Source organism: Nuphar pumila, chromosome 13 (genome assembly GCF_984573655.1).
Source record: "Nuphar pumila chromosome 13, dmNupPumi1.hap1.1, whole genome shotgun sequence".
NCBI lineage: Eukaryota > Viridiplantae > Streptophyta > Magnoliopsida > Nymphaeales > Nymphaeaceae > Nuphar > Nuphar pumila.
Genome location: NC_143261.1, coordinates 20,583,452 through 20,690,893, shown reverse-complemented (window position 1 = coordinate 20,690,893; position 107,442 = coordinate 20,583,452). Strand labels below are relative to the sequence as shown.

Genomic DNA, 107,442 nt, shown 5'->3' with positions numbered 1-107,442 from the left:
ATAAAAAAAAATTTAAAAAATTGTTTAAAACATAAATATCAAGAAAAAATTCTCGTGATTCAATTTATATTTTTTGTGTATAAAAAACAAAGTACATATAAAAAGCAACTAAAATAATTTATCGATCCACTATAATCCTCGCCAAGTTCTAATTATTTACAAGTGAACATTTACAAAGATTTTCTTTTGAAATAACAAGAAGGTACAACAAATTCAATACATGAATCAAATCATTGCCAAGATTTTGTGCATCATCTTCTTCATTGTCTCGATCTGCCCCTTCAGCTCCTCTACGCTGATTATCTCTAGCATCCTACAAGAGAAAAGAAAGGTTAGTATTGATAAACAAAATATAATGAAATAAATTATATGCAATGCACCTAAGTTAAGGCAATCAAAGTAACATGAGTGAATTACACATAATCTTGCTAGCAATAAAGTGAAAGATATTATCAGAATTCAGATGTGTTCTAAGGCTGACATAAAAAAAATCATAATGATTCAACCATGCAAATATGTGTTCTAATTATACATATAAAGCTTGAAATCTAACGACATGAAACAAATCACATGAACCTTTCATACCTGAGAGGCACCTGCAGACGAAGTTCCTCTGTCCCGAAAAAAGCTGCACAACTCATTACAGACAACGTCAGAAATAGTCACGCATTGTGTCATGAACAAGCTGGCAGACACCATCCCAAGAATTAAGCGGGTCAGTCCGATGCTTGGAGCTGATGCTGGCGGAAGAACTCTGTGAGCCGTGACTGAAGGAGGCAATGATTGGTGAGGTGTTCATATTACTCCCAAACCCGAACACATGACCCTTTTTGAGTTCACCTGTTACAGTCACCCATGCTGCAGGATCAAAAGGTGGATGCTTAGTGGAGTCATCGTCATATCGCTCTACCATCTGTTGCTCATATGACTCCTACAAAGTAATGATTATAATATGAATTAATAATTAAGAATTACAATATTTATGATAACTTGTATATTATAATGTTTATTAATACAATAAATACATACCGTTGTCGTTCTCACCTTCTCTGATACGAACTCTGCCATAGTCTTACGTTTATGTGTTTTAACAAGCACATCTTTATATGGCATAATGCCTCATTTTTTTGCTTCCCGCGAAGTTAAATGATAAAAAAATTATTTAACAGGTATGCAACAATACTTATAAAATTGACAATATATATTGATGTGTTACCATTTTTTTCAGGTGGCTCCTCAAAGTCTTAGATTCACCTGTGTGTAGATGGGCATCGAGCATCTTCGCTCGGTTTTGTACAACCTTCACTGAACGGTTTCGAAATTCATGCCTCGCCCACTTGTCACACATTGTATCCCAAACATCTGACAGAAGGTCAATAGCCCTTCCACTGCAGTGGATCATCTATCCCGCGAGATACTTTTCGTGCTGCAGTCTTCATATTGTGCAGCATGTCTGCAAATCGACTGACAACCACCTTCTGCCACACCTTCCTTGTATCCTGCTCCTCCATCGTAGTCGCGAAGCGATTTGACGCCTACAAATACTTTCAGAAAGTTAGTAAACATGAATATAATAAAAAATTAAATATGAAACACATTAACTATGAGAAACGATTATATACCATGAATGAGAACCACAATTTGTCCAACACCTTTTTCGGGTACTCTTTCCATTGAGCGATCGATCTTAGTAGATGTTAAAATAGTGCATGACTAATCTCTCGTATTACTTCTTATGGCTCGAATCTCGCGCTGCACATGAATTGATACACATTAACTTTCAATATACAATATTTATAAGATAAGTTACGATAAGTGAAAATGAAATAATTACGGTTGATTATCGATATACACTATTTGAATGAGTCTTCTTGTGTCAGACTAAGAAGACCCTGTATTCAGCGTTGTCTCATGACTTGTATGAACAACCAGTGTAGGAGGGTCATGTGCAGGAAAAACATCATATGTAGAAAAATGAGTTAGAAATTCACACAATGCGCGTTTAAACTAATCAAGTATACAATTAGTTAAATGATATACCTATTGAAACAACCCGTGAAGATGAAGGTTGAGACTGGTTACCACTGGGTGATCGACCATTGTAACATCCATGAATCATATTCTAACAAATAAAAAATGTCATGCAATACATTCAAACATTGCAATACATTCAAATCATTGCAATACATTCAAATAATTCAAATCATTAACATCAAATATTGCAATATATTCAAATCATTCAAACACGTTACAATACATTCAAATCATAACTCTATACGTATCAAAGATACACAATCAAAGAATAAAAAACTGTCAAAATAGTCAAAACATGATTGACAATAGAGCACAAATGATCAAAACATGATTGACTCAAATTAAACTCGGACTTCAAATTCAGTAGTTGAAGAACTGCAAACAAGATAGTATGACTATCACAATCATTTTAAAGTGGCTCGTCAACATCTCTAAGTAAATCATAAAATCTACTAGCTGCATCGTTTGATGCTTCTTCCTCTACCTCAGTTGTTACATCACTAGGACCCATAGCAGAATCTAGTTCTGGTCCTACGACATCAAATATCAAATTCATATATAGATTATCATGCACCACATTCACCTGTGTATCAAAATTATTCATAAATTCTTCACCATGAAACATCCAATTCTGATAATCACTGACAAAACTCTTCCTGTATAGGTTATGTCTAACGTCATGAGGTTCTACAAATCAATTGTTCTTACAAATCTTGCAGGGACACCTAATCCAACCCGTGAGATCCACTGTACTGACACTTGCCATTGCAAATTCAATAAAACTGTCAACACCATCCATATATTCAAGCGGTACCTCATTGTCAACTATCCTACAGTATATCCATTCACGGTTTGCAGTCATTTTGTTGTATGATGTTATGGATATTATCCTAAAGAGTTAAAAGAGAATATCAGAATGCTATGATGAAGAAAATATTAAATTTATCATGCATTCATGGTAGAAGTAATGATTTGATATATATCACACACACACACACACACACACACACATATATATATATATATAATGTCATACAATCACAAGAACTATGATGCATACATTGATAACTTAATATTTTCATGTGCAAAACCATTCATTTGAAACATGTTTGAAGCATTGATAACTTATCATTCATTTTCATGTGCAAACTCATTCATAACACGATACATTCATTTGAAACATGTTTTCATGATACAATTTCATATGAAAGTCATAATCAAATTAAAAGTAACTTCATGCAAGCATGGATATAAACACATCAAATATTGCAATACATTTAAATCATTCATATCAAAACAATGTCAAATATGTACCTGCAACAAACACACTCAAATATCCTCATAACTACTACCATGACTAGCATTGAATGCAAACTCCAAAAATAAGAACACTTCTATTTTCATACATTAAAATCATGCTTAGCATGATCTCCGAACTCCATCAAAGTAGTCCTAGATATCCACAACTAAGTGAGTGTGTGAACAAAAAAATGTTGCATCCAAGAAATTAAATAACCTGTGATGCACATGCATCACTTACTCACCATGGGTATTTACCCGATTTGCATGGCTTTTGTCACTTACTTACCACGAGTGGCGGGGTACAAGCGGGATCTTTTGAGAAATCTGCAAGAGACACTGTGTTAAAATGAAGTTTATTACCCGATGACAACGAGGGTGACGCTCTTGTCGGAAACGAGCCTCAAAACTACAGGCGGCAAGGGCCTTACTCCAGCCAACCTGCCAAAAAAAATGGTCAAAGTTGGCAGAGTTTGACCCCTACCGACCTACCCAGGCAAACAAGAAGGCGACATGGCTTGGCTGCATCCTGCCGACTCACCGGGAAAACCTCACGATGTGTCAGAGCTCAACCTCTGCCCACCAAAAGAGAAAAAAGAGAGGGAAACAACCACAAAGCTCGGCCTCTGCCATTGCTCACAGACACAAGGAGGTGGCAGGGGCTCGACCCCTGCCAACCTATCGAGAAAAAGGGAGGTGGCAGAGGCTCAACCCCTGCCAACCTGCCTTAACAAGAGATAAGCAGAGAGCCCAGCCACCCTACCGACCGAGGCACGAGTAGCCCCTCCTCTGGGAGCCCTCTACTTGACAGAAGAGGCAATGCAGGCGGTAGCCCTGCCGCCTATTGGAAAGGAGAGGAGGCGGTAGCGGCTTGGCCCCTGTCGGCCCGCTCGAGCCAGTCGACGGTAGGGTCTTGCCCCTGCCAACCCTCTATATGAGGAACACGGGCGACAGGGGCTGTCGAAAAAGAAAAAGGAAGGGGATGAAGGGGCTTCCGAACACGGTGGAAGGGGGGTTGTTGGGGAGTCTGCCAATCTTAGGGAGGAAGAAGACCCGGAAGATAGAGGGTGTACCTGGAAGGGGGTTCGCCGGATGTGGCTCGCTGGAAAACACAGAGGGGGAGCAACGAGAGAGAGAACGGGAGGGGAAAGAGAGAGGAGGTCGCCGAGAGGTCGATGGGCGGCGAACGGGCGACGAGCGGGTGACTGATGAAATAGAAAGAGAAAATGAGCTCGCATTAGGGATTTACGAAAAATTTAGCAACGACAATATTCTATTGCAAACGCCGTCGCAAATGTGCGACAGAGTAGCAACAAAAATTTTCTGCTGTTGAGCCATCGCGATTTTGTGACGGAGTTTGAGACAGAATTGTTCCATCGCGAATCCATCGCTAATTCGTGATGGATTCCCGACGAAATTTTTTTCGTCGCTAATTCCGTAAATAATTTGAATGTTAGCGACATGTAGTTTTCTCTAGCTAATCCGTCGCAAATTTACGACGGAAAAATACTGTCACAAATTTCCATCGCTAATTAGAGTTTTTCTTGTAGTGAAGTTCACTGATTTGGTTATATGATCATACTATATAAGCGAACTTAGCAGAAATTTTGTGAGGTTTATAAGGTTTAAGTTAAAGAAAGTTCACAAATATGGTTATGCGAATTTTATGAGGTTCATAAAAAAAAGCGTGTGAATCTACCTTTTAGTAAGAGTTTGCAATACTCATAGATTGATATATCACGTAAACTTTAGGAGGTTCACTCATGCGAAGAGTAAAATGATATTAAAGAAGTTAAACATTTGTGAATTTGGACATAGAGTGGATTTCGAAGATTGTAGGGCGTTTCAAAAAACATGTCATTTTTTGTTGTACAGTACAATAATTTTTAGTTGTTTTTTTATTATAATACTAGCCATTGAAAATATCCATTAAAATCACAATATATTGAAAGTTTCAGGATATTTGCAGATATTCTACGGTTCCTGATGTATTAGTATGTGCATGCCACCCTTCTCGCACTCATGAATATTACAACCAGATGTCATGTAAATCAGCGTGGGATCTTCTTGGAGCAGGACACAGACCAAGAATCCTTATATCAACCAACCGAAGTAATTCGTTGTGATACCAATCAACAAGCAACTTTAGAACAATAAAATATAAAGTGTATCTGAGTGTAAACCAAGTGTTCACCCTCATTTATTTTTATGATGAGGAAGGAATCTACCTAAGCCCTAATTTGCATCATCATGTAGTGGTGAATCCGAGGAGAGTGGACTAACCCTACAATGCTGCTCCATACCTGTTGTCGGTTTGATCCCAAGGAAATCGAACTTGCGACATTTGGGTCTCCAGAAATCCGGATGCCTGACCTAACCAACTATGAGAGTAAATCAAAGGATCCAACACCAAACCATGAACTGAATTTTAAAGCCATACAACCAACGGGGTCGCCGCAGTCAAGATTCTATTCTCACCTTTGCACAAGCCAACAATTAGCTTAGCCCTCGGGAGCAGAGGTCTTAATTAGCCTAAGGGTTTTAGGCTGTACCTTAGGTATTGCAGGCTGAGCCAGCTGCACCATGCCTGGTGCGATTTCTTCTAATTATAAATTCCAAAAAAGAGATGTGGAGAAAGGCTGAATGCATTGGCAAACATTAATTTGACGGTATGGAAAACATAGCAATTTATTAGGAAAAGTGGAGATCTCTTTATGTGTACAAAGCATGCAGGAGGATCATCTATTGGTGGTGCTGGTGCCCTCATCCTCCCTCCAAAGCGTAGGCCAATTCTCCCTTGCCTCTTCCCACCCCAGGAGTGACCCTTCCTTGTCTGGGTCCCAACTTGTGGAAAGAGTCCCATAAGCTATCCCAAGGGCTGATGAGCCGAACCCAATCAAGATGGTCATGAAGGGAACCCAAAGAGGCACATCCCATATATGGTGAGTCTTGAGATAGTCAAGGAGGTAAAGCAAGCCCACCCCCGTCGCCATTGGTGCCCCTACATAGAACACTATGCGACCAATCATCCTCTCAAACACCACCTGAGGAATCTCATCATCGTCGTCCTCACCGCCATTGCTGTTGCTGCTGCTACTAGAAGGAGACTTGTTCTTCTCTGCAAGTTGGCCGAAGCCTTTGCCTGCCGCAGTGGCTTGTAAGAGTACTCTGGTGGTACTGCAAGGACGTTGCCCATGTGAAGGGCCTGCTGCCACAAAGGTTGATGTAAGGAGAAGTTGGCTTCTTGGGTAGTGACCTTCCTTTCTTGAATCAACTGATGTCCATTGAATGGAAGGCAGTGAGTGCAGTGGAGGAAGAAGTAGGGATGCTGAGCCCTTCATGGCTCCATTCACGTGTGGGGATGTTGTAGGTATCACACTAAAAAAAGTCTCTTGAAATCTTATCCAGAGATAGAAGACTAGAAAAAATGAATGGTGGTGGTTTTTCTTCTTCTTTGCATTGGATTTTTAGTTGCAGGAGATATTTTTTTTTTTTTTGAGAACTATCACCAAAATATCCTTCTCCATTGGGTGCGTTCCGATCGACGGACTTGGCTACTTTACTAGTTACAAGTGTCTGACGTATGGACACGCCACTGTTGACAACCCATGGATAATATTCTATTATTTTCAATAGTTCTAAAAATGTGTTTAAAAATATCTATTTTTTTATTTGAAAATATCAAGTATTTTTTTGCAAATCAACTAGTTCAAACAATGTTGTTAGTATCAGAATCAGATCTGTATTGTTTGGCCAATAGGTGAATTAATTGGCCGATACCGATTTCAAGTGAATCGTTTTGAATCGGCCAAAAATTAATTAAAAAATATTATGTGTCAATCAAAAGATGGCACATGTTAAAGTCATTACAAAAATTAAATTTAAGCTATTTTTTATTTATTAAAAAATAGCCGATTCATGTCAGGATCATTTCAATTTTCTGAAAATACTATATATGGACCGATTTAGGCTGATACACACCAATACTAACAACCCTGGGTTCAACCATATGTTATATATATATATATATATATATATATATATATATATATATATATATATATATATATATATATATATATATATATATATATGAGTGCTGCGCATGCGTTAGGTGCAAAATAAACGTGCTAAATGGGTTTTTTAGCCTTTTTTTAATTTTATTTTTAAATTCTAACAGTACAGGTGTGATTTATGTAATTGATTTTATAGGGATCAACTCACGAAGAGTTCTATTCCTACACATGGTTGGGTTTTTATAAGGTTTAAAAAATCAATGATCCAGAATCTTTGTGAATTTTGGAAGCTTCAAATTCATTTTTTTCATCAAAAACACATGATCCAGATGTGAAATCCTCATAAAATGACCATGCCCTGTAAAAAAATACAAAAAAGGCAGAAAAACCCATTTAGCATGTATGATTTTGCATCTAACCTGCCTGTATCTACAAATTTCTCTAGTATATATACTATATGATTTAAAATATATTTAAAATATAATTTTTTAAAATTTAATGCAAGTACAAACATAAGAAGGTAGGCATTGCACCTATTGAAAATAAGATGAGAGAGAATCGTTTACGGTGGTTTGGACATATTCGGCGAAGGCCTAATAATGCTCGAGTTAAAAGGATGGAGAAATGAAAAAATATATTAGTTAAAAGAGGTTGGGATAGGCTTAGGAAGACATGGATGGAGATGATAGGAAAGGATATGAATGCTTTGAATAAGACATGACATTTGATAGAAATGATTGGAGGAGAAGGATTCATGTGGAAGACCCCCGAATGATTTTCTTTTTTGGTTCATATCGCCGACCCTAATTTTTTTGAGATGAAGACGTAGTTATTGTTGTTGCGATTGTACAAACCGAGTGGTGTACTTATTGTTTATGTTCAGCTTCCTGAGCCTATTTTATGAGTTTGGACCATCTCCTTGTCAACCACACCACACATGAGTTGAGCCATGAGCTGCTTGGCTTGTTTTTTCGGTCCTACGTAGACGAGCACAATTCACTTATCTTCGTAGACATGAGTTCAGCTCGCAAATTGGAAGAGTAGGACACGAGGACACAAAATATATATTTTTTTAATCAAATAAAAACTGTTTTTGATATTTTAATAATGAAAATGCATTTTTATTGAAAAAAAATAAAAAATATTAAAACGTCATTAAAAATGGCGTGTCCCCCGGTGTCACCGGGGACACACCCAAATTTCGTGTCCCTGTGACATCGGGAACCGTGCAACGGGATATGCGTGAGTGGAGCCCCCGCACACTTCAACTACTTTGGTTATATGCAATATGACCACAACTGCTAATCTGCCCTGCATGTTCCATAACTCCATAGTCAGACAGTTGCAGCAGAGAAACTGGTTTTGTTGCCTGTCCACTTAAACCCTAAACCCTAAGACCCTACCCTGTTGACAGAAAGAGGGGTTTGGGAAAAGAATGGAGGTGGAGGAGCAGGCGGATGGTCCCTCAACATCAACCCCAGAGCCCCAAACCAAGAAGCTAAAGATGTCCACCACCACCGAAGATGAGGCCGAGGAGAGCGCCACCACCACCACCAGGCGGACTCGGTTCAAGCGTCGGAAGATCGCGTTGTTTTTGGCCTATTGCGGCGTTGGCTACCAAGGGATGCAGCGCAATCCTGGGGCCAAGACCATCGAGGGCGAACTCGAGCTCGCCCTCCTCAGGGCCGGGGCCATCGCCGAGCCCGACTACGGCGACCCCCGCAAGGTCGACTGGATGCGCTCCGCCCGCACCGATAAGGGCGTCAGCGCCGTCGGTCAGGTCGTCTCCGGCCGCTTCTTCGTCGACCCGCCTGGCCTGATCGATCGCCTCAACTCCCACCTCCCCCCGCTGATCGTCGCCCTTGGGTACAAGCGCGTTACCGCCTCCTTCAATGCCAAGAAGTACTGCGACCGCCGGCGGTACGTCTACCTTCTTCCCGTATTTGCCCTCGACCCCACTGCGCACCCCGATCGGGAGAGCGTGCTGGAGAGCGAGGGCTTCGATAACGCTCTCGCCAAGTGTTTGGAATGCTCCGAGAGAGGGAGGAAGGTGGTTGGGGTTATGGGAGGGCGAAGGAGCGAGAGGAATTCGAAGGAGGGTGAGGGGGTTTTGGTAGGTTCTGGTGCAGTTGAGGAAAACGGAGAGATTTGCCATTCTGAAATGGTTTTGGAATCCGGGGAAGCCGTAGAAGATGGAGTCTCTGCAATTCCAGAAGAAGAGCAAGAGAAAACTAGGGTTCCTGAGGTCTTAGTGGGTGAGGGGGGAAATGGGGTTTCTTCAAATTCGGGGCGATTGATGCAAAACGAGGTACCTTTCGATTCGGATCTTGCGAAAACATCCGGTGAGGCGGATTCTGTAGAAAAGGAGGAGACAGAAGTTGGAGATTTTTCTTGCTCGGAAGGGATAGTAAAAATTAGTGGTTCTTTGGACTCTGGAGAAGAAGATAAAGCTGGGGTTTTGCCTGTGCTCGAACAGAGAGAGAATAGGAATTCTGTTGATGTCGAAGAACAAGGAACCGAGGTTAATGGAGATCAGCAGCAGGTTGAATGCATCGAGAAGGAAGATGGACGGAGCGGTACCTTCTGTTATGGTCATAAGGAAAAAGAGATGTTCAATGGTATCCTAAAGATGTATGTTGGTACTCATAATTTTCATAATTTAACAACACGAATAAAGGCAGAGGATCCATCGGCTAATCGCTACATTGTGTCATTTGAAGCCAATGACGTTGTCGCCGTTGATGGTATTGATTTTGTGAAATGTGTAGTCGTGGGGCAGAGCTTCATGCTACATCAGATCCGCAAGATGATCGGGCTTGCTGTTGCAGTCATGCGTGGCTGCGCTCCAGAGTCGTTGATAACAACAGCTTTGAGGAGGTAGACTTCTGTTTGAATTTCAAATTTTATCCAGTTTTTTGCGTGATCAGTTCAAACTGTCGATTTTGGTCTCTTCCTGTTTTTTTCATTTTAATTTTGCTTTCTAGTCTGTTGTTTTCTTTGAGAATTTAGTGAAATTGGTACTTACAGGAAATGCTAAAGTTTCATGTCCTTATTCCAGTGCTGTTGAAGCTTTCTGTTAGCAAATTTATTGAAGAGAGTAGTTAGAGAAATTGATACTTTCTCTTAGCTATTCATGGATGCTATGATGCTCTTAGAGCTGATGACACCTTTTCATAATGTTTTCTTATATTCAACTGTGAATAATGTTGTTCTTTCATTTGCCTTTGGTATCTTCAGGGATGTGAATATCAATGTTCCTACAGCCCCTGAGCTGGGTCTTTTTCTGTATGAATGCCTGTATACTTCATATAATCAGAAGTGGAGAGATTCTCATGAGGAGTTGTCTTTGGAGGGATATGCTGAACAGGTGGAAGAATTCAAAATGAAGCATATATATGCTCACATTGCGTCAACTGAACGTAAGGAAGGAGTTGTAGCACTTTGGCTTCACTCTCTAAACCATCGTAATTATCCTGATTTCCGAATGGAACATCCCAATGGAGATAATGATACTGAAGTAGGCATGCGATGTAAAAATGGTGCCACCGAGTGAATTGGTCTGATATGATTGGCTGACATGGCACATAAGTTTTGTTATTTCCAACTTTTCCTTCCAAAATGTGGATGGTATAAAAAACTGCCATTTTTTTAGCAGGGAGCGTGTTCATCCTGTATTATTTATAAATGCTCACTATTCTATTAACATGATTCTTTTTTTTTAATGCTATACATTGCCAGGAATTGTTGAGAAGATGTTGAGAATCAAAATAGCAACCTAAAGTTCAGTTTATATCATACTGTGCAATTGTTTATGTTATATCTTATTAGGGACAAAATTACACAATCCACCAATCCTGTATCAAAAGAGAGTTTATGATACTATGCTGTATTCTTATGTAGCATTGGATGTTAACTGTGTAATGCATACTGTAGGTATAACATAGAAGTAGGCCAGTTATTGAAATTCACCCTGATCACACATTTCATAGTGATTTTCCTTGCCAACATATGCACAAGAACATTTTGATAGTACTCATGACTGTTGCTACATCTAGAAACCTGGACCTCCTTTCGCACTCAAACAGGACGCAGAAAGGCCTTCATAGACCTTTGGGTGATATATTATTTGCATTAAAATGGAGGGGGTGGATTTAGTGGTGCATAATTTGTAGTCATGATGAATTGATCCTTTTGCTCATGTTTTCATGCCCAAAAGGCTTATGGAACAAAAGCATTTATCACTTATCCTAGGCAAACCTTAGCCTTTTTGAGAGCACACCCTTCCAATGCATTTCTGAATCACCAGCCTATAATTCATAGGTGGCATCTAATGCAGTGATAAGTACATGGATGCTAGATGAGCTTTATTGATCCTTGAAACATAGTTAAGGGAATCAAAACCATAGACTTGACTAGGTACCACTATTTGGCTGGGTGGAAAGTTGGGTGAGTTTGTTAAGCCAGTATGAACTTTTGTCAATCTAGTGTTCTTTCTTTTTTTACTTGGAGAAACTGCCCCAGGCACAGGGACCTAGCCGCCCTGGCTCAGCCTACCGTACTGATGGCCAGTGTCCATGTTGGTGTAAAACTCTGAGGGCTTACCCCTCGACCCAAGAGAGTCTCCAAGTTTTGGCTTACACAGGGGGGTGACGCCCATGGGATTTGAACCTAGACTGCCCCGTCAAACGGTCTAGGCCCCATCCCACTATGCCAAACCCCTTGGGTCTAAACTCACTCTGGTGTTCTAGATGCCCACAAATCCTGATGTTCTGGCACCCTTACTGTCCCAAACACCTAAAATTTCAGGTGCCCTAGGTGTTTTGAGTTTAAGAATCCCTACTTAGGGTGAAATTTACGAAGCTTTTTCTCTTATCCTTTGACCTTTAAACCCTTGACCCTACTTGAGAGTTTTTGTTAAACTCCTTGGCCCTCAAACTTGAGAGGTTTGAGATCCGAGGATCTTTGAGATACATGTATTTTGGAGGTCTTAAGGATCTTAGGTCTTCTGAGCCTTGCCAAATCTGGCTTGAGTCAAGATTAAGGGCACGTTTATGTGTCATGGAAAGTGAGTTGTTTTCTAAAGAAATGCATCAACGGACGTGCATTTTTGCGGAGCCCATAGTGAACACAAACAACAGAAACCTGCATTTTTTTGCAAAAACCCTTGGTGGGCGTGCCATTTTACATGTTGGAGGTGGGTTTTCCGTGGCAGTAGAATCCAGTGTTGTGAGAGGCGTACGCCTCAGTACCTGAAGCGTACGCCTCAGTACCTGAAGCGTACGCCTCAGTACCTGAAGCGTACGCCTCAGTACCTGAAGCGTACGCCTCAGTACCTGAAGCGTACGCCTCAGTACCTGAAGCGTACGCCTCAGTACCTGAAGCGTACGCCTCAGAGGCAAGGCGCACGCTCAAGGTACTGAGGCGCACACTCAAGCATACTGGAATGTACGACGCCTCTTCCTTTCTGGTGCCACATTTGAACACATTTTCTGTTGTGTGACTCCATTATGGAAGATGATCCCAACTGCACAAACCATCCCCCGACTTCTTTTCTATGTTGCACCTTTTGATTCTCATCCATTACACACACACTGGTCGTATCCTTAATAGTTCTCGTTGCTTCCACAAGGCTTCCAAACATGTTTTTAGGCCAGCCCCCTCTTCAACCTTTGGATCTTCTGTCATCGACAGAACGATCCTCTGTGCTTCTGGGAATCGACTGTTGTTAACCCTTGACTTACAAACAATGAGGTTCAGGTTGTTAGCCCCACATGGTCGGTCACACATTGTATTATTCTTCCAAAATTAATATATCATCATTTCTCGCACGTTAAATCCCTTTGCCTTGGCTTTGATTTCTCAATCTTCATTATTTTAAATTTTCATTATTTTATTAATATTATATATTTTATTATTTTGATCATGAAGCTTATGCTTCAACACCTCAAGGCTTATGCCTCGCTTCATAACATGCTCAATGCCTCGCTTTGCCTCATCACATTTAACAACCTTGGTAGAATCCATGGAAAGGGGGTGCTGGCGCACCCCATTCTCTGAATGGAGTGAGAAGTGTGGCGTGTCCTTGTGACATGAGCAAACACTCTCAGACAGGTTGACACGGACACTTATGGTGATTATTTTAATATTATTTAATGTTTTGAGTTTTATTTTAATAAAAATGTATTTTTGATATTAAAATACCAAAAAATAGTTTTTTATTGATTAATTTTTTTTTAAAATTTGTGTCCTCTGTCTTATGGTCTTATGTTTAAAAAGAAAATGTTGACCGTTCAAGTCCAATCCGTGTCCCTTCTCTTTGTGACACAGGGTTGAATGTGGAGTGGAATATAATAAGAAACAGATGCTGGAGGTAATTTTTTTGTCAAGTGCTGTATGTCACTGTTCTGACAGTATAAAACTCCGTGGGCTTACCCTTTGCCCCAAGGGAGTCGCTCGCATGCTTCGGCTTGCACAAGAGGTGATGCTCGTGAGAATTGAACCTAGACTGCCTGCCTAGCGGCCTAGGTCCCATCCCACTGAGCCAAACCCCTTCTAGGCTAAGTCACACACGAGAATATTCACCTGGTCCTCAAAATGTGGAGTTCAAGGACAACCTTTCTACGTTAGGGTTCATTCTAAATCCCTCATGATATTTTGAAAAAAACTAGTGTTTCAGTGGTACTGCCATATATATTTTGGATCTCAATTCAATCTTATATCATCAGATCTTATCTGAATTCAGATTTGGATTTGGATTGACTGTACACAATTCAGATTTAGATATGGCAGAAACTGATCTGCTCCATTTCTGATCCGTTAGCAACCCCATTCGCATCCTGTCCTTATTGAGTCCAGACCATTGTCACCCAATTAACTAAAGGATACCTCAGAGCAGTTCCTTTTTAACCTTTTTCCTGTTCATCGGAGAAACCATGTGCAGTGGAAGTTGCTCCAAAAAAAATCAACAGTGAATATTAACCCATTGTAGATTGTGATCTCCCTCACATCTGTGCTTGTAAAAAAAAGATGGAATTGTGGCCACATGAGTGGGGACTGGTCAGATTCGGATTCGTGCCAGATCTTGCTCGATTCAAATTCGAATCTAAAATACAAACAATATATCTGAATCCGCATCTGGATCTGAATAAGATCTGATGAGGTGAGGTTGAATCTGAAATACATACGACCACAATAGGTTCAGAAGAAAAAAAACAAAAGCAAACTATTTACATGTACAAAAAGTGCAACCCAATTGAATTTTGATTCGGATCAATTTCAAAATTGACTTAAATTACTGATCCAAATCTGAGCCGAATCCGAAAGTAATTTGATTGAACAGATGCACATTCAAATTTTACTTAAAAGACTCAAATCTCAAAATAACATGGCGGACTAGGATCGAATATCAGACTATATCGCATCCATTTGCATCCCTAGGTGGGGTCGTATAGTAGTAGCCCCACTATTTGCTTGCATTATGGGATAACCCAGTGGGATTCGAACCCGAGACCTCTCAGATGAGATAGTACGATCTCATTGGACCCCTACAATGGAGACATTCTTAGCTCATGAGCACGCAAAGATAGCGAAAGCGAGTTGGTCTTCTTCAAGCACCATAAGATCGAATCTCTGAGTAACATTGTTGCTCCCACATTGACGTTAGGGAAAGAAAAATATTACGGACAGAGCGGTATGCTTTATTTATTTATAGCAAAATGAAAAAAATGGTAGGCACTCAGCGACCAATAAGGGGCCTTTTGCTTGTCACTGAAAATTTGGGTTTTTTCAAGAAAATGCATCGCCGAGTGTGCATTTTCGTAGAACCCACAATGCCAAAACAAACACGGCATCGTGGAAATGCTTTGACGGGTGTGTCATTTTATACGCAGGATCTTCCTTTTTAAGGAAAATGGTTTTCGTGAGGGGTCCGATTCAGGGCAGAAGGGGTGCTGCAATACCCTATTCTATGACAAGCAAATACATCCTAAGTAGGGATGGCAATGGACCGGGACGGAGGACAAGGTCTCCACCCCCGCCCTGTTTCAAAATCTGAACCTTCATCCCCGCACGAGGATGGATTTTAACCTCCACCCCGCCTCCATCCCCGGTCCAAACGGGGGTGAGGCGGGGCAGGGCCCTGTTTCCCCTCGATCTATAGTCATTACTTAAAGGATTGGGGATGGGGCGAGGCGGGTGGGGGAAAGCGTAAGTCCATCCCGGCCTCCATCCCCACACGGGGATAGATTTTAACCTTCATCCCCGCTTTCATTCCCGTTTCATGCTCTTCATCCCGGGTCCAAACGGGGCGAGGTGGGGCAGAGCCCTGGTATCTCCGGGTCCACTGCCATCCCTAATCCTGAGAGCACGTTTGAAATCAAGAAAGATGTGGGAAAAGTGATGCAAAATGGAAGATCAGTATAATTTGATCCTTCTAAATGAGGGACACTTTTTAGCCGTGAGAGTTTTTCTAAAACAGTATAATTTTTTACATTCTTTTTTAAAAAAATTTATTTTTACACTCCCACCACTCACTTTCTTTTCTATGAAAGTTTTTCGCTCTTCCAAACGTGGTTTTTAGTAAAGAAACAACTACCGCCCCCGTAAAAAGGACTAGGCAGGCAAAGGTCAGTACCCTTCGTCGGAAGAGAGGACCCATTTTCTTACAGAGACAACGATGCGTCTCCGGCGTATTTATAGCGATGGGTGCGAGAGAGCAGGCGACTATTTTAATAGTCAATTTGGATAGGCGGGATGTTTTCCTCTTTGCGACTATATAATAGTCGCTCGCTCTGTCTGGCAGCCCTTGCTGTAAATACGCCGGGAAACTTCCGCGGGCGCATCGTTGTCTCGTGTAAGAAAATGGGTTCTCTCTCGTTCGTGGAGTCTCCGCTTCAATACCCACCTGCCAGAAGAGACGATTCCGTCGTCGATGATTACCACGGCGTTTTGATTCCCGATCCATATCGTTGGTACGTGTTGATTTCTCCTCCTTTGTCTTCTTTTTATCTGTTGTTGGTGGTGAATATTTGCTTTTGGGGATGTGATTTTTTGGGGGTTGGTTGGAAGGTTGGAGGATCCCGATTCGGAGGAGGTCAAGGAATTCGTTGATAAGCAGGTGGGCTTAACCGAGTCCGTGCTGCAAGTCTGCGAGACGAGGGAGAAGCTCAGCGAACAGATTACGACTCTCTTCGACCATCCCCGATTCGATACACCGTTCAGGAAGGGGAACAAGTACTTCTACTCCCACAATTCTGGTCTCCAGGCACAAAGTGTGCTCTACGTTCAGGTCTCTCTCTCTCTCTCACACACACACACACATACATTCATATACGCGTAGCTCGTTTTGAGAATTTCATCTCTTTTTTCCTTTCTTGTGTTTGGATTCATGGAATGGGGTAGAATTGGAATCCAATACTATCAAAGTTCTCTCTTTCCCTTTTTTATTGGAAGAATTTTGATGGAATGGGAGTCCAATTCGACCAAAGTCTTGGATTTTTTTTGGCCGGGTGGGGTGGGGGAGTTATTGGAAATTGGAAATATGGGTATTAGGCCTTAGGACCTGCAGCATTGTCGGATACCGGCCTTGGTTCTATAGTTGAATAGAAAGGACTGTTTGCTGTTATATATTTCTACGAGAATCATTGCTATAGTGTTGATAACATTCATGATTTGTTTTTTCATCTCTGTATTTTAGGATGATTTAGAGGGCGAGGCTGAGGTTTTACTTGATCCTAATGTTCTTAGTGAGGATGGGACAGTTGCCCTGAGCATGTTCTCATTCAGTGAGGATGCAAAGTTTCTTGCTTATGGGCTTAGTTCAAGTGGCAGCGATTGGGTGACCATCAAAGTAATCCGTATTGAGGATAAGTGTGTACTGCCTGATACTCTATCATGGGTATGTATATGGTTGACTCATCACTTTGCTTTGTTATTCAATGCAAGAATGGAATTGGTAGGATGTGAGGACTGGATTATCTGATTCACCTGCAACTCTTTTAGTTTCTTATTCTAGTGAAAATGTTCAAGATTTGATGCATTGTGAAATCCGCACCGAGAAAGATTTTAGGAAAGAAATCAATAGTGTGGTGTTAATAATCTGGAGCTAAAACAACAAAAAATATTTATTCTGGTGATTTATTTGCTCTTTATAGGTCAAGTTTTCATCAATTAGCTGGACCCATGATGGCAACGGCTTTTTCTATGGTCGCTATCCGGCACCCAAGTATGTGAACCTTTTGTATATGAATTTCTTCTCCTTTGTTTCTGTCATGCTCATTGCATTTAGTTTCTTGATGCTTCAAATAGGGAAGGGGAAGACATAGATGCTGGGATTGAGACAAACATAAATCTTAATCATGAGCTCTATTACCACTTTTTGGGCACTGATCAGTCTGAAGATATTTTATTCTGGAAGGATCCTGAGAACCCTAAATTTATTTTCCAATCACAAGTTACTAAGGATGGAAAGGTAGGAAACTCATTTCTGCTCTCTTTGTACATTTTTGTGAGAAACATGCGCTATTGATTTTATATCATGTTTCATTGCTGTTGACTATTAGATGTTTATATGTTGAAATGTTGTGAGTCAATAGTGAATGTTCATTAAGCATAAGTGGCATGATGTTTTTATCTGTTTCTTTTAGTGTTCATAAGCATAGAGACTATGGTGGGCAGTGGGTTTAAAACATACAATTTGCTGTGGTTTATCTTTCCTTCTGGTTCATGCAAATATTGATTTACTTATCAGGGAATCTTTTTGTCTAGGTAGGGGCCTAAAGGCAAGGTGATTAGAAGTACTTGGTCTCTTCTTGAAAAAGTTTGGAATAATCCTTCTACAACAACTTTTATCTTTTCATTTTGTTATTTCAATTCCTCATCATTGAAATAGCACAACTTTGATCCTGACACTCTTTTGTGCTTTGTGTGCTCAGACATCTTTTTTTCCTAGTGTGATCCCTGAACTTTGATATGCTAATTGTTGGTTCTATTATTTTTTTCTCCAGATATTTAATAGCTTATGTCTGTGTCACCTATTAGGAATGTCCTGGTTATATAATCCTTAGACCCATTTGTGCTGTTATCTGGTCAGCCCTAATTAACTAGATTTTTTTGTAATTTACTTCCCACCAAAGATATAGTATTTATTTTTCCTTCTACTGGCTGAACCAGGGCCTTCTCTATCTTCAGTATTTCCAATTAGTGGTTTCCATGTTCCTGGTTTGGCTAATAAGTTCTGTCAGATTTGTAAGCAATGTATGTGTTGAAACCTCTTTTATATATGATATCACTTCATCTATGACCAGCATATATATCTAGAGGATTAAGGTGGCCAGTCAATTTGGCTCTACCTAATTTAGGCAGTCTCTCTTCACAGTCCTAGCACTAAAATTTAAGCATACATGTCTTGAATATTTTGGTATAGTTATTTGATACTTTATTGCCTTTATTTAGCATTATGGATCAGTTGCCTCTATCCATCATAAACTTTTGCTGGGTCATAAGAACCATTACTAATTTTCATCTTTTGACATTTCCTGTTAGTTTCATTCAAAAAATAGCTTCTTTTACCTTCCTTCCTAGATACATCCTATTTGATTTTTGAATAAAGTGCTACTCTGCCATTCTTTTCCTTTTTTTTCAGTCTGGATCATAATTTACTACCCTAGAGTTGGTAGTTGGTAGTTGATGTTTTTGTTGTTCATATTAGATTCAAACCAATATTTTCTCTGTCTAATCATTGGGCTTTTCTTTTTTCTGTTACTGTAGTCAAAACATTATTGAACAGCTAACACTATCAACTACTAGTTAACGTTACAGAAAGAAAGGAACTAGATAATATTATGGAAAGATAACTAGGGATCTTAATCATGAAAGGTATACTAAGGGTGAATAACAAAGTGACATGTTGAAAGACAATGATACTAAAAATAGATGGAAGGAGTAACCTATATGTGAAAATGGGGACTGAACTAAAAAAGAAGTTTCTAATAGAGCATATTGACAGGCCAGGAAATGAGATATGGACATAGGAAAGGATAAAAAGAAAAAAAAATTGCTTCAGTTTGGATTTAACACACACACACACACACACCAGGTGCACTTAAAAATGAGACTTTTTTTTAGAACAAAAAATGAGAGAGTGTTTGAGTACATAGAATATGATAATATTATTTGTGCCTTAATTTAACGGTTTATTCTTTCCTAGAGGCAAATTGTTCCAGCATTTTACTTATGGTCGTTGCTATTAAGTTCAACATGCTTGAGATAGAGAATTTGCATGTTTGCAATCTTTCCTGGTCAGAGCTTGTTGGAGATGATTTGTTTGCTGTACTTGTTATCAATTCTGAAGATGGATAAGTTACTTGTTATCAATTCTGAAGATTGATAAGTTGATTGGGTCTTACAAACTAATTAATCTTATATGACATTTGCAGTACGTTCTTCTATATATTGCGGAGAGCTGTGACCCAGTCAACAAACTTTACTACTATGACTTGTCTTTGCTTCCCCAAGGGTTAGAAGGGTTGCGAGGAGGGAAGAATATGCTTCCATTTGTTAAGCTTGTTGACAACTTTGAAGCATGTTATGAAGCTGTGGCAAATGATGATACCCTCTTTATCTTTCGGACCAACAAGGAAGCTCCAAAGTACAAGTTGGTCCAGGTTGACCTCAAGGAGCCAAGTTCATGGACTGATGTAGTGGAAGAATCTGAAAAAGATGTGCTGAAATCAGCTATAGCTGTTAACAGGACCCAACTTTTGGTGAGTTATCTGAGTGATGTGAAGTATGTTCTGCAGTTAAGGGAATTGAGAACAGGAAAGCTGCTTCATAATTTGCCAATAGACATAGGCTCAGTTTATGGCATCTCTGGCAGGCGTGAAGACAGTGAAGTATTTATTGGATTTACAAGCTTCCTTGCACCAGGGATTATTTACCGATGTCACTTAAAAGATCATGGTGTCCCTGAGATGAAGATATTCAAGGAGATAATTGTTCCTGGCTTTGATCGCACAGCCTTCCAAGTTAACCAGGTAAGCATCTGTCGGTGAGTCTGGTCTCGTTATTTGCATCTGTCTTTTATTGATGAAGATGCATAGCATGTTACATTCTAATGATCACTTCCAGTATAGGGCACTGATTATTTTAATATCTTTTAATAAAGTGTCGAAGACTTGAAGTTTAACTTGTGAATTCATCTTCTTCTCGTATCTAGATGGTTCAGCATCAACCTTTCATTGTTTTCTCATTACCGGGAGTTGAACTCTTGCATGTCAATGTATTATCTGTTTTGTGATCCTTTACATCAACTGCATTTGTTTGATTAGGTGTTCTTCTCAAGCAAGGATGGTACAAAGATACCTATGTTCATTGTGGCAAGAAAAAATATTACCATGGATGGTTCCCATCCATTGTTGCTGTATGGTTATGGTGGCTTCAACATTAGCATCACTCCATCATTTAATGTCAGCCGGATCGTTCTTACAAGGAATCTCGGTGTAGTCCTTTGCATAGCTAACATACGTGGTGGTGGAGAGTATGGAGAAGATTGGCACAAGGCTGGTTCCCTTGGAAACAAGCAAAATTGCTTTGATGATTTCATTTCTGCTGCTGAGTTCCTTGTATCTGCTGGTTACACACAGCCAAAACATCTATGCATTGAAGGTGGAAGTAACGGCGGGCTTCTAGTTGCTGCATGCATAAATCAGGTACACACTTTTACTTTTTCAGATGCATATATATATATATATATATGTCAAAGTGAAGAGAGTTTTAGGAAAATTCCTTAAATATTAGAAACTTTTAAATCCTTCCCTATCTGTTTGATTGGGTTATATCCTGGTCTTTATCTCTCTCCTTGATATGGTAATGATGGTGATGCAACATAAGCAAAAAATTAGACTTAAATCCCTAGTAAGTACCAGGCCCTTTTTTGAGCCATTCTTTCTGATTGTGGCCTAAATTGTCCATTCTCTCTCATGTCATATATAAGTATGATGTTTGAAGAAGCCAGTCTTGAAACCCTATTTTTTTTTTGGCTTGGTTTTCTGCCCATAATTTTCTGGCACCATTGAACTAGGAGAACCAAGGGGGTGGGAAGAGGATAGAAGGAATTCAATCTAAAGCATCCTGTTAGCATATTTTCAAAGGAGGATCCAGGTTATGCATGATCCATAGAATACCATTGTGAATACAAACAATCTTGATTGCTGAAAGTTGGTTGCTTGTTGTAAGTGAATGTGTGCTTCCACTTAATACATGCCTTGGTGCCCATGTTTATGAATTGTTCAATATTCATGATCATTCTTCACAAGACTGTCTTGGTGTGCGAGGCATTTCACGTACTGAATGGATCACTACAACATATTACGGCCTTACAGGCCCAATTCAGGTGAATGATTTTTACTCTGCAGAGCATGCATGATTTAGAGAATATTGAGCTACTACCTGACACATAATTATTAGACTTAATATATCTGTCTCGTTTCATCAATAGGCACTTGCGTATGATGAGTATTTTCCTGTTGTATAATATGTTAAGTGATATGATGATTTAATTTTTCATGGGAGCAGAAACCTGACCTTTTTGGATGTGCTTTGGCTCATGTTGGCGTGATGGACATGTTACGTTTTCACAAGTTTACTATTGGTTAGTATTCTCCCTTGTCATGATAAGTGATTCATTAATATGTATCCTTATATTTAACTTGGTTTATTTTTTCTAATACAGGGCATGCTTGGACATCTGACTATGGTTGCTCAGAGAAGAAGGAAGAATTTGAATGGCTAATTAAGTGAGAGAACCCTTTATAGTTTTATCTGTGGTTGTGTATATACCTGCTGTGCACTTAGTCCATTGTCCCTCTTTTTTTGAGAAAAAGCCATGGAAGTAATTTTTATTTTTGGGGTCTAATTGATTCTTTTCCATTTTATATGCATCATATTGTTAAGTCAATATCTTTTTTGAATATCGGTTCCTTGATAGTTAGTTGACTTTCAATTTAGGATTAAGGTGTTCTATTTTACCAGGTACTCACCCCTTCATAATGTGAAGCGGCCATGGGAGAGATTTGGTGATCAGCAATCCCAGTATCCACCTACCATGTTGTTCACTGCTGACCATGATGATAGGGTCGTGCCACTGCATTCTTTGAAACTGCTGGCTGTAAGTATCCCAATGTCAATTGTCATGGCAAAAAAGTGTCAATATCAATTATATCCAGGCTTCATGCATCATCCCGACCATGGGCATTTTAGTGATAATAAATATATCATTTGCTCTTAGAAAATTAGTAGCTTGCTCATGATGTTGATGATTAATGCATGAAACCACCATATCATATGAAACCTTTAGAGCTATAAATTTGTGATGAATTTGTAACATCCACATGGCTGTGAGTCAACATGATAAATACACAGATTGCAAATGTATGCCTCCTTTTTTTTCTGTTTTTTTTTGAATAATTGATTCAAAATTGTTTAAAAAAGTTACATAGGTTTTAGTTGTTAATAATCTTTTACCTTGAATCAATCAAGTATACCACAGCTAATTGTGTATGATTTGGGGTGATGCAAGTTATGTATATTTCAACCATTTGGTCTTTTAGTAATTGAACAGAATTACATGTCTTGCTGCGATGTCAAATGTCCCAATGAAGTCAATTAATCTGCTCTTACATAAAGTATGTCTACTTCAGTTAGATCAATATTGTAGCTGTAATATATTGCTGTGAGAGAAAAAGTTACAACTTAATAGCCAGAATTACCTTTTAGCACTTCTGCTGGTAGCTATTGTGTCGGTGATGCTCTCCTTTGTAAGGTGGGAGAGCTCATAAGAACTCAAGGGTATTTTGCAACCTGGTTTCTGTAAACCCTGGTTTTGTTGTATGGGGGACAATCTGTTAACCTAATTTTGTGATTTATTTTTAATTTCACAAAAATAAGTGTTTGTTTGGGTGACAATATTTTTGCTGCTTTGGTCACTGTCCCATGCAGTTGCACGTGTTTGCTACTCATTTTTGTGGATATTCACCCCGTACTCTATATTATAGCTTTGTTCATGGTAATTTCGCTCTCTTCAACTTCAGACTATGCAATATGAGCTTTGCACAAGCTTGGAGAAGAGCCCACAGACCAACCCCATTATTGGCCGGATTGATCGAAAAGCTGGACATGGAGCTGGTCGTCCTACGAAAAAAATGGTAACAAGCAAATTGCTTATATGCATGGCTCATGCATTTTTTTTATCATAGGTGGTTGTTTGGCTGACCCTGTTTCTGTTGCTTGTTTCTTTGCAGATAGATGAAGCTGCTGATAAGTACAGTTTCATGGCTAAAATGTTGGGAGCATCTTGGACCAACTAAATTGGAAAATCCCATCTATGCTGGAGACAAGAGGGATTGCTAGCAAACATGGGGTTGGAAGTTGAAACTGATCGCCAGAATCTAAAGATTTTGTGATTCATTTTTCAATCTTTTGTGTGATAGAAAGGTCTATATTATCGTTATTTATTTGAGATGGAATAGCATTCAAGCTCTTGTATGATATTCCAAAAAGCTGAACAAGTGGACAATAAAAAAAGTTGCAAATATCTGCTATGAGATGTTTGTGCTTAATTCTGTTGGTATTTCCTTCCTTTCTTACTACAGGCCATGGTCACAATATATCAACGATATCATAGAAATGTAGTTCTTTAATACTTTAAAAGACAAATTTTCAAAAGTTTTATAGCAGTTTCTTGAAAAAAACGTCCTTCATTTGTTTTTGGTCTCACAGCTAATTGCAAATGATGCATTTTGAACAGAGGTTTGCCAACTATGTTTGGCTTCTGGTTCCCTGGGAGTTATCCCTCAGCCTGGCCATAAAAAACCTTTAAATAAAAAGACTATAAAAAAAGAGAAAAAAAAATGTAGTCCGGCTGTGTCTTAAGTTCATTTTGGAGGAAACCCCAAAGAATATCACAGAGAAGAAAACAACAAACGGTCAAAAGTGTAAAGACAGGAATTAACAAAAGTTTTGAAGTGCTTTCTGAAGAAATATTTACTACTACGGGTTGCAATAGAGAAGCGCAGACCTTGCTTTCAAAGTCAGGCAACTACTTTCCTGTTTGTCCATAGAATATGATGATTGTGGTGTTGATTTGAAAAGCATAGCTTCCACATAAAATCTCTATACAGCTGGAAGCACGAATAAAGATATTTGAGGTGTGAGATATAAATAAATAAATAAATAAATAAATAAAGATATATATATATATATATATACACACAAAAATCCATAACAGTGGATGGGTTTTCATAGAAAACACCCCGCGTGTTGATGTTGGGCAAAAAAGATGATTTAGCGGTGGTCCATGCCAATGTCTTTTTTGCGCAAACACTTTTAGTACATGCCCTACCCTACTCTCTCTCTCTCTCTCTCTCTCTCTCTCTCTCTCTCTATATATATATATATATATATATATATATATTTATATATATCATTTGGTGCATTTGATTATATAGAACTATTGAGCTAAAAATCATAGCTTTAGTTTAATAAACTCAATCTGACCACATAGATGTGCTCAAGAAGGTTTGTTTGCTAAAGATCAATTTGGATAGTTTATTTTGATCCAAAAATATGATTTTTTAACTCATAAAATTTTAGTGCATTGTAGACCGTTCATTTTTAAGCTCTTAAAAAACCTGCTTATGTGTCACAGTCATATGATTCAAAAACTCATTTCTCACTAAACACAAATGGTAGATTACATCTATAAGATTTAATTTAGAAAAAAAAACTAAAGCTTTCAGTTCAATAATTTCATATAATTTGGTGTCTTGCAAGGCACCAAAATATATATATATATATATATATATATATATATATATATATATATATATATATATATATATATATATATATATATATATATGTGTGTGTGTGTGTGTGTGTGTGTGTGTGTGTGTGTGTGTGAAAGGGAGACCATCCAAACAAAGGAAGGTCCAAAATCTACAACGAACGACGATCAGACAACTCCCCTTCTCCAATGCTTGAGCATCTCATAGATCAGACCTCATATATTTGTTCTTCATAATTTTACTTAGTAATATATATGCTTTACTCGAAGACTTTACAACATATAGGCATGTTTTTAGAAATGTGAAAGATTGACAGCTCAAAATGCATTTAAAACTTTATAATACAAAGTATTGTGAGCTGTTGTTTTTTAGTGCTTTAAAAAAATACATCTAAACATTTAAAATTCATAATCCAAAATATGTTGCTCGTTAAATGAATGATAAAAATCCAATATGTAAAGTTCAATCAATGAAAAACTTGATTGTTAAAGCAAAAATGCCATCGATTTTCATCGGTTGTAGATTTTGGACCTTCCTTTGGTGGATGGTCCCACTTATATATATATAAAGAGAGAGTAGGTGCTTATCAAAGTTAGGAGCCTGCGGATGTGTTTGACATTGTCTATTTGTTAGGAGCACTTTAATATTGGTTTTTAATGAAAAATGTGGCTTTTTTATATTTGCCCGTGTAGAAATTGTCCGATCCGAACGTCCAATTATTACAAAATCAAGTATATAAAATACAACTATATAAGATCTAATATTCTAATGTATCTATCTCGTTTAATTTATTAACAATGACCAAAGCTCTGTTTTCTTTTAAGTTAAATGACCAAAACTTCGTTTAAAGCAGTTTTTTCAATCAGACTTAAAAAATAAATAAAGTCGAAACTCTGCTGTTAAAAAATGATAAATAAAACTTGTTATTTTTTTTAGTCAAAGCAGGCCTCTACTTTACATTTCATCAAGAGAAGGGTTCTAATTAGAGGTTTGTCTTTCCACTAAAGATGAGAATCAATCACTAGCTGGCGTATCTGCAGAATCAAACACAAAAGCGTACCTGAAGATGCTATGGCGTGCGAGTGCAGGTGTTCGGCGTTCTCTTCAACCGATCGATGCCCACGATGAGCTCAGGCGTAAGGTCGACGGTGAGCATGACCCTGTACCAAGTAAACCTTATGTGGTATATGGGGTATGCTAATAGCTATGAATCTCTCATCATTTTCATGGCAGCCTACCCCGCTTATATAATGGGGGAAGAAGCAATTACGTGAATGTGGTTTCTCCACATTCACATAACTCCCACACACTAACACCTCATTATGTAGCCCACTAATGGTGTCAAACCGGGTCACCCAATGGGTTGGACCCAAATCCGTTATGTCCAACATTCTCCCACTTAACCCATTGACACCAAAAGTACACTAAATCGAGGTTTAGACCGTTGTCTCAATTTTATTCTTCACGTGAGTTCACATGCTACCCTTTATCACAAGAATGAATTATATGAGTCATGGAGATGAACACTCCTTTATAAAATGTCATATTTCCATGTACTATACTATAACTCACCTTCAGTGCTTTAGCATGTTGAAATTACCTTTATAAATAGGTTGGTCTCTTACCTATTCTATTGATCCTTTAAATATTGTTATTCTGTTATTCTCTCTAATATATATGAGAGATCTTTTATGCAAAATCAACAAAATACAAAGCCATAAAGAATCAAATTTATATACACAAATGTGATCACATAATTTATTATCATACATCAGAATGAATAACAAAGACCCATCCCCTTTATATGTTGGGAATACAATCCTGATGCTAGCCCTTCAGTAAGGGGATCTATAGTCATTTCCTTCATCCCAATTGTATCAATGCATACTAGATGATTCTCAGTCATTTCTTTAACAACAAAGTATTTTAACTCCATGTGTCGACGCGAGGTTAAGCTCTTGTTGTTATTTAAAAATGACACGACTGCTTCATTATCACAAAAGATCTTTAATGGTCTCTCAATAGAGTTCACAATACCAAGACCTATAATGAAGCTTCTTATCCAAATGGTCTGTGATGAAGTCTCGTATAGAGCAATAAATGTTGCCTTCTTGGTATGAGCAGTAGTGGTAGACTGCTTTCCACTTCTCTATGAGACAACACTACCCACTAGTAGGAAAATGTACCCAGTAGTGAATTTTCTACTGTCAATACACCATCTTAAGTCCGCATCAGAGTATCCAACGACCTCTAGGTGGTCAACTTTTCTGTATGTCAACATATAGTCTTTCGTTCCTTGTAAATAGCGCATAACCTTCTTCGTTGCCTTCCAGTGTGTAATGCCTGAATTTGACTGATATCTACCAAGCATTCCCACAGTAAATGCTATATCAGGTTGAGTATAGGTCTGCGCGTACTGCAAACTCTCAACTGCCGAAGCATATGGGACAGTTGTCATCTGAGCCTTCATAATATCATCCTAAGGACAGTTCTTTAAGTTTAATTTATCCTCTTTCACCATGGGTGTTGAACTAGGAGAACAATTCTTCATCCTATATCTTTTAAGAACCTTAAGGATATAGGATTTCTAAGAGAGGCCAAGGAAAGTCGTAGTTTTGTTACGACAGATCTCAATTCTAAGGACATATGTGGCCTCACCCATGTCCTCCATATCATAATGAGAGGAAAGAAAATATTTTGTTTCATGTAATAGACTCAAATCATTAGTTGCAAGAAGAATATTGTCAACGTATAAAACCAAAATTATGAACTTACTCCCACTAATCTTTATGTAAATGCACTGATCAACAATGTTTTCAGTGAATCCAAAGTTCATAATTACCTTATTGAACTTTTTATACCACTGGCGGGAGACATGTTTAAGTTCATAAATTGACTTCTTCAATTTGCAAACTAAATTATTTGAGTTATCTATACTGAAACCAGAAGGTAGTTGCATATATATCTCCTCATCCAGATCCCCATTCAGGAAGGCAGTTTTCACTTCCATCTGATGAAGCTCTAAATCAAAATGAGCTACGAGGGCTATGATTATCCTCAATGATTCCTTAGTTGAGACAAAAAAAAGTTTCATTATAATCAATGCCCTCTATCTGTGTGAAACCTTTTGCAACAAGCCTAGCCTTGTACCTCTCCACATGACTCTTAAAGTCTGTTTTGGTTTTATAAACCTATTTACAACCAACAGGTCTGACTCCATCAGGTCGTGGTACAAGATTCCACAGGTCTGACTCCATCAGGTCAAGGTACAAGATCCCACACTTGGTTCTTTACCATAGAGTCAAGCTCTTCTTTCATGGCATTGATCCAATGTGTTGATCTTTCACTTTCAATGACTTCTACAAAAGTGAAGGGATCTTCATCAATGTCTATGAAACCATTCAACTCTTGCAAATACACCACATAGTTCGGATGGATAGCAGACCTCCTGGTTCTGGTAAACCGTCATACAAGTACTACAGGTGGTTCAAAGGGAACTTCTGTATCCTGTTGTTGTTGTATATCCTCATCAATAATTTTCTCTATTTAAGATTGATGTTCATTGACCGAACTTTCCCTGACATTATCCAAAGAGACAATAATGGAAAAAACCGGACCTTTACGCTTTGCAGGTATGGAACCTGAATCCTGCGATTCTTTAAAATCAATATTTGAGGTGCATCTATCCCAATAGAACCATTTTCAAGAAATCATGCTTTATCTGTTTTCATTATCTTTGGTGTATGAGATGGACAATAAAACCTAAAACCATTTGACCTTTCTGGATAACCAATGAAGAAACCACTAGTCATCATAGGATCAAAGACTTTTATATATTGGTTACACAATTTAGCTTCTGCCAGACATCTCCATATGCGTATATATGACAAAGAAGGTTTTTTACCTATCCATAACTCATAAGGAGTCTTTTGAACAACCTTCGTAGAAACCTTATTCAAAATATGCACTATTATTTTAAGAGCTTCACCCCACAAGGTCAAAGGAAGCTTTGAGTGATTCAACATCGCTCGAACCATTTCTTTAAGCATATGATTTCTTCTTTCAGTTACACCATTCTGGTAAGCACTATCAGGCATGGTATACTGAGTTTCAATGCCTTTCGCTTTTAGAAGCCATGCTAATGGACCTTCCTTTTGTCCCATCTCAGTGAAACGACTATAATATTCACCACCTTTATCCGACCGGATAACCTTAATAACTTCATTGGTTTGTTTCTCTACTTCTTTCTTGAAGTCCTTAAAAACCTGAAAGACTTCTGATTTTTCAAATAATAAGTAGAGATACATATATCGTGAGTAATCGTCTATAAATGTGACAATACTTTTCACCCATATAACACCATGAGAAAGGACCACAAACATCCGTATACACTATCTCCAACTTTTCATTGTTGTATTTGGCATCTTTCTTATATGTGTTAGACTGCTTAGCCTTTATGCAGTCAACACATGACTCTATATTCATGGAATCAAGGGATCCAAGGATTTTCTCTTTCATGAGTCTTTAGACTCTCTCTTTCGAGATATGTCCTAACCTTCGATGCCAAAGCAGATAGGATTGATCATCCTTTAGGTCACGTTTATTGTTAATCATTGTATTCTCAATGAAGTGAGATTCCTGAATTTGAAATTTGGTTCTTAATCGATACAAACCATCACACATATATGCAGAACCTATATTCATTTAATTTTTCATAATAATAATCTTAGAATTTTTAAATTTAAATACAAAGCCAAACTTATCAAGTTTAGAAATTGAAATCAGGTTCCGACTATTGGATAGAACATAGAATGTATCAACCAAATTCAATACTAATCCCGACTCCAACATAATTCTGCAGGTTTCAACGTTCTTGACATGTGAACGCATCCTATTTGCAGAAAAGATACTTTTTTCATGCTCTGTTGGTTCCCTCTTGTTCAGAAATGCCTGCAAAGAGTTAGCAATGTGTATCGTGACACCAGAATCAATACACAAACTATGCAATGGAACATGAATTACAATACACTCATGAGAAATAAATGACTCATTACCTTTATTTTTGAGCCACTTTTTATACTTCAAACAATCCATCTTCTTATGCCCATTCTTCTTGCAGAAGAAACACTTTATAGAAGAGCCTCCTGACTGAGATTTAACTTTTGTCTGAGAGTTTGAGCTCTCCCCAATGGCTTTCTTTTGATTCTTCTTCTTGAAGGAGTTTTTCTTTGGTCGCGACCTTTGTTTATTCTTATGAGAGGCCATATGTACACTTGGCACTCTCTCACCCTTCAATCTCTCATCTTCTTCAACACACTTGGCCAAGAGGTCATTAAAAGACCACTCATCATTATATGTGTTGTAAGAGATTTTGAATGGTCCATACTCAGTAGGTAATGAGGTTAAGATCAGATGGAATAAGAAGGAGTCAGAGATGACAAACTTCATGTCATTCAGTTGAGTCACAATATTTCTCATTTCCAAAATGTGCTATCGGATATGACTGTCCCCAGAATATTTCATAGACACCAATTTGGACATGAGCATACTGGCCCTTGCCTTATTAGAAGTGGCTCTTAAAAATTCCTTCACTATCATGCAGTGAGGAATGATGCCTCGAATATTCTTAGCCACTCGAGATTGCAAAAGCAACAAGCTAAGTTTGTTCGAGTGCTTCAACTTCTCAGAGACAACCTTCTGATTGATTGTACTCTGCTCTGTAAGAGGGTGAGGTTCGTCAATTCTAAGAGCCAGATCTAGATCCATATAGCGCAAAGTGAATAACATAATTTCTTTCTAATAAAAAAATTTTGATCTATCTAGAAGGGGGATATGACTATAACCATCGATAAGGAAGGAACCTGATATAACAAAGAACGAAAACAAAAGGACATTACTATTATTGCGCAGATGAGACTTGTTTTGAAAAGGTAAAAGTGAGACTCTTTTATTTTCACCTTTTCTAAGACAAGCATAATTAGCCATTATCGTTCTACTTTGGTGAAAACAACAATACTCAGAGTTGCTCCATTTCTTCAATTCACAAAGAATTGACTTCAGTTGGTGAAACTAGCAGATCATGTAACCAGAGGCAATTCAACATTGTACCTTTGGGTACCAACATGCTTCATGGGCCGGAATACACATCTATTATTACACCTTATGAGAATTTGGAACACAACGACCTACCTTTGGATATAATCGATGTTTAATAAACTCACACACAATCATAATAACAAATCTTAATACGGTCTAAAGAATCCTAAATCAACACGACTCCGATCACTTTGGTGATTACATAAATCGATCAATCAAGATCTTTTACCAAAAATATATTTGTATTATGAAGCATGCCCATGCACACATGTAAATGCATGTATATTTATGACAAAATACAAGTTCATGCTTCAACTAATATGCATAAACTAATTGTCATGAATTTAGTCATAATTCATGCTTAAAATATTATGCATAACTTAATCAACATGAAACACATGAATCAACATGCGTAAGTCATGCATTCTTTAGAATAAACACTTTATAAAGCATGAAAAAAAACAAAAGCAAGCTCATATGGGTAAAACTCGGGGTCCACAAGTTGGAACCGGTTTGAAAACACCCTAAATTGGTCCTGAATCAGTCATCAAAGGGTTCGAACCAGTTCTAAACCTTAAAAACTAATGCCAAGTATGAACAAAAGTTCATAAAACCCTTTATCTGTATGCCAAAATCCCTGTATCTTCATATATTTATGAAAACAGGGTCTTAGCATCTCAGAACCAGTGAAAAATCGAAAGAAACCAGTCAAAAATGACTATAAACCGGTTCCAAAAAGGGCCATATTAGTCCTTAATCCAGTTTAGGTTTAAATAGTGTTTGGACCCTGTTATGGATCTAATCTGGTCCAATCATGATATGAACCCTGGTAAAGCATGGGTACGACCCGGTTCAACTATACTCGGGTCTGACCTGGTCTGAACTGAATCTTGGTCAGACCCGGTCTGAACTGCACTCGGGTCTCACCCGGTTCGATTTGAACCTAGATTGGACCTAGTCCGAACTGGACCCGGGTCTGACCCAGTTCGATTTGAACCCAGGTTGGGCCCTGCCCGAACTGGACCCGGATTTGACCTGGTCTGAACTGGACCCGGTCCGAATTGGACCCGAGTCTGAACCAGATCCAGGCTTTTCGGACCAGACCCAGACCCGAAACCATTATGGGTCCAGGTCTGATCCAAAAGAAACAACAGACCCAATCCACCCAAAATGGGTTTGGATCGGGCCTGTCATCAGGTTGGAATGCCCGGTCCAACCTGGGTTACCCAGAATCGAAAAACCCTAAATAAAAAAGGGTGCACATTCAGCTTCTGAGAAACTAAATGCATTCAGTTTCTCAGAAACTGATTGACCACTACTCACTTCGCCAAAACGGCGACCAACGGTTGCTGGCACCGGCGGCCGGCCGAAAGCAAACGGCGACGACGATGATGACCTACGGTCTCCGACGATGCATCCCGATGAGAACTCGATGGCCATCATCCCCTTTTCCTAACCTCGCTGGTGAAAGGTAAAGGGTTTCAAAATCCCTTATTGGCGCATATGGTGACAGGGGACGTCATCGGTGATACAGTCAATGAGGTGGCGACCCCCTACAAAACCAATGATTTCGGCGAGGATGGCGTCTAATAGCTGCCTACACCCCTCTTTCTGGCAAAACCCCTTGTAGCTCGACGGCTATAGGTACAAAGAAAAGGGGGATTTCGGATGTTGCATGTCGTCGGACGATGAAAGCTCTCTCCCCCCTCCCCCCCCCCCCCCAGCGACATCCCGTGGCAACCCCGGCGCCGACAGACCATCCTGCAACCCAACGACGCAGGTAAAATCATCTGATCCTCTATTTTTTTAACAACAAAGTATTTTAACTCCACGACGACAATCACTGGCGACCGACAACTGCAGTATGTTGTCGCTACCTACATTCAGTGGCACCAGCGAAATCGTCGGCGACCACTGGCTTCCATATGCCATTTGGGCGACAAACAATCAACATTTTTTTTTGTAGGGAAAAACAGCAGGCACCACCTACCGGTGACCGTTTGCTGAATACCGACGAGCCATGTCGCTCCACGGTGACGGGCTTTCAAAAAAAAATAGTCACCTCACAGTGACTATCGTCGTCAACCTACAACTTACGTCGCCCCACGGTGACAGTCGTAGCAAACGCCAGCAGGCTTGCACAACAGAAATGCATCCCATAACCCAATGCTGGAGTATTTGCAGAATCAAACACAGAAGCGTACCTGAAGACGCCATGACGTGCGAGTATGAGTGTTTGACGTTCTTCTCAGCCGATCGACGCCCACGATGAGCCCAGGCCTATGGTCGACAGTGAGCAGGACCCTGTACCACATAAACCTTATGTGATATATGGGGTAGATTAATAGCTATGAATCTCTCATCATTTTCATGGCAGCCTACCCCCCTTATATAATGAGAGGAAGAAGTAGTTATATGAATGTGGTCTCTTCACATTCACGTAACTCCCACCCACTAACACCCCATTATGTGGCCCACTAATGGTGTCAAATTGGGTCACCCAATGGGTTGGACCCAAATATGTTATTTCCAACATCACTTCCATACGAGCTAGCATTCTTGTTTTGACATTTAACTTTTTAGATGAACAAGTTCACGTTTGGAGCTTTCCATAACAATTTGTTGCTGATTGTTTACCTGACATAGGATATTAGGCCAGAAACCTTGTTATTTGAGTTGCAATGGAGAATTGTTCTATCTCCATTTTGCCCTAAGTAATGCTGATATAGGATCAAAGTGACACATATCCGGTTTTACATTGTTCATTGGATTATTTGATATTCATATTTTTTAGTTTGAATATTAAAATGATCCTTGATGACTAATTTGATGCATTTTCTTAAAAAACTATAATTTTTTATATTCTCTCCATGTTCAAAATCACAAATATCTTGATTTAAAATGACCTTTTTATCCTTCATATATGCAAACTTCCTTATATATATATGGTGACTATTTTTTGCAGAATAATCTTTGTTCTAAAATCTGTATCTCTTTAATCTGAGTCAAAAACTTTTGTTTTTATAGTCATTGCCAAGATACAATCTTATAACTTTTATGTTTTGAGTTATAGCTGAAAACTCATATAGGGTTCTCATTTCTGAGTTCCAAAATCAAAATAAAAACATGCTTTGCGAATTGGAACAATTGAATAATGAGTAGTTTTAGATGACATTTTGATACACAAAATGAAAGATTCAAAAAAAAAAAAAAAACTAGATAAAAATATATTTTCAACGACACTTGATTTGGTAAAAAACAACAAAAGAGCGCTTGGATACAACCCCTATAACATTTCTATAACTTGAAGAAGTCCGCATAAAATATTCGCAAACGTCCTCAAATCAACATAAAATATATGCAAACTTAAGGAAGTCTACATAAAAATACACGCGGACTTGAGAAAGTTCGCATAAAATATGTGCGAACTTCCTCAAGTCAGCGTAAAATATATGCAGACTTGAGGAAGTCTGCATAAAATATATGCAGACTTCCTTAAGTTTGCATATACTTTATGCTTTAGACTTTTTCAAGTTTTAAGAATGTTGTCGGGGTTATATTTTAGTGCCTCTTCATTTTTTTTTCAACAAGTTAAGTATTGTTGAAAAAATATTTTTGTTTAACTTTTTTATTTTTTTAAAATCCTTCATTTATGGGTCGAAACTATCTATTATTTGATTGTTCCAGTTCATAGATTATGTTTCTATTCTATTTTTGAAACTCAAAAATGAAAACTCTAGATGTGTTTTAAGTTCCGACTAAAAACATGAAAGTTACAGGATTATGTCTCAGCTTTCCAACGAATATAAAAATATAAGTTTTTAATGTTGGATCAAAGATACAAATCTGAGAACAAAGATTGTTCTATAAAAAACAATTGCATATTTGAAAGAAAGTTCACATATATAAAAGGAAGTTCGCATGTGAAAAGAGTAAAAAGGTTTTTTCCAATCTAGATATTTGTGATTTTGAATATTTAAATAATATTAAAATGTATAAGGTTTTTAAAAAACACATCAAATTAACCTCACACTACCATCATTTTTTGCCCAAAAATTACCTGCTTTGAAAAGAAACTTCATCATACAAAAAAAGAATTTATTTCCCAACTTGGTGCTTATTCGAATAAGAAATATGAGTCATATAAATGAGATGAGCAGACAATGAAGATCAAAGAGTAGAGATGAGATAATTTATTGTTATTTAAGTTTTCTGTTATTTTCATGCTTTCTTAAATAAAACTCCATAATTTTATAATTTTAGATAATTGTAGTTTTGGGTAGCCATAACGGGTAGTTTGGTAGATCGTCCTTAAATCTGAATCTGGCAATGGGTTTACATTAGTAACCCACTTGCCAAACTATTGGAGTAAGCCATAAATGTTAATTTTCAATGAGGGAAAACCAACATCCTCCAATCAACCACCCATTAGCCATAAGATGATCAATATTACTGATAACTTGAGGGATTTGATCATGTACGATATAAAACAACTTAATAGGAGTGAGTTGGTTGGGGTACATAATTAGGTCGCGTTTGAGTTGGTTCGGATACGAAGCGGATTTGGGTTTGGTTTGACTTAATTACAGAACGAGTTCGAGTTTGAGTGGGTTCGGTTTTACATTATGTGAAGCCATCGGGGTCGAGGTCAAGTCTAAATGGGTTTGAGTTTTCATTTATAATATCCATGATTCGACCTGTTTTTTTATGCGGGTCTATATTTTTAATTCGACTCGAACTCATGGGAAGTGGACCCCATGTAGGTAGAGCTTGCTATAAAGGGAGAGGGTGGTGTATGTTCCCCCCCAATGATTCACTGAATCCCACGTCTGTGTTCGGGGCTTTGAATGAGCACCACGTATACAAGCACATGGGGCTCGTATTTCCGTGTATCTTGACATAACTTTGCATCGGACTCTGGTGTTGTTGCAAAGACTTAAGTACCTTTTCTTGTTATTCTTCTCATAAAGTGATGGTTTGAGAAAATGACAAAAATGCCTTTCATTCAAAAAAGAAAAAACAAACAGTTCAAAAAAAGGACAAACATGTCCTCCATCCAGAAAGTCGAAGATGATGTTGACTCTTCAAAGACTTTTTCTTCTTTCTCCGTAAAACACTGTAAAACCCTCTCTCTCTCTCTAGAGAAGAAATCAAGGGAGGATTCTTGAAAAGACTTAAGTGCCCCAAAGATGATTATTTAAGACCCAGTCTTTGCACTGCAGGATTATCCGAGAAAGAAATCTCCCATGGAGGAGGCCATGAACATCAACCCTCTGACTCCCTTCTCTTTCTGCTTCTGTGCACATCCAGCAGAAGATCCTACATTGCTCCATCAAGCACCGACTGACCTGCACATTGACTCTTGTGGAGCCTGATTCAGAGTTTTTACCCTTACAAGAGAGGGGTAAAACCTCATCTCACTCTCTCTCTCTTCTCTCTCTACTTCTGTACACATCCAATAAACGATCCAACATTTCTCCATCAAACACCGACTGACCTGCACACTAACTGTAGCATCGTTCAACTTAATGAGTTGTGGAGCCTGATTTAGAGTTTTTGCCCTTATAGGAGGGGAGTTTGGGGGCTCCTCCCAGCGTGGGTAGCATCATTCAACTTGAAGAGTTGTGGAGTCTGATTCAAAGTTTTTACCCATTCATATTTTAAGGCATTAGATCTCATGTTTGAACATCCACGCATGTGCAGTTTGCTTTCATCATGTTAAGTTGCTTTCTAGATTATACTTTGAATTCTGGTGCATTTTAGATCTATCGCTATGTATGTAACCAGAGCTCATTTTAATCTGAATTTTTTACTGCAACTTCATGCATATGTCTTCATGCTCTCCACCAAAAATTAGATCATTCTGAGTTTGTTTGACTCACTTTAAAAATCGAGATTCAAAACCTATTATTTTGCACCGTTAGGATTTTAGCAGAATCAGGACCAACTTGCGGGAGTGATTTCTCCCTAACCAGAGATGATCTTTCCGATCCGTAAAAAGGGTTGTTTTCTAAATTGAATCTAGTTTGTTCATATCAAATTTCAGCGATTTCTATGGTATTTTCATACCAGTTTTTGGTCGAAAACCATAACCCTGTCACCTTGTGTCATTTTAACGGCTCATATTTTGATCCATTTTGTTTGAATTTTATTTCCCTAATGGGAGATCATTTTTCAATTCTGTAAAACGGGTTCTCTTCGTTTATGTGTCTAGTTCATCCCTGTAAATTTTCAGAATTTTTCATGGTCAATTATTATTTTATTTTGATTAAATACCAGAACCTTGTATCCAGATTTTATAAATGTTCTGATTTTGGCCCCCATATCATAACTGTTGTAGCACTTCTTCAACAAATCGTTATTTGATTGGCAATATTCTTCAGCAAATTGTTGTTATGATTTTTTTGGGTCTCTAATGAGTCCCTACTATGATTTGTAGTATTTTTGGGTCTCCAACGAGCCTTACAATGATTTATAGTGTTGTTCGGTCTTTTAACTATGATTTATAGTGCTTTGGGGTCTCCAACGAGCCCCACAGCGATTTGTAGTGCTTTTCGATCTTTTAACTATGATTTATAGTGTTTTCGGGTCTCTAACGAGACCCACTGCAATTTATAGTGTTGCTAGACCTCGCTATAGCGATTTGTAGTGTTTCTCGCTAAACACTACAGCGATTTGTGATACAAATCGCTATCCGGATCAGGACCAACTTGTCAGGGCCATATCTCTCTAACCAGAGATCGGATTTCAAATCCGTAAAAAGTGGTGTCTTCGTTATAAAGTCTAGTTTATTTCTGTAAATTTTAAGCGATTTCTATGGTCATTTGATACCTCATTTGGATCTAAAACCAGACCCCTATCAGTCTGCCTTATTTGAGTGACATAGGTTTTTATTTCATTTTGTAAGAGTCATATCTCCCCAACGGAAGATCATTTTCCAAATTCGTAAAAATGGTTTTCTTACTTTATGTGTCTAGTCTATATCTGGAAATTTTTATAACTTTTTATGCTCATTTGATATTTCAAACCTGTTAAAAACCGAGACATGTTATTATTTCGTTTTAAGTGAGTGGATGAAAGTTAATTATAACTCTTCTCGGTTTTTAACAGGTTTGAAATATCAAATGAGCATAAAAAGTTATAAAACTTTTCATATATAAACTAGACACATAGAGTAAGAAAACTCTTTTTACGGATTTGGAAAATGATCTTCTGTTGGGGAGATATGACTCTTACAAAATGAAATAAAAACCTATCTCACTCAAATAAGACAGACTGATAGGGGTCTGGTTTTAGATCCAAATGGGGTATCAAATGACCATAGAAATCTTTGAAAATTTACAGAAATAAACTAGACTTCATAACGAAGACACCACTTTTTACGGATTTGAAATCCAATCTTTGGTTAGGGAGATATGACCCTGACAAGTTGGTCCTGATTCGGATAGCGATTTGTATCACAAATCACTGTAGTGTTTAGCGAGAAACACTACAAATCGCTATAGCGAGGTTCAGCAACACTATAAATCGCTGTGGGTCTCGTTAGAGACCCAAAAATACTATAAATCATAGTTAAAAGACCAAAAAACACTACAAATCGTTGTGGGGCTCGTTGGAGACCCCAAAGCACTATAAATCATAGTTAAAAGATCGGACAACACTATAAATCATTGTGAGGCTCGTTGGAGACCCAAAAATACTATAAATCATAGTAGAGACTCATTAGAGACTCAAAAAAATCATAACAACAATTTGCTGAAGAATATTGCCAATCAAATAACGATTTGTTGAAGAAGTGCTACAACAGTCATGATATGGGGGCCAAAATCAGAACATTTATAAAATCTGGATACAAAGTTCTGGTATTTAATCAAAATAAAATAGTAATTGACCATGAAAAATTCTAAAAAATTACAGGGATGAACTAGATACATAAACAAAGAGAACCCATTTTACAGAATTGAAAAATGATCTCCCATTAGGGAAATAAAATTCAAACAAAATGGATCAAAATCTGAGCCGTTAAAATGACACATGGTGACAGGGTTATGGTTTTTGACCCGAAACTGGTACGAAAACACCATAGAAATCGCTGAAATTTGGTATGAACAAACTAGATTCAATTTAAAAAACAACCTTTTTTACGGATCGGAAAGATCATCTCTGGTTAGGGAGAAATCACTCCCGCAAGTTGGTCCTGATTCTGCTAAAATCCTGACGATGCAAAATAACAGGTTTTGAATCTCGATTTTTAAAGTGGGTCAAACAAACTCAGAATGATCTGATTTTTGGTGGAGAGCATGAAGACATATGCATGAAGTTGCAGTAAAAAATTAAGATTAAAATGAGCTATGATTACATACAAATCGATAGATCTAAAATGCACCAGAATTCAAAATATAATCTAGAAAGCAACTGAACATGATGAAAGCAACTCATCAAGTTGAATGATGCTACCCACGCTAGGAGGAGCCCTCAGACCCTCCTTTTTTGTAAGGGTAAAAACTTTGAATCAGACTCCACAACTCTTCAAGTTGAATGATGCTACCCACGTTGGGAGGAGCCCTCAAACCTCTCTCCTATAAGGGTAAAACTCTGAATCAAGATCTACAACTCATTTAGTTGAATGATGCTACCCACGCTGGGATGAACCCCCAAACCCTCCTCCTGTAAGGGTAAAAACTCTGAATCAGGCTCCACAACAGTCAATGTTCAGGTCAGCCGATGCTTGATGGAACAATGTAAGATCTTCTGTTGGATGTGCATAGAAGCAGAAATAGAAGGAAGAGAGAGTGTGAGAGGGTTGATGTTCATGGCCTCCTCCAGGGGAGATTTCTTTCTCAGATAATCCTGCAGTGCAGAGACTAGGTCTTAAATAATCATCTTCGGGGCACTTAAGTCTTTACAATCACTTTTTTTTAAGAATCGTTATTTTTTTTTGCACCAATGGAGGAGAGGGTACTTAAGTCTTTGCAATCATTAATGCTGACAAACATAGAGATATGAGACACATATGCTTACATACGTTGTGCTCTTTGTGACCCGGAGCATGAGATGTAGCTAACTGCCCTGTTCGGGGGAGCATATAACCTGCTTTGCTATAAAGGTCGTATACATACACCTGTGTTTCTTGATAGACCAAAACAATCTCTCTTCCATCACTCTCTCTCTCTCTCTCTCTCTGAGTTGAGACAAAGAAGAGGCAGGAGGGGAGGAAAGGGAGCAGCGGAGATGCCGAAGAAGATGGGCGTTAACAGCAAGGCCGAGGCCGCCAGGGCCCGGAAGAGCGCGGCCGAGGACGAGAGGAAGGCGAAGGAGGCGCGCGACAAGGAGGACGGGTACTGGCGGGAGGCCGGCGTGGGCCAGAAGTCCCGCGCCGCCAAGAAGAAGGAGGAGGAGGCGGAGAAGCGCGCGGAGGCGGCCGCCCGCAGGGCAGAGGTCCGCCGTCTCGCTGAGCTCGAGGAGAAGGAGCTGGAGAAGGCGGGCAAGAAGCCCGACAAGAAGTCGATGAGAGTTTCGATCCCCGTCCCCAAGGTCACCGGGGCGGAGCTCGAGCGTCAGCGCGAGGAGGAGCGGCGCTCCATCCTCCTCCGCGCCGAGGAGGCCAAGAAGCGACAGAGCCGGATGGCCGACGAGGAGGAGTATGAGAGGATGGTGCTCGTTCAGAACACCAATCGGGACGATGCCCTCATCGAGGCCCACTCGGTTGAAGAAGCCCTTGCCAAGATAACCGTCGAGCAGCCGCTGCCCGTCGATCGGCACCCAGAACGGAGGCTCAAAGCTTCCTTCAAGGTATTCGATCGTTTTTTTACATATTTTCCTTTTTATTCTTCGATTTGATCTGGAATCGTTGTCGTTACCGTCTGATCGTGATCTATGAGAAGGAAGCCCTCAAAACCCTAGAAATTGTACTAAGTTCAATTGCATGGGATCATTTCCTTATGCATGAATTCTTTTGTTTCTCTTCCCTTTTCCTTTTTTTTTTGACAAATCATGTTCCTATTGTGATTATATGGTAGACTTTCGAGGAAGCCGAGCTTGCAAAATTGAAGGAGGAGAAGCCAGGCCTGACGCACACTCAGTACAAGGACATGATCTGGAAGTTGTGGAAGAAATCACCTGATAATCCTCTTAACCAGGTATGTGGATGGCGCCGAATGTGGAGATTGGTAGTATAGTTGTTTGTTCTTTTCTTTTATTGCCTCTGTTGTTCGTTTAAGTTACAACCTTGAGGGCCGTCATTGTTTACACATTTATAGTTATTAATTCCAATATTCATGTAACTGCACGCCAACATGTTCGAAAGATAAGAGGTTCCCTATATAAGATAACAAGATGAAAAAGGCATAGAAGGATGCCACGATTCATGTATAGGATGGTGAGAAGACATGGCGAATATACTGAACAGCAGCATGTAGATAACAGAGGACCAGGCTTCTAATAAAAAAGAATGAATGCTGAATCTATCATGAGAACCGGAAATATAAACATTCACTCCTGATGTAGCTCTACTTGTAAACAATTGACAATCTAGGTCCTTGCTGACATATTCATTTCTGGAGTACTAGTCAATATTCTTTTTACCATGTTGTTGGAAACTGGAATTTTGCTAGCAAATTCGGTGGAGAAAATGGATAGAAACAAGGGTTTTGTGGATAAGAAATCATGAAGTCATCAAATCTAGAAGAAGTTTGGCATGGAGAAGGTTGGAAGGGAGTTCGTGCATTGTGTCCTTACAGAATAGAACGATGTGAGTGGTGATCAGTTTTTGCAAGAATGAACAGGTGGATTTTAATGTGTATGTTGAGAGAACAAATAGTATCAAGAATACATTTGCATCTGGTATATGTTGCAATTGTGGCATGACAACAATCACAATTGTAGATGCAACTCTACATTATAAGGACAATGCAAATGTATCTCAAACACATTTTTCTAGATGTTTTACAAAACTTGTCTAACTCATGTGGATCCCTAAGCATTTTATGAATGCTAGCTACTTTATTTTTGTGTGCCATGAATCTGGTTTTGGTTTCTCTCTTTGCCAAGGAGATGCTTGAAGGACAATGAAATTACAGATTGCTTATTGGTGTAGTAGAGAAAGGGGCATGGAAAACATTTTAGTATATAGTACCAACTATCTAATCAAAAGCACTAGTCGGTAAACCCCTAAAAGGCCTAGTTGGGACCCCAAAAAGGAAAAACTAAAAACTAAAAATAAAACTAAAAATAAAAATAAAAATAAAAATAAAAATAAAAATAAAAATAAAAATAAAAATAAAAATAAAAATAAAAATAAAAATAAAAATAAAATAAAAAAAATTAAATAAATGCTGAAAAAATTGAAATCAGTTTATCAATGAACATTATCTCCAAAAAATTAACAATAAAACATGAACACTATCACATAATCATATTATCAGTGTTTCACAAAAATATGTATCACAGAAATCAGTTTTGCATTGAAATACATATGTATATCTTGGTTCTCGGTTTCTCTCTCTCTCTCAGCCAAAGAAGGAGGCATGGGGTGGTGGTGGTGTGTGTGTGTGTGGTGGGGGGAGAGCGAGGAGGGGAGACCAAACGAAAGGGAAGGGAGAGAAAGAGCGGAGTAGGAAGAAGAGGCAGATGCTGCAGCAACAGCAGAAGAAATGGACATGGGGGCAAGAGGAGAGAAAGTGGTTTAAGGAATTTGTGCAGAGAGAGAGAGAGAGAGAGAGAGAGAGAGAGAGAGAGAGAGAGAGAGAGAGAGAGAGAGAGAGAGAGAGAGAGAGTTTATGCCCTAACCTTTAATAAATAAATCAAAAGTTTAAAAAATGTTCGTGTTTTTTTGTTTAATTTAGTCCAGGGCGCCTAGGTCCCCTGGATTAGGCGATAACTCAATGCCTAGGGTGCTTAGGTGGGCTTTTGATTACATAGGGTACCAAGGGAATCACATGCGCCCACATGCAGTGTGTGTGTGCATTTGATTCCATTGGTACCATATGCTAATACTTTTCCTCTGTGTGTGCATGAAAGTGTGCTCACACACATGAGAGAGAGAGAGAGAGAGAGAGAGAGAGAGAGAGAGAGAGAGAGAGAGAGAGAGAGAGAGAGAGAGAGAGAGACCTTATAATCACAAAAAAATACAAGCAGAAAAACAGGAAGAAAAAATGAAAGAATGTGAGAGAAAAGGGAAGAAACATTACAAGAAGTCCTCAGAACATACACAAAAGTACTCTTATGCAGAAAAGAGAGGAGAGGGTGGGGATCATATCCTCAGGAGAACTCAAACTGTTCCATCACAATTCTGATCAGGTTATCATGCATCTGGATACCTTTCTAGACCGTTCTATGAGCTTTTGGCATGCAATCCACTTCAACCAGATATGCCACCAGGCAGACTTGATCTGCCAAACCCATATACTGCTTTTTTAGGTCTATGTTGACTCCATCTGGCCAGTGCAAGGGTCACTACATTATTTAAATCAGGTCATGTGGAAGAGACTTTGGTGGAAGAGTCAGTTGAATAATATGCGTCTAAATGTCTATCACATTGGAGCGGCCAGCATAACCTTGCCATAGCATGGCCAGAGCTTGTGGTTGTAAGGGTCCGAAAGCCAAGCAAATGCATAAGTGCAGGATTCAAGGTCAACTTCTGGTGGATACCTGCGGGCAGAAAACACACCCAGCTCCAGCATAGACTTTAACTAGGTTTAAAAGTGAAAAGTCTGGTGGAAGTTAACGTCCTGTTGAGACTGTGCAAATTCCCTGACGATAGAGAGACTGGAAACTTTAACTGATCTGCAGCCAGCTGTGAAGTTTCAAGTCATGAGATTTCTTTCTGAATGGTTCACTGCTTATGATCTCTAAAAAGAAAGGTTGTAGTACTATAAAATTTTTTTAATGGATTCATTACTAAATGATGTCATTTGGTGTATCTGGTCCATCTCGAAAATCCGAAAATTCCACATGGTTTGTGATGTATGAGAAGTACTTACATTAGATGATTAACCTTTACGCTATGGTTTAGCATCTATTTTTTTATAAACAGAAGGTACTCATCTGCATTTCTATAATCTCACCATATACCATATTGTTGACACTTATTTCACGGTGCAAATTGGTCCCATCATTTCTCAAACACAATGGTTGTTTCAGCTTAATAATTCGGGTTGATGCTGCCCAAAATTGCAATTGTCATCCAATTTTTTTCTCAAAGTGCTTGCCTCCTGATTTTCCTATAAAATAGCTTGACATGACCTGGAACCTTTGTCTCTGACCTAATTCCTCTTAGAATCTAATGGTGTAAGTCAAATTGTATCAGATCATTCTGAGGAAAGTTGAAACATGACTTGGAGTTGCTTTAGAGATACTTTAGGATGTATTAAGATAAGTTGAGAATGTATTTTAAAGTCTTGCCGATAGACACATAGATGTAATGCAATGTGACTCTAAAGTTGGCCCCTTGACAGAAGGGAATGGCAACCAACCTGGCAACAGAGGCTTGCTGCAATGTGCAGATAACTTGGTTGGGACAGAAACATCCGTATTTCCTTAGTTATGGCTCATTCTCTTTAGGGCCTGTTTGGTTACAAATCTAGAAATTTATTTTTCTGGTTTCATATTTATATGGTTTTTTATAACCTCAATCTGTTTAGTTCTCAATAACTAATAGTGTTTGGATGTACTTCAAGATTAGATAAATTATCCAAGTTCTAATTTCTGCATGTTTGGTTGGTTATACAAAATTCTTGAATTTTGCTTGTGATGGCAATAAATTATACGACATAACCATGCCATTCAGGAACAATTACGAAAAGTACCTCCTCAATCCACCCCTCCCTTCCCCCAACTAGGGTTTAAGATATAAAGCACCTAAAAGCCCAACTGATAATATTATAGGGCTCAAGAAAAGTTCAATGCCGTAAGCAACCTGTTCAATCTTTTTCCTTCAATCAACATTAAAATTTAAACAAGAAAAGAAAATGAAAAGGTAAATAATAAAATAAATAGTCAAAACGAATTCAAAATAAAATCATATAGTAATTGTGAGATGACAATTGGCATCACTTTCAGACATTTCATCAAACAAGTGGCACACAACTTTCCATTCTTCATGAAAAGAAGAATTATAACATTCAAAGAGAATCAAAGACATTACTCGTTATTCTCAAGTTAGCGCATGCATCCAAGATAGAGGAGGATCTTCTGATTTATTGGCGATAGAAGCCACCTAACGGAGGTGGCCTGCTGGAAAATGAGCAGAAGAGTTCTCCAGTGGGCAATCTCACTTACACGGATGAGACACTGGTCATTTCTTTGGTGTGTCACCATGTCTGAGAGAGAGAGAGAGAGAGAGAGAGAGAGAGAGAGAGAGAGAGAGAGAGAGAGGTGAAGGTAGTTGCAGGGATGGGGAGGTAGAGGGGCGAAGAACAGTAGGTCATAAGCCTGTGTTTTGGGACATAAATTTCTGAAAAGAATCCAGTTTTTGTAAATCCAGGGAGCCACTGGATTTAAAAAATTTAGTTTTTTTTTTAAATCTGATTTGGATAGCCAAGCTGCCAAACACCCATTTTTTTTATCTAAATCATTTTATTTCCAATATCCCATTTATCTGGATATTTTGGTGTAACCAAATGGGCCCTTAGAGGGTTCACAATCCATTCTTGATAACAGGCCAGCTTTCCATTCAAAGGCCTGATTGGGCCAGTTAAACTTTTATATCCAACTGAGTGTAGAAGGCAAAAGCAATTTAACGTTGAGCCCTAGCACCTTTAGGATTCCAAGCTGCCAAACACCCATTTTTTTTTATCTAAATCATTTTATTTTCAATATCCTATTTATCTGGATATTTTGGTGTAACCAAACGGGCCCTTAGAGGGTTCACAATCCATTCTTGATAACAGGCCAGCTTTCCATTCAAAGGCCTGATTGGGCCAGTTAAACTTTTATATCCAACTGAGTGTAGAAGGCAAAAGCAATTTAACGTTGAGCCCTAGCACCTTTAGGATTCCAAGCTGCCAAACACCCAATTTTTTTTTTATCTAAATCATTTTATTTCGAATATCCCATTTATCTGGATATTTTGGTGTAACCAAACGGGCCCTTAGAGGGTTCACAATCCATTCTTGATAACACTCCAGCTTGTAATGAAATGGTGGTCTTCAACAAATGCACAAATAACTCACAAACAAGTGTCTATTGGAGACACTACAAGCATGACCCTTGAAAGGGTATAAAAGGAAGAACACTTGAAAAATAAATAATACTTTATTCATGAACAAAATGCTTAAGAAGCATGGTTATTTACATTGAAGGGGTTCACCCCTATATATACAAAAAAGTGGAAGAGAGAGGAGAGCTCATTTTGAGCTCTCCAAAAGAGACGTTGGATTCCAACGTCTCTTAATATAGCAGTTGGACTACAGTCCAACAACATTTATTATTATAGTTGTTGGACTATAGTCCAACAACATTTATTATAGCTGTTGGACTACAGTTCAACATCTATTTGCACATTCAAGTTCCAACAGGAACTTGACTGGATCAAATATCTAGTTTTTATTGAACTAGATGCTAAAAAAGAAAATAAAGAAAAATAAAAAAAGAAAATAATAAAAGAAAATATAATAATATTAAATAATATATATATATATATATATATATATATATATATATATATATTACAATTTACATTTTAACACTCGCCCTCAAACTTACGGTACAATGAGCGAAATTTTGTCTAAGAGGAAGTGAAATCTGGGAGCAGCGAGAGGCTTGGTGAAGAAGTCTGCTAATTGATATTCTGATGTAACATATGGCAGATCAATGGTTCCATGTAAGTATTCCTCTCTGACATAGTGACAGTTCATCTCAATGTGTTTAGTGCGCTCATGAAATGTCTGGTTGCTTGCAATGTAGATCGCACTTTTGTTGTCACAACACATCTTTGAAGCTTGCGTTGCTTTAGCTCCCATATCCGCTAGCAATCGTCTGAGCCAAACAACCTCCATGGTGGTGGTTGTCATGACTCTGTATTCAACTTCGGTGGAGGAAAAAGAGACTTTCTGTTGCTTCTTGCACCTCCACAAAATTAAGGTTTTACCTTGGAACACATAAAAACCAGTAGTTGAGTGTCTATTATTGGGATCACCTCCCCAGTCAACATCAGTATATGCAATTAAATTTAATGAAGATAAAGCAGACAAGAAGAGTCCTCGTGAAAGAGAGGATTTTAAGTATCTAATAATATGCAAAATCGCTCCCATGTGCACGGAAGTGGGAGCATGCTGAAACTGACTGACTGTATGAACCACATGAGTTATATATGGCCTAGTAATGGAAAGATAAGAAAGAGCTCCAACAAGCTGTCTATAAGGAGTAGGATCATCAAGAAGTTCTCCATCATCAATTTTCATTTTAACATTGACAACTTCTGGAGTGTCTACTTTCTTATCATCTGTAATTCCAGACCTGGAAACGATATCAAGAGCAAATTTAGATTGAGATATCAAATACCCCCGAGAGGAATAAGCAACTTCAATGCCTAAAAAATATCTTAATAAACCTAAGTCAGTCATTTCAAGTGAGATTTAAGAAGAGATTTGATATTTGCAACTCCCTGTTTGTCGCCTCCGGTGATGATCATATCGTCCACATAGAGAAGAAGAATAATGATGCCTACATTAGATTTCTTAACAAACAAAGCAGTGTCAGTTAAACAAGGTTGAAAACCAATATCAAGCATAACATGACTAAATCGGTCATACCAGGCTTTTGGAGCCTGTTTAAGACCATAAAGAGCTTTTTCTAGACGAAGAGCTTTACCCTTAGGGATACTAATACCAGGTGGGTCTTCCATGTATACTTCTTCAACGAGATTCCCATTCAGGAAAGCATTTTTGACATCTAATTGAAAGATAGGCCATGTTCTAATGGAGGCCAAGGCTATTAAAGTTCTAACAGTGGTCATACGGGCCACAGGAGCAAATGTTTCTTCATGATCGATGCCATACTCTTGGGCATATCCTTTTGCTTCTAAACGGGCCTTATATCTTTCCAGGGTCCCATCACTTTTGGTTTTGACTTTGTATACCCACCTACAACCTATAGGTTTCTTACCCGGAGGGATATCTTGTATCGTCCAAGTATTGGCCTTTTCTAGTGCATCCAATTCTATTTTCATGGCTTCTATCCATTCTATATGATTTTTTGCTTGAGAATAGGATGATGGTTCAACATATGATTGTATTAATGTAATGGCGGCCCTATACGTGGGTGAAAAAGATTCATAAGACACAAATTTTTCTGGAGGTTTAGAGATTCTAGACGTTCTTCTAGGTGAGACTTCAGAGTATTTTTGTAATGCACATGGAAGATTTTGCTCTCTACGTCTTGAATATTATAGACTAACATCCCTATGGATTTGCTCTTCATTATCATCATTTTCAACAACAATGGGACTTTGATCATTGTCAAGGTCACATCCAACATCACATTCATTGGATTTTGAAGTTGGATCAATTAAAAACGAGTATTCAGTGACATCCTTAGATTTTTCAAATTCAAAGAAGCTTTCTTTTTCCAAAAAGATACATTTCTTGACACATATAATTTGTCATTTTGAAAATCGAAACACCTGTAGCCTTTTTTATTATCAGCATATCCTAAAAAGGCACATGAGATTGCACGAGGAGAGAGTTTGTCATTTCTGTTGGTGAAAACAAAACATTTGCATCCAAAGACTCTTAATCTAGAATAATCTGGAGTTAAATTAACAAGCTTTTCTATTGGAGTTGTATTCTTTAATAAGGAAGATGGCATCCTATTAATGAGGTAGGTGGCAGTTAGGACCGCTTCAGCCCAAAAACTTTTTGGAACTTGATTTGCAATTAGCAATGTCCTAGTAGTTTCCATAATGTGCCGATGTTTGCGTTCGGCTAGGCCATTCTGTTGTGGAGTGTGTGGACATGATCTTTGATGTGTAATACCATGTAAATTGAGATAGTCTTTTAATTCGTTGGACATAAATTCTCCCCCTGAATCAGTGCGAAAAACAGAAATATCATTTTGAAACTTATTTTTAACCATTTTATGAAATATTTGGAAGTTAGCAAAGACATCAGATTTATGTTTAAGAAAATAAATCCAAGTATGTCTAGAAAAGTCATCAACAAAAATGACATAATATGTATAACCACATTTGGAAATAACTGGTGCGGGGCCCTAAACATCCGAATGTATTAACTCAAGTGGTCGTGAGGAAACAAAAGTTCTACTAAGAAATGGTAACCTTTTCATTTTGCCAAGAATGCAGTCTTTACAAGAAAAATTTTCAGAATTACAAAATTTTTCCAAACTTGGAAAATATTGAATTTTAGACATATGAGGATGGCCAAGCCTTTTGTGCCATAAATCCAATTCTAATTTCTGAATATTATAACAAAATGCATTCTTGGGTAATTCCAAAAAGTTCATGTAATAAAGTCCTCATTCTCTATGGTCTTCCCCAATCAGCTTCCTTGACTGGCGATCCTGTACCCAACAACCATGAGAAGAGAAGGAGATATTACATCCATAATCAGATATTTGCGAGCTAGATAAGAGTTTCAAATTAAGTTTTGGGATATATCTAACTTCTGGGATAAAAAATCTTTTGGATTTTTGAAGATTTTCAAAACATCCTATTCCTTTTACTTCAAGAGATGTGCCATCGGCTGTAAAAACCTTTGACACACTTGAGTTATTTTTAAGACATTCAGATAGACTATTAACATTTGGGGTCATATGAAAAGAAGCACCAGAATCTAAAAGCCAAGGAAAGTTACCTGGACCGGAGAAAGATGCAACTGCCGCTCCAGTTGAGGAGGATACCCCTTTGAGAAGAGGTTGAAGGATTTCCATCAGTTGAGCCATAGACACAGGTGCATCTTGATCTTTTGACTCAGATTCAACAGCTGCAACTATTTTTTCTTCTCTTCTTTTTAACTTTGGACATTGAGGCCTATAGTGCCCCGGTTCATGACAATGATGACAAATAACTTTTCTTTTATCAAAGTCGCCGTTTTGGCTTCCAAAATGAGGCGGCTTGTAAGTACGAGTATGATTCCCCGGTCTAGATACAGCTAAAACGGAGTCATCATCAACTTTTGGAGTACTTTTTCTAAGTCTATTTTCCTCCACAGTGAGCTCTTCTATAGTATCAACAATAGAAGGAATTTTTCCATGATGTAAAAAAGCCGATTTGGTGGATTCAAACTCCGGCCTTAGACCATTCACAAATTGATAGAAATGTTCTATATTGAGTTGCTTTTGGCGAAGCTCGATGTCTTCGGCACAATGTCATTTGGGCTCAAGAAGAGCCAACTCTTCCCAAAGTTCGGACAACTCATTATAATATTCTCGAATAGTTTTATCTTTTTGAGTCATTGTCCAAACTTTATCTTGTAAATTGGATACATGTACAATATCTTTAAGGGAATACATGTTTTTGAGGTATTCCCAAGCCTTATCGGCATGCTCAAACTTAGCTAGACTAGAGCATTTTTTAATGTCTATGGTATTGATGAGCCATGACATAATTTTTGCATGCCCTATCCTCCATTCTTTCCATTTCTTTTCATAAGTGGCTAACGCCTTACTCTTCTCTTCTTCCGTTAGAGGAACCTCTTTATCATCCTCTTTCTTGGTAAGAAATAGTTTAGGTTCTAAATCGGAACCATCCACTATACCCCATAAACCTTTTCTCCAAATGTGGTGCTTTATAATCGAAGCCCACATTACATAGTTAGTATCATTTAGCTTCATAGGAATGATGGTGATCTTATCATTGTCATCCATCTTTTACAAGGGTAAGAGAGGAATAAATAGGAGGAGAAAGAGAGAAAAATAAAAAGAAAAGAAAAAGAGTAGACAAAGGAATAAGAGAGGATACAAAACCAAATTTTTTTGTAGCACAAGTTCGCCTTTCTTCAAACAAATCTTCTTGAGCCAAGAACAAGGTGATGAAACACCTTTTGTAAATGTGGCACGGAAATCGAGGCGAAAGCACTTCAAGATCTAAGGATTTCGTAGCTCTGATACCATGTAATGAAATGGTGGTCTTCAACAAATGCACAAATAACTCACAAACAAGTGTCTATTGGAGACACTACAAGCATGACCCTTGAAAGGGTATAAAAGGAAGAACACTTGAAAAATAAATAATACTTTATTCATGAACAAAATGCTTAAGAAGCATGGTTATTTACATTGAAGGGGTTCACCCCTATATATACAAAAAAGTGGAAGAGAGAGGAGAGCTCATTTTGAGCTCTCCAAAAGAGACGTTGGATTCCAACGTCTCTTAATATAGCTGTTGGACTACAGTCCAACAACATTTATTATTATAGTTGTTGGACTATAGTCCAACAGCATTTATTATAGCTGTTGGACTACAGTCCAACAACTATTTGCACAGTCAAGTTCCAACAGGAACTTGACTGGATCAAATATCTAGTTTCTATTGAACTAGATGCTAAAAAGAAAATAAAGAAAAATAATAAAAGAAAATAATAAAAGAAAATATAATAATATTAAATTTTATATATATATATATATATATATATATATATATATATATATTACAGTTTACATTTTAACACAACTTTCCATTCAAAGGCCTGATTGGGCCAGCTGAACTTTTATATCCAACTGAGTGTAGAAGGCAAAAGTAATTTAACGTTGAGCCCTAGCACCTTTAGGATTCCAAAACAAAATTCTTCACTATTCTTATATTGGTACTTTGGAGTAATGATTCTCGCATTGGAGCTAAAAATTGGAGTATGACTTTAGCGGGTAAATCTGTTTGTCTTTCATGATAAGCCACTGATGGAGGCAGGTTCTCACACATAATAGCCCTTTTTTGACAAAATAACCAAACAAATAAAAGTTGAATAAAAAAATATGGACAAATCAAGAGCAATGCATGAAATAAAAAGAAAAAGAAAAAGATAAGAATCAAATGAATTGATGAAAAGAAAAGTCCAATCTGATGAAAACATTGAAACCAAATGTATAATGATGAAAATGCAAATAGAGACCATTAAAGGGGAAAAACAAAAATAGATTAATTGGCTAAAACATGAAAATTGATCATTTTCAAAAAAAGAAAATTGATGAAACTCAAAGAAGTGGACTAAATGGTAAATCTCAAGAAAAGAATCAAATGGCTAAAAATGGATTAAAAATAAATGATCGTAGCTATGTGTATCAATGGTGCCCAAGACCAAATGATTTGATGGTTGTTACTAACCTCAGCATCCTAGAACGTTTGGCTTGAGTGTCGTTGGGATGCTCCCAATGACTCTATTGAGTCCCTCTTGCCTATATAAAGGGGAGCTCTCCCCTCTCTTGTTTAATGCTTTCTTAAGTATTTTTGTTCCTAATAAAATCCTATATTTTTTACTTGTGTTCTTGGCCCCTAAGTGGCTTATGTGCTTGTGTTTTTGTATTGACCATCGTTGCCAGTTGAGGAAGCGGGAGCGGGAAGCGATACGGGAAGCGGGAGCGGGAAGCGAGGCACTTTCAAAATTTTAGGAAGCGGGAAAGCGTGGGACCACTTAGGACCGATTCGGGAAGCGTCTCGGAAGCGACCTAGGAAGCGTCTCGGAAGCGACCTAGGAAGCGTCTCGGAAGCGAGGGGGAAGCAAAAAAAAAAAAAAATACAAAAAATTGAAAAAACAGGGGAAGCGTGATGGGAAGCACGCTTCCCATTAAAGGGAAGCGCGTCTCCCATTAAAGGGAAGCACGCTTCCCAAAAAAGGGGATGCTTCCCCCCACGCTTCAGAAGAGAGACGTTTCGCGCTTCCGAAGCGCGCTTCCCCTTTTAGCTAGGCGCTTCCGGTAACCCTGGTATTGACCCATAAGAGGTCCTTGTTGTGTATGTTCTTCTGCTCTTGTAAGCCCGTCAGGGTCTCCCACTTGTATTATTTTTCCATTTTCATTACATTTCCTAGACAGCTACTCTAGTGATCTACAGTTATCCAATCCCAAGCTATTGCAGCCTATGTAACAGGGATTCAGCTAGCAGGGTGCCACACCCACGTTGATGCGACTTGACGCGGGTGCGGCCCCGGGTGCGGTCAACCCGACCCTGGGTGCGTTGACCGCACCCAGGGTCATTTCGGTCCAGTTTTCTGCAACCTCCGATATCTGGAGGGATTCGAGCTCGACCGAAGGTCTTCTCGAGTGTATCGTTGTTCCCTTTCCGGAATCTGGAGGAGAATGCCAGCGATGGGTTGGGGGTGTGGCGTGGACCACTGTGTTTTCTGCTGTCGACGCCCTGGAGGCCGATCTAAGAGATGAGACGGTGAGGAAGAAGGCGACAACGAAGAGGAATGTAGACGACCGTTTTCCGGCCATGTTCTCGCCGAATTTTCGCCGTTAGTCAGGATTTTCTGGGAAGGACGCCATGGATTTTCAGAGAGAGAGAGACTGAGAGAGAGAGGGGGGTCAGGGTTTTGCGTGAACGCCAATGTGAGTGTCTGTCCGTGTCAGTCTGCATCTTTTTGTGCCCTACTGAATCCGATCTTACTTGGTGTTGGGTCATATTCATACGTGACCCGTTCACAAGTCGTGGGTCACTATGGTTTCAATTCGCACCTGATCCGGGAAATAACCAACTCCAATATGGTGTAACTGATCTTGACTGGGATGCCAGATCCGAACAAAAAATGAACCCACACCAGTATGATATCCAACTTAAACCTGTATGCTGACATGCAATCCATGACCTAGGCCACCAATTGAAAAACACCTTGCAGTAGGGGGGAAAGTAGGTTGGAAACAGACTGGATTACAGTTGATCCGATTTTGAATCCAGAAGGATTTGATGATGTAGATCTGGATTTGGAACTAGTATATATATATATATATATATATAAGAACAGCTTAACTGCTTAAATGTTAGCTTCTTAACCATACTTACACATCTGACCATTAAAACCGGAAAGCTCAACTTTTCGGGGTTTGCTTTTGCCTCTTTTTGTTTTTTATACAGATTTTTTTCCCTTTCCCCGGACCCTCCTTATATATATATTACATTTTTTCCCCTGCCGCACCCCTGCACCCAAGTTTTTTGGAAGTGCCAAATCCCCGCACCCGCACCCATGTGACATAGATTGCAGCTGCTGCTTTTGCTTCCTTGTGTTGAAACAAATTAATATATCAAGCACTTTGCTGGCATGTCATCTTAATAGATTAATGACATGAGGAGACAAGTGACAAGGTCATATGGAATTCTAGGATGATCTTCATGAGAAAAAAGGATCTTCTGATCAATCCAGAGAGAATTTTGATTCCATTAGTATTGAGGATTGCTACTCTAGTGATCTACAGTTATCCAATCCCAAGCTATTGCAGCTGCTTCTTTTGCTTCCTTGTGTTGAAACAAATTAATATATCAAGCGCTTTGCTGGCATGTCATGTTAATAGATTAATGACATGAGGAGACAAGTGACAAAGTCATATGGAATTCTAGGATGATCTTCATGAGAAAAGTTCCCTTCATTATCCAAATACCTGTTTTTCTTCAAAAAAGCAACGGTCAGGAGATACCTTAATGAGGTTGATTTTGCTATTGTAATGTCTATTCATTTTCAATCCCATACTTCCCTTTGTATCTATTTTATTTTAACACTTAAACCTGCTGTGAAGTTATTGTAATCTTACTTCATCTTGTTGCTGCACGTTGCTACATATTTAGACTTTAGGTACAACGATTTCTAGGAAGACACCAACATTCTTTAGCAACAAGGTTCTTGATAGTCTATAAGTTTCATCACCTATGAATGTGTTCATGCAGGAAGAAATATGTATTTATCCACAAAGGTGATTATTTGCTTTCAACTTCGGTTATGATAATCATTTGAAATCTAGTGGTCTCTCTCTCTCTCTCTCTCTCTCTCTCGCAGTGTGTGTGTACTTGTGCAATTTTGCACGTGCATACACATTATGTGCTCATATGCTCATGCAAGGGAACGTAAACACATCTTCAAGGAACCTATACGCATGGATGGTATCTGTACTTGTGGTGTGCACATCTATCTGAAGCTGACAAGCATGTTGTTGGGTGCTTGGACAAAAATCAGAACTAGACCGTAAGAAATTTTCATGGCATACCCATGTCACAATACATACCCAGTACCTGTTAATTTTCTTATTATGAGAAATTAGCATTCGAGGCCTAGAAACAAGACCAGATCCAGTTCTGTCTTCATCAAAGTTTCCTACACATGTAGGCACAAATCCTATGACCCATATTCAGTGGGCACCCATTCTTCTCTTAAAAAGATTCTAAGGTTAGGGCCATAGTAGTGATGTGGAATGGATATGGGCCAGGGCATGTCTAACCCCAAGCCCATATCTAAGTCTAAGAGAGCACTAGCATAGTCATGGAGAAGGACATTTCTAGATACTAGATCTGCTAGATCTTTTTTAATTTGTTGCTGCGGAAAAATATGTTCTTAGTTTTCCACAAAAAGTGTTGCATATGCTGAGGGCCTAGTCTTGTTAATTCTTGCCATTGCATGCAGAATGCTGTAAGTTGAAGTTCATTGACAGGTCAGTCTGCAGCTAGGAGACATTTCTTTTTGTTCATCCTTTTATGTAGTTGTTCCAACTGATCCTTTCACTGAACCAACTACCGAACTGGGGGGAAGATCTCTGCCTGGCCTAAGCTGCATTTCCATCTCTATCTTAAGATTCTTAACATGGTTGGTTTCTTGTTATGTTGGGGCTGTAGTTCGAGGAACCTTCTGATTTTACAGATTATATTAGGCCTGCATAAAGGGTCTTCAAGGAGATTATGTTTCACTGAATCTGTGGAAGCTCTAGTCTGGCCATGGACGCTTCTTTTGAGTTTTGTCACATTTCTTTGAAGTCCAGAGTGGGTGAGAGATTTGTGCAAGTCTTATGGATGTTCTTATTTGGCATTGGGGACTTAGTAGACATAACTCTAATTATTTTCTTGCATATTTTTTATTGGATATAATTTTACAGTTTAATAAGTTAACTCATTCATAGTTGCCAGACCAAGGGTTGAGAAAAGAAATTTAAGAGTTGGTGATATGACTTCTGCACAAAGGAGGGTATCAATCAACCAACTCAACTCTTTAATAATCACACTGCTCATATTTCACTGAAGCTAAGATTGCTAAAGGCCAGAGTTTGGGCTTGATGTCAAAAGAGCGTGGCCTATTCTGGTTAACTAAATTTAGGTGCTAATTAATATTTTTTTGTAATGGAATGAGAGAGATCAATAATTTCTACAAGCTGGCTGCTTCAGGAAAGTAGAATATAATGCTGAAATCTGTAGATGCTCGGGCAGTGCACCTTTTAGTTGTCATTCACAACAGCAATGACTAGAGGAGGCATTCTGTTGCAGAAGAAAGCGAGCTGGGTATATGTGTTCTTCACTAGGCTATTTGCAGATGGAGCAGAATCTAAGTTATTAAGCTATTCCATTATCTCGTGCATGGAAAGTGTTGGAGATATTAGTAGGTCTTAACATTTTTTTCTAAAGGAACCCCTGAAAAGTATTTACTGATATAAGCTGCACAGCATGCTGCTAACCTTGGAATCTGAACGCATTTGCTAAAAAGAGGAGTCTATACTTGATTTTTTCTACTTAAGTACTTGAAGGTATCAAATTGGGATTTGCATTTGATCATTGTGATCTAAGGTAAGCTGAAACTTCAGCGCTGTAGACTACTTGTTTTAATAATCCCCAATTGAAATAGGCCTTTAGCAACAAAAAAAATACCAGCTAGTATGTGTTTCTTTTCATTTGGTTCTCATTTTTCATTTCCAACATTTTGCACAAGAAAACCATGTGGAATTTGTTTCTCAGATATATTAGAGAAAACATGATGATTTGGAATTTTGGATACTGATCCAAGGCTCGGACCTGTTCTACGGTTACTTCGATCATGGATATGTGTGGCATGTGTACTATTTCCCTTGACCAATTTTTTCTTGTTGAAAATTTGCACTTGGAATGGTAATTAAAAATTTAGGGTTTGGTTGAATAACGTTTCTTGGTCATTTGGGTTGTAATTTCAGTTTGAATGTACTATCAGTCCACCACTTATTTTGGCACAGACAACTACGAAATTGATGCTGAACTCCATGCAATCATAATGCTTCTTCAGGATGTTTCTCCTGCCCTAATGCTGACAGCTAATACTTGCTACGTTTGCTATTTGCAGATTTCAGGTGATTGATGATGTTACAGCCAGAGTGAATGCTCCACTTGCTTGATAATGAGATTAGAGTTCTACCAACTCACTGCCTGTAAAATATATCTATTACTTGGTTGAGAACCATGGAGTATTCCTCAGGAAAGCCAGTTGATTCTCTTCTTTTGGTGTTTTTTTTGGGTGGCTTGTCTGCATGCTTTGAGGTATCTGTGGTAATAATAAGTCTTGTAGCGGATTAGTGTAACATGTTGGGCATTGAGAGCCATGATCACTGCAGATGCTTATTAATATAGCTTTTGCTTTTGATTACAGAAAGTTAGCTAAGTGCTCGTAAATCTTGTGATTTGTTGTTTATTCAAGACATGGATCTTGTACAAAGCATATGTTAGTAAGATGTGATGTTGAACATGTTTCCATGAAGGATGGGGAAACCACCCTCGGGATCTGAGACCTAGTCGCGCTGGCTAAGCCTGCCCTATTTACGGTCGCTGTCCCGACGATGTAAACCGGTGGTGCACTCCTTGCCTCCAGGAGTTGCCAAGCTTTGACCGAGCAAGGGCTTATCCCTTTTCCTCATTAATGCAAGGGGCTGATGCTCATGGGAATGTGACCCTGACCACCCTTCTGGTGGCCAAGGCCCCCCTCCACCACACCAAACCCCTTGGGGCTTGAACATGTTCTGTTTTTTCTAGAATAGTGTGATATTGTGAGTACGGTGGTCTCATACTGACAGCTTTACAAACTAGGGGATACTTTTGATAGATACCAAAAAACTGGAAATTGTGAATATAAACGCTTTGACAACTTTACGCTTGGTCCTCATGAGGATGTGAGGACTTGTTTTTCATGTTCATCGGTAGGTGGGGGAGTTGTTTTCCTTGTCATTATGATATCATCATCATTGTATTTTCTGGATGATTGAGAACATGAAAGATTTAGTAGTAATAAAGTTAATGAGCTTTGGTACTTTGGAGCACATGCTCATAAATGTTATTGTTATTAGAAGTTGCAAGTTCTAGGACGCAGTTTAATTCCAAGAGCAATCTGATTGTACTGGAATTATCCTGAGTTTTCTATTGTTTTAATCTCTAAGGACGCCTTTAAACAAAAAATCCCTGAATGATACTTGATAAATAATTCAAAGGAATAAAACTTGTGTGAAAATCACAAGTTTTAGGGAGTTTTATCAAAGAGAAAGATTACAACTTCCGGCCTGCAGTACAAAATGATCTTCCTGGCAAAATTTCCTGACTTCAAATTGAGGACTTCAACTTTAAAACTTTTTTGGCATAATTTTTCTTTCATGTAAATCCTACGAGCCTGACAATGCATTAGGATGAAAGGAGAGGGCTGTTCTAAGAACGTCAACAGATAGAGTTTAGGTTGGAATGGTATGTAGCTTTTCATCCAAATCTGAGCCTGAACGGAATCTGAATTCGATTGGTGATCCGACCCAATTACGTATAATAACGTCTGATACTTAGATCTGGATTCGGTTTATGAATAAGATTAGGCAAGATTCAATCATGTCAGATTCAGTAATGCCTATATGTGAACGGAGTCCAACCCATTTACATCATTGAGTAATATTATAACGACAATCATGTCCCAATTATCTAAAGTCTGTGATTGTATGAGCCTTCCACAAGGAGTACTACCACCAGAATTGACACAAAATTTAGCTGGGGACGAGCAGTTCTTGTGAAAGTAGAATATATAACAATGCATCTGCTCAAAAGGGCTCCACACACCTGGCTAGGTGGGTCGGCTTAAGGCATTCAAATTGAAAGATGACACGAGTTCCATACCTTAGGTGTACATCTCTTGCCTAGACAAAGCAGCAGGCGCCCTGGTGGTCGAGGGGTTTTAACCACTTGGGGGTGGGTCATACAGCAGAACAACAATCCTCCAGAGCACCACCACCTGAACCAGGCCTTCCCCTCGATAAATATATAAAAAAAGGTTGACGGTGTGACGAGGTCACTGAGTCATGCCCAATTTCTCATGGTTTTAAAGTGTGACTAAGTCAACTACCCAGGTGTAAAAAAAAAAAGACTTGAGTTTAAGCGCAGAAAGGTATTTTTGTGTCTTAACTATTTCATTTACTACTTTCTCACAATCTGGCTCTAATTCCATTAGTGATTAAGTCTGTTGTGGCATCATCAATGGGACGTCTCTAAGCCTAGATTGAAGTGTATCATCTTGTCTGATCTCTGAGACATGAGCTAAAACTTTCTGGTGGGGTTGTATGTGCCGAAAATGAAAATGGTAGGTTTCACTGCCATGCTCTACCCTTAGAAAAGAGGTTGTGGACAGTTTTTATTTGTATTCATATTATCATACTGAATTTCCAACGGAGAAAAAACTCTCATCATTCTTGATTGTTTGCAATCCAACATTTCTTGGCTCAAAGTGACGACACAGGAAATGAAAGTGGTATTCAAGTCTGAGAAGATAGGCCAAAGCAAACATAAAATACATTCTCAGATATATTCAAAATGCATAATTAGATGCATTCCATGACAAGAACAAAAGTAGGCTCCACACTACAATTACATTAGGCAGGTTCTTGGGATTTGACATGCCGTAGAAGTGCCTGCATTGACTGTTGGGCAAAGTACTTTTGTCGAAAACGGACATAGGGATACCCAACAAAAGATAGAAAGTGCACAGGCTTCGATATCGAAAGTATTTCATACCACACTTTGTTATCCTCATCTAGCTCAACTGAAAACCGCTCTTCCCCAGCCTGCTTAGTAACAAATGCATTAAAACATGAATCAAGTCATAATGGGATGCATTTGTTTCCCACATCCGAGAGAAAAAAAAGAGAGAAAAACAAGGCTAAAGAGATCAATTCCAGAAATCAAATAAAACTAAACAGTACTATTTTAATACAAGAATTATCACAGAAACATAGAAGCCCACATACACAATCATGTTTGCTAATGCATGTGCATGCAGAGAGAGAGAGAGAGAGAGAGAGAGAGAGAGAGAGAGAGAGAGAGAGAGAGAGCAAATTCCATGTATCTGTAATTCTGTATCATAATACGTCATCTTTTTATCAGGATCAATAATTACTTAAAATAAATTTCAATATGCAAATTGTCTCACAATCTTTGAGATTTCACTCACAGTATTCAAGAGCCTAAAGAGAAATTTCAGCTACAGAAAACCTTGGCTATGTAGAAATTGGATGATGGACCATCTGTCATTGAAAACACTTCACTGAATTTCACCAAGGAATAATATTATCAATGGCTGGTATCTTTGTCAATTGCAAAATTAAAAGACCAGAGGACAGACAATGAAATAGGTGCAAGCTTGTAGACAAATCCCGGAGAAGCATCGGAACAAATTAAGCAAATATGGATAAACCGAGACAACAGAATGACAGTCTGATGTGGTCGTTGTGTGGATGTACCTTTAAGGTTCAGGAATCAGGAAGATAAGAACAACCACGAAACAAGGACAAGTCACAGGCACCATGGAAGTTGCAAATGTTTGGGCATAATTTTTTTGTTTCAGTTCTTGGCACCACAAGTTTAATTTCAATGTGCCGCCTTGAGCAGAGGCCTAGTGTTCAGATACAAACAAGCCCTTACAAGTACCAGTTTCTAAGGACAAGTCACATCCTGCTTCTTAGTCTATCATTTTGTTCATCTAAAATTTATCCATGATTTTGTATCCTAGCATACTAGGCCTCCTTAAGAGAATCCACTATACAATTACTTTGGGATACCAAGATCCTGCAATCTTGTCTCACCAACTCAATAGCAAGGAAATGAAGAGTTAGTATCCTCTTGGGTGTCAGTGACCCCACCTGGAGATTACCCACTTAGGCAGGAAACTTCGTCATCAGAATATCAACTACTTATCCTAAGTATTTCCGTTAACTTTTTCTTCTACTATGATTCCTGATTACAACAGTATCACCCATACGTATAACTAAGGTACATAAATTCTCACCTTATTTCACAGCCAGGTTTGATCAAATGCACCATTTTTAATACACCAATTTGATAGTACTTCATTAAAGTTCTTGAACCATGTCCTTGGAAATCATCTAAACAGCTGAATGGGTTGACAAGTTGGAAAATCTGTCTTCCTCCGTGATGAAGCTGGTTGTGCTGTCATGTGAATCTCACATGGAGGTCTTCATAAAGATATGCATATTTGAGTTTGTTAATGAAGTGAAAATGTTATTATTTTATTCAACAAGTTTGAACCCATTAACAGTTATGATTGCTTTTGTTTTCACCTTTTTGATTATGATGTATATACCTCTTTGGCACTCTCCAGTGCCTGAATATGACCTTTTAGCTTAAGAACCCCCGTGTATCGGGCCTCCCGCTCTCTCTTTATGTACTTTGCTTACAAGTTGCTATAAATAAGTTTTATGCATCCTTGCCTCCTTGCTCTCTTTATGCTTGTGCATGTGTGTACTCTTGCTTTCACTCCTGCGCGTGTGTTGTGAGTTTGCTTATGCGCTTAAAAGTCCTGCTTTCGGTGTTTGTGACTACCCGAAGCTATGTCGCAAGGGTCTTCGCTTCTGAGCTCCTGACAATTTGGTACCAGGGCCTTGTCGACGTTGGAATTGACAATGGCGCTGAAGAAAAATATCATACTCCTTCAGGCAGTATGGTTCCTCCTGAAGAAGAGTTTATTGCCAATGATCGTGTGTCAGCTATTGCATGTGATGTCGCCAAGCTGACACGGACAGTGACCAACATGGAAAAGTTGGTTAATGAGTCTTGTGTTGCTTTTACTGATCTCAACCTGGAGATCAAAGCTGCAATAGAGGGGGTGGAAGATCCTGTGAAAAGTCTTTCCACTAGATTTGGGAATTCAGTGGATGATCTTGCCACCAAGTTCGATGATCTGCTAGGACAGTTTAATATCATGGCTACAGAAATAGATGTTTTTCGACGAAAGAATGACCAGTTAGAGTGACAGTTGAGGACTGTCTCAGCTGGTGGAGTTGTGGAGCATGTAGATAGACCGCATATCAAGCTACCTAAGCCCGCAAAATATAAGGGTAATCGAAACTCGAGAGACCTACGCGTGTGTTGTGAGTTTGCTTGTGTGCTTAAAAGGCCTGCTTTCAGTGTTTGTGACTACCCGAAGCTATGTCGCAGGGGTCTTTGCTTCTAAGCCCGTGACAATTTGGTACCAGGGCCTTGTCGACATTGGAATTGACAATGGCACTGAAGAAAAATATCATACTCCTTCAGGCAATATGGTTCCTCCTGAAGAAGAGTTTATTGTTGATGATCGTGTGTCAGCTATTGCACGTGATGTCGCTGAACTGACACGAACAATGACCAACATGAAAAAGTTGGTTAATGAGTCTTGTGTTGCTTTTACTAATCTCAACCTAGAGATCAAAGTTGCAATAGAGGGGGTGGAAGATCCTGTGAAAAGTCTTTCCACTAGATTTGGGAATTCAGTGGATGATCTTGCCACCAAGTTCGATGATCTGCTAGGACGGTTTAATATCATGGCTACAGAAATAGATGTTTTCCGACGAAAGAATGACCAGTTAGAGTGACAGTTGAGGACTGTCTCAGCTGGTGGAGTTGTGGAGCATGTAGATAGACCACATATCAAGCTACCTAAGCCCGCAAAATATAAGGGTAATCGAAACTCAAGAGACCTCAAGAACTTTATTTATCAGAAGAAGCAATATCTTCATGTTGCTAGGGTGGAGGAAGACGCAGAAGGTTGCACACCACAACGATTTACTTTGCGAATAAAGCGACTCTTTGGTGGAGACGTCGTTTAGGCGATATTCGGCGTGAGCTTGTTGAAAAGAAGCGTGTATTCACGACTGGGTTTGGATTTTATCCAAACCCAATTCGAGTTTATCTAATTAGCACATGTTTATTAAAGGCATTAATGGCATATTGTAATTTACATTTGTTGTATGATGGGTATTTTCGTACCCTAGTAATTGTAACAGCATGTATTTAATAGGAAGCCCAATACCACAGTCGGCTATTGGGAATTTTTGCAGCTTTCTTGTCTCTCTCCCATTCGGTGATTGCTCTTGTGTATGAAATAGGGAACCACGATTTCTATCATGGTATCAGAGCCACATATCCAAGCTTAATGATCTTCTTCCTTCATCCAGTAAAGCCTCTTTCCACTCTCTTGTCTTCAAATCATTTCTCCTGTCTTCAAAATGAATCAATTGAATCCTTCAAAATAAAGTATTCTTCCTTCTCTTTTCATATTTTTGTTTCCTGTTTCTCTACATATTTCTGTTTCACGGTTTGCTGAACAGCCTTCCTTTCATAGCCTACCTGTTCACGTTTCATGTTTCTCTATTTTCTTTTCTTCACGTTATCATATCTTTGTTTCCCTTTTGACTTGTCGCTGCACGTGATCTTATATATTAAGAGCACAAATAATCACGCAAGATCGGATTCACATCATTTGATCTTTGCGTGATTCTAAGGCTTGAATAGGATCACGTCAAATACTTTTACAAGTTGACTGCATATCAGATTCAGATCTGGAAGTGATCCAAGGTCAGTCCTGATTAACTAATATCACATTAGTTAATCTTTCTCTATTTTCTTCTTTGTTTCGCACTGCCTGTTTATATTTCCTCATATTCTAAAAACATACATGTTAATTTCAAAGTAACGTGTCTCTTTGATCAAATTCTAATTCAGAACAGGTTCTTACTGCATAGTTCTGGTTTTCTGCCTCAGTTTTATCATTCAAATAGTAAAAAAAAAAACAAAAAAAAAAGGTTGGCAGCAAAATTTTCTGATATTAAGTTTCTATTCTGATTTTCATTAGATTTCAATCGCAATTGGGTCCTTGTCGTAAAGTCATTTTCTTATTTCTTATCTCTTCTTATATTTTTGGTTTCGATAGAATATAGACTCATTTCCTCACTCTCAGTCTGGTCTTTTCTCAAACTTTCTTAGTCAACTCGTGTCTGAGAAACTTAACAATTCCAATTTTCTAACTTGGAAGCGACAAATCATTCCATTCATAAGAAGTCAGGACCTTTCTGGACATCTAGATGGTTCTGTTCTTGTTCCTCCAGAATTCATATCACAAGAAGCAAAGAATGGTGAGAGAGATCTTTCTATTACCTATGTCAGAAATCCAGAATACGTATCCTGGATGAAGCGAGATCAGACGCTGGTTGCCTATCACTTCTACATTGTCACAAGAAGTGCTTGTGGCAATTCCAGATGACTGCTCTACAATGCAATTATGGCATCGATTGGTTCAGACATATTCTCAAGTTTCTCAGGCCAGAATATTATTTTTGAAGAAAGAGTTTCAAATGTTAAAAAAGGACTCCATGATCATCATGGAGTACTTGAAAAAAATGAAGACCATTACAGATCAGTTGGCCATCGTGGGATGTGCAGTTAGTGACAAAGATATGGTGCAACAGACTTTGAGTGGGCTGGGATCGGATTATCATATGATGGTTACTTCCTTATTGTGTTTGTCAGATTTACCTACTTTTGAAGATCTTCGTGCCAAGCTTTTACAGTATGAGATGACCTTAAAGGGATTTTCTGAAGATACTCATTCTCAAGGTGGAGCACACATTGTTCTTGCCACAGGAGTTGCCTATGGGCGAGGACGTGGTAGACATGATTTTCGAGATAGAGGGAGTCAAGAAAGAAATGGACAAGGAAGTCGTGGAATATTACCTACACCTAATATTCCTCCCAGTGGGCAAAGGCAAAGATCAATACCGACCTGTTTTCTATGCAATAAAAGGGGGCATATCAAAGCAAATTGTTGATTCAAACCTCAAAATAAATGTAAACAGCCAGTGATGAAGTCAAGGAGTTGTTACTCTCTGCTCTAGTTAAATTGAACTTTAAAGCAAAATGATGAGGGCACTTGGTATGTCGATTATGGTGCAACCACTCATATCACTGGTGATGTTGGTAAGCTCCTAACTTGTGTTCCCTATGTTGGTAAAAATAGTATAGTCACTAGAGATGGGTCTCACCATTGTATTTCTCACATTGAAAACTTTGGCATTCCTATGTCTACTTCTTCCCTTGCTCTTTCAAATGTCATTTATGCTCCGAATATCAAGAAAAATATTGTTTCTGTCTCTAAGCTTATTGATGACATCAATGCCTTAGTTGAGTTTACTCTTTTTTCTGTTCGTGTCAAGGATATCCACACGAGGGAAATGTTCACTGAAGGAAAGCGACAAGGGAATATGTACGTGTTTCAAGAGAATCCTTCCACTTTGAAGCTCGCATCATCATCTTCTTCGGATTCTTCTAAAAATGTTTTGTCTTTCTGAGTGTAATAAGCCAAATCTTTGGCATGGTCGTTTGGGTCATTGTAGTAGTCGTTTTATTGAAAAGCTTGTTTCTAGAAGTCTTATTCCCAAGTCAAGTCTAAGTTTAAATGTCGATGATAAGAAATGTTCTAGTTGTCTTCAATGTAAGAGTCATGTCCTTTCATTTCATTCTATTAATAAAAGAGCTTAAAAGCATTTTGAAATTATTTGTTCTGATGTTTGGGGTCCGGCTTCAGTTCCCTCAATGTCTGGCATCTGGTATTATCTCATTTTTGTTGATAGCTATTCTCGGTATACATGGATTTTCTTTATGAAATGTAAGTCTGAAACATTCAAGTTATTTCAGAATTTTCATTCCTTTGTTCAAAATCAATTCTCTGATAATATCCTTTGTTTCCAATGTGATGGAGGGGGTGAATTCTCCTCAAATGGCTTTATTAAATTTTTTTAGACAAATGGAATACGTAGGCAGGTGTCTTGCCCTCATACACCTCAATAGAATGGGATTGCCGAACGCAAGCATCGCCATATTGTCGAGAGTGCCATGAGCATGATGCATGATAGTAACCTTCCAGTTACCTTCTGGGCAGAGGCCTTTCATTCAACCGTTCATATCATAAATCGATTCCCCATGAATATCTTGGAAAACAAATCACCCTACATTTCCTTACATGGTGTTTATCCAAATTATCATGATTTGCGAGTATTCGGGTGTGTATGTTATGCTCATGTTACAGTTCAATGCGACACAAGTTTCAGGATAAGGCCTTAGTGCAGATTTGTGGGGTATGCTGATGATTATAAAGGGTACAGATGCTATGATCCCATGAGCAAGCGTATCAAAATATCTAGGAATATTGTATTTGATGAATTGAATTTTGATCACAAGGTTGACACCCTTCCTGAAATTGAAGTTTATCACCCCTGGTTGAACTCTGACCTCTTCTCTAGTGTTGATGATGTTTGTCCTTCAGAATGTAATAAAAGAGATGAGTGAAACATGTCTGATGTTGTACAGACGACTCAGGAAAGTGTCATTTCAGATCCACTCGAAAGGTATAAAGGCATTGTTTACTCTCGACGTGAGAAGGGGATTCTTCCTAATTCTAATCAAGAGATGAATTCTTCTTTTGCTTTTGTTCCATCCTCTGCTCCCAGAAGATCCACTCGACCCCGACATCCTATTGATAGATAGGTAAGTTATGTGAATTTCACTATGGATTTAACTCTTCTTAACCTCTCTAGGTAAGGAAGATCAGCCCACGACTTTCTATTAAGCAACAAATTCTAAGGGATGGATTGAAGCTATGAATGAAGAAATGGAGGCTCTTCATGAATGTGGCACTTGGGAGATTGTTCCAAGTGCCACATGATCGAAATGTAGTTGGGTCAAAGTGGGTGTACAAAATAAAGTATAAGCCGGATGGTACTATTGAGCGATATAAGGTTAGGCTAGTTGCCAAGGGATTCACCCAGGAGCAAGGACAAGATTATGATGAGACCTTCAGTCCGGTTGTGAAAATGGGTACTATTCGAATCATACTAACATTGGCTATTGAACATTAGTGGATTATCAGTCAACTGGATGTAAAAAATGCATTTTTACATGAAACTCTAAAGGAAAAAGTGTACATAGAACAACCCATTGGGTATGCAGAAGAGAACTCCAGAGAATATGTGTGTCGATCTAAGTCACAGGGACTCGGCAAAACAGGTGCCGCACCCGCCTCGACGCAACGCGAGTGCGGCACCGGGTGCGGTCAACACGACCCTGGGTGCGGTCAACGCACCCAGGGTCATTTTTGTCCACTTTTTGGCATTAAAAAAAATTCCCCCGATGAAAAGGAGGATTAGGGAAAAAAATTCCCTAATCTCTCCTCTTCCCCTGAGCTCGAGCTCTCTCCTATCGACGCCCCAGCTCCACCTCCCAGGCTCCTCCTCTCCTTTCGTAGGTATGTACCATCTCTCGCTCTCTTCTTGTGTTGGCAGGGGAGGGGCTGAGCCCCTCCCTGCACCCTCTTGCTCTCTTGTTGGGTCAGCAGGGGAGGGGCTGAGCCCCCCCTCTCGCTCCCTCTGTTTTCAACAGGTGAGGGGCCGAGCCCCCCCCCCCCTCTCACTCTCTTGTTGGGTCAGCAGGGGAGGGGCCGAGCACCCCCTTCCCTTCTCGCTCTCTTGTTGGGTCGACAGGGAAGGGGCCAAGCCCCCCCCCCCCCCCTCTCTCGCTCTTGTTGGGTCGGCAGGGGAGGGGATGAGCCCCCCCTGCTCCCTCTGTTTTCGGCACAGGAGGGGTCGAGCCCCCCTCCCCCCCTCTGGCTCTCTTTTTGGGTCGGCAAGGGAGGGGTCGAGCCCCTCCCCCCTCTCGCTCTCTTGTTGGGTCGACAGGGGAGGGGCTGAGCACCCCCTGCTCCCTGTGTTTTGGGTAGGAAAGGGGCTGGGCCCCTCCCTGTTTTTGGTAGGGGAGGGGCCGAGCCCCCCACCCTACTTCCTTTGATTTCAGGGGAGGGGCCGAGCCCCCCTCTCACTCTCTTGTTGGGTCGGCAGGGGAGGGGCTGAGCACCCCCTGCTCCCTCTGTTTTCGGTAGGGAAGGGGCTGAGCCCCTCCCTGTTTTTGTCAGGGGAGGGGCCGAGCCCCCCACCCTACTCCCTTTGATTTCAGGGGAGGGGTCGAGCCCCCCTCGCTCTCGCTCTCTTGTTGGGTCGGCAGGGGAGGGGTTGAGCCCCCCCTGCTCCCTATGTTTTCGATAGGGGGAGGGGGTATAGTATAATTGATTTGAAAATTTTAATGTATTTTTTTTTTGTTTTTAGGATAAAAATGACAGATAAAGGGAAAGGACTTGCGTCATCTTCATCCCAATATGTGAGTTCTGCTGCTAGTTTTGCTGATAGTTGCAGTGGGATTGATGATGTGGGGCCACTATGGGTACATGTAAATAAACTTGCAAAAACTGGAGAAGGAGGTGGTGGAAACAAGAGATTTCGATGTAAGCTCTGCGAAAGATATTTTGTTGGGTCTTACACAAGAGTGAAGACTCATTTGTTGAAGATACCAGAACATGGTGCAAAAAAGTTGATGAGGCAATGCGAAGACAATACAAGAAAATACAAGAAGAATATGAGAAGAGAAAAGCAAAGACCGATTCTTCTACAGTCAGTGTGTCATTTGCAAGCCACCAAGAAGATGCTGAAAAAAAAAGAAAAGTCAATGTAGGAGGTAGAGGAACGATACAAGCAGCATTCAATACATATGGAAGAGAAGAATTTGATAAAAAAGTTGGGAGGTATTTTTATTCTGGTTCACTCTCATTTAATGCGGCTAGAAATCCTTATTGAAAGGATTTAGTAACATCCTTGGCAAATTGTAATTTGAGTGGTTATGTGCCTCCAAGTTCAGAAAAAATACGAACCACACTTCTTGCAGAAGAAAGGGCAAATGTGGAGAGGTTGTTGGAGATTAAAAAATATTCATGGGAGCAAAATAGAGTTTCTATTATGTCTGATGGATGGACAGATATTCAAAGGCGTCCATTAATCAATTTTATTGCTTGTTCGCTTAGTGGCCCAATATTCTTGAAAGCAGTTGATGCATCTGGGGAATATAAAAATGCAGAGTATTTAAAGGGATTGTTTATAGAAGTGATAAAAGAAGTGGGTGATCAGAAAGTGGTACAAATCATTACAGACAACGCCCCAGTTTGTAAAAGTGCAGCGTTGAGTTTGGAGAGTTAGTACCCTCATATTTTTTGGACTCCCTGTGTAACACACAGCTTAAATCTAGCCCTAAAGAGCATCTGCAACCCCAAAGAAGAAGAAAATTCACAAGCATATGCTTTTTGTTCATGGATTGAAGATTTAGAAAGAAATGTCAAAAGCATCAGGAATTTTGTTGTTAACCACCATCGTGCTAATGTTATATTTAATAGGCATTCTGATTTGAAATTGTTGAAGGTCGCTGAAACATGTTTTGCATCCATCATTGTGATGACGAAGAGGATTAAAAGAGTGAAGAATGTTTTGATTAACATGGTGACTGATGAAAATTGAACATTCTATCGTGCTGATGATGATATCAAGGCTCAAGAAATTAAAAAATTCATTCTTGATGATGAGTTTTGGGACAGAGTGGTATACTTCCTTCAATTTACGCAACCTATTTGGAAAATGTTAAGAGAAGTTGATAAGGATGAGCCCATGCTTCACAGAGTTTATGAAATGTGGGATAATATGATTGAAAAAATACAAGTTATAGTTTTCAAGCATGAAGAAAAAAATTCTGCATTGGATGATTCTGATTTTTTTAATCATATTCATTCAATTTTAGTCAGAAGATGGGATAAGAGCAACACTCTTTTGCATTGCATGACACATTCTCTTAATCCAAAATATTATGCAAATAAGTGACGGGCTGGTGGTATTGGTCGTGTCCCTCCAAATTTAGACCCAGAGCTATCAAGACATAAAAATATGTGTATAACAAGACTTTTTCCAGAAGCATATCTTCTACATCAAGTCACACAAGAGTTTGAAAAATTTTCATCTTCGAGATTATATGGACCGACATTATTCGCGAGAGAAGAAGATAATATAGATCATATCACATGGTGGTCAACATTTGAATCAGAAACACCTCTTCTCCAACGTCTTGCATTAAGATTGCTATCGCAACCTGCTAGTTCATCTTGTTGTGAAAGAAATTGAAGCACATATTCTCAAATCCACACAATGAAGATAAACAAACTCACCAGCAAGCGTGCAGAGGATTTAGAGGATTTAGTATATGTTCATTCAAATCTTCGATTACTTTCGCGAAGCAATGATGAATACATGTATTAATTTGCTCTCTTAGTTATTTGATTATTTCTTAGTTTTCATTTAAATATACTTGTATTGTATTTATCATTTTCAAATTGGGTTTGTAACGCAGACAAGGAACATCCAAATTTTGGGATGAAAACCCAGAAGAGTGTGACTTCGAGGGAGAACATGATTTCAACATAACAAACATGGATTTAGCTTAGCCCAGTATTCCTTCTAATGATGCATTTGATGATGAAGAAGAAAATTATTAACATCCATTACTTCATCAGGATATACTTTGGTATATAATTTAGTTCTTTTATGCTTTACTTATTTGATTGATATTTAGGTCGATTTATGTAATTGTTTTACTTATTTGATTGATAATTTGATATTTAGGTTGATATACTGCATGCATGATGAATCATATTATGACAATGTTAACTGTTAAAACTTCAAAATATATATATATATATATATATATATATATATATATATATATATATATTTTTTTTTACATTTTTGCCCCTACCGCACCCCGCACCCGAGTTTTTTGGAAGTGCCGCATCCCCTCACCCGCAACCGCACCCATGTGACATATATGTCGATTAAAGAGAGCTATATATGGTTTGAAGCAAGCCTCTCGATCTTGGTTTGACAGTTTTTTCCTTGAAATAGAGAAATATGGTTTTAGTCGTTCGCTTCTTGATCATTCTCTTTTCATATTCAAATGTAACGACACAATTACCTTATTATTGATATATATAGATGACATAATCATTACAGGTAACTCTAATGAACACATTGAGTAGGTCAAAGAGCTCCTGAACCACAGGTTCAAGATGAAAGACCTTGGTAAACTGCGATATTTTCTTGGAGTAAAAGTTGACAAAACTATTGAAGGCATGACACTTACCCATCATAAGTATACTATTGATGTTCTCAGCAAAGCAGGTATGAAAGATTGCAAGCCTCTAAGCACACCCAGTGTACTTCATCAGAAACTCAGTTCCAGAGATGGCGATTTGTATGAGGATCCTACAAAATATCGCAGGATAGAGGGGATGCTTCAATATCTCACTTTTACTCGCCCTGATATTGTCTATTCAGTCAATCAGGTATCTCAGTTCATGCATGAACCGCGTATTGGACATATGGAAGTTGTTAAACGTATTCTTTGATATTTGAAGGAAACTATTGAGGATGGTCTTTTGTACAGAAAGAGTATGAATGAACATAACATGCATGAACTTCTTATTTACACAGATGCAGACTGGGCAGGAGATCCAGATGAGCGTAGGTCAGTGTCAGGATATTATATTTTTGTTGGCCTAAATCTTGTCTCTTGGAGCTGTAGAAAATAAAGGGCCATTGTCAGATCAAGCACAAAAGTTGAATATAGATCAATCGCAGCTGCTACAGCTGAAGTAACATGGATTAGACATCTGTTGACAGAAGTAGGAGAATCAATATCTAAATGTATTCTCCTATGTGACAATCAAAGTGCCATCAACATGTCATTCAATCCTATCCACCACAACCATGCCAAGCATATTGAAATTGATCAACATTTTGTAAGACAGAAAGTCAAAGAAGGAAATTGAACCAGAATTTGTTCGGACTACTGATCAAGTTGTTGACTTGTTTACCAAAGGGCTTATCAAGGACCGATTCTGGATGTTAAAAGGCAAATTGTTCATGGTTCAAAACCATGTACAACCTGAGGGAGGATGAAAATAAGTGTGTATTCACGACTGGGTTTGGATCTTATCCAAACCCAATTCGAGTTCATCTAATTAGCACATGTTCATTAAAGGCATTAATGGCATATTGTAATTTACATTTGTTGTATGATGGGTATTTTTGTACCCTAGTAATTGTAAGAGCATGTATTTAATGGGAAGCCCAATACCACAGTCGGCTATTGGGAAATTCTGCAGCTTTTTTGTCTCTCTCCCATTCGGTGCCTGCTCTTGTGTATGAAACAGGGAACCACGATTTCTATCACTTGTCACGGTAGAGTCATGGGAGGACCTTAAGAGAAAGCTACACAACTTCTTTTTGCCCAAAAATGAAGAAAGATTGGCCCGCAATAGGTTGTTGGCATTGAAACAGACAGGGTTAAGGCGTTCCCTCGGTGATATTGGACATTGAGGACATGAGTGGTGCAGATTGGTTGTTCTACTTTAGCTATAGATTGTAGGGGTAGGCAGCCACGACATGATCCTTCAACTCTCATTGTAGCCCTTACTGTTGCGGAGAAGCATGCCAATCTCGATAGGCACAACACAACATTTCAAGGTAGTCAGCATGAAAATGATCGTGACAATAATTGAAAGGATAATTGAAAAAATGACAATTGGCAGAATGATGGTCGTGAAAACCAACAGAACGAGGGCCGACAAGATGACCAAAATAACAATAACAACAATCAGAACATGAACAACGTTTAGGGGCCCAACTATCGTTGTCGTGATTGTCGTATCTGCCATGGTGATCACTGGGTCGATACATGTTCAAACAGGAATCATGGTTAAGGGAATGAAGATAACTGCATATCCCGAGCTGCGAATGCCATTTAAGATAAGAAAATTCATCAACCTGTAGAAGCACTAACTGTTGGGACAATGTAGATGATGAATGCAGTGAAGGTGTCAGCTATTGCAGAGTCGCAGACCCACCTATATGCAAATAACTGATATACTTGAAACTTCTGCTCAACGGAAAACTCACCAAGGCATTGGTAAACACAGGTGTTACACACAACTTCATCTCTCGTGAAGCAGCAGAACGCTTGGGATTACAGTAAGAAAATGAGAGTCGCATAAAAGCAGTTAACTCCAAAGCAAGGGTCATCTACGGTGTTGTCCGTAATGCACCAGTGTGAATCCATAGCTGGTTAGGAAGGACCACACTTTCAGTCGCACCGATAGATGATTTCAAAGTCATCTTTAGGATGAAATTTTTGAGAACAAGGTAGTGTTGATGCCTCACCTTAACGCTATCAGCTTTAAGGGTGAGAAACAACCTTGCATGGTTACCACGCCACCTGCATAGAAGCCTCGCGAGACCTTGGTGTCCGCGTTTCGATTGAAGAGATGCATGAAAAGTGGTGATGGGACTTTTCTCATCACAATCCGAGTAATGGATGAAGCAGGAGAATCCGCTGATGTCCAAGAGATCCTAGTGCATGTATTGAAGGAATTTGGCAATGTTATGCCCGCCGAACTGCCCAAGGAGCTACCTCTGAGGCATGAGGTAGACCATCATATTAAGTTAGTGTTGGGTGCACGGCCACTCGTCATGGCTCCATCTCGTATGGCAATTCCTGAGTTGCAGAAATTACGTAAGTAATTAGATGACATGCTCAAAGCTGGGATCATCTAATCGTCCAAAGCTCCCTTTGGAGCACCCGTGCTATTTTAGACAACGCATGATAGGCCAGAGCGTACGTGCATCGACTATAGGGCATTAAATAAATTAACAGTAAAGAACAAGTATCTGATTCCTTTGATCGTGGACTTATTTGATCAACTTGGAAAGGCCAAAGTCTTCTCTAAATTGGACCTGAGATCAGGTTATTGGCAAGAGTTGCCGAAGGGGACGAAGCAAAGACCACTTATGTAACGCGTTATGAGGCATTTGAATTTCTTATTATGCCATTCGGCCTGACGAACGCGCTCGCAACCTTCTCAACCTTGATGAATAAGATTTTTTACCTGCACCTTGATAAGTTTGTTGTCGTTTACTTGGAAGACATTTTAGTGTACAACAACTCCATGGAGGAACATATTTAACACCTTTATATTGTGTTTCATACTCTGAAGGAACACGAGTTGTACTTTAAGCGGGAAAAGTGCCTCTTTGGTCAGGGGAAAGTTCACTTCCATGGCTATATTGTGGGAGGAGGCAGATTGAAAATGGATCACAAGAAGGTTAAAGCTATTCAAGTGTGAAAGTCGTGTGCTAAGGTTCCTGAGTTACGTTCTTTCTTGGGACTTGCCAATTACTATCGACGATTCATTAAAGGGTATTCTTAGATCGTCGTCTCGCTTACTGATCAGCTAAAGAAAGACATGTCATAACTATGGTCTGATGCATGTCAAGAAGCTTTCGAGAAGTTAAAGCACGCCTTGACAAAAGAGCCTGAGTTAAGGTTGCCAAATTGTCAACAACCATTTGAAGTGCAGACCAACGCATATGATTTCGCAATTGGAGGGGTGTTGCTCAAGGAAGGACATTTCATTGCATTTAAGAGTTGCAAGCTGAATGACGACGAGCATCGATATACTGTGCACGAGCATGAAATGTTAGCAGTTGTACATTGTCTCCGCATATGGAAACACTATATTTTGGGGTCACAATTCGTTATGCGCACTGACAACGTTGCAACAAACTACTTTCAAACTCAGAAGAAGTTGAGCTCAAAACAAGCTCACTGACAAGATTTTCTGGCAGAATTTGATAATGATCCTTGAGTACAAGCCTGGCAAGACTAATGTCATTGTTGATGCCTTTAGTCGGAAGGCAGAACTTGCGGCACTGCTCACTTGGGATGGTAACATTAGCCAACCAATGAGTGATCTTCTTGAGCAGGTTCGAGAAGCTTTGAGGAATGATCTAGCGGCCCAAGAGCTGATCACATTGGTAAAAGAAGAAAAGATACGAAGATTCTAGTTGGAGGATGATTTGCTCCGCACTACGAGGATACTCTATGAAGGCGCTTAATGCATGAGTGCCATGATACCATCTGGGCGGGTCACCCAGGGCAACAAAGGACTTTGGTGGTGTTGGAACGTGCATTCTATTGGCTGAAGATGCGCGACGATGTGGATGCTTATGTTCAGACTTGCTTGATCTGTCAGCAAGACAAGCACATAAATCAAAGACCTGGAGGATTGTTGGAGCCTCTACAAGTGCCAAGCCGTCCATGGGAGTGCATCACCATGGCCAAAAGCTCAAGGTTGCATATCAATCTACGTGGTTGTGAACAAGTTTTCAAAGTATGCTATCTTCATGTCTGTCCCTGTCACCTGCTTAGCTGTCGATACCGCAAAGTTGTTCGTGCGGAATGTGATTAAGCATTGGAGAATCCCCGAGAGTATCGTCAACGATCGTGATGACTTCTTCACTGGCAAATTTTGGCGAAAAGTATTTCGCTTGATAGGGATAAACTTGCAAATCAGCACAAGTTTTCACCTCCAAATCGATGGGCAAACAGAAAGGATCAATGACATGCCGGAGGAATATCCGTGACTAGTGTTGTGAAAAGCGTTGAGGTGTAGCGAGGCGCTCCACAAAAAACCGAGGCGAGGCGTAAAGCGTAAGCCTCAAATAATTTTTTGAAAACTTTAAAAAAATTATAAAAAAATATAAAGAAATAAAGAAATGCTTTATTGATGAAATAACAACCAATAAGAAATAGAAATATATGAGATTAACCCAAAAAAGTTAAAATATACTAAGAAACTGATTACATAACTGAAATAACTGGAAAATATATGAAATTAACCTATAAAAGTTAAAATATATGAGATTATTCTAAAAAATATGAGATTAACATATAAAAGTAACTAAAAAAATGATTACATAACTGGAAAATATATGAGATTAACCAAAAAAAGATAAAATATACTAAGAAATCGATTACATAACTGGAAAATATATGAGATTAACCAACAAAAGTTAAAATATATGAGATTATTCTAAAAATATGAGATTAACATATAAAAGTAACTAAAAAACTGATTACATAACTGGAAAATATATGAGATTAACCAACAAAAGTTAAAATATACTAAGAAATTGATTACATAACTGAAATAACTAGAAAATATATGAGATTAACCTACAAAAGTTAAAATATATGAGATTATTCTAAAAAATATGAGATTAACATATAAAAGTAACTAAAAAAATGATTACATAACTGAAAAATATACAAGATTAACCAACAAAAGATAAAATATACTAAGAAACTGATTACATAACTAGAAAATATATGAGATTAACCAATAAGAGTTAAAATATATGAGATTGTTCTAAAAAATATGAGATTAACATATAAAAGTAACTAAAAACTGATTACATAACTGGAAAATATGAGATTAACCAACAAAAGTTAAAATATACTAAGAAACTGATTACATAACTGAAATAACTGAAAAATATGAGATTAACCTATAAAAGTTAAAATATATGAGATTATTCTAAAAGATATGAGATTAACATATAAAAGTAACTAAAAAACTGATTACATAACTGAAAAATATATGAGATTAACTAACAAAAGTTAAAATATACTAAGAAACTGATTACATAACTGAAATAACTGGAAAATATATGAGATTAACCTACAAAAGTTAAAATATATGAGATTATTCTAAAAAATATGAGTTTAACATATAAAAGTAACTAAAAAACTAATTACATAACTGAAAAATATATGAGATTAACCAACAAAAGTTAAAATATATTAAGAAACCAATTACATAACTGAAATAACTGAAAAATATACGAGATTAACCAACAAAAGTTAAAATATAGTAATATACTAAGAAACTGATTACATAACTGAAATAACTGAAAAATATATGAGATTAACCTACAAAACCAGGCTAGCGCCTTAAGGCAAAGAGGGTCGCACATTAAGGCGAGGCGCGCCTTTTGCGCCTCAAGGCGCGTTTTTGATAACACTGTCTATGACATTTCATTAGTGCTAACCAAAGAAATTGGGTTGATTTACTTAATGTTGTCCAATTCTACTACAATCTTCAAAAGAGCGAGCCATCCGACCATAATCCATTTGAAGTTGCAATAGGACAATAGTCACAGACTCCACTCTCTTGCTGCGCGAGGACGTAGAAAAACGCCTTAAGCATAGCAGTTCGTCAGGAACTGACAGGATCAAACAAAGTTGGCAAAGGCGTATCTGAACAAGGAGACCAAGCGCATGAAGAAATGGGTAGACGAGAAGCGTCTCGTGTTAGAGATAAGATGTTGGAGAAGCTCTTTTCCGACCACACAACTATCTTTCGAGGCCACCACCAAAGCCTCATTCGCAAGTATGATGACCCTTTCACTATCACGAATCACGTTGGAAACTTGGCATACAGACTGGACTTACCATCGAATTTTCAAGTGCATCCGGTTTTCCATGTGCGCCACCTGAAGTTGTTCCAAGAAGATGAAGAAGACCCTCAACGGAGCATGCCTCAACGTGCTATCATTCTGCAGCGTACGCTATCAACAGTCATCATCCCAGGCAGAGAATCAGAAGTCATTCTCAACCGCTCCAATAACTACCTTGGCAAAGTAAAAAAGTATCTGGTGTAGTGGCCACCTGGGAGAAAGCTACCCACATGTTTCAGCATCATCAACTTGTGGAGGACTATCATGAACAATTAGCGTTGAAGACGACACCAACTTAGGTGGGGGAGCGTGTTCCAAACTGCCATATTTTCACCTTTTATTTTTTATGTATATACATCTTTGGCACTCTCCAGTGCTTGAATATAGTCGTTTGGCTTAAGAACCCCATGTATTGGGCCTCTCTCTCCCCCTCTTTATGTACTTTGCTTACAAGTTGCTATAAAAAAGTTTTATGCATCCTTGCCTCCTTGCTCAATCTGTGCATGCGCGTTGTTTTGCTTTCGCTACTGCGTGTGTTGTAAGTTTGCCTGTGCACTTAAAAAGCCGACTTTCGGTGTTTGTAACTACCCGAAGCTACGTCGCGAGGGCTTTCACTTCTAAGCTCGTGACAACTTTTAACAGTCTACGGATTCACTTGGCTTGAACTTTACATGTTTTATAGTTTATGAAAAATTGAAAGAAGCCTGGTATTATCCTCATAGTCTGATATGTATCTATAACGACCCAAACTTACCCTCGTGAAAAGTGAAATCTTTTTTTTAAACAATTACGGAAACAAAACCCAAGGATCCAAGGTCTCACAAATTTAATAACACTACCAAACCACAAGAGATAGTGTATTTAATCAATTGAAGGAATAACCAACTTTATTAACCAATAAAAAGAATGTCATAAAAATCAGAAATAAATAAATAGTCTTTAACATAGAGTCACTCTGTCAAGAACATCAGAACATGTCACGCAAACTCGGAGGCTCCATCTAGTAAGTCACCCCATCGCTGAGCTCCTAGTCCTAAAAAACATTTTGAAATGCAGGGTAAGAACTAGAGTTCTTTATACGAATTCTTCTAAAAACCGAAATAGAAATAAAAGAGCATAAACCAAATTTATGCATAAATTCAGAATAATATAACAATAACAATTTCATAATCAATTTACCATTCAAGCATTTAAAACAAGTATTATGCAATAACAATTTTCATACGAGACAGAATAAGTATTAATGCAGAACAGTAAAGATGTATGATTCAATACCCATGCATGAATAACTTATTAAGTTATTATTAGAGTTTCTTTTGTATGCATGTCCTTATTAGATGCACATAATTTTAGTTTCACTTTTTATTAAACCTGCGAATACTCAAAATGAGCATAACATTTTTCAAAGTCCAAGTTAGGTTCTCAGTTGTAGTTTAACACACAAATTTTAATCTATTACTGAATTCTACACTTGTTCATCGACTGATATCAAGAATTAGCATCATCCATCGGAACATTAAAAAACATCTAATGTTGGGACGTCAGAGAAATCAGTATCCATTGATGTCAATTTCTTGGTATATTAATAACAACAGTTGTGTCAACAACACCACACCTAAGCAAAGTGGTTGAAATCTCCCTAAAACCGTGGTTGGGAGGTGAACCACCATATCGGGTTCATTGGCACAAGCGCACACAGAGTTTTAGTATCCTCACGGTTTCTCCAAAATCGCCATTCAAGATTCTCATACCGTGAAAGGGACATCTAAGAAGAATTAATTACACTGTTTAACCTCTTTTATCTTTTTAAACAATTCCAAGTTCTTAACACGAACCATTTTGCAAATCAACATGCAAAACCCAACTCGGGCCTTAGCCCGTCACATTTTAACAGTGCAATAATTTGAGAAATTTAATAATTCATGAACAAATTTTGCAATGTATAAAAATAAATTTTTTGAGCAACACATGCTCCGGCCCACATGGCCTACAGTGGTCCTTAACGGACGGCATATATGCACCTTATGCAAAATTCTTAGTGAACATGCACACACTTGTTCAAAACATGTTCACAATGCACATTCAATCACACACAACAAGAATGCACATGTAAAACAATTTGTATACGCATACGAACAAAAGCTTGCAACATACATTAACATTATCCAATTTATGCATAAGTTCTCAAACACGCATACAACAAAATAAATTTTATAATTTTTCATGTGCATGACATAAGCATTTGCAAAATGATAATTGAATGGATAACATATTCAGCACAAGTACCCTAGAGTCCATACAAATCAAATCTGAACATAACTACATTGTTCAGAAAATCCTAACATACCAACTATTACCAATATGATCAAAATCCATGTGCCACACACCATGAAAATCAAATCAAATTGCACAAGAGTCGAGAAGGGGCAAATCTGGTCCAGATTTTACTGGACCAAGCTCCAACCGATAGGCCATACTTAAGCCGCCTTACATGCGCAGCAGCAGCAAGTTGCCACTGGGCATTGGCATGCTGTTGGCAGCATCTTACTGCTGTAGGAACATACAACAACATACTGCGAACAACGAAATAGTGATGTACGAAAATTTGCAGCACCATAATGCCCAACAACAATCCACAAAACACATGTACATATTTTTCAGCATTTACGACAGTCCACATGGCAGCATAAAAAAAAAACAGATTCAACAACAAATCAAAACATTTTTGACATGCATAACATCATAAAAAACAATTTCGATATTCATGACAACATCTAAAACAGTTTGCATCAATATAGTTTGATGTCAATCATCAAACAACATCAAAACAAATTAGTGATCAATGTCATAACAACAGAAAAAATCAGAGTTTACTAACAGTTCATAGGTGTAGGTATGAATCTGATTATCAGCCAATGTATCACTCAGTCCAGGTTTGTGTATTCAAGAGCACAGCAGATACGGTCAGATCTGACCACAAGAGGGAAATCGGCAGACAAACCCGATCAGAATGCTTGGAACACTTAGCAGATCTGGGTCGGATCTGTATACATGTAATTATGTTTGCAGATCTGGCATGTATATATGTTGCAGATCTGAACCAGATCTGCAAACATAATTATATGCTGCAGATCTGTTCCAGATCTGCATGCTTGAAACACTTAGCAGATCTGGGTCGGATCTGCATACATGTATATATGTTGCAGATCTGAACCAGATCTGCAAACATAAATACATATTGCAGATATGTTCCAGATCTGCATGCATAGGCAAGCCACAACATAATAGAAAAAGTATCGATTAGCAGCATGCGTGAATCATAAGATCCATTGACAAAAACAGACTAAAATCATGAACCTAAATAAATTTTTTTGTCAAATAGATAACAGAACAAGTATATGACGATTTCATATGAGAAAAAAATATTATACATGTAAGTGAAGTGCATGTTTCAGATGTATCAACCGAATCTATATCATGAGCATATACATATATTTTTTTTAACATAAGTATTAAAAGCCAACCTTTGCCAAAATCAGCAGGATCAAAATCTCTTTATATATATATATATATATATATATATATATATATATATATATATATATATATATATATATATATATATATATATATATATATATATATATATATTCAACATAAAAAAAACAAAAGAGATTGGATGTAGAAATCAGCAGCATGTATGTAACTCCATGAATACTTGATATTAAATCCTTGTTCAAATATAATAAGAAAAATCATTGGTATGGTTACATCAACAAAGGATAAACAAAATCGTAATTCGAAACATAGGTTTAAACATGATTCTAAATTTCAGATTTTTATTTTCCCCTTGATGATATTACATGAATTTGATTTAACCCATTTCTCCCCGTTCAAATCTAGAGAGAAACCCGTACCTTGGTTAGGAAGTAGAAAAAGATAGAAGAATCGTCGGACGATCGGCACGAGAGATGGATCTTTTCTCTCCTTCTTCTTCTTCTCCCCCTTTCCTCTCTTTCTTTCTTTTCTATCTTTTCCCTTTTTCCTTCTCTCTCTTCCCCTCCCTCTCTCTCTCTAGAAAATGAAATCTAGAGAGAGAGAGACAAGTTAGACCCTTATAATTTTTTTTGGTCTTCTAGAGAGAAGGTGACGTCCCCTCTAGAGTCCTCTACTCCTAATTATTCTCTTATTATCTCTTATATTTTATTTTTAACTAATTTGGGATCTATCTAAAACACCTATCTAGGTAGAGTTCTACTCCATGTAGAACTCAACCTTATCCAATAAATAAAAATTTTAAATTTAATTAATTAATATTTTTAATAATTAATTAATATTAAATTATTAAACAATTAATTTTTAGAATATTCAAGAGGATGTCGCCCCCTTTGTAAGTCCTCTTATAGCATAATTCTCTCTTAATTTAACCTTTAAATTGATTTTAAAATTTTAAATTTGTTGTACTTGAATTTCGGATTTGAATCTGGACCCAAAATCCAAATCTATATCCAAAATCCATATGGATCCAACATGAACCAGATCCTAGTTAAAATTAGTCCTACACTGGGTCCAGATCCATATCAACTTGGATCAAACAAATCAAATCTGATGCAATCCAATCCATTATCATAAAAATAAAGGTGGGTCATTTTTGAAAACCGCGATTTTCGGGTCAACTGTAACCCGATTTCAGAAAAAAGAAATACCAATGTTTTCAAAATTATGAAACGCGGTATAATTACCTGAATTTTGCCTCTGAATTTCGCCTGAATTCACTCAATTTTCGCTTGATTTTAAAGGTTAAAAACAAAAAGTTTTACAAATATTATTAGTCTCATTTTAGTCTTATCAGTCGGGCTTACCCAACTGATGCCACTTATAATCAAAGTTATTTTTCATAATTTTTATCAACTTTATAAAACACTTAGCCAAATTTCAGAAATTCAAAATTTAAAACTATGAAAAAACACGCTATATTACACAGTTTAGTGTTTGATTAATTGATTGGAGAGAAAAGAACAATGCAACTCCTTTCCTCAAAATAAATTTCATGACCCAACATGATGTAATTCTTTAATAAGCCGCAAAATGCACTCTATACATCGACAATTCTGCAGTATTTTTTATCCTCAGGAGATAGAGAGTAAATATAAAGGAATGAACTAATCAAAGAAGAAGAAGAACAACAACAATTACCAACAAATGGCCTCGAAGGGTTCCACTCCCGAACGCGAAGGAAGCCTTCAAATTCCTTCCAATGGCGCTATCTTTGACGGAATTCCGGTCGCTCACGTAAACTATCTGAAGAGGCAGTAGAGCCCAAGGGACAAACTCCTTCACGCAGACGCAGAACCGCTCACCAACACCGACGGGAGTGTTGGGATCCACGAACGCCCAGTCCAAGCCGAAGTGCCTATTCCACCACCACCACCCATTCCCATTTTCAATGGTTCTACAAAAAAGGAGCAAAAGGGAAAAAAGAAGAAAAAAAAAGGCCCCTGGCCATATGGGTGGGCGTGCTTACTTCCATGCTTGGAGAGCTCGCTTTCCTTGTTGGTAGGTATGTTGTCCGGAGCCGAGCATGACGCGGGCACGGTTAACGACGAAACCCTCTCTATTGGAGACATCGAACAACGAAGACGACGACGATGGGTTGGGATCGGAATCGGAAGAAGTTGCGCCACGGTGTTTGGGGTCGTAGTTGAAATCTCCCGCTCTGATGACAAGATGAAAAATTGGAGAGAGAGAGAGAGAGAGAGAGATGAAGTTACTGATTAACGCAGGCGGATTGGTGGTGAGGCAACGGCCGGTTCCAACAAAGGAAAACCATCTCTCCAGCAGGAGCGGCAACAGCAAACCAGCCACGCTTTGCTTGCTGAGAGCAGATTATGCAATATTGTATATAACCCCATCGTCAGTTATATTCAGTTCCCATCGCACATCTCACTTGGGATCTGTGATGGTGGGACCACGCGCGCCCAGATGTGCGGTGGATATTGAATATCAGAAATAAATTGGTCATGTGCAATATGACCTAATCTGCACTCGATGGGGACTGACCCTTTCTTTGAGGTTGGATCAGGTGCAATCACATTGCACAAATTTAACTTGCCGCTGCATTTGAGCGCCTTTCATCTATCAATGAGCCCCACGGCTCACGAGTCACGAGTTTGTATATGGAAAGATTGTGGTGAAAAGATCAGGTGCAATATGATTGCACAAATATTTGTGCATTAAGCACCCATCAATTCACCCGTGCATTTTCTGATCTTTCACATGCATTTCATTGCACACCTTTGGAGCTTCACATGAGCCAATTTGCGCACAGTAGAAGGGAGTAGATCGGGTTCGGTGCTCCTTGGAAGTTGAGCCAATCAACCGCGCACAGGCGCTGTTGTGCACAGCAAGTGCCTGTGAACATCCCTTGGCACGTACAGACACTGTCTCGGGCCAACTTCATGAGGTTGCATCTCCTACATTCGGTGGAGTTTTGGGGCATTCTTTGCTGTGTTGGAAAGCTTGTCACGGGGAGCATCTGCTATCCAATTTGCGGTCATAGATTATTCGTATTGCCTGAGCTAATGCCTCAGAGAAGTAAACCTTGTAAACTAGCTTTAGAGCTAGTTGAACCGTGTGCCATTGGCCTTGTAATTCGTTCTTTGACGTTTTTGGCCACGTCTGTACTCTAAGACCACGTTGAGTTTAGCTCAGTCTTAAGGAGGTATTTGGAAGGTGACAAGTATTGATGCCTAGGTCCCTGGATGAGAAAGTCATCACTTTCCTGCGATGAGTGCACAAATAATCGATGATCATAGAGCCAGTTATGCGTTCAAATAAGCTTCACAGATATTAGAGTGAGCATCGTTTTTTTGAGATGCATCGAACTAAGGGTAAGGGTATATCGATTTTTGTAATTTGTGGGCTCTGCTAAGCCCAACGCACGCCTCATGTATAACCTCCTGCTATGATGGAGAAGAGCCTACAGCATAAGCCAGTTGCGAGTATGACATAATGAAATTTTCTAGCCAAGAGAAATTACCATTGCTCAACATGCAGTCGTTGAGCCCTTCGTAAGGGTGCGAGGTTGGGTGGCAAGACAAGCAACAAGAGTGGGCTTCACATATGCCTAAGATGCCTATAAACAATTTTCATATTCATGAGAGCACTCTAATGTGCTACTCACAAGAAATACGGGTAGCCCACTTCGGACCGCACGACAGTGCACCAATGCAAGTTAAGAACAATATTTTAAAACCCGATGACTCATCACTCGGTTCATCGTTGAGTGACTCATGACTCGGTCGAGTCATGTTAACTTTTATTTTATATAAAGTATATAAATATACATATATATATATATTATCTATATTTTATAGTATTTTACTAATATATATATATATATATAATATACACTATATGATATTTTTTATAATATATTTCATGTAAAATTATATTGATACATGTATAGTCATATTTTTATATATAATATACATAATATTTATGTTATATTTCATATAATATATGTAATTATACATAAAATATTATATATATATATATGTATGACTCGCCCATGACTTGGTAGACTTTTGTTAAAGTCGGGTCACTCCTGGTTTTTGACCTGATAACTGCGTGATTCAAGCTGAGACAAGTCAACTGAGTCACTAGGTTAACCCGACAAATTTTTAAACCATGGTCAAGAGGAAAGTCCCCTATATAGGTGTTATGGGCATTGACCCCTGCTATCAGGAGGAACCCTAATATCTTTTAGAAACATATCATTTTTTTTCTCAATCAAGTTTTTGAACATAGACTTTGTATTTCGTCAAAACAACTACACTAGGATCATCCCCACATATGAATGTATCAGTAAGATTTCGATCTTGGCTTGATAATTGTCAACATACGTACATGTAGATACATGGTCTTTAAGTTCAAGTAAGTCGGCATGGGCACAGACGTGGCACCTCCGAATGAAGTAGTTCATTTTTGTGTTCTGACTTCATATGATTGTACGAAAAAATACTTGATCATGACACATGAATTTTGTATGAATATCATCTGTTTGTGGGTTTGAAGTTGAGATGGGCTGCGAGTGTCGTAGTACCCCAAAACATGATACATGACCACAGGTAGCCAGAGACCCTCGTAGCATAGAGCATGAAGTTGAGCATATGCACGTGAGATATGAGATGCACACTAATGCTTGTTTGTAGAGTTGCTTAATTATGAGCAATGTAATGTTGTCTCATAACATAGCTGCATGCCAAAGTCAAGACACGAGCTTTTCACTTAGCAACACACATGTTATCGTAGACCTCACCACAATGCACACATGTGCACCACTTTCGGCTGGTAACAAATGAAGTTCGGCACATGCAGCTGTGCATGATACAACCCCACGTAAGTGCCTTAGTGCACCTCGTTCAGGCGTGCCTTGGCACTATAACGGTCCGGTTTTATCATTGATTACTCTAAATATGACTTTTCATCGTGCTACTTGATAAAATCACTAATTAAACATGAGTCATAAGCTTCAGATGCCTCCCTCTCTCTCACATCCATGAAACAACAAATTATTTCGATTGCAAATTCAGTTATTATTTGGGTTCACCTGGTTTATCATCCAATCAGGCCAACTGATATCCACACCGTTTGCATCTTGCACAAACGCCTGTATGATTGATTTAAAATACTAAATAAAAAAGTTCTTTTTTAAATGAACTGGTAAGACCCCAAAAGGGTATGGCGGCCTAGACTGCTAGGTAGGTGGTCTAGGTTCAAATCCCATGAGTGCCATCCCTTGCACAAGCCAGAGGTAAGCCCACGAAGTTTAAAGCTGCTAGGATAGTTATCATAAGTAAGTACGGAAGACATAGTCAACGTGACTGATCCTAGGGGGGGGGGCAGTGTAAATCTAAAAAAAAAATAAAGTGGTAGGGGTCCACTAGCCCCAGCTTAACTATATGGGAGGTAGAGTGACTTAGACTTTAACTACCATTCCAACGACCATATCTGTATCCAAATCCAATTGGATACCACATCACAAAACCAATCCATTTCCAATTATAGAACGACGACGCATATCTTTATAAATACTCAACTCACGTCCTACTCTTTGAGAAAAAGGGCTGAACCATAGTGACAAATATCGCGAGATTTATGAAAATCTCGCGGTAATATCGTGAGAAATTGCTTGAAAGTTTAAAACGGCAAATTCTTGCGAGATTTTCAAAATATCACGAGATTTATGAAAAAAACATAAATACTGCGATTTAAACACGATATTTACATTTTAAACGGTTATTTATTGTGATTTAAATGTGATATTAATAAATTTTATTAATATTTTCTTATAAAAAATCTTTTTTATATTTTTTAATTTATTTTTTATTGCTGAGATTTTGCCAAAAAAATGCAAGATTTATGGATTTTTTTTTTAATTTCTCACGAGTTTTTGAAAAACGAGAAATTGCCAATAAAAACTTTTGTCACTATAGGCTGAACTGATGACCATCCATCTCAACATTTCTTGAACCGGACACCACACCCATCCGGAGAAATGCTAAGATGGGTAGCTGTCACGCACATCGATGCATCCCGACCATGCAGCCACGCTTCATATAATATGAATTATGAAGTCTATGTCAGGATTTTGCCAATACAAATGAGGATAATCAGGATTTTTTTTTTAAAGCAAGCTGGAGTTAGGCAGACCCTACCAGATATCTCTTGAGCCCCATATGGCAGAGAATTCGAACCTGGGCCTTCAGCTTGGCACAGGACCCCACTTACCACATAGGATACCATGCATGCTGACCATGCAGCAACGCTGCATATAATATGAAGTCCATGTCAGGATTTTGCCAATACAAATGAGGATAATCAAGATCTTGTTAGAACTAATTTCTTAGATGACAAATGGATAGGTACACCCACATGAGAGGGTGGTGTATGTTCGCCCCCGATGATTCACTGAATCCCACGTCTGTGTTCGGGGCTTTGAATGAGCACCACGTATACAAGCACATGGGGCTCGTATTCCCGTGTATGTTGACATAACTTTGCATCGGACTCTGGTGTTGTTGCAAAGACTTAAGTACCCTTTCTTGCTATTCTTCTCATAAAGTGATGGTTTGAGAAAATGACAAAAATGCCCTTCATTCAAAAAAAAAAACAAATAGTTCAAAAAAAGGACAAACATGTCCTCCATCCAGAAAGTCGAGGATGATGTTGACTCTTCAAAGTCTTCTTCTTTTTCTGTTCAAAAAAAGGACAAACATGTCTTCTTCTTCTTTCTCTGTAAAACACTGTAAAACCCCCTCTCTCTCTAGAGAAGAAATCAAGGGAAACAAAGAGTTCTTCCTGGAGAAGGCCATGAACATCAACCATCTCACTCTCTCTCCCTTCTCTCTCTACTTTTGTGCACAGCCAACAGACGATCCTATATTGCTCCATCGTCATCTTCTTCTTATTCCTTCTTCGTAAAACACTGTAAAACCCTCTCTCTCTCTAGAGAAGAAATCAAGGGAGGTAAAGGGTTCTTTCTGGAGAAGGCCATGAACACCAACCCTCTCACTCTCTCTCTCTTCTTTCTCTACTTATGTGCCTGATTTAGAGTTTTTGCCATTACAGGAGGGGGGTCCGGGGGTTCATCCCAACGTGGGTAGCATAATTCAACTAAATGAGTTGTAGATCCTGATTCAGAGTTTTTACCCTTATAGGAGAGGGGTTTGGGGGTTCCTCCCAACGTGGGTAGCATCATTCAACTTGAATAGTTGTGGAGTCTGATTCAAAGTTTTTACCCTTACAGAAAAGGGGGGTCTGAGGGCTCCTCCCAGCGTGGGTAGCATCATTCAACTTGATGAGTTGTTGAGTCTGATTCAAAGTTTTTACACATTCATATTTTAAGGAATTAGATCTTATGTTTGAACATCCACACATGTGCAGTTTGCTTTCATCATGTTCAGTTGCTTTCTAGATTATACTTTGAATTCTGGTGTATTTTAGATCTATCGATTTGTATGTAATCAGAGCTCATTTTAATCTGAAATTTTTACTGCAACTTCATGCATATGTCTTCATGCTCTTCACCAAAAATCAGATCATTCTGAGTTTGTTTGACCCACTTTAAAAATCGAGATTCAAAACCTGTTATTTTGTACCGTCAGGATTTTAGCAGAATCAGGACCAACTTGCGGAAGTGATTTCTCCCTAACCAGAGATGATCTTTCCGATCCGTAAAAAAGGTTGTTTTTTAAATTGAATCTAGTTTGTTCATACCAAATTTCAGCGATTTCTATGGTGTTTTCATACCCGTTTCGGGTCAAAAACCATAACCCTGTCACCCTGTATCATTTTAACGGCTCAGATTTTGATCCATTTTGTGTGAATTTTATTTCCCTAATGGGAGATCATTTTTCAATTCTGTAAAACGGGTTCTCTTTGTTTATGTATCTAGTTCATCTTTGTAATTTTTCAGAATTTTTCATGGTCAATTACTATTTTATTTTGATTAAATACCAGAACCTTGTATCCAGATTTTATAAATGTTCTGATTTTGGCCCCCATATCATGACTGTTGTAGCACTTCTTCAACAAATCGTTATTTGATTGGCAATATTCTTCAGCAAATTGTTGTTATAATTTTTTTGAGTCTCTAATGAGTCTCTACTATGATTTTTAGTATTTTTTGGTCTCCAACGAGCCTCACAATGATTTATAGTGTTGTCCGGTCTTTTAACTATGATTTATAGTGTTTTGGGGTCTCCAACGAGCCCCACAACGATTTGTAGTATTTTTCGGTCTTTTAACTATATTTTATAGTGTTTTCGGGTCTCTAACGAGACCCACAGCGATTTATAGTGTTGCTGGACCTCGCTATAGCGATTTGTAGTGTTTCTCGCTAAACACTACAGCGATTTGTGATACAAATCACTATCCGAATCAGGACCAATTTGTCAGCGCCATATCTCCCTAACCAGAGATCGGATTTCAAATCCGTAAAAAGTGGTGTCTTTGTTATGAAGTGTAGTTTACTCCTGTAAATTTTCAGCGATTTCTATGGTCATTTGATACACCATTTGGATCTAAAACCAGACCCCTATCAGTCTGCCTTATTTGAGTGACATAGGTTTTTATTTCATTTTGTAAGAGTCATATCTCCCCAACGGAAGATCATTTTCCAAATTCGTAAAAAGGGTTTTCTTCCTCTATTTGTCTAGTTTATATCTGGAAAGTTTTATAACTTTTTATGTTCATTTGATATTTTAAACCTGTTAAAAATCGAGACACATAGAGGAAGTTTCAAACGTTTTAAGTTTTATAACATTTTATAACATGTCTCGGTTTTTAACAGGTTTGAAATATCAAATGAGCATAAAAAGTTATAAAACTTTCCAGATAAAAACTAGACACATAGAGGAAGAAAACTCTTTTTACGGATTTGGAAAATGATCTTCCGTTGGGGAGATATGGCTCTTACAAAATGAAATAAAAACCTATGTCACTCAAATAAGGCAGACTGATAGGGGTCTGGTTTTATATCCAAATGGGGTATCAAATGACCATAGAAATCGCTGAAAATTTACAGGAATAAACTAGACTTGATAACGAAGACATCACTTTTTACGGATTTGAAATCCGATCTCTGGTTAGGGAGATATGGACCTGACAAGTTGATCCTGATTCGGATAGCGATTTGTATCACAAATCGCTGTAGTGTTTAGCGAGAAACACTACAAATCGCTATAGCGAGGTCCAGCAACACTATAAATCGTTGTGGGTCTCGTTAGAGACCCGAAAACACTATAAATCATAGTTAAAAGACCAAAAAACACTACAAATCGTTGTACAACGATTTGTGATATAAATCGCTATCCGAATCAGGACCAACTTGTCAGGGTCATATCTCCCTAACCAAAGATCGGATTTCAAATCCGTAAAAAGTGATGTCTTCGTTATGAAGTCTAGTTTATTCCTGTAAATTTTCAGTGATTTCTATGGTCATTTGGTATCCCATTTGGATCTAAAACCAGACCCCTATCAGTCTGCCTTATTTGAGTGACATAGGTTTTTATTTCATTTTGTAAGAGTCATATCTCCCCAACGGAAGATCATTTTCTAAATCCGTAAAAAGGGTTTTCTTCCTCTATGTGTCTAGTTTATATTTGAAAAGTTTTATAACTTTTTATGCTCAATTGATATTTCAAACCTGTTAAAAATCGAGACACATAGAGGAAGTTTCAAATTTTTTAAGTTTTATAACATTTTATAACATGTCTCGGTTTTTAACAGGTTTGAAATATCAAATGAGCATAAAAAGTTATAAAACTTTCCAGATAAAATCTAGACATATAGAGGAAGAAAACCCTTTTTACGGATTTGGAAAATGATCTTCCGTTGGGGAGATATGACTCTTACAAAATGAAATAAAAACCTATGTCACTCAAATAAGGCAGACTGATAGGGGTCTGGTTTTAGATCCAAATGGGGTATCAAATGACTATAGAAATCGCTGAAAATTTACAGGAATAAACTAGACTTCATAATAAATACACCACTTTTTACGGATTTAAAATCCAATCTCTGGTTAGGGAGATATGGCCCTGACAAGTTGGTCCTGATTCGGATAGCGATTTGTATCACAAATCGCTGTAGTGTTTAGCGAGAAACACTACAAATCGCTATAGCGAGGTCCAGCAACACTATAAATCGCTGTGGGTCTCGTTAGAGACCCAAAAAAACTATAAATCATTGTTAAAAGACCAAAAAAACACTACAAATCGTTGTGGGGCTCGTTGGAGACCCCAAAGCACTATAAATCATAGTTAAAAGATCGGACAACACTATAAATCATTGTGAGGCTCGTTGGAGACCCAAAAATACTACAAATCATAGTAGAGACTCATTAGAGACTCAAAAAAATTATAACAACAATTTGCTGAAGAATATTGTCAATCAAATAACGATTTGTTGAAGAAGTGCTACAACAGTCATGATATGGGGGCCAAAATCAGAACATTTATAAAATCTGGATACAAGGTTCTGGTATTTAATCAAAATAAAATAAAAATTGACAATGAAAAATTCTGAAAAATTGCAAGGATGAACTAGATACATAAACAAAGAGAACCCGTTTTACAGAATTGAAAAATGATCTCCCATTAGGGAAATAAAATTTAAACAAAATGGATCAAAATCTGAGCTGTTAAAATGACACAGGGTGACAGGGTTATGGTTTTTGACCCGAAACTGGTATGAAAACACCATAGAAATCGCTGAAATTTGGTATGAACAAACTAGATTCAATTTTAAAAACAACCCTTTTTACGGATCGGAAAGATCATATCTGGTTAGGGAAAAATCACTTCCGCAAGTTGGTCCTGATTCTGTTAAAATCCTGACGGTGCAAAATAACAGGTTTTGAATCTCGATTTTTAAGGTGAGTCAAACAAACTCAGAATGATCTGATTTTTGGTGGAGAGCATGAAGACATATGCATGAAGTTGCAGTAAAAAATCCAGATTAAAATGAGCTCTTATTACATACAAATCGATAGATGTAAATTGCACCAGAATTCAAAGTATAATCTAGAAAGCAACTGAACATGATGAAAGCAAACTGCACATGCGTGGATGTTCAAAAATGAGATCTAATGCCTTAAAATATGAATGGGTAAAAACTTTGAATCAGACTCCACAACTATTCAAGTTGAACGATGCTACAGTTAGTGTGCAGGTCAGTCGGTGTTTGATGGAAAAATGTTGGATCGTTTGTTGGATGTGCACAGAAGTAGAGAGAGAAGGGAGAGAGAGTGAGATGAGGTTTTACCCCTCTCTTGTAAGGGTAAAAACTCTGAATCAGGATCTACAACTCATTTAGTTGAATGATGATACCCACGCTGGGAGGAGCCCCCAAACCCTCCTCCTGTAAGGGTAAAAACTCTGAATCAGGCTCCACAAGAGTCAATGTACAGGTCAGTCGGTGCTTGATGGAGCAATGTATGATCTTCTAATGGATGTGCACAGAAGCAGAAATAGAAGGGAGAGAGTGAGTGAGAGGGTTGATGTTCATGGCCTCCTCCAGGGCAGATTTCTTTCTCGGATAATCCTGCAGTGCAGAGACTGGGTCTTAAATAATCATCTTCGGGGCACTTAAGTCTTTACAACCACTCCTTTTCAAGAACCGTCATTTTTTTTGCACCAATAGAGGAGAGGATACTTAAGTCTTTGCAATCTCATCAAACTCCAACGTTAATTAATGCTGACAAACATGGGGATACGAGACGCACATGCTTACATACGTGGTGCTCTTTGGGACCCTCGATCATGAGATGTAGCTAACTGCCCTGTTCGGGGGGGGGAACATATAACCTGCTTTGCACCCACATCCATCATGAATCCTTTTTTTTTTTTTCAATGATGAGGAACCCTTGCCGAAGCGAGGGAAAACCCAGGCACTGCCTTACGTGGTACATCTATCATGAATTCAAGATGACGTGAACACCTCATCTTGAATTCTGTCACACACACACACACATTTACATCATTCAAGTTCTCCAGTAAGAAGATTGAGATCCTTTTTTACACAAAATGCGCCATTCCAATGAGTGAAGGCAAATGGTTTAACAGCACAAAACCAGAAAGCACGATTTGGTTCCTTTCTTTCACATTAGTGCGGTACAACACCCTGAAAAACATCAAAAGAATTATTAGCAGTTTGATGTGAAGAAGATAACAGGATATTCATAAACAAAGATGGCTAATGCTGGTAAGTACCGACGAAGAGGAAATAGTTACATTTTCATACCTTGTTCCTTATTCAGAGAGGGGGGGTCCGGGGGCTCTCCCCCAACGCGGGTCTCACTGCGCGGTTAGTGGGTGCGTGGGGGTTCTCCGGGGGGCAGCGTCCCCTGAAAGAAATTTTTTTTGGGCTTATGTTTGAGACCCGGTTTCTTAGGGATCCGACCCGACTTGTTTAGGCTTAGGGTTGTCGCCCTTGCCTTGCATAAATTCTTTCTTTTCTTTATCTCTTGTAACTGTCGAAGAAGAGCAATAAAGTTTTTCCTCTAGCCGACCGTGGTTTTTTACTCTCTTTCGGATTTGAGAAAAGTTTTTTTGGTTTGATCATTCTTGTTTATTGTTTTCTTTGGTTGTTCTTGCTCGCGGTTTTCCTAACAATTCCTTCTAACCACATCTCTGTGATCAAGGTCTCCCCGGGGTAGACATGCAAGAGAAAGCGTCTCATTAGGCTCTTCACCAAATTCGGCTCACCACCACAGCAACATTTGATGACTGCACGAACTGCAAATCCTAACGTGCACAAGTCATTCAATATTGGGCGAGAGAACCTTGAAAGACATATTTTTTAGATATGTTGCCTCAGAAAAGTATTCAAGATAAATAAAGTTTTTTATTTTTTGGGTTACCCAATATGGCAAGGATGTTAATCCGAAAAAAATCTTGGTGCAACAATATTGAAACTTTCGCTATAAACATGCCAAGTACGTAACAAACGTGCGAACGAAGACACAAACAAGCATGCATGCACATACAAACACGCGTTACATGAAAAAATTTGTCATCAATCTGCCTGTGGATATTATTTACATGAAATTTTCTACAGCTAAGGGTCTGTTTGTTTTGTTTTCATAGTAGGGAACCCTCTCATGGGAAGTGGCATGACTTTCTAAAAAGTCTTGCCACCATCGGCTTCTTATGATCTTTCATACAAGGGGAGGGGTAAGGACTTTTCATCTGAAAAGAGGAAGGTCGTGAGAAAATTGTGCCTACATGGCACTTTCCCACCATGATGCTCGGATGCTAGTTTCACCCATAGTGAGAAATGAAGGGAAAGGAATGCCAGCTCAGTAAATACACATGAAAATTACATGAAACAAAAAGGTCCTAACTGAAGAAGCAAGAAGAGTAAGTCTCGGTTTAAAAATTAATTTCTCAAGAATTTCCTAACAGAATTTATGAGAAGTCCAAATGCTCCTTTTTAGTATTTTCTTAGGCAGACCACATTGACGTGAAAAGAAAAATAGAAAGCACATTGCTCCAAAGATACAAGAAATTTTTCAAAATGGCAAAAACAAAAACTATTGCAATAATATCAGTCACCAAAATACTTGCTATTTAAATGGAAATGCTACTTTAAAGAGAAATATACTTAAAAAATGCATTTAACTTGAAAACTGAGTGAGATATTTTACCATAGATAAGCAACCGGCAAGAAAGAAATAATTACAACATGAAGATTGACATCATTATGGACCCAAAGAATATTCAGTACCGATGTCATGCTATTCCAACTAAAGAAAAATACCAGTAAAGCATGTAATAATCTAATACAAAATTGCTCACTTCATTGAGGTAACATCAGGTTAGCACTCCAATGACTTTGAAATTAATACTAAAAGTTAGAACTTATATGTTGTTGGAGAATATCTCATGGTCATAACAATATATAAATGCTGTAGATGAATATTAAATATGTTTGAGGCTACTAAAGTACACGAATAGGTACATAAGTGCAGTAGATGAGTATTAAACATGCTTTTGTTTTAGATAGGCAAGTATTAAACATGCTTGACACTACTAAAGTACATGAATATGCAATGAATCGATAAAACATTGAACAAACAAGGATCGAATTTTAGTGTTCAACAGAACTGTGCATTTCCACATGAAAGATAATGTTTGTGTTCTTCAAGCATTTTTTTATATAAAAGAGCCTCTATAAGAAACAAGGCTATGTTCAAAAGGGTTTTAAATGCAACATGGGAAATCTTATAATGAATACCATCACCTTACTGCTAATAACAAATTAAGAAAACGCCATCTAAATTGCATAGGCATAGCAGCTGACCATATAGAAACCAGCATTACTGTATGTCACTATTTAGGAATACATAAAAGGTAAAACAATGAGGAGCATGGTGTTAATACTTACCCTGCAATATTTGCAACCATGGGATCTGAATGCAAATGGCTATAATCACCAGATAGGCGATATAATAATGCCTGCATTTTATCATTTTAAAAGATTTTCTTGAAAAAGGTAGTAAATGTGAACCAAACTAATGGTATAAAATGAAAGAAAGGCAACAGTAGAAGACATTAAACAAATAGTTTCAAAATAAAATTTCTTATTGGTTTGTGAAATGATCTATTCAAGGTTTTCAATGACCATAACGCTAAAACGAGTCATGATATGCATTTAACAACATCAATGAAAACAGTAAAGGTTACGTTCACTTATAGAAAATAGGAATGAAACTTTGGTAAATTTCAGAGAGATATAACCGTTTTATGTTCCCCAAGTACAACCCCTCATAGGCCATTCCTTGAAGTAAAACAACTCAAATTAGAAACTAAAAAAAAGGTAGAAAAAATGAAACTGTCCATTGGTAAATATTGTGAACCAACACCCACTTTTTCCCTGAATATTTCGTCATGGCTGGTTTTTTCTTGACATCATCGTATCAAGTTATATTTTCAGTAAAAAGTTCACACCAGGATTGAATAAGAAAAGTGAATGTTTGTCACACTATCTTAACCAAGGGTGTTGCATCTGAATCCCATTGGGGCATCCGTAGCTTGACTATCAAACAAAAAAAGAAAACAAAATTTGACAGTTACAATAGTATAAATTGGAAATAGAGGCATCTGAAAGCAAATTGTCAAGGTCAAGGGACGCAAAGGGCTAAATATATTAAAGCATTTGAAAAAAAAAAACAGAAAATTTTCCAACCAAATGTAGTTTACAAACAAATGGAATTCTTCCTAAACACAGAATGGTATAGATTCAGGAAACCTAATTGAAAAATTCGTGCTGGATTAATGTCTGGAATAAGTGTACAAAGATGATGAGTTTGAGAAACTACCAGCACCGCGTAAATAAAGAGTATGCCTGCAACATGAAGGTTATCAATAATAAACTGCTGGATTTGTATAGCCTAAATTTTGTCCGGTGTGGCAAGGGTATCTGAACGGTTCATGCAAAGAGCTTCACCAGACTCACTGTTGTAACTGGTAGTCTCAATCTCAATAACAGCCGCCTTTCCTGAAAAAAAAAGGTAATCTCTGATCATAAATTTTATTTTGCATAAAATATAAAAGATGAATTGGAACATAAATAGAAATTATATCACAAGACTTTGCCATAGCAATGCATGCAAAAGAAATTCCTGCTTTGAATTACATCAAATGAAAACAATATTATAAAAGCACAAACATATAGCACAAGAGCAGAAAATCAACCATAAAATCCATTTCAACTTTCTCCCAATTTGTTTAGAAAAATAAATGTCAAGAATCCTGATGCTTTACCCAACAAATAGTCACTTAAAAAATTCATATGGACACCTTCAATGACAAGGCATACCTTGTGATGTAGGCTACAAACAACTGCTTCATTTCTGGAACAAAGAAACAATAGCATAAGATCTAGAAGCTATAATAAAACAAAATATATGTAGCATATGTGTCAAAGCTGCAAAGTTGTAATTAGGGATGACAGTGGACCAGGGGAAAGCGGGGCCCGCCTCGCCCCGTTTGGACCGGGGATGAAGGGTATGAAACGGGGATGGAGGCGGGGATGGACGTGCACTTTTCCCCGCCCTGCCCCGTCCCCGCCACTATCCCCGCCTCATCCCCGACCCGACCACTTTTCCCCGCAATATTCCCGCCCTGCCCCGCCTCATCCCCGTTTGAACCGGGGATGGAGGACATGAAACGGGGATGAAGGCAGGGATGGAGGATAAAATCCATTCCCCGCCGGGGATGGAGGCGGGGGTGGAGGATAAAATCTTGAGGCGGGGCGGGGGTGGAGACCTTGTCCCCCGCCCCACCCCACTGCCATCCCTAGTTGTAATGTTGAATCAAGCATCTAAGAATTGTTCCCTACAAAAAGATTCCTTTTTCCCAAACCACACCTAGTAAATAGTGCCTTGCACTTTTTATAGTTATTAGTTTACCCTTAGAGAAGACATTTACCATAAGAACTCATCATGGTAATGAAGAATTTCTTACAAGCGATAATTTTTTTGTGAACTTATTAACATCCAGTAGAAGTGGTGGACATCAACAATAGCTCTGCATATATGAAATATTACCTCGAATTGGGTAGTATCAAGTTGAATCCTACCTAGTCATGCATTTTCAAGTAGCTCAGGCTATATAAATGCATTTGTCATAGTTTATTTAGAACCAACCAGCTTCATGCCTAGGGATTTAGATGTGAAGATTCATTTTCTTGAATTTGATGGAATCCAGAATATCTATACCTCTAGGAGGTCAAGGGCCAGGTTGGGCATATCTGGCGGGCCTAACAGACTCCATGTTGGGTCATTCCATTGTCTGCCCCTAGATGCACCCAAATAAGAAGTGGACTGGTTTGGACATGAGTTTGGGTCATGATTGTTCAAGAAGATGGGAGCTAGCCTGAGATGGCCCATATAAAGAGTGGTTACAATATGCATCTCACTTCAATTGTATGCAAATTTTGTCGGGTAGGGTTTGGTTGATTCCTATGTCCAAGAAAAATAACAGCTCAATCTTCACCCACATATTATTCGGGCCGGGTTCAGATTGGCATGGATAATGGTTCAGTTCAGTGCTTTTATGCCCATATGTGGCAAATTAAGGCTGGATCAGATACATGACATAGATCTGATCCATCAATGGCCCTGGTACTAGGTCATGGCAATTAATTGTTGAGTGTGTGGCGAGCGAGAGAGAGAGAGAGAGAGAGAGAGAGAGAGAGAGAGAGAGACTGACTGGCCTAAGGAACTTGCTTATGGATTTACTTGGCCTGGAGTTAACCAAGCACAAATTAAAAAAGTAAATGATGACAAAGCATATTGGAGTCCTTAATGAGTAGCAAAATTAGTTGGGTTTTCTCAATTTTGTTGGGTGGTGCTTAGCTTTGACTCTGATTTTGGGAATGATATCTCATCGCCCCTTCCATATTTGAGGATGAAGAGTAACCACTCTTGACACATATATAAAATTGTTTTGCCCTAAACAAGAAATTAGGTAATGGCCATGAGGTACAAACCCCCTTTTTTTTACATTTTTTTTTTTGTTTTTCATGAAACTAACCTTAGTGAAATAAACTCTTGAATCATCCAATTATGACATGTAGGCAAGTTTTTGTAAGGCTTCAAAAATCAACGGCACAATACTTTTACAACAACAACAACAACCACGCCTTCATCCCAAAATAATTGGGGTCGACGATATGAACCAAATAAGCAAATCATTCTGGGTCTTCCACATGAATCCATCTCCTCCAATCATTTCTATCCAAAGTTATGTCATCGGTGAGGTTCAAAACATTCATATCCTTTCCTATCATTTCCATTCAAGTCTTCTTAGGCCTACCCCAACCTCTTTTAACTAATATATTTTTTCATTTCTCCATCCTTCTAACTGGAGCATCATTAGGCCTTCGCCGAATATGTCCAAACCACCGTAAATGATTCTCTCTCATCTTATTTTCAATGGATGCAACGCCTACCTTTTTACGTATCTTCTCGTTTCGAATCTTACCTTTTATTGTATTTCCACACATCCATCGAAGCATACACATCTCAGCTACACTCATTTTTTGAATATGATGTCTCTTAGTAGCCCAACATTTTGTACCATATAGTAAAGTGGGCCTAATTGTAGTCCTATAAAACTTTTCCTTCAACCGCAATGGCATTCTACGATCGCACAACACTCCAGTTGCACTTTTCCATTTCATCCACCCAACCTTTATCCTATGATTTACATCTCCATCAATTTCTCCATCCTTTTAAATGACATATCCCAAATATTTGAAACAGTCATCCACCAATATTTATTGCTCACCAAGCCTCACTACACTCCCATCACTACTTCGTTGCTTACTAAACTGACATTTCATATATTTTGTCTTACTCTTACTCAACTTAAAACCTCTTGCTTCTAATGTCTGTCTCCATAATTCTAACTTAGCATTAACCCCAGCTCTAGACTCATCAATCAAAACAATATCATCAGCAAACAACATACACCACGACACATTTTCTTGAATTGATCTCGTAAGCTCATCCATCACTATAGCAAATAGGAAAAGGCTTAATGCAGATCCTTGATGTAACCCAACCGTTATAGGAAAATTGGTTGTCACCCCTCCACAAGTGCGGACATTGGTTACTACTCCTTTGTACATATCTTTAATTATACTAATGTACTTGAGAGAAACACATTTCTTCATCATTGTCCACCAGAGAATATCCCTAGATACTCTATCGTATTCCTTCTCCAAATCAATAAAAACCATATGCAAATCTTTGTTCCTCGCTCTAAATCTCTCAATAAGTTGTCTAAGAAGATGTATAGCTTCTATAGTTGATCTTTCAGACATAAAACCAAATTGCTTCTCCGATATCATGACAACCTTTCTTAACCTATACTCAATCACCCTCTCCCAAAGTTTCATAGTATGACTCATGAGTTTTATACCACGATAGTTTATGCAATCTTGTATATCACCCTTATTCTTATATAGAGGCACCAAAGTACTCTTCCTCCACTCATTAGGCATCTTATTTGTCTGCCAAATCTTGTTAAAAAGATTTGTCAACTATTCTAAACCTTTCTCACCCAAGCATTTCCAAGTCTCGATAGGTATACCATCTGGACCAACTGCCTTTCTTGATTTCATTTTCTTCAAAGCCTCTTCAATTTCTTTCTTTTGAATCTTGCGCATGAAGTCACGATTCATCTCATGAAAAGGAATGGAGAGTCTCCAAGATCCTGGGCATGACTTCCATTAAATAGCTTATCAAAATAATCTTTTCATCTCTCCTTAATCTCCTCATATTTGACTAAAACCCTTTGTGTTTCATTTTTGATATATCTAACCATACCTAGATCCCTCGATTTCCTATCTCTCATCTTTGAAAGCCTATAAATATCCTTCTCATCCTTTTTGGTGTCCAACTTGTCATAAAACTCCTTATATACCTTATCCCTCACGTTTCAAACTACTTTTTTAGCTTCCTTCTTTGTTATCATATACTTCTCCAAATTCTCATTATCATGACTCTTACTTAGATTTCTATAACACTCTCTTTCAACCTTAATAGCTAATTTGACATCCTCGTTCCACCATGATGTATCCTTACCTAGCGGTGCACCGCCTTTAGACTCACACAATACCTCCTTAGCCACATTTCTCATGCAACCCGCTATCTTATTCCACATTGATTATGAATCCTCTTCGAGACACCAATCAACTTTCTTAACTACCTGCTCTACAAACATTCCTTGTTTAGCTTCTTTCAGTGCCCCCCACTTTATTCTAGGATCTATCCTATATCTATCTCTTTTGCGACATTTTCTAAATCTAAGAACTAAAATTAAGACTCTATGTTGTGTAACTACACTTTCTCCCGGTATAACCTTACAATCGATGCAACAATCCCTATCTCTCTTTCTAAGTAGAAAAAAATCTATCTGACTCGTATTAACCCCACTTTTAAATGTTACTAGGTGAGACTCCCTCTACCTAAACCAAGTGTTGGCTAAGATCATATCATAGGACAAACCAAAATCTAAAATCCTTTCTCCACTTTCGTTTCTTTCTCCTATACCATAGCCTCCATGGATACTCTCAAATCCATCCTTACTAATGCCTACATGTCCATTAAGGTCACCGTCGATGAAAAACTTTTCTCTATAAGATATTCTCTTGTACTACTCTATCTAAATCTTATCAAAATTGATGCTTAATGGAATCATCTAAACTTACTTGAGGTGCATAAACACTAATAATATTAATAATATTCGTACCTAATACTGATTTAATAAGTAAAATCCTATTACCCTTCCTACAGACCTCAACTACATTATCTATAAACTCACGACTAATAACAATCCCTACTCCATTCCTATTCCTATTTATTCCTGTATACCAAATCTTATATCCCCAAGGTTCTATCACTTTTGCTTTCTTACCTACCCATTTGGTCTCTTGTAGACATAAAATATCAATCTTTCTCCTACACATAACATCTACTAACTCTACCAACTTACCAGTTAAAGACCCTATGTTCCAAGTGGCCAAACTAATTTTATGGTCTTGAACTATCTTCTTTACCCCCACCCGCCCAACAAAGTGAGGGAACCCTTGCCTATTTGACACCATACCCGGGCGCTGGTGTAACGCGTCGCTTCTGGGCGATGACCTAGCAACCCTTGCTTATTTATCACTGTCTCCGGGCCTATAGAGTACAATGCATCGCTCAGTAGGGAATGCCCCAACAAAATTCTCATATTGGTTCATATTCATAGGGTGTGACTAAATTTTTTTATGCTGGCTGTCACTGGCCTACCGCAACCCTCCTCCTTTATTCGGGCTTGGGACCAGCAGTGTATAACTAAACAGTTATACACAGGTGAAGTTAACGACACAATACTTTTATGGGTCATAAAATCATGTTTCTTCATTAAAAAAAAGATGACCACTACAAGAAAAATGGCCATTAGCGACAGAAGTTTGCGACGGATTTTTTCCGTTGCAACTTTGCGGCAGATTAACGAGAGAAACAAATTTGTCACTAAAATCCGTAATATTTACGAAAATAGCGATGGAAAAACTTCTGTCGCTAATTAGCGACGGCTTAGCGACGTCAGGTTTTTGTCACAATACTCGCAACATTTAGCGATGGATTTGGCGACAGAGGTTTTTCCGTCGCTACGTAGTGATGATGTTAACGACAGAAGTATTTCATCACTAACTGGTCATGTAAATTTGTGACGGAGTTGCGACAAAAGTAGGCCATCACCAAATCCGTCGCTAAGTTTCCCGTAAATTCCTAATCAGAACCCTTCTTTCTCTTTCCTGTTTCGTCTCTCCCACCCGACGCACTCCCCCGGTCGTCGCCCTCTCCCACCCGACGCACTCCTCGGCCCTCCGCTCGTCGCCGCTTGTCCCTCCCCCTGCCCATCGCCCCCCGTTTCGTCGCCCGTCGCTGCCCCGACCCATCGCCCCCCCGTTCTGTCGTCCGTCGCCCCTCACCCGCCACCCGGCGTCTCCCAAGTAAGTGAGTCATTTTTTTTTCCGACAGGGGGCCGCCCCCTGCCTCTTTTTTTTTCTGGCATGGGGGGGCGACCCTCTGCCTCATTTTTTTTTCGGCAAAGGGTCGCCCCCCCTACCTCATTTTTTTATTCGGGTAGGGGGTCTCCCCCTGCCTCGTTTTTTTTTTCCGGCAGGAGGGGGGGGCGTCCCCTTGCCACATTTTTTTTCCGGCAAGGGGTCGCCCCCCTTGCCTTATTTTTTTATTCGGGCAGGGGGTCGCCCCCTGCTTTTCCGGCAGAGGGTCACCCCCTGGCTCCTTTTTTTTCGGCAAGGGGGGGGGGGGGGGGAGGTGACCCCTACCTCTTTTTTTTTCAGCAGGGGGTCACCTCCCTACCTCTTTTTTTTTCCGGCATGGGGTCGCCCTTCCTGCCTCATTTTTTTTTGGCAGGGGGGGCGATGGGCCGGGGGGTGCCCAACGATCGTCGGGTTCCTGAACCACAACATCACAATGTGCCTGCCGCTCTGGGGGACGATCATTGCCTCCGGAGACCTCGTGTCGCTGTCGTACATCGTTGGCCTACTGACTAGCCGGTCGAACTCGAAAACCTATTGGGCCGAACAGAGAGGTGGTCGACGCTTGGGAGGCGTTCCGCCTCGCCGGAATCCCATCCGACTTCGATATTTATTCTAAAATTTTTTCTTTCAGTAGAGGGTGACTTCATTTTAACACAGTGTCTCTTGCAGATTTCTCAATGGATCTCGCTTGTGTCCCGCCACCCGTGGTAAGTAAGTGACAAAAATAATGCAAATCAGGTAAATACCCGTGGTGAGTAAGTGATGAAAGCACATCATATGTTATTTAATTTATTAGATGCAACACTTTACTGTTCACACACTCACTTAGTTGTTGATATCTAGGACTGCTTTGTTGGAGTTTGAAGATCATGTTGAGCATGATTTTAATGTATGAGAATAGAAGTATTCTTATTTTTGGAGTACGGATTCCATGCTAGGCATGGTAGTAGTTAGCGGGATATTGGAGTGTGTTTGCTGCATGTACATGTTTGACATTTTTTTGATATGAATATTTTTTATGTATTACAATGTTTGATGTGATTGTATCCACGTTTACATGTAGTTACTTTTAATTTGAGTATGACTTACATGTGAAATTGTATAATGAAAGCATGCTTCAAATGAATGTATCGTGTTATGAATAGTTTGCACATGAAAATATTAAGTTATCAATGCATGCATTATAATTCTTGTGATTGCATGACATCATATATTGCATGATAAATTTGATATTTTCTTCATCATAACATTCTGATGATTCTCTTTTAATTGGTTAGGATACTATTCGTAACATCATACGACAAAATGACTGCAAACCGTGAATGAATGTACCATAGGATAGTTGACAATGAGTTATCGCGTAAATATATAGATGGTGTTGAAAGTTTTTTTGAATTTGCAACGACAAGTGTCAGTACAGTGGATCCCATAGGTCGAATTAGGTGTCCCTGCAAGATTTATAAGAATAATCGGTTTGTAGAATCTCATGGCGTTAGACATCACCTATACAGGAAGGGTTTTGTGAGTGATTATTAGAATTGGATGTTTCATGGTGAAGAATTTAGAAACTATTTTGATGCATGGGTGAATGTGGTGCACGAATATGAATTTGATATTTGATACCACAGGAACAGAACTAGGTTCTGTTATGGGTCCTAGTGATGTAACAACTGCAGTAGATGAAAAATCACCAAACGATGCAGCTAGTAGATTTTATGATTTACTCAGAGATGTTGATGAACCACTTTGGAACAGTTGCCAGAGTCACACTATCTTGTCTGCAGTTCTTCAACTAATGAATTTGAAGTCTGAGTATAATTTGAGTCAATCATTTTTGACCGTTTGTGCATGATTGTGAAGAGTATGTTGCCCAAAGATGAGAAATTGCTACAAAATTTCTATCGTGTGAAGGTTATGGCCAACGCTCTTGGTATGGGGTATAAAAAGATAGATGCATATCCAAATCACTGCATGTTGTATTTCAAGGATTAGGAAAACAACATATCATGTCCGTCATGTGAGCATCCTCGGTTCAAGGCAAAGACAAGAGGCAATGGTAACACAAGATCAAAAGAAGTTTCATACAAGTCGCTCAACTACTTTTCTATCACTCCTAGATTGCAACGATTGTATATGTCTTCAAGGATAACTAAACACATGAGATGACATGCAAAATAAAGTTCGATATGATGAAGACAAGATCACGCATCCTGTTGACACAGAAGCTTAGAATCACTTTGATCGTATTCATCAGAACTTCGTAATGGAAGTAAAAAATGTTAGACTCGGTCTATGTACAAATGGATTTAATCCATTTGGGGGTAGATCAACTTCATACTTATGCTGACCAATATTTGTAACTCCATACAACCTTCCACCAAGCTTGTGTATGAAGCGTCCAAATCTTTTCTTGTCTCTATTGATCCCTGGTTCGACCTCACCTGGCTAAAATCTTGATGTATATTTAAGGTCATTGATTGATGAACTAAAAGTACTGTGGGATGACGGTGTTACCACGTATGATGCTCACAAAAAATAAAATTTCAATATGAAAGTCGTTGTTCTGTGGACAATCAGTGACTTCCCTGCATATGGTATGTTATCTGGTTTGAGCACACATGGGAGGTTGGCATGTCCATACTGCATGAAGGATACAATAACTTTTAGATTGACGCATGAAAGGAAGACTTGCTGGTTTGAGTATCATCGTCGATTTCTACCAAGCGACCATGTGGAGAAAAATATGATGCATATTGATATGACATAATTTGGATGTGATGCATGTGGAGAAAAATGTGTTCAATACAGTAATGAATGTTAAAGAAAAAATGAAGAATAATCCGAAGGCCCGTATGGATTTAAAAGTAATATGTAAAAGACCTGAATTGGAACTCAAAGAGTATAATGGCAAAGTGTTGAAACCAAAGGCAAGGTACGTGCTTGGACCTGATCAAATAAAGCAGATATGTCAATGGTTGAGACAGTTGAGATTTCCAGATGGATATATCTCTAACATTGCTTGGGCTGTAAAGATTGACGATGGACAATTATATGGGTTGAAGAGTCATGATTGTCATATCTTTATTCAACGATTGATACCCCTAGCATTCTGTGATATGTTAGACAAACCTATATGGGGGGTATTGTCTGAGTTGAGTGAATTTTTTAGAACATTGTGCGCATAGAAAGTCGTAGTATCTGATGTAAAGAATCTCGAGGACTCTGTCATCACTATTGTTTGTTTGCTAGAAAAGATTTTTTTGCCAGCATTTTTCGATGTTATGAAGCATTTGATCATACATTTGCCATATGAACTAAGGGTTGGTAGTCCTGTGCAATATCGATAGATGTACCCATTTGAAAGGTATATGTTTTCTTATATTTGTCTCTTCAATGACAAATATTTCAAATTTGAAATATATATTTTTGACAGATGCATGTTTGACCTCAAAAAAAAGGTTCGTAATAAAGCAAGAGTAGAAGTCTCTATTTGTGAGGCGTACACTTTAGAAGAGATTTCAAATTTCTCATCTATGTACTTTGAACCTTACATTCCAACACGTTACACATGCCCTACTCGTAACGATGATGGAGAACAAGTAACTGTAGCGGACAAACTGTCGATATTTCAACCACTTGGGCATGAATTTGGTAGTTGCTGATCAAGACTCTTGGCAGATCAAGAGCAAGACGCAACACACATCTATATTCTTTTTAATTGCTCAATGATCGATCCATACATCGAGTAAGTATATGTAGATGCAACACAATTCTAAATCCTTTTATGTTCTATACGTGCATACATGGTTCGGTAATATAAGTATTTGTGGTTTGCAGACGATTTGATTTGGAGTTGTGAAGGAAAGTTTCATATCTCACTGATGCAGAAGTACTAAAAGAACGTGAAACTAAGTTTGTAGAGTGATTGAAAGAGTTGGTAAAGACGCTCACATAAATTGTGTACTTGTAAACAACACTAAGTTACTTAATTGGTCTTGATCACAATCATTGTTTATGTTTTTAGGTCCGCCATGATGATGTTAAAGATCAAGGAATATGCGATTTACAAAATGGTCCGACCAAAGTTGTGCAATGTTACAACGGGTACATCGTAAATGGTTATCAATTCCATACAAAAGACTACGGTATAAACAAATCAATGCTGAATAGTGGCGTGTGTGTCAAGGGTAGCAGCTACGGTGAAAATGAACATGATTATTACAGTGTTGTAGAGAAAATAATGGAGTTGACTTACTTAGGCATAAATAATAGGGTAACTTTATTCAAGTGTCATTGGTTTAATCCAACTGCAACAAGAGTCGACAAAGCTTCAGGCATTGTGGAGGTGAATCATAAATCAAGGTTTGGAACATATGAACCATTCATATTAGCCTCGCAAGCTCAACAAGTTTATTATACTTCATATCCGAGTACAAAAAAATTAGATAGAAATGAATAGTGGGCAGTTTGCAAGGTGAAGTCCAAACTATACCCTTAGTATGATCAGTTACAAAAAGACAAGTTAACTGAAGAGAGTGATTACTATCAATCAAATGATATCTATGACTTCTCTTATGGTC

At 38.5% G+C, this 107,442-nt stretch overlaps 5 protein-coding genes and 1 pseudogene across 6 annotated transcripts; 3 read left to right on the top strand and 3 right to left on the bottom strand.

The window, feature by feature from the left end:
* Nucleotides 1–5,995: 5,995 nt before the first annotated feature.
* Nucleotides 5,996–6,729, bottom strand: LOC149818034 (uncharacterized). The gene has a single exon (XM_089984851.1). It carries the CDS (start codon nt 6,672–6,674, stop codon nt 6,072–6,074), a length of 603 nt encoding a protein of 200 aa, XP_089840977.1. The 5' UTR covers nt 6,675–6,729; the 3' UTR covers nt 5,996–6,071.
* Nucleotides 6,730–8,673: 1,944 nt separating this feature from the next.
* Nucleotides 8,674–11,045, top strand: LOC149818033 (uncharacterized). The gene is made up of 2 exons (XM_089985381.1): nt 8,674–10,226; nt 10,587–11,045. Exons 1-2 carry the CDS (start codon nt 8,785–8,787, stop codon nt 10,900–10,902), a joined length of 1,758 nt encoding a protein of 585 aa, XP_089841507.1. The 5' UTR covers nt 8,674–8,784; the 3' UTR covers nt 10,903–11,045.
* Nucleotides 11,046–15,925: 4,880 nt separating this feature from the next.
* LOC149818032 (uncharacterized) lies at nt 15,926–23,962 on the top strand. Of its 2 annotated transcripts, none has more exons than XM_089984850.1 (12): nt 15,926–16,318; nt 16,416–16,635; nt 17,044–17,244; nt 17,501–17,571; nt 17,655–17,817; nt 19,784–20,380; nt 20,675–21,055; nt 21,921–21,996; nt 22,078–22,141; nt 22,377–22,512; nt 23,435–23,548; nt 23,645–23,962. In XM_089984850.1, the coding sequence occupies exons 1-12, from the start codon at nt 16,101–16,103 to the stop codon at nt 23,708–23,710; spliced, it is 2,307 nt and encodes a 768-aa protein (XP_089840976.1). In that variant the 5' UTR covers nt 15,926–16,100; the 3' UTR covers nt 23,711–23,962. The 2 variants fall into 2 exon arrangements, with proteins under 2 accessions (XP_089840976.1, XP_089840975.1); XM_089984849.1 differs by having other exon boundaries at nt 23,343–23,548.
* A 16,460-nt stretch (nt 23,963–40,422) lies between these two features.
* LOC149818031 (uncharacterized) lies at nt 40,423–57,819 on the top strand. Its single transcript, XM_089985076.1, has 3 exons — nt 40,423–41,077; nt 41,305–41,424; nt 57,514–57,819. Exons 1-3 carry the CDS (start codon nt 40,517–40,519, stop codon nt 57,526–57,528), a joined length of 696 nt encoding a protein of 231 aa, XP_089841202.1. The 5' UTR covers nt 40,423–40,516; the 3' UTR covers nt 57,529–57,819.
* A 2,102-nt stretch (nt 57,820–59,921) lies between these two features.
* LOC149818030 (UPF0548 protein At2g17695-like) lies at nt 59,922–83,621 on the bottom strand. The gene is made up of 4 exons (XM_089985077.1): nt 83,503–83,621; nt 83,256–83,447; nt 82,928–83,144; nt 59,922–60,253 (listed from the first exon to the last, which is right to left on the bottom strand). Exons 1-4 carry the CDS (start codon nt 83,559–83,561, stop codon nt 60,062–60,064), a joined length of 660 nt encoding a protein of 219 aa, XP_089841203.1. The 5' UTR covers nt 83,562–83,621; the 3' UTR covers nt 59,922–60,061.
* A 9,691-nt stretch (nt 83,622–93,312) lies between these two features.
* Nucleotides 93,313–103,357, bottom strand: LOC149818029 (enoyl-CoA hydratase 2, peroxisomal-like; annotated as a pseudogene).
* Nucleotides 103,358–107,442: the final 4,085 nt, after the last annotated feature.

What these genes read in the sequence shown, in the direction of transcription:
- LOC149818034 (XM_089984851.1), bottom strand. Translation starts at nt 6,674, where the DNA reads ATGAAGGGCTCAGCATCCCTACTTCTTCCTCCACTGCACTCACTGCCT.
- LOC149818033 (XM_089985381.1), top strand. Translation starts at nt 8,785, where the DNA reads ATGGAGGTGGAGGAGCAGGCGGATGGTCCCTCAACATCAACCCCAGAG. An exon ending in ATAACAACAGCTTTGAGGAG is followed by an intron (nt 10,227 to 10,586) that starts GTAGACTTCTGT and finishes TGGTATCTTCAG; the next exon opens with GGATGTGAATATCAATGTTC.
- LOC149818032 (XM_089984849.1), top strand. Translation starts at nt 16,101, where the DNA reads ATGTTTTCCTCTTTGCGACTATATAATAGTCGCTCGCTCTGTCTGGCA. An exon ending in TGCCTGATACTCTATCATGG is followed by an intron (nt 17,245 to 17,500) that starts GTATGTATATGG and finishes TGCTCTTTATAG; the next exon opens with GTCAAGTTTTCATCAATTAG. An exon ending in ATTCTTTGAAACTGCTGGCT is followed by an intron (nt 22,513 to 23,342) that starts GTAAGTATCCCA and finishes TGTCCCATGCAG; the next exon opens with TTGCACGTGTTTGCTACTCA.
- LOC149818031 (XM_089985076.1), top strand. Translation starts at nt 40,517, where the DNA reads ATGCCGAAGAAGATGGGCGTTAACAGCAAGGCCGAGGCCGCCAGGGCC. An exon ending in GGCTCAAAGCTTCCTTCAAG is followed by an intron (nt 41,078 to 41,304) that starts GTATTCGATCGT and finishes ATTATATGGTAG; the next exon opens with ACTTTCGAGGAAGCCGAGCT.
- LOC149818030 (XM_089985077.1), bottom strand. Translation starts at nt 83,561, where the DNA reads ATGGTTTTCCTTTGTTGGAACCGGCCGTTGCCTCACCACCAATCCGCC. An exon ending in CAATCCGCCTGCGTTAATCA is followed by an intron (nt 83,448 to 83,502) that starts GTAACTTCATCT and finishes TCTTGTCATCAG; the next exon opens with AGCGGGAGATTTCAACTACG. An exon ending in CCCTTCGAGGCCATTTGTTG is followed by an intron (nt 60,254 to 82,927) that starts GTAATTGTTGTT and finishes GTTACTAAGCAG; the next exon opens with GCTGGGGAAGAGCGGTTTTC.